This window comes from Chiloscyllium punctatum, chromosome 10, assembly GCF_047496795.1.
Source record: "Chiloscyllium punctatum isolate Juve2018m chromosome 10, sChiPun1.3, whole genome shotgun sequence".
Classification (NCBI taxonomy): domain Eukaryota; kingdom Metazoa; phylum Chordata; class Chondrichthyes; order Orectolobiformes; family Hemiscylliidae; genus Chiloscyllium; species Chiloscyllium punctatum.
The window spans coordinates 32,545,578-32,689,756 of record NC_092748.1 but is presented as its reverse complement, the minus strand read 5'-3'; the positions used below and the strand labels follow the sequence as shown (position 1 = coordinate 32,689,756).

At 41.1% G+C, this 144,179-nt stretch overlaps 4 protein-coding genes and 1 pseudogene across 7 annotated transcripts in view; 1 reads left to right on the top strand and 4 right to left on the bottom strand.

Moving 5' to 3' along the window:
* Positions 1 to 26,868: 26,868 nt before the first annotated feature.
* Positions 26,869 to 28,953, bottom strand: LOC140481754 (gamma-crystallin M2-like; annotated as a pseudogene).
* Positions 28,954 to 46,393: 17,440 nt separating this feature from the next.
* LOC140481992 (gamma-crystallin M2) lies at positions 46,394 to 48,782 on the bottom strand. The gene is made up of 3 exons (XM_072578815.1): positions 48,651 to 48,782; positions 48,324 to 48,566; positions 46,394 to 46,725 (listed from the first exon to the last, which is right to left on the bottom strand). The coding sequence occupies exons 1-3, from the start codon at positions 48,657 to 48,659 to the stop codon at positions 46,450 to 46,452; spliced, it is 528 nt and encodes a 175-aa protein (XP_072434916.1). The 5' UTR covers positions 48,660 to 48,782; the 3' UTR covers positions 46,394 to 46,449.
* Positions 48,783 to 56,945: 8,163 nt separating this feature from the next.
* On the bottom strand, positions 56,946 to 80,790 carry LOC140481991 (uncharacterized protein C2orf80). Its single transcript, XM_072578814.1, has 8 exons — positions 80,631 to 80,790; positions 80,357 to 80,472; positions 79,657 to 79,747; positions 74,119 to 74,201; positions 67,645 to 67,717; positions 61,683 to 61,767; positions 57,813 to 58,032; positions 56,946 to 57,254 (listed from the first exon to the last, which is right to left on the bottom strand). Exons 2-7 carry the CDS (start codon positions 80,395 to 80,397, stop codon positions 57,815 to 57,817), a joined length of 591 nt encoding a protein of 196 aa, XP_072434915.1. The 5' UTR covers positions 80,398 to 80,472; positions 80,631 to 80,790; the 3' UTR covers positions 56,946 to 57,254; positions 57,813 to 57,814.
* A 12,753-nt stretch (positions 80,791 to 93,543) lies between these two features.
* On the top strand, positions 93,544 to 135,041 carry LOC140481989 (uncharacterized). 3 transcript variants are annotated; one of them, XM_072578809.1, is made up of 9 exons: positions 93,544 to 94,160; positions 103,083 to 103,250; positions 109,882 to 110,057; positions 110,436 to 110,540; positions 112,182 to 112,255; positions 113,109 to 113,347; positions 118,138 to 120,615; positions 129,275 to 129,434; positions 133,073 to 135,041. In XM_072578809.1, exons 2-9 carry the CDS (start codon positions 103,109 to 103,111, stop codon positions 133,176 to 133,178), a joined length of 3,480 nt encoding a protein of 1,159 aa, XP_072434910.1. In that variant the 5' UTR covers positions 93,544 to 94,160; positions 103,083 to 103,108; the 3' UTR covers positions 133,179 to 135,041. The 3 variants fall into 3 exon arrangements, with proteins under 3 accessions (XP_072434910.1, XP_072434909.1, XP_072434911.1); XM_072578808.1 differs by having other exon boundaries at positions 110,430 to 110,540; XM_072578810.1 differs by lacking the exons at positions 93,544 to 94,160; positions 103,083 to 103,250; positions 109,882 to 110,057; positions 110,436 to 110,540 and adding an exon at positions 110,568 to 111,942.
* Positions 135,042 to 135,139: 98 nt separating this feature from the next.
* The window catches only part of idh1 (isocitrate dehydrogenase (NADP(+)) 1), a 34,549-nt gene continuing 25,509 nt past the window's right edge, over positions 135,140 to 144,179 (bottom strand). For both annotated transcript variants that reach the window (XM_072578813.1, XM_072578812.1), the window contains exons 7-9: positions 143,760 to 143,900; positions 138,937 to 139,099; positions 135,140 to 136,955 (exon numbers count right to left, since the gene is read on the bottom strand). In XM_072578813.1, coding sequence (XP_072434914.1) covers positions 136,865 to 136,955; positions 138,937 to 139,099; positions 143,760 to 143,900 — 395 coding nt within the window. In that variant the 3' untranslated portion in view covers positions 135,140 to 136,864. The remainder of the gene's footprint in view (positions 136,956 to 138,936; positions 139,100 to 143,759; positions 143,901 to 144,179) is intronic.

Genomic DNA, 144,179 nt, shown 5'->3' with positions numbered 1-144,179 from the left:
TTAGACACGGGACATCACACCCACTTGCAAGTGTAAAATAAATGACACTATTGATTCAGATCTTGTCTCGGACTGAAATTATTGAAGTGTGTGAGCTTTGTTTCTCACAATTGGGGGCTGTCCGGGATTTTCTTCCATCACCGGGGGGAGTGGCTGGCCTTGGACACTGGGAAGACGCGTCCCGTTCCCCATTGAGGAGCGGTCTCGTGTCCTGGTTTGGTCTGCTCCCTTGGGTGACTGGTACGAATCCCACAAGAGAGACATCTGAATCAGACAGGGATAGGAGGTCGATAGAAACTACGGCGATAAGGGGCCAGGCAACTCTGTGCACAGACCAAGGTAAGAAACCTGACTTTTAAGTATTGCCTTGGTGGCCGGGACAAGGGGTATTTACTCGCTGAGGGACTAGCGAAGGCCCCGGGAAATGGGGGGTAGGCAGAGTAGCTGTCACGAAGTACAGGAAGAAGAAAAAGTCCCTGGTAACATTCCTCCTGAAAGTCCGTTGGGGAGGATGTTGCGGGAATGGACAAGCAATACTTGTACAAGGGAAAAGGATAAAAAGAAAATGATTAAATATTGTTGTTTAGTATGGACGAAAGAACCAATCCTTCGTCCGGCTGTCTTCTGGCCAAAGTATGGTTCGGACGAGGATTGGGTCTGTCAGTATTTAGGTTTGTATGTGAATAAGAAACAACCTTTTAGTCAAGAGGAGGCGGACTATGCAACCTGTTGGAAGGGCAGTTTGGGAATGATGGTAGTAAAGACAAAGGATTCCCCCTCTGCCCCACCTAGTCCCTGGGATCCTCTTGGCTGTTTGCCTCCCCCATACCATAAAATCAGGTTAGGTGAAAATGGGGGAGGAGGAGAGACAGACAGACAGGGACAGGAAACAGATGATTCACGAGAGGAGGATGAAGGGGCAGTGGACGTTGATGTTGTTGTTCCTGACCCTCAATCCTCAGTAAAAGAAAGCACAGCTGCAGTAGATGTAGAGGAGGGCTCCGGAGGATCTAAATCAAAGCCAAAGGGGGGGAAAACAAAAAAAAAGGGAAGAACGTAACGACTTATCCCCTTCGGGAGGTACCAATAGGGGATAAAGAGATTGGGTTTGTAAGTGCCCCCCTCAGCAGTGGGGAGGTCAGAACATTTAAAAAAGAAATGAAGGTCCTGGTTGAGGATCCGGTGGGGCTGTCTGAACAAATTGATCAATTTTTGGGGCCCAGTCTGTATACCTGGGCTGAGTTAATGTCTATTTTGAATATATTATTTACTGGGGAAGAAAGGGGACTTATACGGGGAGCAGCCATTAAAATATGGGACAGGGAACATCCGATTGGAGATGGGGATGCTGGACAGGGAGAGGTGAAGTTTCCCCTCAGAGACCCCCAGTGGGAAAATCAAAATCCGGAGCATAGAGAAGAAATGAGGGAATTGAAAGACCTGATTCTAAAAGGAATAAAAGAGGCAGTTCCGAAGTCACAGAATTTGACGAAAGCCTTTTAAGTTAGACAGGAGAAAGATGAGACTCCCTCAGCTTTCTTGCAAAGATTAAGAGACTCAATGCGGAAATATTCTGGAATGAACCCTGAGGACCCAGTGGCACAGGGTCTTTTGAAAGTACATTTTGTGACAAAAGCATGGCCAGATATACAGAGAAAGATACAGAAGATAGAAGGGTGGAGTGAAAAGCCATTAGATGAATTGTTAAGAGAGGCACAGAAAGTGTTTGTAAAGAGAGAGGATGAGAGACAGAAACAGAAGGTGAAAATGATGGTAGCTACGGTTGATGAGGTAGTTAAGAAAAGAGTGGAACCAATAGTGAGCAACCGGAGCGGTGGGTGGCAGCATGTAGGACAGAGAGGAAGGCGGAAAGGGAGAGAGAGAGGGAGAGGACAAGGGGGAGTATTTGATAGAGGGTTCGAGCGACAGGGGCAGAGCTGGAAGACTCCACAGGCGGGATGTTATTATTGCGGAAAGATAGGGCATTTTAAGCGGGAATGTCCGGCTCTGAAAAGGGAAGAGAGGGCAATTCCGCTTATGAATTTTGATGAAGAATAGGGGTGTCAGGGGTTCCTGCCCTCGGGGGCCCACCAGGAACCCTTGATAAACCTGAAGGTGGGACCCTATAAGGAAGAGGTAGTCTTCCTAGTAGATACGGGGGCAGCACGGTCATCACTGAATTTTAAACCAAAGAAAGTAGAAATGTCGACACGGTCAATTACTGTTTCAGGGGTTAAAGGGGAGGGATTTACTGTTCCAGTATTTGAACCTATGATGATAGAAGGTCCTAAGGATAGGGTCAAAGGGGAATTGTTGTATATCCCTGATATAGGAAGTAACTTACTAGGGAGAGATTTAATTATCCTCTTAGGACTGGAGATTGGAATTCAGGAAAAAGAATTAGTTGTCCAAATGGCAATGTTGACAGAGGATCTGGAGAGAGAGATAGACCCTATTGTATGGGCTAGAGAAGGGAATCGTGGAAAATTACAGATCCCCCCCTTGAAATAAATTTAAAAAGGAAAGGGGACGTTGTCTGTGAGCGACAATATCCCATTTCCATAGAAGGTAAACGAGGACTGCAGCCAGTAATTGAAGGATTGATTAGAGATGGATTGTTGGAGCCATGTATGTCTCCTTATAATACCTCAATACTACCAGTGCGGAAATCCGATGGAACTTACCGATTGGTGCAGGATTTGAGAACATTAAATCAAATAGTACTGATCAGGCACCCAGTGGTGCCAAACCCCTATACCTTATTAAGTAAGATCCCTCATGACCACAAATGGTTTAGTGTGATAGATTTAAAGGATGCCTTTTGGGCCTGTCCCTTGGCAGAGGAAAGTAGGAATTTGTTTGCCTTTGAGTGGGAAGACCCTAAGACAGGACGAAAACAGCAATACCGATGGACTGTGCTTCCCCAGGGGTTTACGGAATCCCCGAATTTATTTGGACAGATGTTAGAACAAGTATTGGAGAAATTTAGCAGCCCCAAGGGGACTACCCTGTTGCAGTATGTAGACGACCTCTTAGTAACAGGAAAAAGAAGAGAAAGAGTAGTAGAAGCCACGAACAAATTATTGAATTTCCTGGGTCAGCAGGGACTGCGGGTATCTAAAAACAAACTACAATATGTGGAGCAAGAAGTGAAATACTTGGGACATTTAGTTAGTGAGGGAAAGCGAAAGATAAGCCCGGAACGGATAGAGGGAATAGTGGGAATGCCACTGCCCAGCACTAAAAGGGAGTTACGCAAATTTTTAGGTCTAACGGGTTATTGCAGATTGTGGATTGATTCCTATGCACTGAAGACTAAGAAATTATATCTCAAACTATTAGAGGGGGAACCCAAATGTCTAAGTTGGGATGATGAGGAAAAAGAACTAGTTGAGAAACTCAAAAGAGATTTGATCCATGCCCCCGTGTTAGCCTTACCTTCTCTAGATAAACCTTTCCACCTCTTTGTTACCGTGGATAAGGGAGCGGCTTTGGGAGTATTGACCCAGAGGTGGGGAGGAATGAGACAACCAGTAGCATATCTTTCGAAGCTACTGGATCCAGTATCCCGGGGGTGGCCTGAGTGTGTGCAGGCTGTGGCTGCCACTGCACTGTTAGTGGAGGAAAGCAGAAAGCTTACATTTGGGGGAGCCCTAATAGTAAGCACTCCACACCAAGTGAGAACAATCCTAAACCAAAAAGCTGGGCGATGGTTGACAGACTCGCGGATTCTGAAATATGAGGCAATATTAATAGAAAAGGATGATCTAGTGTTGGTCACTGACAATTGTTTAAATCCAGCTGCCTTTCTTTGGAAAGGGGAAGGAGACTCTCCTCAGAATCCAGGGCACGATTGCCTTGACATTATAGAATACCAAACTAAGGTCCGCATGGACCTCAGAGATGTTCCATTTCATGCAGGGGTTAGACTTTTTATAGACGGATCATCCCGGGTGATTGAAGGGAAAAGATATAATGGGTATGCAGTCGTAGACGGGACAAACAGTAGTGTGGTGGAGGCAGGACGGTTGCCAAATGGGTGGTCAGCTCAGACTTGTGAACTCTATGCATTGGAAAGAGCCCTTAGAGCATTAGAGAATAAAGAGGGAACAGTATACACTGACTCTAAATATGCATTTGGTGTTGTGCACACTTTCGGCAAGATATGGCAGGAACGAGGGCTGATCAACAGCCGAGGGAAAGAATTAGTACATGAAGAATTGATTAAACGGGTCTTGGAGTCCCTATTACTTCCCCGAGAAATAGCAGTAGTGCATGTAAATGGTTATCAGAAAGGAAATGAACTAGAAGTTAGGGGGAATAGATTAGCCGATGAGGTGGCTAAGGAAGCAGCCCTGAACCCACAAGAAGTGGTGATTCATTCCCTAATACCTACTGTTCCAGGTCCTCGGGAAGCTCCTATATTTACTGAAAGCGAAGAAAATGAATTGAGAGATTTAGGAGCTGTAAAAACAGCAGACGGGCCTTGGAGGTTACCTGATGGAAGGGAAATGTTAAACAAAATGATGATGCGAGAGATTATGGCTGTCCTACACCAAGGCAGCCATTGGGGAGTACAAGCAATGTGTGATTTAGTTCTTAAGGAATATGGATGTAAAGGAATATATACAATTGCTAAACAAATATGTGAGGGATGTATCATATGCAAAAAGGTAAATAAGAAAGTCTTGAGAAAACAGACCCCGGGAGGAAGAGACCCAGGACTGAGACCTTTCCAGAGTATACAAGTAGATTATACTGAACTCCCCAGGGTAGGCAGACTAAAATATATGTTGGTCATAGTAGATCATTTATCTGGTTGGGTTGAGGCATACCCCCTAGCTACCGCCACTGCAAGTGGAGTGTCTAAAACAATATTGGAGCACATAATTCCCCGATATGGGCTCGTGAACCATATTGATTCCGATCAAGGAACACACTTTACTTCTAAAGTGTTACAGGGGGTAATGAAAGGGTTGGGAATTTCCTGGGAGTTCCATACTCCGTGGCACCCGCCATCATCGGGAAGGGTTGAGAGAATGAACCAAACACTCAAACGACAGCTCTCTAAATTGATAATAGAAACCAGACTCCCTTGGACCAAATGTTTACCTATAGCTCTCTTGCGAGTACGAACAGCCCCAAGGAAAGACTTGGGACTATCCCCCTATGAAATCTTATTTGGATTACCTTACTTGGGAACGAATGGAGAATTGCCAATTCCCGAAACTAAAGATTTGTTTTTAAAGAAGTACATACTGGGTTTGTCCTCCTCTTTGTCTTTCCTAAGGAAACAGGGTTTATTGGCACAGACTCCACCCCTTGAATTCACCGTTCATCCCATCCAGCCGGGCGATTGGATCTTAGTAAAATCATGGACAGAGACTAAATTACAGCCGGACTGGGAAGGGCCGTACCAGGCTCTTTTGACTACAGAAACGGCAATAAGGACAGCGGAGAAAGGCTGGACTCACTACACTCGGATCAAAGGGCCAGTGGACCCTCCCGTGGAGAAAGAAGTCTGGACAGCTGAATCAACGCAAGATCCGCTGAAACTCAGACTAAAGAGACTTTGAGTAACTAATTATACAGTGGCGACGCGAGCGTGGGATTATTTCTGTAAGATTGTATATTAAGTCTTTTTGTGCTTCAGCATGATGTTTAGAATACTGGGAATGCTTAGAGTTATGATGCTAGCTCTCTTAGTATTGGCATTTCATCAAATATCATTTTCATATGTATTATTAACGGTTCCTGAATCTGATAACCCACAAGTAATAGACGCTGATGTATGTAGCTTAGTAAATTGTGGGGACGTAGATAATCAGAGACAGTATCGCAGCTCTGAGATACATCTTAAGTCCTATGGGGATGGCCTTGGGGACGGTACTTGGTATAACAGTCTTGTCACAGTACACCGGGCCCCCTTCCGACCAGCTCGCGATTGCCCTGATAAAAAGTGTAACCCAATATACCTAACAATAAGGAAAACCACATGGCACGAAACAATCCTGGGTGGGGCCACCTATGAGATACAATTAAATGAAACATTTGGGATAGAAATGAAAGCAAATGGGAAGGATTTCTTGGGCTGTTGTTTCCGAATTAGTGTAGGACAGGGAAAACGGGTAGAACTACTGGGTAATAAGATACAATCTTTCACCCCTCCCGATGATCCTAAAGTAGTAAAATTTATAGAGGTAAAGGACTTGAAACAGACCATTGAAATAGAAACTAGGTACGGGGATGCAAATGCCTGGGTTGAATGGGTAAAGTATACTGTAAAAAGTCTGAACAAAAGCAATTGCTATGCATGTGCCTCCGGTCGACCAGTGGCCCAGGTGGTTCCCTTTCCGCTCGGGTGGAAGCGAGACAGGAAGGGCATGAAATGTATGATAGCCCTGTATCAGGATGAGACTGCATGGAATGATAGGAATTGTACCTCCCTATCTCTGATGTTCCCTCCCTTGGAGAAGAAAGATGTAAAAGTTCCCCCCCTGTTTTCTGCCGCAGTTGGAAATCACACCTCGTGTGTGCGTAGACGAGGTACAAGTCGGTCGAAAGATTTGGGGGAGCTGAAACTATGTACAGAGATTAAGAATGTCACCGAAACGGAGAAGGGAGGGAACTACTCAGCATTAAAGGTTCCCCGAGCGGATCTGTGGTGGTACTGTGGAGGCAAAATATTGAGACCCACCCTACCTCCGGATTGGAGAGGGATATGTGCAATTGTACAATTGGCAATTCCATTTACCCTGGCATTTGAGAAGGAAAACAAAGGAGGGAAAAAGGGAAGGGGTAAGAGATTACTGTTAGACACTTCTTTCGATGACAGGATTTATCTTGATTCGGTAGGAGTCCCTAGGGGAGTACCGGATGAATTTAAGGCTCGTAACCAGATTGCAGCAGGCTTTGAGTCAGCTCTCTTTTGGTGGGTAACAATTAATAAAAATGTAGATTGGATAAATTACATTTTCTATAATCAACAGCGATTTATAAATTATACAAGAGATGCGATTAAAGGAATATCAGAACAGCTTGATGCGACAAGTAGGATGGCATGGGAAAATAGAATAGCCCTTGATATGATTTTAGCAGAAAAAGGGGGTGTGTGTGTGATGTTAGGAGGAAGCTGTTGTACCTTTATTCCTAATAACACTGCACCTGATGGTTCAATTACTCGGGCCTTAAGGGGATTGACTACCTTAGCAGAGGAACTGGCTGAGAATTCAGGAGTAGATACATCTCTCACAGGATGGCTGGAATCATGGTTTGGGAAATGGAAGGGGGTGGTGGTTTCTATCCTTACTTCCCTGATAGTAGTAGTCGGGGTATTAGTAGCCATTGGCTGCTGTATCATACCCTGTATACGAGGACTCACCCAAAGGTTGATTGAAACAGCCTTAATGAAACAGATGCCCCTAAAAGGGAATCAGGCTGAAGGACTTTATCGACTAAATAATGAGCAGATGAGTGAGACCAAGATGGATGAAATCTCCGGGATGATGCTTGCAAATTTCGGGAGCGATGCTTAAAAATAAAATATTTGCAGAAGATAACAAATGGTAATTAAAAGAAAGAGGGGGAATTGTGGGATATCAGTAGGATTAGTGTTACTTCTGCAATTCCATTTTACAAAGGAGGTGAACTCACACCAGTGGGTAATTGTTTTAGTCAAGAGCTGAGTCAACAAGAATGGAAACGATGTAGAGGAAATGTAGAATTGTTTTTGTATTAGCTAAAATTGTATGTCAGAATGAAATGTGCCAATGAACAATAGTAGGTACGGTGGGCAAATAGATAAGATGTTGTGAGAGGATGAAGTTAAGCTAGATACGCCTGTACAAACAGTAGGTATAAACATCTGCTTCCCACTTTTATGAAAACACAGGAACAAACCCCAATTAAAAGGGTCATAGGGATCAGAACGGCCTCGGGAAAGGCACAGATGAAGGGGGTAGATAATGATGAAGAAGGGATATGCCTAACAATGACCTATAACAGGGTAAGGTCAAACAGCCTTGTGAGACCAGAAATAAGCATTTTATCACAGACAAGGCCGGATAAGGCAAGAGGCAAACAGGGGTAGTGGAGGCCGGTCTTAGGGAAGTGGATGATGTAAGTAGGGGAGGGAGCAATGTAAAACAATGGACATTAAATCATATAAATATTATGTATGAATTGAACCTAGTGTGTGTATGTCTTTTGCCTCTTAGACACGGGACATCACACCCACTTGCAAGTGTAAAATAAATGACACTATTGATTCAGATCTTGTCTCGGACTGAAATTATTGAAGTGTGTGAGCTTTGTTTCTCACACAAGGATGCTAATTGGAAAATAGTTTATGGGATGAAAGTCCTGTTCTTTCACACAATGCAACATCCTGACAGTATCATGGTTCCATTCATCTTCACAGGTAGATGTTAAAGTCTTTTCTGAAGTGGTGAGGTGCTTCCATTCTCCTGTGGTGCCTGTCTGTCTGTCCTGCTCTTTGTGTGGCTTTTGTGTTGCTGGGTTGTGAAACTGCCCTTAGGGCTTTGAGCATGTCCATGGGAGCTTGAAAGCGTATTCCATTGTCTGCGTGCCATCTGACCCAGTTCGTGAGCTGCTCGGGAATTCTGGGTGCCCTGGTACAATTTGGCCAATTTGCTTTTGTGGGCCTATTGTGGGTTAGTAAATCTTTTCCCCACATATACCCATCCAGATGCCTTTTAAATATCGCAATTGTGCTAGCCTCCACCACTTCCTCTAGCTGCCCATTCCACACATGCACCACCCTCTGCATGAAAAAGATGCCCCCTGGGTCTCTTTTATATCTTTCCCCTTTCATGCTAAACCTATGCCCTCTGGTTCTGAACTCTCCCACACCAGAGAAAAGGCCTTGTCTATTTACCCTATCCATGCCCCTCATGATTTTATAAACCTCTATAAGGTCACCCCCCGAGCCTCCAATGCTCCAGGGCAAACAGTTCCAGCCTATTCAATCTATACCTCAAATCCTCCAACCCTGGCAACATCCTTGTAAATCTTTTTCTGAACTCTATTATGTTTCACAATATCCTTCCGATAGGAAGGAAACCGGAATTGCACACAATATTCCAAACGTGACCTAACCAATGTCCTGTACAGCCACAATATGACCTCCCAACTCCAATACTCAATGCTCTGACTAAGAAAGGAAAGCATGCCAAAAGCCTTCTTCGCTATCCTACCTACCTGTGATTCTATTTTCATGGAGCTATGAACCTGCATTCTAAGGTCTCTTTGTTCAGCCACACTCCCTCGGACCTTACCATTAAGTGTATAAGTCCTGCTAAGGTTTGCTTTCCCAAAACGCAGCACCTCGCATTTATCTAAATTAAACTCCATCTGTCATTCCTCAGTCCATTGACTCAGCTGATCAAGACCAATGGTAATCTGAGGTAACCTTCTTCGCTGTCCACTACACCTCCGATTTTGGTGTCAATTGCAAACCTACTAGCTATACCTCTTAACCTCACATTCAAATCATCTATATAATGATGAAAAGTAGTGGACCCAGCACTGATCCTTGTGACACTCCACTGATCACAGGCCTCTAGTCTGAAAAATAGCCCTCCATCACCACCCTCTGTCTTCTATCTTTGAGCCAGTTCTATATCCAAATGGCTAGTTCTCCCTGTAGTCCACATGATCTATGGATTGTCTGAGCTGAGATGTCAACTTTCTTTTATACTGATAAAACCTTAGGTTGTCTTGGGACTGTGACTTGAAAGAAGTTCTGGGATTTGCATATTAATCAATCAAAACCCGCATCCCCATTCCAAGTGAATAAAGACTTAACAGCAATCAAGGTTGTTCAATACATCACGTCAGTTGTATGACACTTTGATCTTTTACTATAAATTCTGTGTCTTATGATCCTGCTCCACTAGCTGCCTAATGAAGAAGCAGCACTCCAAAAGCTTGTACTTTCAAATAAAGCTGTTGGACTATAACCTGGTGTTGTGTGATTTTTAACTTTGTCCACCCTAGCCCAACACCAGCACAACAACCTGGATGATCAACTAAAACCAAATCTGTGATTTGTAAGTTGGACATGGCTCACCTCGCTCTATCTTCATAAAGTTGGGGATGTACACATGGAAAAGGCATGAATATCTGATCATGATCAGACTAGAGTATTATTACATTAAAAGCAAAATACTGCAGATGCTGGAAATCTGAGATATTACAGAAAATGATGAAGAAACTCAGCAGGTCTGGCAGTATCTGCAAAGAGAGAAATAGGGTTAATGTTTTCTTGCATGACATTTCAGAACTGAACGTTATGAATTTGGAGTATTTGAGAATGGTTAACAATGTAAATTTGGAAGTTCTGTAATTTTGGAGGGATGAGGTTTGGCCAGGTGCTAGTGTAAACAGAAACATTTATCATCTATAGATAACAACACAGGGACATGATCGAGCCTTCATCCAGCAACTCCTCCTCCCATGTCATCTGACATCATTGATCATGCAGTCCAACTATTAACAGACAGTTTTAAACCCAATATCTCAAGGCACAACATCCTTCTCCATAGTCTAACTGTCTCGGACTATGGCATGTCCTATTTCTCATCTACATGATGCCCCTTGGTGAAATCATCTCTCAGCAGAACATTGGTTCATTACAGGTATGTTGACAATAGCCAGCTCCATGCATAACCACTTCCCTTGACTTCTCCATCATTTATAAATTATCAGACTGTTAGTCTGACATCCAGGAACAGATGAGCTGAAATGTCCTTCAATGAGTAATCAGTGAAATTGACACCATTGACTTTGGTCCCCACTGCACACTCCCTAGTTACCAACTTCATACCTCTCTCTAGCAACTGGCTCCAATTCAAACAACTTCTCATTGTTGTTTTCACGTTCACCTGTGGCCTTGCCCCTCCACAGTTCTCAGATCACCTCCAGCTCTAAAACCTTTCAGGATATTGGAGTTCAATTAATTCTGGTCACACCCGATTTCAACAGCTCCAACAATAATATCCCCAACTAATATCATATTGGTAATCTGGGACACAACACTTCAGAAATCACAGCTGAAAGGTCTTTGAATTGTGGTTGGCTGAAGTTTACTTGACACTTATCGAGTGTGGTATTACATAACTCCTCTTGTGAATCACCGCAATTCACATCAGGATATTCCACAGCCGCTGAATTTATCCTCCCCCATCCATCTTTGGGCTTGTATGACTGTTTAAAAAAAAACACCTGTTGTACTTGACATCAAGCATATCCATAAGTAATTAAGGATTATGACCTGATGTCATGATGCAGTATAGCAATAAATATATCCTATATTGAGTGATATATGGTTCTGAAGTACATTATTTTCCAATGTTTATATCGGTAGCATTTTGCTAATGATTTTATGTCTAGACCTGTTAGTTGAAAAGATAGTTGCTACTACAATCAACAATATAGCCTTCTATCTACATTGATGATTACCTATTCAATAACGGTTCTGAGGACAAATGTTAGAGTATCTGGATGTAACTGTTGGGAGGTGACATAATCTAAAAGATTGCAATTGATGTCAATTGATTTCTTGACATTATACAATATGTCAGTACATTAAAAGGAGAATTTTCTTGTGACATGCAACAACACATCACTGGGAGCAACACCCCAAACTCTATCACTAACAACACTGAAATGATTGAATTAACTTTTTTGTCACATGCATTCGAATTAGCGCAGTGACATGTTCGCAATGTCGCCTTTTATGGCGCCATCATAGGTACAAGATACCTAGATACAGATATTTAAACGAGGTAAAAACAATGATTGCAGATGCTGGAAACCAGATTCTGGATTAGTGGTGCTGGAAGAATAATTCCTGATGAAGGGCTTTTGCCTGAAACGTCGATTTCGAAGCTACTTGGATGCTGCCTGAACTGCTGTGCTCTTCCAGCACCACTAATCCAGAAACAGATATTTAAACGATTAGTATAAAACAGAAAAAGAATAAATAAAAAGTGCAGCATAAGAATAAGAAGGAAAATAAAAAAAGCATCAATTTACAGTCGTTGCACCCCAGCCCAAGCCAACACGAAGCATCCAGACCGCACCGGGCCATGTGTCCAGATGTGTGAGTCTGCCTGGACAAAATGGATTGTACTGCTTCAAGATGGCATCTCCCATCACTTTCTCAAGGGCAACTATGGTTGGGCAATAAATGCTGACTCAGTCAGGAAAGCACACATCTCCTGAATGGACAAAGACAATGTGAAAGCACTGATAATTCTACTACAGTTAATATCCATGTAATAATCCCAGTCAATTGGCAGCAAATGACTAGAAATACCTTAAAGGAACCTTTTCAGATAAATAAAATTCTGATTCAAGTAGAAATGATCCACATAATTTGATTAAACAATTTTAGATGCATTTTATGTTCAAGATAATAATGCATTGACTTTAATTTGCAATTGTCAGAGGACACTGTGGGTGTGATGTTTCTCTCATAGTCAAACTAAAAGCAAAACAAATCACCCACAGCTGTGAAATTAATTTTGGATATATTTGTGTGGCTTCATTTCTGTTATTATATATTTAATTGTATTTGATGTTTGTGTCTGGTATGGTGTACATTTCCTGAATGTCTCTGTGGAATTCGCAAGGTAATGGAGTCGAGGCATTTGAATCTGCCCTGGAAAGCACTGACCAATGTTCAAAGTTAAAAATCACACAACACCAGGTTATAGTCTAACAGGTTTATTTGGAAACACTAGCTTTAGGAGTGCTGCTCCTTCATCAGGTGGTGATATGATTTTTAACTTTGTACAGCCCAGTCCAACACCAATGTCTCCAAATCATGACTGGCCAATGTTGCTTGTAATAGAGTGTAATAGGAGAGGAAACAAATGGGCTAGGTACATTTTAAAGGATGGGGACAGTTAAACACAATATCACAAAGAGGAGGATCTGGAGAACAGTTGTGTCTAAATTCATTTAAAGACATTTCCAGCACCCCGGGAGCAAGGGATTAATAAATTGCAGACCAACATGAAGAGAAATGGATCATTAGATGCAGTAAAGATTCCACAGACAAATTACTGTGCAGCTCAGCACCAGCCTTGCCCATAATGACTGCTGACTTTGAGGTGACTTCATACATGATGTTTGCAACATAGGTTTTACTTCTTGTTACTTTGCAGCATTATTTAATGGATTAACACTGCAAGGTTCCAGTGAGAAATATAAACAGATTTCAAACTACAGCAGACCCTTGCTGTCCCTGTGTGTGTCCCTGCATTATGCTGCATTGTGAACACAAACTGCTCCAGCAGCAAGCAGTATGGGTCACCACCTATGCCTCTATTGATTGAGATGCTGAGAATTTAGGGGTGGTGGTGGTGGTGGTAGAGGTGAGGTTTCCTTGTTCTGTAAATGGGGTTTGTGGTACGATGGCAGGTGAGGGGTTATAAGGAATATTGACTGGTGATGTTCCTGACAAACCTTCATTTGTGTTGGACCAATCAACACATGATCTGCAGTTTCATTAGAGCTTCTAAATAACCTTTGAGTCAAACGTCTAGCGAGGTCTTAAAATTCCTTTGCAATATCACCCTGGATGGGCTGGTACTGTCCCCATCAGGAAGAGAACCTTCACCAGTATCTGCCGATGTGAAACATGCTACCTCTCCATGCAGTTGGTGGGATGATGGTGGGTGACAGCAGGTGGGACAGAGGTCCTTGCTATTTCTCAAACCCTTCCACTAAACATCAAAGCTTAAAGATTCTAGAGGCATCTCCTCTGATGTCAATGAAGGGACCTCAGTGGAGAAAAATAAATAAATATTTATAACAACCCACTGAGAAAATAGAAAATAAATGACAGGTGCTGTCTCAGGTAATGTTTCAGAAGGAGTTAATGTCCATGTTACATTGGGCTCCTCCCAATCTGACTAAGTCACACTGTTTTTAGGTGGAGACAATTACATTCTGCACAATGAGAAACAATACATCTTTACATTGACTCAGCTTCCTTCAGAATTATTTGCAGTAAGCTAATGTAAACTGTAGGTATTACTATCATGCAGTTAATTACCTCATTGTGTTAGACAAGTGCCTCTAGTTCAAATTTCCCAGAGGTGTATCCTCGACCACCACTCAACACAGAAGAGTGAGAATTGGGGGTAGCAAACTATTCACTCAGAGTACCACACATTGGCAATGGTGATGTCTGAGAATAGGACAAGGCCTTTAAAAAGGCCAAATCCAGACATCATTAAAATCTGAAGGCTTTTTTGAGGGCAATCTTTTTTCCAGTCAGCGTAAGACCTCCTACTTACTGCTTTCTACCCACAGCCTCAGGCATCATAGCCTTAGCCTGAATGAGAACCCTTGCACTAGGACCTCCCAGCCACCAGGTGTCTTAGTACATGATGGGGACTTAACATCCAGCCAGTATTTGACGTTCTGCCCTTCTGTGTGCCATTTTATATTTGGTAATGATTTACCTATTTCAACTGAACACTTTAGTCTCTCACCCAGTTCCCTAGTGCATTGTACAGTGAGTCCCAAAACTAGTGACTGTTGCAAGAAATTGTTCCTGTTACACTTCCCAAACATCTAATTTGGGAAGTCAAGATGAGCAATATTGATTTCTTCTGTCTGTGTTTAGCATGAAGATGTTTTGTTCCATTGTTGTGTCAGGAGAAGATCAAATAACTTTAAAAATTAACTCCGTAGAACCATGTATTTCAAATATCAAGTTAATTACAGGGATCAACAGTTATCTCTGAAAAACTAAACTACTAATGCCTCAGTTATTAGGCAGATCGACAGAAGATAGCAGAACAGAGCATAGCAGAGACTTATAATTTTTGCTTTATCTGTAAACTCTAAAATTGCATTGGTGTCTGGAGTCTGACTACAAGGTGCAGGATGAGGTAAGCAATCACACTGTCATGTCCATCTAATGTACATTAAAATAAATGAAGATGAATAAAAATGTTGATCTTGTTGGTTTTCCCAGTAAGGCTCATTTCCAATGAAGGAAGTTAACTTTGTCCTTGAAGGCATTCACTGTCGAATTTACACCCTCCATAGTCAGACACAAAATGTTCTTCACAGATCAATTTACCAAGCTGCACAGCAAGATATCAGCAAAAATAGAATGATTCAAATACTTCAGTTCCTTTTCACACAGAAAGCAGCAATTAGTGTACAATGTATGCACTAAATCTGCTTCACTTTAATTACTAAGATGTAGATAGGTGACAATATTCAAACAGTCATTTGCTGGAAGGAGCAACACCATAAAATAAAACCGTACATTTTAATTAAAAAGCCAAAAGAAATTAACTTTTTCACACCTTAAATGTCTACTTCTGGCCACTATGATGACGGACAACTTGGCTCCTTAGAGTATTTTTTCTTATTCATTCAAAGGCTGGCAGCATCACTAATTAGATCAGCATTTATTGCCCATCCCAGAGGGTAGTTAAGAGTCAACCATGTTGCTGTGGGTCTGGAGTCACATGTAGGCCAGACCAGGTAAGGAGGGAAGTTTCCTTTCTTTCATTAATGAATCAGATGGGCTTTTCCCCCAACAATGGATTCATGACTATCATTCAATACTTAATTACAGAGTTTTATTGAATTCAGATTCCACCATCCGTAATGGTGGGATTTGAGCCCAGGTCCCCAGAACTTTTCCCCAGGGTCTATCAGTTAACAGCCCAGTGACAATACCACTAGGCTATTGCCTCCCCTTGGGTTTAGATACTTTGTGAAAATAATTCTTACATCTACAATGTCTTGAGACTGCAAACTCAGCAAAGCAAAATGATATCCTCACACTTCGTGTCTTTCACAACCACCAGATATTTCAAAGTACTTCGCAGTCATTGACAGTTTGTTTTGTGGTGTGGTAATGTAGGAAATGTGGCAGCCAATTTACACTCAGTGAGTGCCCATAAATGGCAATATGATCATGACAAGGAGATTTCTTTTGTGATATTGGTTGCTGCATGGGTTTTGGTAAACATGCTGCAAACTGTGGGAAATATATCAATGATTTTTCATGAGGTGAGTTTTGGTTTCTGCTTTTTGATTTAGTAACTGATGGGTTTCAGCATGCCTGAAGATAACAATTAATTTGTAAGTATTCCTGTAACCTTAGTGATTCCTTTTTAAAACAACTTTTGAGGCCTGGCTTTAGAGTGAATAAGTTTTGTATATTTTTGTGAAGTGGTTAGGGTGAGGGGGTGGGGGCGGGGGAGGTGATGTTGGTTTCACCCCTGCTCCCAGCTGGATCTCAGTGTCCACCAACTCAGTCCTGTGGAGCAGCACATAGCTGAGGGGAAGGAGCAGCTGCTGTTGCTGCTGGGTTTGCTCCTGCTGCTGCTGCTGGTGCTATTGGTGTTAGAGTTCCAGCTCCTCCAGTTCCTCATCAGAGGATCAAGGTGGAGACACATAAATTGCTCACATGCTGCAGGGAAATGCAGAACAAGAGGCTGGAGATTAAAATTGGAAATCCCTGTCCCACCGTGAGCAAATCTTTCAGAACGATCATTATGAACAGCGATGTCTCACAGTTTCACAGCTGCAGCTCTGCTGCATTCAGACTGGCTGGAAGGAACAAGTCTATATCTTTGGGCGGCACAGTTAGCACTGCTGCCTCACAGCGCCGGAGACCCGGGTTCAATTCCCGCCTCAGGCGACTGACCGTGTGGAGTTTGCACTTTCTCCCCGTGTCTGCGTGGGTTTCCTCCAGGTGGTCTGGTTTCCTCCCACAGTCCAAAGATGTGCAGGTCAGGTGAATTGGCCATGCTAAATTGCCCGTAGTGTTAGGTAAGGGGTAAATGTAGGGGTATGGGTGGGTTGCGCTTCGGCGGGTCAGTATGGACTTGTTGGGCCGAAGGGCCTGTTTCCACACTGTAATGTAATGTAATCTAATCTAATCTTGTCCCTGAGATGTACTGGTCCAATTTGTCTCAGAAAGCCTGCTGAGACATAATCTGTTACAATTCTTTTCTCCCCCAAAGATGGTTTGCAGGGGCCAGGGTATGCAGGGTATGGAGGTGCATGTCGCCAAGATGAGGCAGATACTGGGCAGATGTAACCACTGGTCCCTCTGCATTGCAGGTAAAAACCTGGTCATCAGGTGTGAGGTGCTTGTGGTGTTGTTGTGCACAATGCAAGTCTAGCCCATTCCCTGAGCCCGCACCTCACCCATCTACCAACTCATCTGGAGGTCAAAGATGGATTGTGTCCGTAGGGACACTAGGTACAAAGCTCTGGATAAGTGATGGGGAAAGACAGACCCGGCCTCCTGATGGCCAACTTTGTCTGTGGCTGTATCAAGCTGAGCGTAGACCTTCAGTATGCAAACATCAAGTGTCACTACATACTGAGGTTCCACCTGTTCCCGGTGTTGTGAAGGATAGGTCTGGCCTTGATGTTGCAGAATGCTCCATGAAATTGGACCATTCCATAAATCTATCCCTCATGGAAAAATACACAAAAGAAAAGCTTTGTGCATAAGTGCATCAGGCAGCATTCAGGGCGCTGCATCCTCGAGACCCTATAGGAGAAGGATGGGGTGGATCCTGTTGGGTAGTTCAGACTGTCAATGCCTCATCACCAGACCTTTCCAATAAGCACCAAGATATAATTTTACTGACCTTCATGCACACCCAGTCTCTGTGTGCTACCATATTCTACCTTCAAAACGGCTTTTTGGGTTGTGGGGGGGAGGGGGTGGGGGTGTGTACTGCCCCTTGGATGCTGCCTGAACTGCTGTGCTTTCCCAGCACCACTAATCCAGAATCTGGTTTCCAGCACCTGCAGTCATTGTTTTTACCATAGGAAAATGGGGGACAGACTGTCACATCCATTTCTAGAATGTGCCTTTGCAAAGCAGGTCTGGAGAGAGAGGCAATAGTTTTTTGTTAAGGTTCATTCCGAGCAGCTCCGTGACGCAAGAAATTGTGCTCTTGCGGTCTGTTCCCTGAGATGCACACTGAGACAAGCATTGACTGCGCCTGGATCACCATTTATTCAGTGGAAGATGTTCTTTGGTCAGCCTGAAACTTGGTGATCTTCCAATGTCCAGAGTCTACCTCAACCGAGTGTGCCGACTGACACATTCTAAAGTCCAGGGAAGCACTAAAGTGAGGGGCAACTGCTGCCATTCGATGCCAGCTAGACAGAAACAAGAGCCCCAGAGTGCCTGAAACCACGACAGGTGTCCAGGACCCCAGTGCACGCTCTCACTTACCTTCCAGAACAGCAGACCTCCCTCCCTGACTCCCAGGCCCAACCAGAGGCTGACACTTCTCCAGGAAATGTGGGGGATGTGCTGGCCTCCAGGTGAGACTGAAACAATATGGTATCAAGGCACCTCTCCTCCCACACAGCATACGCTTGGTAAATGCCCAAGCCATTGAAAACAAGCTTGACAAACTTAAAGCTAGATTCACCCATCAAAGAAAGTCTGCTGTGTACTCTGTTTGACAGAGACATGGCTCACTCCTGCTACACCTGACTGTGCCTTACGACCTGAGTGTTTTTTAATCCGCCTGATGCACCGCACAGAGTCTTTAGGCAAGGAAAAGGGCAGGGGGGTCTGCCTCCTAATCAACACCTCCTGGTGTTTGGATGTGGTGACCCTGGTGAGTTACTGCTCCCAGGACCTAGAATATCTAATGGTGAAGTGCCGTCCCTATTACCTGCCATGGGAGTTTACCTCCACTAGCCTGACAGCAGTTTATATCCCGCCCCAAGCAGAAGTGAAGAGGGCAGTTGATGAAGTGTACACGGCTACTGATAACCTTGAGGCAGAATACTCCGAGGCCCAGTTCTGAAGAAAGGTCAGTGGACTGAAACATTAGCTCTGATTTTCCTCCACAGATGCTGCCAGACTTGCTGAGCTTTTCCAGCAATTTCTGCTTTTGTTACCTTGAGTCCTTGTTCAGCGTCGCCATTGATTTCAATCAGGCCAACCTCAAGATTGTGCTACCAAGATATCAACATGTCTCCTGTCCCACTGAAGGCTCAAACACCACTGATCATTGCTACACAGTCATCAAAGGTTTCTACCACTCCTTACCCTGCTGTGTTTTGGAAACTCAAACTGTACAGCTGTGCACCTTCTCCTGGCTCACAAGCAGAAACTGAAGTGTGAGGATCTGGTACAGAAAGTCATTCAGTGCCAGTCTAGTGTAACAGATAGCTCCTATGTGGCAGCTTCGAATCAATGAAATGGTCCATATTCAAGAATTCAGCAGCCAACCTAAGTGAGTATGCCACTACCGTCCCAAACTTTATCAGACGTGTAGATAATGCATCCCAAAGAAGTTAATCCAAGTGCTCCTCCAATGGAAACCATGCATGACCCAAGAGATCCACTCCCTACTAAAGTCCAGGTCTGAGGTGTTCAAGTCAGGTGACCCACACTTATACAAGAAATCTAGGTACAACCTTCACAAAGCCATCAGGGATGACAAGAGACAATAGCAGACAAAACTAGAGTCCCAGACTAACTACACGAACACACATCGACTGTGGCAAGGCTTACATGATATAATGGGCTGCAAAGTGAAATCGAGTAGAATCACTAACAATGCATCCCTCCCCAATGAGCTTGATGCATTTTACACTCGTTTTGAACAGAAGGCCAGTGAAATGATGTCACCTGCCTCAGGTGCACCTGTACCCATAGTCACCTCCATAGATGTCAGATTGGCCAACTTTCAATTTGCCTTCCCTATTACCTGTTGAGCTTGTTTGTTAGCCTTTTGTGATGCAAGCACAATGATTTCTGAATTCTTCTGCTTTTTGCTGTCATTTTCCATTTAAATAATTTCTAGCTCCTTTATGCTTCCTGCCAAAATGCACAACCTGATATTTTCCCAGAGTCTATTTGATCTGCCAAGTTTTTCCCCATTCACTTAACCCTTGTGTCATTCCCAACTGCTTTTGTGTCATCTTCAAACTTGGCAATAGTACTTCACTTATCAAAGTAATTAATATATATGGTATGTAATTGTGGTTCCCACACACGTGGACCCTCTGATTTTACCTACTGCTGCCCAAGCCTACAAGGTTCATGCACAGCAGTGAAGTTAATGCATCCCCATGCCGACCAGGGAGTGAGGACCCTCCAAGCAGTAACACTAGCTCACATATTAGAGTGGACATTGTTCAGCAATGATGCTGTGGCATTTCGCTCGTTACAGGTTGCCATCTTGAACAGGCTCCCTTTATCCCAACCATCTGTCTTTTATTAGTTAACCGAACTTCTACCCAAGTTAAGATATTAAAATCAATAACATGGGTTCTTACTTTATTAAATAGCTTTACTTGTGGCATCTTATCAAATGCCTTCTGAAAATCCAAATAGATTACATCTGCTAGTTCCCCTTTATCTGTCATGTTGTTCTGTGTCTTTTAAGTAGCAATTACAGATTTTTTTTAAAAAAGCTGTCTTATGAAGTCCAATATGTTACTGGCTTAGTTGATTAGATACAACCCAGATTATGTGCAGATAATCACTGTTAGTGTTTGAGACAATCACCACCTTTATTTCTGGAAAAGACCCATTCAGCCAAGAAATCTCTTCTGATGGTCTCAGGATATGGGTTTTACAATTTGTAGTCTGAAAGGTCTCCTTTCAACACAGTATATATTTTAATCCACATTTCAAGTCCGGTGACTCTCAGCGGCCCTCTTTTGCAGCACTTTAATGTTCATTTTTTTAAAAAATAAGCATCAGTTCCAGAATACGCCATGCTGATTGCTGTCCATGTTTTAAAATTTTGGGTAAGTTCACAATTATGGAAGATTCAATCTTTTTTTCATTCGCTGCATTTTTCAAATAAGGCTATGTAAATGAATATCATGCATTTCTCAAATAATTGTAGCTGTAATACAGCATTCTCTGCAGGTTAGTTCTATATGGGAAAACATTTAAAATTAAACCATGACATTGCATATAACATTTGATTCACTTTTACTTTACAACCTGAAATTCTCTCCCTCTCCCTCTCCATTCCCACTGTGCTAAAATAAAAACTTAACACACATATTGTATTGTAATTTATTCTGTTCCAGTATCTCAAAACTGGATTTTTCACCTCCTCAATGTACCCACCCTGTAACTACAGTAGTGCCTTGACTTAAAAACTTAATCCATTCTGGGACCTGGTTCGCGAACCGAAAAGTTCGCGAACTGAATCAATTTTTCCCATTGTTTGGATAGCGTAAGAATGCTTGGACGGCTGTTCACAGCGCATGCGCCAAAGACGAACTGAATGAAATCACGCGGGGCCCGAGAGCTTTTGCGTTCAACAAGCGCATAGCAAAGCAGAACAATGAAACCACGTGGTCGCACACGGGCTTTTTGCATTCGTACTTTGAATTTCATACGTACATTGAAGCAAAATTTTATGTACAATCCTGTTCATAAACCGATTTCCACGTGAACGGGGTTGTTCATATGTCGAGGCGCTATTGTATTATGAAAATGTGTATATGGATAGTAACTGGGTATGCACATTAAGCTTTCACATTTGTAGTTATTTTTAAATCAGCGCTTCCATTACCGATTGTGGCATAGTGCCCTATATATTGAGTTGGAAACGTTCTCAACTCTTTCTATTTATTAATATCACGTTAATCACTTTTGCTCTGCCAAACGTGTTGTTCCTGCCAATGCCAAAAATTGTGTCAATAGCATCAAACATTGCTCTGTTGATAAAATCATGACCTTGACCTTTTTTCTGTTTGGGCTGAGCCAATAATGAAAATCTTGGCCTCGAATAGCTCTCCCTATCACATTCTCTGGATCAGTTGCAGATTCACTGCCAAGCATATGGACTATGCTTTCAGTGACCGATTATGAATCAAATTGTTGTTGCCAATAGTGGCAACCTGCCAGCCCCACTACTGTTCAAACATCATTGCTGTGTCAATAGATGCCCTTATGTCAACTAGAATTTTTAAAACATACGTACAATAGCTCTAAGTTCCTATCTAATGTATCCTGCTACCCAATCATATGCTTGCAAACTACACAATCATTTTTACTATGACAAGCATAATAGTCTGCAAATAACTCACAGCTCTTTTAAAAGGCTTGATGATCAGCCAACAATGTATGTTGTTATGATTGTAATAAGGTCAGCTAGCTGGAAAATGAGTTGCCTGAGTGGGACTATTAATCTGGTCCAATCAGGAAGCCCTGACTGACATATATAAAAGGTAAGTATCAGAGATACTGACAATCTTTCTTTCATTCATTCATGGGATGTGAGCATTATTGGCCAGCATTTATTGCCTAGCCCAAATTGCCCAGAGTGCACTTAAGAATCAACCGCATGGCTATGAGTCTGGAGTCACATGTAGGCCAGCAGTTTCCTTCCCAAAATGACATTAGTGAACAAGAAAGGTTGTTTTCCCTGACAATTCATAGTTATCATTAGACTCTTAATTCCAGATTTTTATTGAATTCAAATTGAACCATGGCAGGATTTGAACAATGTCTTCAGAATATTAAAAATCACACAACACCAGGTTATAGTCCAACAGGTTTAATTGGAAGTACACTAGCTTTCGGAGCGACGCTCCTTCATCAGGTGATTGTGGAGGGCTCGATCGTAACACAGAATTTATAACAAAAATTTGCAGTGTGATGTAACTGATATGTGTAACTGAAAAATTCAATGTATAATTTCAGTTCCATCATACTGCAAATTTTTGCTATAAATTCTGTGTTACGATCGAGCCCTCCACAATCACCTGATGAAGGAGCATCGCTCCGAAAGCTAGTGTGCTTCCAATTAAACCTATTGGACTATAAACTGGTGTTGTGTGATTTTTAACTTTGTACACCCCAGTCCAACACCGGCATCTCCAATTCAGAAAGTTACCAGAGTCTCTGGTTTAACAGCCTAGTAATGATCCCACTAGGCCATCACCTCCACTGTACTAATGTCAAAGACTGTTCATGTTAAATAAATGGTGCTTTGGTAATAGTTACAGCCCTCTGTGGAGTTATTTCATGTGTAATTCAAGTAGATGTTCACATGCTAACTTGTTTCGCCCATAAAGCACTTCAATTGGTGCCATGAAGAATTTGGTACCTAAGAATTAATGGCTTCACATTTATCATCTAGTACAGAGGGTTGAAACTGCGTTGAACTAGTTGGCAATTGTTGACCTTTTAGATTAGATTCCCTACAGCCTTTGGCCCAACAAGTCCACACCGACCCTCCAAAGAGTAACCCACCCAGACCCATTTCCCTCTAACTAATGCACCTAACAAAATGGACAACTTAGCATGGTCAATTCACCTGACCTGCACATCTTTGGACTTTGATTCAAAGTTGTCTAATTGGGAACTAAGGGATTTTCTGACAACAATGCTAGATTATTTACTTGTTATAGCTAATGTAACTTGTGTGTCTCTCTTATCCTTTTCCTTCTCACACATTCCAATTACAAATATGATGTAATCCTCAATTTGCCAACTTTTTGTTTACCAACTTTAGAACTAAAAATCCTAAGTCAATTTCAGTGGGTATCTTACCTACTTACCTGCACAGAAGTTAATTTTTCATTGTTTTTATTGAAGCAATTTTACTAGCTATAGCAAAAATTAAGGAAGATTTATTGTTATTAAACATACGGCAGTTTTATCTGCTTTATAATGTTAGTGGCTCCAGTTGAAAGTAACCATCTAACAAAGAATAGAAATTGTTCATGCAATTAGAGTAAATTAGAATTGAGATGCAAATGCAATGAAACATTTTCCTATAGCATAAACTTAAGAACATCCTACCTTGTCTTCATTAAAATAACATTCTCTTCATCAGTAGGCTATTTTAGTTCAAATGCTGGCCAGCTGAATAAAAAAAAGATAAACGGAGGTGATAAAACAGAAACATCAGTCTCATTGTTGAAAATAAAAGCTATTTTCGTAGACATGGGTAATAATGTCTTATTTTCGCATCACCCATTTAATATGCCATAGCTGGAGCTACACAAAGAGAAGATTCAGTCACCAATTATCAGTAGAAGATGAAATATGGAAGACTTAGATTTTAGTGAGGTTTGAGAAAGTGGGTAGAGATGCGAACAACATAGAATGAGTACTCTAAAGAATAATTTCAAGACTTTGTCAACCTAGAGGAGTGTAGAATCAACCCACAGGAAGCCACAGGTGTAACCGGAACACAAATTATAGTTGGTAGAGTTTTCAGGTAATTTTAAAGGAATGTGTTGGATTATGAGGACACAATAATGTGTAAAGAATAGGGTATGGCAAGACCAAGTACAGCCAAACATGGGACAGAAGGTTATTAAGAGAGTTTTACTGAAGTTGTTGTTGATAGAAGGAGGAGCGAAGGAGGCCTATAAGGAAGGTCTAAAGATAATGAAAGTGTGAATTATGTTTCAAGTTTGATGAGATTGAGATAAGGGTGTATTTATGTGATGAAAAGTTTATTTAAGCCATTTTATTGAGATAGAATGTGAATTTAAAAAGGGAAGATGCAGAACACAAAGTGGAAATTATAATCAGAAGTGTATAACCAGTGAATTCTCATTACTCATTTTACATTGTCACCCAAGTCAAAATTAACACCCATTCTTCCTTTGACTTTTTCACTCAGCTCCAGCCATCTGTATGTAGATCTGCTCATACTGAAACATCTAGGATCTTGTATATAATTAAGTCAAATCCAGAAAGATTGAATAATAGTATATCTCAAAACTAGACTTGATCATTGAATTCATATATAAAAGAAATCCCATCTGTCAACTAATTGATGAGTTTTAACCTTAGTTCAATTCACAGATTCACCAACATTTTAATTTGATTGAATTGGTTTTACAAACTGATATAGCTCCAGGCCACATAAATAAAATCATTTTGAATATAGCACAGTATAATGCCATGCCTCTACCCTTATCATCTAGGCATTCTAGAAAAGTGGCATTTTCAGCAATTCCTGATGAACTCAGAGAAAAGGTAGAGTTAACACAAATAACCAAACTGTTCTATAACAATACTGTGAACATAAAAGGATCTTTTACAGTTTGACAACTCATTCCACATCAGTGGCTAAAGCTAGGCACACCCAGGCTTGACATGTTGAATGGATTAAAAGTTTATGCAAGTCAATCCTAAATAGACTTGAGGCATTCTTTGTTTGTGCTGTATTCAGCTATTATTCAAAACCAGACAAAATAAAATGAGTTTTACACAATTAAACATCTAAATGATCAAGTCCCTGCCTGGCCTGTCTGGTCGCAATTATTCAAAGTCACACAAGGTGTAATATCTCTTATTTAATGAGCAGATTTGGCCTTTTTAAAATAATTAAAAATTGTTAATTTCTAAGGATCAATAGGCGAATCCTTGACAGGAGATTGATTTAGGAATCAAATGTATTATACATGATAGTTTAGCACAAAAAAATTCAAAAACATCGGAGAAACATCTGAGCAATGAATCATCTATAAAGGATTTACACGAGTTTAGGGTAAGTTCAAAACTCAATGAGGAAGTAATGGACAAACATTCCAATGCACTGCTTGTACATAAGGCTTATTGTTCTGGAACTAAGAGAATCTCTACAGTGTGAAAGCAGGCCATTTGGCCCTTCAAGTCCACACCAACCCTCTAAAAAAGCATCCCAACCAGAACCCAGCCCATTATCTTTATCCCTGCAATTCTGCATTTCCTATGGCTAATCCACCTAGCCTGCATACTATGGACAATTTAGCATGGCCAATCCACCTAACCTGCGCATCTTTAATCTTTAGGGGGAAACTGGAGTACCCTGAGGAAACACACGCAGACACGGCGAGAATGTACAAACTTCACACACACAGTTGCCCATGGGCAGAATTGAACAGGGGTCCTTGGTGCTGTGAGGCAGCAGTGCTAACCACTGATCCACTGTGCTATCAAATAATAAAAGACTTTGGAAGAAAACTGATAAAACCTGGAAGCAATTTCCATGTTGACTGATCAGAGATGGATCTGAATATCCATAACGGAAATTTGATCAACAATATCGTTGCATTATCTCAGAAGAAGTTTGTATATGATATAGAAATTATTGCTACAAGTGAGATCTTTTCAGCAATGACCTTAGGCAAACAGAATATAAATTATCTAACGTACATGCACGGCAAAGTTATTTATTTATCTGTGAGATGTGATGCCAAAAGTAAACTAGCCTTCCTGTAATTATGTCAACATTGTATAATAGTGTACACTCAATTGTAAAACCATAGAATCCCATTGATGATGAGCTTGACATAGACAAGTTGTGAGCGTGGTGCTGGAAAAGCGCAGCAGGTCAGGCAGCATCTGAGGAGCAGGAGAATCAACATTTCAGGCATAAGCCCTTTATCAGGAAAGGTCTCACTTTCTCCCATAGACAGGATGTCTTTGTATGCTCTTATTTAAGTTTCATCAGTTCATCGTAATAATTTAGATACCTTAAGTGTTCCTAGCAATTGATTTTAAAGTTTGCTTATACAATTATCAGAAATATTAACAAAGAAATGTTAGTTCATGATTTCATGGTGTGACTTTTTATTTAACGATTTTGGATTTTTTGTCATTAAGTTGTCTGCCTATTGGCTTAGCAAGTTTGCTCACAAGCAATTTATCATGTAAGTATGAGTGCAATTTGTACTACCTCATGCAAGATAATTGACATGGGACCATTGGCCAACTAGTTGCTATCGAAATGTGAATGGTGCATAATGGTTTTTGAATTGGTTCCCTTGCAAAATTTATTGGTACTACAATCATAGTGTTTTCAAAATACAACTCTGCAGCACTTCACAAAAATACTCCTTAAATGTTATTGAATATTATCATTTTTATTAGCTAATTCCTGAGTAATTTTCAACAATACAAATCTTTAATTAACAACTCAGAAATGGCAGAAAGATCCAATTGTAGAACAGGTTGCTCCCCAGTCACTGTATCTCCTGTATTCACCAAGTCTCATGAAGTACTGTCGCCCTCTGTAGTTGGGATGTTCATAGAAGATCCAGTAACCGTCCATCACCTGGCAGGAGTGGATGTCACGGTAACGGAAACGATCGTAGACAGATGGACAGTCATCCATGAATTCCATCATCTGCCCTCCAAAGTCAGGCCTCTCGTAAATCCTCATTCTGTAAAGCCCATCTCTAGACTAAAAGACATTTTTCAAAATTGTAAATTTCTTGTAAAAAATGCCATTTCATATTTTAACAGAAATTTAGAGATTTTCCTTCAAAATCTGCTGAATGTCAAAGTCTTTCCCAAGGATAACGGACAATAAATATCAGCAATGACAAAGCATAATATTGATCCTTGAAATTGCTATAAATAGGTAAAAATCTACGTAGGAGAGAAATAAATTGATTATTCCTGTAATTATTTATAGGTTATATTTATGGGCAATGCCACATTTAGGTGGAGCATATTATCATGAGGTTTTCTGACAATTAAACAACTGTCAACTTATTAAAGTGAGCAACTCTCCTTAGGAATTCATAATTGAACAAACAATTATCTTACTTTCTATACTACTTTTTGAAAATACACTAGGTGTGTGACTTTGACGTACCCTCATCTGTTGCTAATAATAGTCACGACATGCTTTCGTTTAAGAATTTGGATTATCACAAGTACGGAAAAGCCAAAATATGTCACATTAGCTCTTCCTTCTGAATAAGGTAAATTTGTAATGTCTCATTGAACAAAAAAAAGGCTAAAAAGAACTGCAGATGCTGGAAATCAGGAACAAAAACAACAGAAATGAGGAAGGGTCAATGGACCCGAAACATTAACTCTGATTTCTCTCCATGGATGCTGCAAGATCAGCTGAGTTTTTCCAGCAATTTCTGTTTTTGTTTTTGTAAAAGCTCTGTCCAGTTAAACTGCCTTAGACAAAGTGAAGTATAAAATTATATCTCAGACCATAAAAACATCAATTGCTTATAATGCACTGGACTAATAGCATGGGCGGAACTGCATATGCACGGCTGGATCATGGTGGCCATATTTGCAATGGAAAAATATTCAGCATTATCAATAAACTTTTGTTATATTTACAGATAATTCTGTAATGCAACTTTGCATATTTCTAAGCGAAGAAAATCATGAGTTAACATCTCCTCCAATTTGTTTATATTACATATCTTTTGAATTCTGCTGTTTCTGATTTCTGTTTCTCACAGAGATAGATAGACACAGGCCCAATCAGTGCTTCACTTTGACCTCTCTGTACTTACTTTGAGAACTATAATCAATGTTGCGAGCAGATCCGTACACTGTCATCTACAATGTTTGTTATTGTGATATTCTCATAGCATACTTCATATTTATTTATAAGTTTCTATGTAATGAAATTTTAGTTAGATGGTTTTGCTTCTATACCAGCTTAATTGATTAATTCAATATAATTTGTTTATGAGCAAAATAATTATTCATAGCAATATTGTATTAATTCTGAAAGCTATAAGTAATAAAGTATCAATTCCAATTTATTAGCTGATGTTGCATCTGAATGGAATGATAGATTTTCAATTAATTTGATACTGTAAAAATTAAATTCTGTGTGTTTCCAAGTATGATTCAGGACAATTATTATCAAAAGACATATTGTTTACAGAAAGTAGAGAATAAGGTGCAGCAAGCTTGAAACTTACATATGGATAGGTACGACACAACCAGATATTGTCGTTGAATCCCATCCAGCACTGGTAGTCAGGATACTCTCCCCTGGTCAGAACACGGTATCCCATGTAATTGGGTTTCTCATACAGCACCTACCAGTCACTCTCAACACGGATGGAGTTACAGCTGCTGAAGTAAGGGGACAAGTCGCCGCAGTCACTGCTGCACTCATAGTGCCGCCCCTGGAAGTTCCTGTCTTCAATCTGTATTGTCATAGAAGAATACAAAAGAGGCTTGATTTGGTTAGTTAACAAGAAGAGCAATTGTAATTCATTGTTCCCAAGCCTATCAAGTTGTTGAGTAAAGCTATTTGTTCAATACTCATATGGGCATCGAAATTAAAACAAAGGAGGGCAGTGACTGGCTTTCAGCAAATACAGAGGCAGGATGTACGGAAGGAAAGGAAAGGAAAGCCCAAATTCGAAGGTCTGTCAAAGGTCGAGGCAACAAATCAAAAGGTGAATCTAGACAGACTTCCACCTGGAAAGTGACAACATGCTCATGTTACTGTTGACCAGTCATTCAGTAGCATTTATCACAGTAATGTACTAAGCTGTTCATTCAAACGATCCCATTCTCCTAACTAGACAAGACTGCATTTTAATTACTATAGAATCATAGAATCCCTACAGTATGGAAACAGGCCATTCAGCCCAAGAAGTCCACACCAACCCTCCAAAGAGTAACCCACCCAGTTTCTCAACATTTACCCCTGACCTACACATCTGTGAACACTATGGGCAATTTAGTACAGTCAGTTCACCTAACCTGTGCATCTTTGGACTGTGGGAGGAAATTGGAGCACCCGGAGGAAATCCATGCAGACATGTGGAGAATGTGCAAACTCCACACAGGCAGTCACTCAAGGCTGGTATTGAACCCAGATCCCTGGTACTGTGAGGCAGCAGTGTTCACCAGTGAGCCACTGTGCCTCCCAAACAAAATAAACCAAACATGTTGAGTAAATAATAATAGTGAATATGCATAATTGTAAATCAACATTTTATGAAGTATTTTTGACCTTTCCTATGCTGAACTCCCTGTTGAAATTCTCAATCAATTGTAGAGCTAGAGAGTTGTCTGTTTTCATACTTGCCATGGTCCATTCAGTCTACAAAGAGCATTAATGTTTGAATTAACTTTAAGCCAAGTCAGCAAAAATGCTCCTGTGTGGCACGCTCTATTTACAAATAAAAAACCTGATTCAAGTGGACAGTTTGTTTTGTTCTCATTGCTGCCAGCTCTAATTTTTCTGAATAAGAGTCTTCACAAAGAGGGGCATTAATGAAAGTCTGGTAATCCCCATATAAAGGCAAGCAAAATAGGGCCACACATTAGCTAATGTTACAAAGATGGGGAATGTGTAGAAAGAGTTACTGTGCAGAAAACACATGCAGCAATTGGTTTGGGAGTTTATGTCAGATGTAAACTCATGAAAACATTAAAACTGATTGTCCAGATCCTTAAGATCTGGGAACTAGCAGCCTGGACACAACCTGGAACTAAACAGCAGCACCAATGCCAAAGAAAGTAAAACCAAATAAAAAAATTCAATCCAAAAAATGATTAATTTCAAATCATTTAAATTCTGTGTCTCTCTCCTTCCTGGCAATATGTCTTCCTTGAGACTGTTTTCAATAATGGTAGCAGATCCAGAAAGCATGGTAGTATGAGCATGTGCATTTGTGAAAGGCGAGAGAGAAAATGAAAGAGCTGGATTTTTTAGCACAGTAGTGAGAGTCAGAAGTTGAGTTTCTCTTTTGGTCTTGAAGCCACTTTAGCTGAGCCTCATTAAAATTAAGATTTTTCAGTATTCCCTTGATGTGGTAGCGACAGCTTTTGTCCAGTTAAGCATCTTCAGAGCCGGAGGTTTAATCAGTTACCTTTCAGCTTCAGAGAACCTCAAGCACTTTACGTAAATCTTCAATAAAGGTCAAAAATGCAGCCTGGCCACCACAACTGATAATAAGGGAAGAGACAGGAAGGTGACAGTCATTCTGCAGAACAGTCTTTGATTGCACCTGAACCCAGGCAGGAAGGAAGGGTCAATAAGCCTGTACAGAGGGCTGGCACACCTATCGGCAGAGGGAATGGATACTAGACAGATCATGGGTTGGAGCAGGAGCAAGAAGAGTCTCCTTGGTAAGCTCAGAAAGGAGAGTGGAGGAAAAGAGGTATTTGGTGTTGGCATCACCTTAGAGAATATAGATATTGCAAAGACTTATCCAGAATGCTCCTGGACTGTGAGGACACGAAGAATCCTGGTGTGGTTCTGGGAGAGAGAGGTATATGAGATTCAAAACATGGGACACTGTCAAGGCCCTGCAATCACAAAAGAAACCAGAAGGTATAGCAGATGCATTGGTATGGTGAGAATAGATCTGACAAAGAAAGCAAGGAAATGAAATGGAGTCCTTAGAGGAAGCTGGGTGGGTGAATGTTTAATTAAGGCAATTGCCAATGAGCTTTGAGTCTGGTTGAATCTACTGCCCCCTTGACCATGGCCCCACCTCCCACCACCAAACCATCATCTCCCAGACCATCCATAACCTCGTCACCTCAGGAGATCTCCCATCCACCGCCTCCAACCTCATAGTCCCACAACCCCGCACCACCCGTTTCTACCTCCTGCCCAAAATCCACAAACCTGACTGACCCGGCCGACCCATTGTCTCAGCCTGCTCTTGCCCCACCAAACTCATCTCTGCATACTTCGACACTGTCCTGACCCCCTTAGTCTAAGCACTCCCCACCTACGTTTGGGACACCACCCACGCCCTCCACCTCCTCCATGATTTTCGCTTCCCCGGCCCCCAACGCTTTATCTTCACGATGGACATCCAGTCCCTATACACTTCCATCCCCCATCACGAAGGCCTCCAAGCCCTCCACTTCTTCCTCTCCCGCCAAACCAACCAGTACCCTTCCACTGACACCCTCCTTCAACTGACTGAACTGGTCCTCCCTCTGAACAACTTCTCCTTCCAATCCTCCCACTTCCTCCAAACCAAAGGAGTAGCCATCAGCACCCGCATGGGCCCCAGCTATGCCTGCCTCTTTGTAGGATATGTGGAACAGTCCATCTTCCGCAGCTACACTGACACCACCCCCCACCTTTTTCTCCGCTACATCGATGATTGTATTGGCACTACCTTGTGCTCCCATGAGGAGGTCGAACAGTTCATCCACTTTACTAACACCTTCCACCCAAACCTCAAATTTACCTGGACCATCTCAGACTCCTCCCTCCCCTTCCTAGACCTCTCCATTTTTATCTTGGGTGACCAACTCAACACAGACATTTAATACAAACCGACCGACTCCCACAGCTACTTAGATTGCACCTCCTCCCACCCTGCCCCCTGTAAAAACGCCATTCCATTTTCCCAATTCCTTTGCCTCCGCCGCATCTGCTCCCAGGAGGACCAATTCCACTACTGAACAACCCAGATGGCCTCCTTCTTCAAAGACCGCAATTTCCCCTCCGACGTGGTCGACAATGCTCTCCACCACATCTCCCCTACTTCCCGCACCTCTGCCCTTGAACTCCACCCCTCCAATCGCCACCAGGATGGAACCCCACTGGTCCTCACCTTCCACCCCACCAACCTCCTGATACATCGTATCATCCACCGTCATTTCCGCCACGTCCAAAGAGACCCCACCACCAGGGATATATTTCCCTCCCCACCCCTATCAGCGTTCCAGAGAGACCACTCCCTCCGCGACTCCCTCGTCAGGTCCACTCCCCCCACCAACCCCACCTCCCAGCACCATCCCCTGCAACCACAAGAAGTGCAAAACTTGCGCCCACACCTCCCCCCTCACCTCCCTCCAAGGCCCCAATGGATCCTTCCACATCCATCGCAAATTCACCTGCACCTCCACACACATCATTTACTGCATCCGTTGCACCCGATGTGGTCTCCAATACATCGGGGAGACAGGCCGCCTACTTGCAGAATGTTTCAGAGAACACCTCTGGGAAACCCGCACCAACCAACCCAACCACCCCGTGGCTGAAAACTTTAACTCCCCCTCCCACTCCGCCAAGGACATGCAGGTCCTTGGCTTCCTCCATCGCCAGACCCTGACCACACGACGCCTGGAGGAAGAGCACCTCATCTTCCGCCTAGGAACCCTCTAACCACACGGGATGAATGTAGATTTCTCCAGCTTCCTCATTTCCCCTCCCCCCCCACTTTATCTCAGTCCCAACCCCTGGATTCAGCACCGCCCTCTTGACCTGCAATCTTCTTCCTGACCTCTCCGTCCCACCCCCTCTCTGGCCTATCACCCTCACCATCACCTCCTTCCACCTATCATATTCCCTCCCCCAAATTCCCTCCCTACTACTGTTTATCTCAGCCCGCTTGGCACACCAGCTTCATTCCTGAAGAAGGGCTTATGCCCAAAACGTCGATTCTCCTGCTCCTCGGATGATGCCTGGCCTGTGTGTGTTTTTCCAGCACCACATTTTCAAATTTTGCAAGACTCCCCTACTTTTAGAATCCATTCCCCTGGCAAGAAAGGCTAACAGTTTATTTGCCTTCCCAATTATTTACCATACGAGTTAAATCCTTTGAAATTTACCACTTTTAGAGTCATAGAGTCATAGAGATGTACAACATGGAAACAGACCCTTCGGTCCAACCCGTCCATGCCTACCAGATATCCCAACCTAATCTAGTCCCACCTGCCAGCACCCGGCCCATATCCCTCCAAACCCTTCCTATTCATATACCCATCCAAATGCCTCTTAAATGTGGCAATTGTACCAGCCTCCACCACATTCTCTGGCAGCTCATTCCATACACGTACCACCCTCTGCATGAAAAAGTTTCCCCTTAGGTCTCTTTTATATCTTTCCCCTCTCACCCTAAACCTATGCCCTTTAGTTCTGGACTCCCCAACCCAAGGGAAAGGACTTTGTCTATTTATCCTATCCATGCCCCTCATAATTTTGTAAATCTCTATAAGGTCACCCCTCAGCCTCTGACGCTCCAGAGAAAACAGTCCCAGCCTGTTCAGCCTCTCCCTGTAGCTCAGATCCTCCAACCCTGGCAACATCCTTGTTAACCTTTTCTAAAATCCTTTCAAGTTTCACAACATCTTTCCGATAGGAAGGAGACCAGAATTGCACACAGTATTTCAACAGTGGCCTAACCAATGTCCTGTACAGCCGCAACATACCTCCCAACTCCTGTACTCAATACTCTGATCAATAAAGGAAAGCATACCAAACACCTTCTTCACTATCCTCTACACCTGTGACTCCACTTTCAAGGAGCTATGAACCAGCACTCCAAGGTCTCTTTGTTCAGCAACACTCCCTAGGACCTTACCATTAAGTGTAGAAGTCCTGCTAAGATTTGCTTTCCCAAAATGCAGCTCCTCACATTTATCTGAATTAAACTCCATCTGCCACTTCTCAGCCCATTGGCCCATCTGGTCCAGATCCTGTTGTAATCTGAGGTAACCTTCTTCGCTGTCCACTACACCTCCAATTTTGGTGTCATCAGCAAACTTACTAACTGTACCTCTTATACTCACATCCAAATCATTTACATAAATGACAAAAAGTAGAGGGCCCAGCACTGATCCTTGTGGCACTCCACTGGTCACAGGCCACCAGTCTGAAAAACAATCCTCCACCACCACCCTCTGTCTTCTACCTTTGAGCCAGTTCTGCATCCAAATGGCTAGTTCTCCCTGTATTCCATGAGATCTAACCTTGCTAATCAGTGTCCCATGGGGAACCTTGTCGAATGCCTTACTGAAGTCCAAATAGATCACATCTACTGCTCTGCCCTCATCAATCTTCTTTGTTACTTCTTCAAAAATCTCAATGAAGTTTGTGAGACATGATTTCCCACGCGCAAAGCCATGTTGACTATCCCGAATCAGTCCTTGCCTTTTCAAATACATGTACATCCTGTCCCTCAGGATTCCCTCCAACAACTTGCCCACCACCGACGTCAGGCTCACTGGTCTATAGTTCCCTGGCTTGTCTTTACCATCCTTCTTAAACAGTGGTACCACGTTTGCCAACCTCCAGTCTTCCGGCACCTCACCTGTGACTATTGATGATACAGATATCTCAGCAAGAGGCCCAGCAATCACTTCTCTAGCTTCCCACAGAATTCTCGGGTACACCTGATCAGGTCCTGGGGATTTATCCACTTTTATGCATTTCAAGACATCCAGCACTTCCTCCTCTGTAATCTGGACATTTTGCAAGATGTCACCATCTATTTCGCTACTTTCTATATCTTCATATCCTTTTCCACAGTAAATACCGATGCAAAATATTCATTTAGTATCTCCCCCATTTTCTGTAGCTCCACACAAAGGCCACCTTGCTGATCTTTGAGGGGCCCTATTCTCTCCCTAGTTACCCTTTTGTCCTTAATATATTTGTAAAAACCCTTTGGATTCTCCTTAATTCTATTTGCCAACGCTATCTCATGTCCCCGTTTTGCCCTCCTACTTTCTTTATACTCTTCTAAGAATTCACTCAATCTATCCTGTCTATACCTGACATATGCTTCCTTCTTTTTCTTAACCAAGCCCTCAATTTCTTTAGTCATCCAGCATTCCCTATACCTACCAGCCTTCCCTTTCACCCTGACAGGAATATACTTTCTCTGGATTCTTGTTATCTCATTTCTGAAGGCTTCCTATTTTCCAGCTGTCCCTTTGCGAACATCTGCCTCCAATCAGCTTTTGAAAGTTTTTGCCTAATACCGTCAAAGTTGGCCTTTCTCCAATTCAGAACTTCAACTTTTAGATCTGGTCTATCCTTTTCCATCACTATTTTAAAACGAATAGAATTATGGTCGCTGGCCCCAAAGTGCTCCCCCACTGACACCTCAGTCACCTGCCCTGCCTTATTTCCCAAGAGTAGGTCTAGTTTTGCACCTTCTCTAGTAGGTTCATCCACATACTGAATCAGAAAATTGCCTTGTACACATGTAAGAAATTCCTCTCCATCTAAACCTTTAACACTATGTCAGTCCCAATCTATGTTTGGAAAGTTAAAATCCCCTACCATGACTACCTTATTATTCTTACAGATTGCTGAGATCTCCTTACAAGTTTGTTTCTCAATTTCCCTCTAACTATTGGGGGATCCATAATACAATCCCAATAAGGTGATCATCCCTTTCATATTTCTCAGTTCCACCCAAATAACTTCCCTGGATGTATTTCCGGGAATATCTTCCCTCAGCACAGCTGTAATGCTATCCCTTATCAAAAATGCCACCGCTCCCCCCTCCTTTCTTGCCTCCCTTTCTATCCTTCCTGGAGCATTTGTCTCCTGGAACATTAAGCTGCCAGTCCTGCCCATCCCTGAGCCATGTTTCCGTAATTGCTATGATATCCCAGTCCCATGTTCCTAACCATGCCCTGAGTTCATCGGCCTTCCCTTTTCGACCCTTTGCATTGAATGAATGATTTCCCTATGAGTCCTAATGAGTTTTCTCATGGTATCTACATAAGTGCATCTCATTACTTATTTACCACACCCCTACGGTGCTCCCTTGTAATATTTTCCCTCTCATTGTCAGTGGACGCAATGGCCACTGCCATTATCTCCCATATCAATTCGGCAAGTTGGCATAATAATGTGGATTTCAATGCAGATATGAATTTCACCTCACTGATTATCACCTGGTTGGGAAATGGGATGCTTACTGTCAACATTGGGGAGCTCTATGCTGATAACCTCATTCAATTCTCTCAACTTTCCTGCCATTGTCCATGTCATTCAGGGACTGGGATGATTCCATCCCTTGTGATTCATGTATAAGGACACCCAGATCACTCTGATCCGCAGCAATCTGCAGTGTTTCCTCATTTAAACAAATATTCTACTTCCCTATTCTTCTCATCAATGTAGACAACTGTGCACTTCTCCACCTTATACACCATGTGCCAATTGTTTTATCCAGTCACTTAAACTGTCTGTATGCCTCTGCAGATTCCATGGGTCAGGTTTTCAAATCTTGATGGGGATCTGGACTGACACAGCAGTCCTGATCCTGACACTGACATGACAACATTTTTAAAGCCATAAATGACTGGCCCAAGGATGAGTTTAGTGACCAAATGGCACCACTGGATTGCGGGATAAAGGACTAAAGAAGCATTTGCAAAGGTGAGTGCCAGGCATGTCTAGTCCTGCCCACTTCCCGGGGAAATATCTGCATAGCAAGCCATTCAGGATTGGGCCAGAGCTGGAGGGGTTAGAGAGGCACATGCAGGTTCAGGAGCAATAAATCCCTCCATGGACGTCCTCACCAAGTCTGTCACTGAAAAGAGACGGGTTTCTTCCCGACTTCAAAAAAAAACAGGACCCTTAAGAGCCGAGGGTGTACGTTCTGAGGAAGCCAACAATCATAATGTGACCAAGAGATATGGCTCCTCTAAGTCTGCACTCAGCAGGGTGTGCACAAACCCTGCTCCATACAGTGCTCTAACATTTCCAGAATAGCTGGTAGACTCATTATGAGATGTTAATCAATGCTTGTTTTGGGGATGACAATGAGAAGGGATACAAATGGATGAGGACAGCAGCTCATAGTGAGAGCTGAGGGAGGGTAATCTACTTGTGCATCAAAGAACCTTAGGATATTATTTTTCTTACCTCTATTTCCTTCAGTGACTTATTCATGATAAACGTTGTCCCTTCCTGTTCCATCCTGCTTTTTACTATATTGTTCTGTTGCCATGGCACACAATAATCGAGAGATGGTGTGGGCAGCAGTCATGTACTATGTACTGGTAGTCATTCCACAAACCATCGGTGATGTTGGGGCTGGAAGCTAATAAGAATGGTATGGTGTGCATAACATTTGGAAATCTGTTGAATGTACTACCATCCTCAACAGCTGTATTTGCAAAAGGTATCTGTAGCTGGTGCAACATTGGCACAATCTCAGAATAAGGAGTCACACACCTCAGGCAGAGATGAGGAGAAATTTCTTCTCTTAGAGAGTTGTGAATGTGTGGAATTCTTTACCACAGAATGAGGCTAACAGTTAAGCAAGCATGGGGCAATAGTAAGTACTAATGGAGAGGACTCTATCCCTGGCTTTATCTAATAGATGCTTGGTACCTATGTGGATGAGTCTAGGACCAGAGGAACAATGAGCAGTGCAGGATGTCACTCAAGTGTATGAGAGTGAAAACGAATGTGGTGCAGACAAGAGACAGTATATTTAGGGGACAGCTAATGTTTTCTACAGCCGCACTTGGGAGCTCCATAGGTTACGTTGCCTGCCTAGGATTGGATTAAGGGCAGTTCCCTAGGGCTGGAGAGGGACATGGTGTTGAAAGGATGGCTTCAATTGTCATGGCCAGTATCAAAACCAAAGACATAGTTGGAACCAGGAATGAAGTTCTATTGAGAGAGTTTGTGGAGCTAGTAACCAAATTAAAACGCAGAATATTAAAGACAATCATGCCTGGACTTTGGAAAAAGCACGGGCCAATTGGTACAGGGTCAAGCAGATTACTGAATTAAATACATAGTTCAAAGAGTGGTATGAGAGGAAGGAGTTTCAATTGAAGGGAGACTTATAAATCAATAAAGAAATCCCATGGCAACAGAACAGTGTAGTTAAAAATCAGGATGGAACACAATGAGGCAACATGGGTGACACAGTGGCTCAGTGGTTAGTACTGTTACCTCACAGCACCAGGGACCTGGGTTCAATTCCAGCCTTGGGCAACTGTCTGTGTGGAGTTTACTCATTCTCCCAGGGGCTGTGTGGATTTCCTGCAGGTGCTCTGGTTTCCTCCCATAGTCCAAAGATGTGCAGGTTAGGTAAATTCACCATGCTAAATTGTCCCTTAATGTGCAGGTTAGGGAAATGTGTCTGAGTAGATTCTGTAAGCATAATGTGGAACTCAGCAGTATCATGATCACTACTTTTAAGTGGATATTTTACTATGACATTACTTTGCCTCATTACACAATACCAAATTTAAGATAATTTTATCCCTAGTTGGCTTCACAATGTATCACTCCAGCAAACTTTCACAAAAGCATTCTGCAAACCCATCGTCGAAAGCACTGTTGTCAATTTGATTGTCTCAGTCAATATGATTGGTTTCATAATCTTTTGAAGATTTAAGTCCCCAAGAAATATTATCGTTTTAGAGGCTCTGATACTTTCTTATTTATTGCTCTGCCCACCAGCACAACTACTGTGCCTATCAGCTACTCCTATAAGTGCTTTCTGACTCCTGCTATTCTTGATTTTCAACCAATTTTCTTTAGATTCAATTATAATTTGCGTCATGATCTTCTAAGGCCAGTTTCTTTCTCATAAATCCAGTAATGTCATCCTTTATGATCACACCCACTTCTTTGTCATCCTGTCTGTCTTTTGGAAAGATTGTGTCCCCTGAAATAGTTATTTCCTAGCTTTGATCACTTTGCAACCATGTCTATATAATGACGCTTAAACAAAACCATTTAACTCTATTAATGCCATTCCCTCATCTATCTTCTTGGAGATGTTTCTTGCAATCAGATAAAGAACCTTAGGATACTTTTTTTCTTATGTCTATTTCCTTCGATGACCTTATTCACTGATGCACGCTTAATGTTAAATGCTCATAGAAATCCCTACAGTGCGGAAACAGGCCATTTAGCCTAACAAGTCCACACTAACCCTCTGAATGTGGCCAAGCTCTGCAAGGCACAGGTACTGACTCTCACTGGTTTTACAGGCAAGATGTGTCTTTGTGGAGTAGCATTATCAGATGGGATGCTGATTCTTGCAGATCCTTAATGCACTGTGGAGCTATGGGTAGGCAATGGTAGAGCTTAGCACCATGTATGCCTTGTCATGGCTTGGAGGTCTGAGTGCATGAGCCCTTCCATTGAGAGTGGCCATCCTCCTGCAGTACCTTGTGTTGTTACACCTCTCTGAATGGATGCAGAAGCCTAATGCTGACATATACAGAGAGAAAGTGAGGCTTCCACATGGAATGCTCAGCATTACTGATGGCACATTGATGCAATGAGTAGATGTCACTTGTGCTTTGATGGTTACATTGGTATAATCAATGACTCAATGACACTGGGAGAATTCATCAGTGGTGAATTGTGCACCTTGTCCAACCTAACCTGCATCAGCGATGCCACAGCATAATGTCTATCTCAAAAACTCCTCATTAATGAGAAGGGTGACATTTTCCATAACAGCAAAGCCACTCTATGCCACTGGTTCAGCAGCTGAAAATTGGTTGGCCATTTTTGAAATGAATTATTGAGTACCTCCATTAGGCCTGATACTCTCCGCTCTCTGTGTATCAAGTTCACTCTGATTTGCTTCAGACACTATTCCCTCTCCCTGCCAACTGAAAATCCAAAACAGCCTCAATGACACTTTTTTGATTACCTCTCCAACTAGCTTACCATGCAATTAATTAAAGGCAAGTTTTGTTCTGGACAATCCACTGTTGTTTACTTGTTGAAAACTGCATCACATTCTGGATACATTGGGATCTTGTGCCATCCTGTGCGAAAGCAATTTTCAAATCATGCCCACAGCTACTTTTGGGATTGCCAGCAATTATAAATCCTAAGTATTTGTGTTCTCCTCTGGAAACAAGTTTAAATGTGAAAATTGGACAACATGGACAAGTTGGGCCGAAGGGCCTCTATCCATGCTGTTAACCTCTATGACTCTGCGATTGCATTCCCAGCTATTATCAACAAATTGGACAACAATATATTCCATCCATTTATCAAAGTTATGAATGTAGATTGCAATATTTGGGGCCCTAGTGTTGAATCCTGTGGAATTCCACAAATTATAGCTTGTTGATCTAAAATTGATGCAATTATTAAGACTTTGTTTTCCTGTTAATCAGCCAACCTTGAATTAATGCTAATATATTACAATGAGCTGTTAGCTTGTGTAGTAACCTTTTATGTAATATCTTAGTGAATGTCTTTTGGAAATCTAAATATACTGTGTTAACTGGTTCCCTGTATCAATCTTGTTTTTATACAAACATGCACAGAAATATATGAATTGGAATTAGGAGAATGCTGTTAATACCGCAGAAGCCTGCTCCACCAGCATTTGATAAAATCATGGCTGAAGTGATTGCGGTCTCAATTCCACTCTTCTGTCTACCCCAGTACCCCTTGACTCTCCAGCTAACTCAACCTTAAAACTAATTAATGACTCTGCCTCCACTGCTGTGTATGTAGCAAATTCCACATGATTCAAGAGAAAAAAAAACTCCTTACCTTCATCTTAAATGGGAAACCTCCTAACTGTGGTAAAAACCTCCCCCCAACCTCCTAACTGTGTCTTCTAATTCTAGCCGATAGCCATAACAAGAAACATCTCCTAGAAGTGACTCTATCAGCACCCCTCAAGATCTTGCATGTTTCAAGGTGATCACCTCTCATTCAGCTAAGCTCCATCCACTTGGACACCCCGTGCTGGCCTCTTACCTGCCCTCGATCTCTTCATAGCCAACTGCCGCTGCGACATTAACCGCCTCAACCTCTCCACCCCTCTCACCCACTTCAACCTCTCACCCTCGCAACGTGCAGCCCTCCACTCCCTCCATTTCAACCCCAACTTCACTATCAAACTGGCAGACAAGGGAGGCGCGGTAGTAGTTTGGCGCACCAACCTTTACACCGCTGAGACTAAATGCTAGCTCGCGGACACCACCTCCTACTGCCCCCTTGACCATGACCCCACCTCCCACCACCAAACCATCATCTCCCAGACCATCCATACCCTCATCACCACAGGGGATCTCCCATCCACCGCCTCCAACCTCATAGTCCCACAATCACACACTTCCCGTTTCTACCTCCTGCCCAAAATCCACAAACCTGACTGCCCCGGCCAACCCATTGTCTCAGCCTGCTCCTGCCCCAATGAACTCATCTCTGCATATCTCGACACGGTCCTGTCCCCCATAGTCCAAGAACTCCCCACCTACGTTCGGGACACCACCCACGCCCTCTACCTCCTCCATGATTTTCGCTTCCCCGGTCCCCAACGCCTTATCTTCACCATGGACATCCAGTCCCTGTACACCTCCATCCCCCATCATGAAGGACTCAAAGCCCTCCGCTTCTTCCTTTGCCACCGTACCAACCAGTACCCTTCCACTGACACCCTCCTTCGATTGACTGAACTGGTCCTCACTCTGAACAACTTCTCTTTCCAATCCTCCCACTTCCTCCAAACCAAAGGAGTAGCCATGGACACCCGCATGGGCCCCAGCTATGCCTGCCTCTTTGTAGGATATGTGGAACAGTCCATCTTCCGCAGCTACACTGGCACCACCCTCCACCTTTTCCTCCGCTACATCGATGACTGTATTGGCGCAGCCTCGTGCTCCCACGAGGAGGTTGAACTGTTCATCCACTTTACCAACACCTTCCACCCTAACTTCAAATTTACCTGGATCGTCTCAGACTCCTCTCTCCCCTTCCTAGACCTCTCCATTTTTATCTCAGATGACCGAATCAACACGGATATTTACTATAAACCGACCGACTCCCACAGCTACCTAGACTACACCTCCTCCCACCCTGCCCCCTGTAAAAACGCCATTCCATATTCCCAATTCCTTCGTCTCTGCCGCATCTGCTCCCAGGAGGACCAGTTCCAATACCGAACAACCCAGATGGCCTCCTTCTTCAAAGACCGCAAATTCCCCCCAGACGTGATCGACGATGCCCTCCACCACATCTCCTCCACTTGCCACTCCTCCGGCCTTGAGCCCCGCCCCTCCAACCGCCACCATGACAGAACCCCACTGGTCCTCACCTACCACTCCACTAACCTCCATATACATCGTATCATCCGTCGTCATTTCCACCACCTCCAAATGGGCCCCACCACCTGGGATATATTTACCTCCCCTCCCCATCAGCGTTCCGAAAAGACCACTCCCTCCGTGACTCCCTCGTCAGGTCCACACCTCCCACCAACCCAACCTCCACTCCGGGCACCTTCCCCTGCAACCGTAAGAAATGCAAAACTTGCACCCACACCTCCCCCATTACTTCCCTCCAAGGGATCCTTCCATATCTGCCACAAATTCACCTGCACCTCCACACACATCATTTACTGCATCTGCTGCACCCGATGTGGCCTCCTCTATATTGGGTAGACAGGCCGCCTACTTGTGGAACGTTTCAAATAACACCTCTGGGACACCCGGACCAACCAACCCAACCACCCCGTGGCTCAACACTTCAACTCCCCCTCCCACTCCACCAAGGACATGCAGGTCCTTGGACTCCTCATAGCAACATAAGAGCTGGAGGAAGAGCGCCTCATCTTCCGTCTAGGAACCCTCCAACCACAAGGGACGAACTCAGATTTCTCCAGTTTCCTCATTTCCCTGCCCCCCACCTTGTCTCAGTCCCAACCCTCGAACTCAGCACCACCTTCCTAACTGCAATCTTCTTCCCGACCTCTCCGCCCCCACCCCCACTCCGGCCTATCACCCTCACCTTAACCTCCTTCCACCTATCGCATTTCCAACGCCCCTCCCCCAAGTCCCTCCTCCCTACCTTTTATCTTAGCCTGCTTGGCACACCCTCCTCATTCCTGAAGAAGGGCTCATGCCCGAAATATCGATTCTCCTGCTCCTTGGATGCTGCCTGACCTGCGGCGCTTTTCCAGCAACACATTTTCAGCTCTGATCTCCAGCATCTGCAGTCCTCACTTTCTCATAAACTCCAATGGATACATGGACAACTTGTCCAAACGTTCCACATCTTCAAACAACTCTAATGAAATTGTCAAACATGATATGCGTTTCATCAACCGATTTGATTGTGCCCAATTATATCATGATTTTCTAAATGATCTGCTCCCACCTTCTGAATAATGGATTCCACCATTTTCCCAATGACAGATATGAATCCAACTGGCTGATAGACAAATGGAAGGGGATGGAGTTGGTGGGGTAGGTAGCTGAGAATGTGATAGGTAGATGAAGTAGGGGTGAAGGTGATAGGTCAGAGAGAAGGGTGGAGCAGATAACTGGGAAGGAAGATGAATAGGAAAAGCAGGTCAAGAGGGCAGTGCTGAGTTGGAAGGTTGGATCTGGGATAAAGTGGGGGGGGGGGGGGGTGTGGAAATCTTTCTCAGATCCAGCCTTCTAGCTTGGCATCATCCCTTTGACCTGTCCTACCTGTTCATCTTCCTTCCCACCTATCCGCTCCATCCTCCTCTCCGACCTAGTACCTTCATCCCTATTTCATCTACCGAGTGCATTCTCAGCTACCTTCCCCCTGCCATTTATCTTTCAGTCTCCTTGGGCCACATCCTCATTCCTGATGAAGAGCTTATGCTCAAAATGTCGATTCTCCTGCTCCTCGGATGCTGCCTAACCGGTTGTGTTTTTCCAGCACACATTCTTTGAAACCGATCTCCAACACCTGCAGTGCTCACTTTCTCCCAACTGACTGATAGTTTTAATGTGAAAATGTGTTCATGCAAGCAGAGGAAGGTGATGAGGAATGGACACTGGCTGAGCTTCTGTTCAAGAGAGAAGCTGTCAGACAGTGGGCGGCACGGTGGCACAGTGGTTAGCACTGCTGCCTCACAGCGCCAGAGATCCGGGTTCAATTCCCACCTCAGGTGACTAACTGTGTGGCGTTTGCACGTTCTCCCCATGTCTGCGTGGGTTTCCTCCGGGTGCTCCGGTTTCCTCCCACAGTCCAAAGATGTGCAGGTCAGGTGAATTGGCCATGCTAAATTGCCCGTAGTGTTAGGTAAGGGGTAAATGTAGGGGTATGGGTGGGTTGCGCTTCGGCGGGGCGGTGTGGACTTGTTGGGCCGAAGGGCCTGTTTCCACACTGTAAGTAATCTAATCTAACCTGTTTGGATGGGTTAGGGTTAGCTTTGGTTAGGGCTCTGAATTGCACATTCATCATAAAAAAACGAGATCGTTAGGGTCAGTGAATGGGATACTGTTAAAATGGTGGAAGGTCGTGGATCTAGACCGGGAGAGACATAATATGAGGCCAAAAAGGAGTTGGCAAAAGAAAGAAATCCGTAATCTGGCAGGAATAGCTGGAAACAGTACGCTTACCAGGACAAACAGGTGCTGCTTATAGGTCTTGCGTCTGAGGTAGAAAAACGCTGTGCAGAATTGATCAACATGATAGATTTGGACCTGAGATAACTGAGCGCTGCAGATTCAGAGAAAGATAATTTAGGGTGAATGAGGGAAGCAGAGAACTTGAGATCACCAGTGTCTCTCATTAGCTGGCTGTTCACGATGAAAATGTCAAAGAAGGGTGGCATGGTGGCTCAGTGGTTAGCACTGCTCACTCACAGCACCAGGAATCCAGATTTGATTCCAACCTCGGTCAACTGTGTTGTGGAGTTTGCACGTTCTCCCCGTGTCTGCGTGGGTTTCCTCTGGGTACTCCGGTTTCCTCCCACAATCCAAAGATGCGCAGGTTAGGTGAATTGGCCATGATAAATTGTCCATAGTGTTCATGGATGTGTAAGTTAGGGGTATTAGTCAGGGGTAAAGTAGAGTAATAAGGTAGGGGAATAGGTCTGGGTGAAATATGGAGGGTCAGTGTGGACTTGTTGACCTGAAGGGCCTGTTTCCACACACTGCAGGGATTCCATAAACATTCCATGAAGTTAAGAGACCAGAGAACGGCATCCAGATGGAAGGAGAATTTGGAAGAGGGAGGAGAAAGCGTAGCTCTGCAGGATTGTCTCCTGGTTAAACAGGCTTTCTCTTTATTCTCTCATTTACCCCACCCCCATCCCCATTATAGATTTCATGACATGCACGAGGCTATTAAACTTCTTTCCACATTGCATTCAGGTTCATGCTGTGACACTATTAATACTCACTGCAATGACTGCCTGCACCCGTAACCTTTCTCAGTAATTTTCAGGAACGTCTCCTGGACCTCAGTGGGAAAATGCCTTCTCTCCTTGTGTGCACTTCTTTCTGCATCAAAGCCTCTGGGCCTGCTTTAAGGAAGCCTGGGCCATGCTGAAACTTTTGTGGTTACTCTCTTCTCTTTCACCACTGCCACCTCCTGCTGGTTTGATGTAGTACAGGTTATCATCAAGTAGTGCTAGACTCACACAAACTTGGACCTCCTGCTGAGGGGTGCAGCAATTTAGCACTGACATCCTCGCTATAATCATTGTAACTAGTAAGCATCACTAGGAAGTTTGTCCACTGCCAGACATACTTTAAACATGCAGATAACATCATCCCGGAGCCTGGTTTCTGGACTTTCCATTGACTACACGTGTATCTTCCATCTGAAGACACAGCAGCGTGCTATTTTCAGCAGTGAGGCTGCACTTCTACAAACTGGACTAGGCAAATAGCAAGGATAGGCCAGTTAAGGTTCTTTAAAGGTCTATTCAGACCAATTTTCAGGGGCTAACTGGAATTTCCAAAAGGCATCAAGAGCTGCCGAGCTGTCTGGAGGCCATCAAATGCCGTACTGGTTTAACAAACTAAACGTAATCTACAGGACTGCCATCCGGTCATGATTCAATGTAGTAGAAATGGGATACTGTCTAAATACAGAGTTTAAAGTTTAAAATATTGTGAAATATTTGCATTACTTGATAAAGACGAATGGAAGACTCATAATTGTAGCAGTCAAAACTGTGTTTATTTCTGAACCAGCATTGAGCTTTTCAAAATATTTAGAAATCCATTACACGGCGGAAAGATCCAATTGTTGGGCAAGTTGCTCCCCAGTCACTAAACTTCTTGTATTCACCAGGTCTCATGAAGTACTGTCGCCCTCTGTAATCGGGATGTTCATAGAAGATCCAGTAACCATCCATCACGTGGCAGGAGTGGATGTCACGGTAACGGAAACGATCGTAGACAGATGGACAGTCATCCATGAATTCCATCATCTGTCCTCCAAAGTCAGGCCTCTCGTAAATTTTCATTCTGTAGGAGCCATCACTGGACTATAGAATTTAGAAAACCATTAAACCAAAAACACTAATGTAAATAAAACAACATGCAAATAAAAGAGAGACAAAACTTGCCAAAAACAATGTGTTGAATTTTACTTTGAAAATAAGACTTTGTTAATAGCACACGCCATTATTAATGCACAAAGCAACTAGCAACTTCAAGAGATTAAGAGTTAGATCATTAGCTGTGAACCTTTAGAAGGCACTGGTGCACTTATTTTACTCAATTACTTAATTTTTCATTAAACTCCCTGCATAACGTGAGAACTGGAACTCAACCACAATGAATTTAACAATCTCTGATCATTGTTAATGCAATGCCTAAGGGCACACACTGAACTAGAAAGGGATCGGTTTAATCGGTCCAACTTAATTCCTGAAGATAATAAATTGTAGGAGATTTTCAAAATGTCAAGTTCAAAATAAATATTTTCTTCATACTTATCCTGTTTCTCTTTATCTAGTCTTTCCCTCCATGAAAGTGGCAGACTTGGAGGTGGGAAGTGAACTTTAATTAATGGGATGTAAGCAGACTCGTGTACCCTTTGCCTAAATTAAGTTCCGGGTGGGAAGGGTCTAGCGTCAGTTTTCCAGCTCAGCTCCAACTGAGGCTCTTAAGTGATCAACTAATGACTACTTAAAGTGCTGAAACCCACATATGCTTTAAATATTTCAGCTCCAAGTAGGACAAGAAAAAGTCAACATTAAATTAAAAATGGATATTACTAAATTAAACACTGGCAAATTGATTTCAATGTCAAGAAAATTTTGGACTAAACAAGGATAAATTTGAGTACTTTCTGAGTGTCAAAATGCTAAAGAGCGTAGAAACCAAAAGAGACTTAAAAGTCCAAGAACAAAGATCCATATAATCAACAGGCACAAATTACATTGAGGATACATGCAGGTTGAAGTTATGCTTCAGCTATGCTGGTTGGGCCACACCTGAGGTATTAGGAGCAGTTCTGGCTGCTACCCACTTTACAAGGATATTGGTGGGAGTATTTACCAAAATTTACCAAACTGACACCTGGACTCTAAGATTATACAAATAAAGTTTTTTTTATTCCCTGCAAGTTTAAAGGGTTAAGGAGTGATTTAATCAAAGTTTTCCAGCTATTAAGCATAGATGCAAAGAAATTATTTCCGCTAATTAAGGAGGCCAGTACTGGGGGACACAAGCCAAAAATTTGAATCAAATGTTTCATGGATGAAATTCCAAAAGATTTCTGTTAACAAAGTGCTACAGAAGTTTACAACTCTCTTCAACAAACATCAATTGATGGATCAATTTTTAGTTTTAATTCTGAGCTTCATAGACTTTTGTTATCCAACAATATTTAAGGATACTAGTCCAAGGGATATGAAGTTGGATTGCAGGTCAGGCATTATCTTATTGAATGACAGAACATTCTCAAGAGCTAAATGGTTCTGGCAGCTATGCTCTGAATGCAATTCCTTCAGTGTTTTGTAACCATCCAACACATTACAGGGCCCGCTACATCTGATATAATAACAGATCAAGAGAAAAAAATGGAAATTCAAAAATGCAGAAAGTTCTAAAATTCATTCAAGAAATTTAAACTTACATATGAATAAGTGCGACATGACCTAATGTTGTCATTGAATCCCATCCAGCGCTGGTAGTCAGGGTATTCTCCCTTGGTCAGAACATACTGGTATCCCATGTAATTGGGTTTCTCATACACCACCCAGCAGCCACCCTCAACACGGATGGAGTTACAACGGCTGAAGTAAGGGGACAGGTCGGCACAGTCACTGCTGCACTCATAGTGCCGCCCCTGGAAGTTCCTGTCCTCGTAGAAGATAACCTGAAAAAATAGCCATGTCTTAGCTAAGGCTGCACATGTTCAAAGATATTAATTTAAAATAAATCAAACATAAATTAATTTCACCTTTCCCATTCTGTCCAATTCGTGTGGTGATCTCAAAATTTCTGTTCCAGAGACTTCATTTGCAGTAATGTACTGGGCCCTTTTATACAACTCAATCAAAATGAGATGTAATGATGGCCCATTGTTAGCATAAAACCTTTCTTTTGTATGATCAACGCAATCTGTTCTCAGAACAAGAAAATAATTCCTGATTCAACATTACAGAAAATCCATTATCACAATTTTGTGCTGCATTGTTTTATCAATTCTGTCAAAATAAGCTTTTTTGTTTTGGCTTGCATACAGCTGTACATTAATCTCTTAGACAAAAGGACTTCTGAATCAACAATGTGTGACAACTGAGAGCTGATCCTGTCTAGTCTGAATGAAGGCATTCAATCATACTCTAATTTGTTTCGAAGGGGTAGTGCCCTAATGCAATAAATGCTTGGCAAGCCTTTTTCACACTTTTAACAAAAATATTGCAACGTACAAGGCTAACGCTTCTCAGTTCTCATCGCACGTCCAGTGCCCACAAACATTGTGCAATTCAAGCTGTAATTAAAGCAACACATCAAGCTCATGGCGTTTGATTGCAGTTCAAGACCTTGGATTGTGGAATGGCACCATGGTTAGCACTGCTGCCTCACAATGCCAGGGATCTGGGTTTGATTCCAGCCTTGGGTGACCATAGAGTTTGCATATTCTCCCTGTCTCTGTGGGAGTTCCCTCCGGGTGCTCTGGTGTCCTCCCACAGTTCAAAGATTTAGGTTAGGTGGATTAGTCATGTTAAATTGCCTGTAGCTTTCAAGGATATGCAGGCTTTGTGGATTGGCTCTGGTAAATGGGGAGTTACAGGATGGAATGGGAATGCTGGGTCTGGTTAGGATGCTCTTCAGTGGTCGGAGCAGACTCAATGGGCTGAAGGCCTCTTGCCCCACTGTAGGGATTCTATGATTATGAAGTCACGTCCTGCTGGACCTGGGCACTTACCATTGGTCACTGCAAGGCTCTGTAATCTTGCTTTTACTATGCATTCAGAGTTACGTGGAGAAAAGGTGGCAACTTAAAAATGTTACTGAGGAAAGAACCATTTCATGAACTGTTAAGAATACTTGAGTAGTTGGCAGTTATTTTTAAAATAGATTTTCTCATTTTACATTCAACCTTCCTTTGTGACATTGAATAACCTGAGCTTTTGAGCTTTGATAGTAATTCTCTGGATTGGAAAAGGGGTAATTTTGGAGGAAAATCAAAACACTGCCACTATTCTATGCCATTGAATGTCCGATTTGGGTCTTATATTGGCCTCCTCATCATATGGACATTCGTTTCTTGAATCTTCATCTTTATTCATTTACATTATGGCTGATCTTAAAACCAACTTTACATGAGAATAGACTCAACATTTGACACAACAAAAATAAAACATCAGAACTACAGCGATAGAAACTATGGGACAATGAAACTGATTTAATTGGTTCAGAGATACTTTTATTCTACACAGGAGTTCATTAGTGTCTAAAATTGTATGCCATCAAATTATTAACATTCTAAACAAGCTTCAGCTCCTGGTAGTTTTTGATCTTCAGCAGATATTTCTTTTCATGTGAGAAATGTTACTCAGGAAGATAACTGCTGACTGGAACATCCTCGCAAAATGTCATGAGTGGAAAGTAAGAATAATCAATGTGAAGCCAGACTAAAGCAAGAAAAAGGAAAATAAAATACTACAGAAGGTAGAAATCTGAAATACAAATAGAAAATGCTGTAAATGCTCAGCTGGTCTGGCAGCACCCGTGGAGAGGGGGTAAAACTTAACATTTTACGGACATAGTGTCAAATTAAAAGGGAGAATTTTAGTGGATCTTGGCTGGGAGTTGAAGGAAAGGAGCTGGTAAAATTAAGGGGAGCCACATCTGGATGTTTTCCCCACGCAATCCTGTTGCCAGGACAAGACCAGATGTGGGGGAAATCAGATGCAGTGCACTGTCTCTTCCAAGGTGATGAACAGCCACTTAATATAATTCAGAGCTAATTAGGGAGATGGATCCCAAATCCGTATGATGGGATTTGGTCAATAGTGGAACAGCCATCCACTATGTACGCTGTGGATGCTAAGGGAACCAGAAGTTTTGGGGGAATAAGACTGTCTTGCTATTCTTACAGTGGGATGAATTTTGGGGCTACGTTGCAGGCCCCACCATTGATATCAGAAACAGGAGTGTCTTTGGATCAACAAGCTGTAAGCAATAACTCAAAAGGCTTGGGAGTCATTTACAGAGGGAGCAGATGAAAACAACCAAACTTTGACGGGCATGGGAATCAAGTCAAAACATGACAGAAACTAGCATTATACTTAGAGAATTGCCAGTGATCAATATATTGGAGACTGACTGTACATCTTTTGAATAGAAGGAAAGCGGCGGAGAGAATGGTGGAATAAAGACCTTGAGGGATGCTCAGTGATGCTTCTCCTCAGGCTCTCCCCCAGACTTTAAAACCAAGGGATGAGGTTCTTGTTTTCAGGGATGAAAAGATGGAAGGACACAGCAAGTAACCAAGCAATCCTGGAGAAAGATTGCAGGGAAGGTTAGCTGCAACATTCCTTCTCTTTTCCACCATCAATGTGCTGACTAATTTTGTTATGTGCATTAACACTAGTCAAGAAGGTGACTCATCATGACCTTCTCAAGAACAATTAAGGATGGGCCACAAATCCTGGCCTTGTCAGTGACATGATGACCTTCGGGGCACTTGGCCTAGAACTGGCCAACCAAACTGAATAACAGGATTTAAGAAGGCTAAGAATCTTTCAAGTACATTCTCTGCAGATCCCAGAAAGGAGGCAGAGTTGATTAGGCCACAACTTAATGCTAACACAAGAGCATGCTAACTCAAGCGAGTGCTTGTGGACACAATTGATCCATGGTATCAATGGAGACAAAGGGCGCATTTGAATCCTTCTGCAGGATAGAACAGCACCAAGACCATGAACAAAGGAAGGAGTGCAAATGATTAACGGCACCATTATTACCCCCAGAATGGAATATCAAAACTATTGCTGATAATTATCCACTGTTCTTTGTTTTATTTTAGTGCTCAACTCACTGCCACGGGTCTTCCAGGTATGCCCACTTCTGCTCCTCTCTCCAACAAGATTTGCACTCTAACTTTTCTTCTTGTTCTCCATCGTTAATTGTGAGCTTCCCCAGCTCAGTCAAGCTTAAGTATACATGGGAAGTATATCTGGGGAGTCTTGGACAATGTTATAATTAAATGTAATGTGGCTTGCTTATTTTAACTATTCATTCAATAAAAGTTGCAACTGTTTTATCTGTTATCCAATTTGTGCGTATTTGTTGGCCTAGATACTATAAGATACCTAGATAAACTTGTTTAAGTGGTGTATCACAGTTGAAGTGTTTGGACAAGTTGATTTATAGGACAGGGTCCTAGAAGGGATGAAGAGTGAAGTTGATATGGGATGAAGGTCAACCCCACATTATACTTGTTAACTTGACAGAAGGAATATTATTTTCAGCAAAAGAAATTATATGAAATAGATGACATTGTCATGCTGTGGAATAACAGACTGCCAGAGCTCTCCTGCGATACAGTTAATTCCAGCACTGTCAATTTTCATGCAGGGGCAGTTGCTGCATAGAACAGATCATCTCTTTGAGTCAATGGAAGAAAGAAAAGTATTTTTTGCAACTTTGTATTAAGATAAGGAAGTAGTAGCTTTGGGGTATTCAAAGTCTACAGTTAAACCCACCCAAATCTTGGATATTGTAAGAATTTATATAAATGATTTGAATGAGAATATAGAAGGCATGGTTAGTAAGTTTGTGGATGACACCAAAATTGATAGCTTAGTAGACAATGAAGAAGATTTTCGAAGATTATAAATGGATTTTGATCAAATTGGTCAATGGGCTGAAAAATAGCAAATGGATTCAATCTGGATAAATGTAAGGGATTACATTTTGGTACAAAAAGCAAGGGTAGGGCTAAGACAATTAATGATAGGGTCTTGGATAGTGTTGTAGAAAAGAGGCACCTAGGGTTTCAGTTGCATAATTCTTTGGTGTTTGTGTCACATATGGTTAAAAAGATGTTTGGCACATTTGCCTTCATTGCTCAGTCCTTTGTGTATAAGAGTTGGGAAGTTATGTTGTGGTTGGACAGGGCCATTGGTCAGGCCTCTTCTGGAATACTGCATCTAGTTCTGGTTGCCCAATTATGGGAAGGATATTATTGAGCTGGAGAGGGTTCAGAAGAGTTTTACCAGGTTGTTGCCAGAAATGGAGGGTTTGAGTTATCACTATATACAGATGAAGAAGGACACCACTTTGACTGGAACAACATCCATCCTAGGACAGGCGAAACAGAGACACGCACAGAAATTCTTAGAGGCCTGGCATTCAAACCAGAACTCCATCAATAAACACATCGATTTCAACCCCATTTACCAACCTCTGAGAAAAAGAACCGGAAATGACATGAGTTATGAAGAAAGGCTGAATAGGCTGGCACTTTTTTCACTGAAGTGTAGGAGGTTGAGAGACAACATGATAGAAGTTTATAAAATAATGAGAGGTATAGATAGAGTTAATGGTAGTTGTCTTTTCCCTCGGATGGGGAATTTCAAGACTAGAGGGCACGTTTTTCAGGTGAGAGGAGAGAGATTTTAAAAAGACATGAGGAGCAAATGGTTCATGTGTCTTGGTCTGTTATGGTGGGTGATATCATTTTTGGTTCTTTTTCTCAGAGGTTGGTAAATGGGGTCAAAATCGATGTGTATATTGATGGAGTTCCGTTTGAATGCCAGGCCTCTAGGAATTCCCATGCATGTCTCAGTTTAGCCTGTCCTAGGATGGATGTGTTGTCGCAGTCGAAGTGGTGTCCTTCTTTGTCTGTATGATAGACCCACTATCACTACATGCAGAACACCAGCGCTTCACCGGAGTCTCACTGATGATGTTACCTAGCATGGTGATGAAACGTCTGAGAACAAACCTGCCAGCTCAGTGAGCAAACTTACAACCTGAACCTTAACCTGAGCTACAAATCTTCTCAAAAATTACAAATAGTATTTTCTGGCTTCATTTGATCCTGTAATGCAATGTCTGAGAGAGCTTGAACAATTTACAAGAAATACATAAATGCTAAAGGACTTCTATTGATCTTCTGGGTTCTCTATCCCTTTTGTACTGTTATATTGGACAGCTAACAATAATGGATAGAGATCGGATAATTGAGCCCAGACTTTTGAAAGTGTCTGCTTTTATTGGACAACCTCTCATCAGTTGAATGTTTGTTAGAGAGTTGTACCATATTTGAAGTTATTACTCTTTTTGAATAAAAACATTTGTTTTTACAACAACAATGTACACTGAACTCTCTAACAAAGGGTTTCCTGATGAGAGGTTGCCCGATAAAAGCAAACATTCTCAAAAGTCTGGGCTCAGTTATCTGATCTCCATCCACTATATTGTTAGTTGGCCAATACAACTGTACAAAAAGTACAATGGGGGGAAGTCAACTAAACTCTCTGTTCATGATTGGTGTAGAAACAGGTTAGGCTGATCTGAGCACTCCTGAATTGTGGGTCCTCATTACTCACATTCATTTCATGTCTTCTACAACTATTGAGGTATCTTCCTGTGTCTCTTACTAATGGCATAACCCTTGACCTGTCTGCTTTACTTTGTGCTTTGAGTTAATGCTGCTCCATGTACATTGAGATCCATGTCCAGAGTAGTCGGGCTGTGGGTGTCTGTTCATTCACTTTTCTTGAAGTTGCTTTCTCCTTATATCCAAATAGAGCTTTTCAACTCTGTATGTACTGCAACACTTATTTCTTTGCATTTTTAAACAATAGGTTATGTTTATTGAAGTATCTAAGACCTCTCTGTTCACATCCCCATTCTAGATCCATGTCAGAGCCATGCGATCAGTTATATTAGATTTTCTATGAATAACATGACACCATACTATAAGCCTGGAATTTTCTTATCTTCTGAAACTCAGGCTATCCTGTCTGGCTCCTCACTTCCTCAGATACATCTACTGCTCCCTCCAATTCGACCTTGCTGCTTGGCCATTGTTACATGTTTCACACTTTGGCTTCTTCTCCAGTTAGATTCCCTCTCCCACACTTGAAGCTCCATCAATCACAGCTGTAATTTTCCTCTCCCTCTTTCTTCTCGCTCTCACTCACTTTAGCTGCTTGGTTGCTAATGTTGGGGTTTAATATTTAGCTCTGCCCCTCTCTCACTGAGTTCACTGTTGTTTGCAGGCTATTTATTACAAAGCCAGAGACTTGTAATACACACACATACATATCATACACGAATGGACTTTAATGCTGCACTTTGGACTGCTGCACAGACACTTAGCGCGCTGGGACAGGCACACAGGAGGACCAGGCTGCATCTCAGGCCTGTTCACTTATAGTCTTAAACCTCACTCACTTTGGGACTACCTAATGCTCACAGCATCCTTGCCTTTTTGGACTTTATCCCCTGAGTACTTCTGTCTTGTCCTGCCTTTTAGTGCAGACACATCAGGGAGGTGATGGCCTGGTGGTATTATCAATGGATTATTAATACAGAGATCAAGGTAATGACCAGGGTTTGAATTCAGCCACATTTTGAATTTATTTTTTTTTAAATCTAGAATTAAGACTCTAAAGGTCATTATTAGACTCTTAATTCTAGATTCTTTTTATTGAATTCACATTCAACCAGCATCAACCATGGTGGGATTTGATCCCTGGTCCCCAGAACATTACCTGGATAACATTGCTGGCTGACCAAAAGCCCTATCTGGCTCACTAATGTCTTTTAGAGAAGGAAACTGCCATCCTCAATGGTCTGCCGTACGTGTGACTCCAGATCCACAGCAATGTAGTTGACTCTTAACTGCCCTGTCATTGTTGTCAGCAGTGAACAGATGGTAGAGTGGACATGTTGCTGCACAGCTCTGTGCTACAGCAATTTTACATCTGCACTGTGTGCCAGTTGTGTAAGCAGTCCACAGACATGTCCTTCAACCAAACAGCCATTCTCTAAACCTAGGGGGAGTCACCTTCTTGAAAGCAAGGAGCCACCCTTCAGTCAGAGGGTCCCGGCACAGTCAGTCAAGGGCAGCAACCGAGATTAGTCTATGGTCTTGAGCATGGTCAGTCAGTCAGCTATTCTGGGTGGTCAGGTCAGAATATTCTCAATGATGGGGGTGAGGAGCCGACTATCTTGGCTCTTCCTGCCCTATTCTGGGCCGTTTTCTCCAGGACTGAAAGGAGAGGGAGGGATTGAGGAGGCTAGCACGGCTGCTTGTGTTGGCGCAGATGGAGGTAAGGTGACCTGAGCATGTGAATAGGTAGCAAAAAGAGGCATGCAGGGCTAGCAGTGTCGGAGAATTGGATGAGTGAGTGGAAGTGGGGGCGGGGGGTGGGAGGTTTTGCGAATGTTGCATGTGTCAGTGCGAGTGGTTGAACATGTGCCTTGCTGGGATGTTGGGTACAGTTGCAGAGTTAGAGAAAGTGGTGAGATGATGATGGCAGTGCTAAACTGTCAGAATGGATCCCATGCCGCTGGGCATTCCTCCATTTGGCTGAGACCACAATGACCCTGGTGGTAAACATGGATCTGCTACGATACCCTCCTCTGCCAGTGCTGGGGGAGGAGGACAGAGCTCTTCATATTATCCTGCTCATCCTGTTGCGATGCCTGCCCACAAAGTGGGGTGCCAACTTCCCTTCTCCACAATTTTCACAAACAGTATAGGAGATGGTGTTTGACCAGGGATCCCGGGATATCACAACAATGGTTAGTAATTCCACTTGGGCCAGTGATAGAATTGGGCTCGCATCAAATAAGAGAGGCACCATAGGAGGCATAGTAGGTAGTTATTGAGGTGAATTTGGAATGATTAGTATGAGCAAATTTGTTAGGCCCCATAGAGAGAATGCCAATATCTAAAAAAAGTATGCCAAGAGCAGTTCCATGCCCACTAACTTACATATCCTTCCTATGTACCTCAATTTTAGATATTCACTAAAAATGCCATCTTACTTATATCATACCTCAGGCACATATTAACTATCTATTGCACAGTCCCCGTTTTGCATATTGATGCAACACACCTTTTTATAAATCCTATTACATAATCCCCATCTTGTGAATCCCATTACATTCCTTCATTTTGCATATCCGTCATATAACCCCACTACCATTTTGCATGTCTATTGCATATCTCTCCACATTAAACATTAACACATTAAACATTAATGCATTGATCCTTCTTTTATTTAAAAATAGAATTCCAAATTACAAGTGCTCAGTTTTCCATAACATATGATGTTGCAAATTCAGACATATTTTATCAGCCAAACAGCTTTATAAATAAAATGTATTTCACCATATCAGTCGTAGAAGACAAAAGGTTTGCATTTTATTAAAATTGTTCATATGCAAATTTTAATTGTAATGATAAATTCTTGAGTACAGGGACGTTTTCTCTCTTTTGTCACGAATGAGAGCAAATTGATCATCTATTTCTTCCAAACTCGAGTTAGATATTGAGCTGTTCATCTTCAGGTCAGCCACTTGAATCCTGCTGGGAGAATACAGGATTCCATGATCACTGTTATAATAATATTTGAATAATATTTTGCCGATATGCACAACTTCGCTATTTGGTAACAAACATAAGGGAATCAGTTTTGCTCAGTTGGCTGGACCGTTGGTTTCCAAAACAGTGTGATGCAAACAGTGTGGGTTCAATTCCCAATGCCGCTTTGAGGTAACCATGAGGGACTCTCCTTCTCAACCCCTTCCCTCGCCTAAGTTCTGGTGACCCTCAGGATAAATCACCACCAGTTGCTTCTCTCTCTAATGAGAGAGCAGCCCCTGTGGTCTGGTAAGACTATGGTGGCACAACAACAAATACAGATAATGCTGGAAAATCTCAGCAGGTCTGAAGTGTTTGTAGAGAGGAAACAGGGGTGATGTTTCAAGTCCAGTATAACTCTTCTTCAGAAGTAAGGAAGATTCTGAAGAGGAGTTAAAACACTAACTCTGTTTCTCTCTCCACAACTGTTGCCAGACCTGCTTAATTTGTCCATAAACGTGAACTAAGGGCAAAAGGGATGTCAGTAGAGCTGATGAGACTGACCTTCAATCGGCCATCCAAAACATAGAGTCTCTGGCTGTGGTATTTATTGCTACTCCTTCAAAATCACATCTCTTCTTTAAATTCTTTGTATTGAATGTACAGTGTGCATTCTGCTGCATAACATCACAACTACCATGAGGCTGGTGAGCTGATCGAATCGCTGTAGAAGGACCCTTAAAGTTCTGCTTTGAAGCAGTTTTTCCCACTTTAGGTTTAATGCCTGTTTAGGAAAAGAAAAGTAAGCATCTAAAAATAACGCAAACTAATTGCACCGAAATGCACTGTTTGGATATTTGCACTGGTGCTCCTTCCAGTTACTGGTTTTAAACATTTTTATAAGACACATGTAATTTATCACCTTTCTCTAGTTGCCCTGAACAACATGAGTGGCTGGTTTGAAAATGTTTCTAGCTTGGAGAAGTTAAATAAAACTTTCCTCATTGAATGGAAGTCAAAAATGACAGATTGCGCCCATCTGTAATATTTCCAAAACAAAATTTATTTGAAGCTGTTCCAACTCTTGACTTAATTCTCTTGTTGGATTGAATGGCTTCTTGGGATTTTATCATAAACAGCACTTTGCACCTTAATAGTAAATGCAAAACTACAGCATTGAATCAATGTGACTGGTAGCAACATTATAGAGATATAGTAGCATTCTGCTTTTGTTACTGGGTTAATTGCCCAGATAGGAGGAGAAAGTGAGGACTGCAGATGCTGGAGATCAGAGCTGAAAATGTGTTGCTGGAAAAGCGTAGCAGGTCAGGCAGCATCCAAGGAACAGGAGAATCGACGTTTCGGGCATCGGCCCTTCTTCAGGAATGAGGAAAGTGTGTCCAGCAGGCTAAGATAAAAGGTAGGGAGGAGGGACTTGGAGGAGGGGCATTGGGAATGCGATAGGTGGAGCGAGGTCAAGGTGAGGGTGATAGGCCAGAGTGGGGTGGGGCAGAGAGGTCAGGAAGAAGATTGCAGGTTAGGAAGGCAGTGCTGAGTTCGAGGGATTTGACTGAGACAAGGTGGGGGGAGGGAAAATGAGGAAACTGGAGAAATCTGACCTGGGGTGTGCAGTGAGAGAGGGACTCACTGAAATCCTTGTAGAGTGAGAAAGAGAGCTTCTTCAAGGAAGGCATCCTTGTAAGAGTATTCGCAGTAGGCTAAAATCTTCGAGGAGAAAGTGAGGACTGCAGATGCTGGAGATCAGAGCTGAAAATGTGTTGCTGGAAAAGCGCAGCAGGTCAGGCAGCATCCAAGGAACAGGAGAATCGACGTTTCGGGCATCGGCCCTTCTTCAGGAATGAGGAAAGTGTGTCCAGCAGGCTAAGATAAAAGGTAGGGAGGAGGGACTTGGAGGAGGGGCATTGGGAATGCGATAGGTGGAGCGAGGTCAAGGTGAGGGTGATAGGCCAGAGTGGGGTGGGGCAGAGAGGTCAGGAAGAAGATTGCAGGTTAGGAAGGCAGTGCTGAGTTCGAGGGATTTGACTGAGACAAGGTGGGGGGAGGGAAAATGAGGAAACTGGAGAAATCTGACCTGGGGTGTGCAGTGAGAGAGGGACTCACTGAAATCCTTGTAGAGTGAGAAAGAGAGCTTCTTCAAGGAAGGCATCCTTGTAAGAGTATTCGCAGTAGGCTAAAATCTTCGAGGAGAAAGTGAGGACTGCAGATGCTGGAGATCAGAGCTGAAAATGTGTTGCTGGAAAAGCGCAGCAGGTCAGGCAGCATCCAAGGAACAGGAGAATCGACGTTTCAGGCATCAGCCCTTCTTCAGGAATGAGGAAAGTGTGTCCAGCAGGCTAAGATAAAAGGTAGGGAGGAGGGACTTGGGGGAGGGGCGTTGGAAATGCGATACATGGAAGGAGGTCAAGGTGAAGGTGATAGGCCAGAGTGGAGTGGGGGCGGGGAGGTCAGGAAGAAGATTGCAGGTTAGGAAGGCAGTGCTGAGTTCGAGGGATTTGACTGAGACAAGGTGGGGGGAGGGAAAATGAGGAAACTGGAGAAATCTGATCTGGAGTGTGCAGTGAGAGGGACTCACTGAAATCCTTGTAGAGGGAGGAAGAGAGCTTCTTCAAGGAAAGCATCCTTGTAAGAGGATTCGCAGTAGGTTAAAATCCCAGATACTGGATTAGTGGTGCTGGAAGAGCACAGCAGTTCAGGCAGCATCCAACGAGCAGCGAAATCAACGTTTCGGGCAAAAGCCCTTCATCAGGAATAAAGGCAGTGAGCCTGAAGCATGGAGAGATAAGCTAGAGGAGGGTGGGGGTGGGGAGAGAGTAGCATAGAGTACAATGGGTGAGTGGGGGAGGAGATGAAGGTGGTAGGTCAAGGAGGAGAGGGTGGAGTGGATAGGTGGAAAAGAAGATAGGCAGGTCGGACAAGTCAAGGAGACAGTAACTGAGCTGGAAGTTTGAAACTAGGATAAGGTGGGGGAAGGGGAAATGAGGAAGCTGTTGAAGTCCACATTGATGCCCTGGGGTTGAAGTGTTCCAAGGCGGAAGATGAGGCCCTAAAGGAGCCTTCCACATCCATCAAAGTTTCACCTGCACATCCACCAATATCATTTATTGTATCCGTTGCTCCCGATGTGGTCTCCTCTACATTGGGGAGACTGGGTGCCTCCTAGCAGAGCGCTTTAGGGAACATCTCCGAGACACCCGCACCAATTAACCAAACCGCCCCATGGCCCAACATTTCAACTCCCCCTCCCACTCTGCCGAGGACATGGAGGTCCTGGGCCTCCTTCACCGCCGCTCCCTCACCACCAGACGCCTGGAGGAATAACGCCTCATCTTCCGCCTCGGAACACTTCAACCCCAGGGCATCAATGTGGACTTCAACAGCTTCCTCATTTCCCCTTCCCCCACCTCATCCTAGTTTCAAACTTCCAGCTCAGTTACTGTCTCCTTGACTTGTCCGACCTGCCTATCTTCTTTTCCACCTATCCACTCCACCCTCTCCTCCTTGACCTATCACCTTCATCTCCTCCCCCACTCACCCATTGTACTCTATGCTACTCTCTCCCCACCCCCACCCTCCTCTAGCTTATCTCTCCATGCTTCAGGCTCACTGCCTTTATTCCTGATGAAGGGCTTTTGCCCGAAACGTTGATTTCGCTGCTCGTTGGATGCTGCCTGAACTGCTGTGCTCTTCCAGCACCACTAATCCAGTATTTGATTTTCAGCATCTGCAGTCATTGTTTTTACCTTGTAAAATCCCAGATAGTCCAAGTTCAAACACTACCTCTGATAGTTTCAGAATTTGACAGTTTAAGAAATAGGGTAATAAAATGGTGGTATCAGTAAAATAACAGATTCACAAAAGTTTTGTAGCAGCAAAGGAGACCATTCAGCCCATTGCACCTGTAACAGTTTGTTAAATGAGCATCACTATTCCATTAAATGGAAATCTCCTGCATTTTTCCCCCATAAATTTGTGTGTTATTTTTATCCAAATAATTATTTAATACCCTCTTGAATGCCTCTTGAAATAACTAGGAATTTACCAAATTTTGTAAAATCTTTTCTTGTTCATTAATGTCTTTATCCAGTCTGCTCTATATATGACTGTAATTACGCCTCATCAGCATATTGAACTTTTAACTGTCCTCTGAAGTAACCGAGCAAGCTACATAATTGATTCAAGTTGCTTGCTGGTCATTAAGGTGACCTTCTACCACTTTCTATTGGAACTAGAGATGGGCAATAAATTCTGGTCTCACCACTAGTGCCCAGATCCTGAAATAAATAATAGCAAATCAAAATTTTCCGAAGTTGGCATAGTTTAGATGACAAAAGAGAAAGTAGAGATGCTACTTATGGAATAAATCAGACTCCAATTTAACTGTGAAGAGCTTGGCAAGTGACTGCTCCAACTTACCCTGTTTTGTAGTATGCTTAGCTGCACAAGCAGCAGTCAGCATTGCAAAAGGGTGCAAGGAAATGCTGGATGACTGAACATTTGTCTGGAAAACAAAAAGGGGACATGTACCATCTAAGTATCTATTCTCTCAAAGGAACATTATAGATTCTTCACATGAGGCCCAAAGAAATAACAAATTAATTCTGACAGATTCAATTTGTCAACACCACACATTTAGGTGAATTACCATCAAATATTAATCAATACTTGAAATTGTTTAATGCCAATTGGTATTAATGATGAAGGCCCCAAAACAATACTAACCTGATACTCGAAATAAAGATAAAAATTTAGGTAAATATTATTCATTGGCAAGAATTGAAACAATACACCCTGCTCATTTGAGCATGTATACAAGGTCTACTCAGGCAAACCTAGCAACACAGTTTTTGTTTGTATGCATGTCAAATCTCCACTGAGTTTCTTCACAGAAAACAGGAAGAAAAGGAAATAAATCAGACTAATCTGCTCTGGTGTTGGAAAAATTTAATTAGGTGCCAAATATACCAAATATGGTAACCAGGTTCACAGTGCAACTGTTGATGAAGGTTACTTGGAATATTTGTTCATTAGCTGCTTTACATTTAGTCAAAATAATTCAGCATTTACACAAGGCAAGTTGAGAAACATTCCAATTTTTCAATATTGTGTATTCCTGGCACTAGTGCCAATTCCAAACACTTTCCTGTGGTTCCCCAACTAAAGAAAGTGGAGCTAGTTACACCAGTTGTGACGCTGAAGGTACAATTGAAACATGAGAAATTGGAGCAGCTGTAATAGGCCCCTCATTGAATGCTCCACCATTCAACAAAATCAAGGCTGATCATGGGATTCAACTCCAAATTCTTGCCTGCTCCCCATACACTTGATTGGCTAAGAGACCAAGATCTATCTATCTCAGCCTTAAATACTTTCAACAATAGTAGAGTTTATTGTCAGGGATATCTTAATGATGGGGTAAAGAATGTTATTTTGTCATAATTTATTATTAGGGATGCCATGAATGAGTCCAAAGGATTTAGTCATTTCTAACTAAAATAAGTAACAACTTGGTTGCTTTTAGTCAAACTGGGCAAGAGTATTGACTGAACCATTTGACCGGCCTCAAAAAGCCAACTTGGATTTCAGATAGGTCAACAGTGAATTTGTCAATACAAATGTATCTTATTTGGGCTACACTGTGGGACAAGGCTAGGTGGTACCTACTGAAGTGAACATATGGGTTATTTAAGATTTTCAAATGTGTGATTTTGTGTTAGACAGCATGAGTGGATTCTATTTCAAGTTTATTCTGAACTTCAGGAGAAAGTGAGGACTGCAGGTGCTGGAGATCAGAGAGGGCTTATGCCTGATGAGGGGCTTATGTCCAAAACATCGATTCTCCTGCTCCTCAGATGTTGCCTGACCTGCTGTGCTTTTCCAGCACCACACTCTTGACCCTTATTCTGAACTTCAGCACTCTTATTGAACCTTGAACAGACTTGTGGATAAAACAAGTATTAAAATGCCTTTGAAAACATGAAAGCTGTGCTGGCAACTGAAATGGTACCACCAGCACCTAATTATGCAAAACCATTAGGCTATTTTAATGCAAGGTGACAAGATTAGGATTGGCTGCTCTGTTAATTATTTGTCAAAGAAACTGACCACAGATCAGCAAAAAGTATTCTACAATGGAAGAGGAGACACTGAGTCTTGGGATGACTCTGCAACATGTGACTGGAGGCCGATGCCCAGTAGCATACCACAAGGATCAGTGCTGAGTCCTTTATTTTTCATGATATAAATAAACAATATAGAACAGGATGTGTCTGCAGGGGCTGGTGAATGATAAGTAAATTTGTAGATGGCACAAAGATTGACAGTGAGGAAGGAGGTCTTAGGTTACAGGAGTATACACAGGGATTGGTCAGATGGGCAGATAAGTGGAAGATGGAATTTAACGCTGATAAGTGTGAGGTTGTGCACTTTAGAGAAAGTAATATGATAAGGGAGTACTCAATGAATGACAGGATAGTAGGAAGCTCAGAGGATCAGAGGGATCTTGGGATAGAGGGTCAGGGTAATAGGGTAATTACAAAAACATATGGGACAGTTGCATTTATCACTTTGGGAATTTTATTGTAAGAGCAGTTGGAGCTGTGCAAAACTTTGACTAGGCCACAGCTAGAGTACTGTGTACAAATCTGGTCACCTCACCATAGAAAGGATGTGATTGCACTGGAGGGGGTGCACAAAAGATTAACCAGGATGTTATCTGGGATGGAGCATTTCAGCTATGAAAAGAACCTGGAAGAGCTCAGGTTGTTTTCTTCGGAGCGGTGAAGGTTGAGGGGAGACCTGATTGAGGGATTTGAGGGGCCTGGGCAGGATGGTTAGAAAGCAGCTGTTCCTCTTGGTTGAAGGGTCAATAATGAGGGGACATAATGTTAAGATAAAGGGCAGAGAGGGGATTTATTTTCTCACCCAGGAATGTACTGCCTGGAAGATTAGTTACGTTGTGAAACCTTACACCTTTAGAAAGTGCTTGGATGATCATGCAAAGGGTCGTAACATAATAGGCTATGGAAGTGGGAGTAGTGTAGATCTACAGTATTTTGTCATTGTGCAGTTTTGATAGGCTGAAGGCCTTCTTCTGTATCTTATGATTCTATGATTTTGAGATTTACATCACCAACAACTTTAAAGACATTGCTATATGGATCCCATTCCTTCAAAGTTTCTAGAAAAAAATTGGACAAGACGTAAGATTCTTTGAATGGAGCTCAATTATCCAGCTGCATAATTTGAAAATAATTCATGTGCCTGGAAAAGAAAATATCATGTGGATGTTTTATTGAGAGCACATGGAAAGGATCCTGAGTGATAGGGTGCCCATGAACTAATGTAATATAGGATTGCTGAGTAACTCACTGCATGTTTAATGTCAACATATTACTACTATTAGTGTAATACAGAAGTTGTGTCAAGATCATTTTTGATGATTAATGGAAGTGCTTGTATAAGTGCTTCATTCTTCCACAGAGTGAGGTGTGATGTACAGATGTATGCAATTTTTATTTATTTTAAAACCATTCATTTGAGGTTCTTGAATTTTCAACTAGTGGCATATGAATTTTCCATGTGTCCTAAGGGACTTCATGATTAACTTGTAGGTATTTCTGTAGCCATAGTGATTTTTTTTATTTGAACAGTCTGAGATAAATAGTTTAGGCAGGCTAATTGGAAATTCTTTATAGTGGGAAAGTTTACATGCAAACAAAATAAGTAGTGTCGTGCATGAGGCTTGTAGATACAAGATTCTAGAAATCATTTTGGCCTAGGGAAAGCACTAATAATTTGTAAAATAAATACTTTTTTTTTAGTTTTAGGTTGCGGTAGCTTGCAGAAGTCTTGGCTGTTTGTAAGAGGAGGTAATTTAGGATTATTAAGAAAGAGGTTACCTCAATCTAAAGAGTTTAATTTAAAAGTTCTGGGCCAGGAGTGTTTAACTAAAAACATAAGAAGGTTACTTGAAGCTGAGAAAGTTTAAATTCAGTTGCATGAAGACTCTAACAAGATTCTCAAGTTGGGGTATTAATGGCATAGGTAAATTCAGCCTTACATATGTGAAATGGAAGGTAATACTCTCCAGTGCAATGAAGGGCTTTTGAGATGAATGGGATTGCATTTTACCTTATCTTTTGAGAGCTGTATATTCATGTTCTGTGTGAATAGTTTGATTTATTCTATTTTATCTCCATTTCTTTTACAATTTCAATTTATGTTTTATTATTAAACCTGAAATTGCAGCAAGGTGTATTCATGTTTCAGTGAACGATCACCATGTTAAAATCAAAACAAAAGCAAAATATGATCTATCAAGCCATTTCAGTCTAGGGTCTGACTTGTCCAGTAGTAACATCGGGTAGGGGCAAAACAATATGCAGGCAGTTAGATGGGATACAGTGATGGAAGTTTGCAAAAACTATTTTTTAAATCTGAATGAAATGCATTAAAAGTGATCTCATACAAACTTTCCAAGCAGCCAGCATAGTAGGGTCCTTTAAATACTGATCCTTGGGTATGAATTCCAGGTTCCTGCACAACCAGGCCCATCCCTCTATTACGGGTTCAGTTTTCAGTTATTTCTGAAGAGTAAAGTTGTGAAGGGTAAGCAAACACTGTCAGCACTATGCAGCAACTTCTCAGATTTACTAAGGGAGTTAAACCCATACTTCAGATTATCTTTAGCAATTCCAGTGATTACTCTAGTTGGTGCTGAGACTTGTTATTCCAACATTTAGCCATTTGCCCTGAACAGAGTTTGAGTGTTTCAATGCATGAAAAGGGCATTATGACAAGTCCATAAAAAATTGATATTGAATTAGAATCCTCACAGTGTGGAAACAGGCTTTCAGCCCAACAAGTCTACACCAACCCTCCGATGAGTAACACACCCAGACCCATTCCCCTACCTTTTACTCCTGACTAATGCACCTAATCTCTGAATACTATGGGCAATTCAGCATGGCCAATTCATCTAATCTGCACATTGTTGGATTGTGGGAGGAAACCGGAGCACCCAGAGATAACCCATGCAGTCACAGGGAGAATATGCAAACTCCACATAGTCACCAAAGGCTGGAGTTGTACCCGGGTCCCTAGTGCTATGAGGCAGAAGTGCTAACCACTGAACCACCATGCCCACTCAGGCTTTGTTATAGTTAGTCACAGAAACATGTGTTGAATACACATTCTAATAAGGGCATGAAATAGGTTTAAAGCAGTTAAATGTGAGAGTGACCTGTTGCTCTTAACTTTGTGTAAATCAACAAGATGGCAGAACTGAATCATCCTGTAAATGCTGCAACCTCAAGAGTCATTATAAGATCAATCAATTCCTTAGCTTTCCACATGGTGGCATCAGTAATCTGCCATACTGTATTTCCAGATGTCAGAAAAAATGTCTTACATTAGCCTTTCTTAGTCATACTGGACAATTTTCAAAAAATGCAAGAAAATAAAAGTTGAGCCCCAAACTAACTGGCAAAAGCTGTTTACGTAAAGCTCTGGTCTCACAGATCATTGGTCAGCAGGACTTCTTTAGCAAATCAAAGTCAGCAAAGATAGTTCAAATTACTTTCCAACCAACTTTCAAATTATTTCTCCAACTCCAAGCCATCGCAACTAGTTGAACTCCTCCCATGCAAATCCAGAATGTTTCTCATTTTGCCATTAAGTTTGTAATTTTAATATAAAAATAAGTTGCAGTTGTGCGCAATCAGAAAACACCTTAAGATGCATCCTTGCCATTAATCCTAAAAAAGTTTTTGATCTTTTTCACACAATTATCGAATGAATTAATGATACAAATCAATATGAAATTTTTAGGTTTGTGTGTGTGTGTGTATATCCATATTGAGCAAAGTGACAGAAATGGAAAACAAAATCAAAACAATTTATATATTTTTTTAAACTGCTAACAGTGAGTTACATTCAGTGAATGGTATTAAAGGAATAAGCTTTAACCAACATAGTTATATAATAATTCAATCTGTGCTTTTGCATTGAGTTAACTGCAGCAAAGGATGATCTATTCTGTGGTCAAAGGGTGCAACCTAGTGGCAACATTAAAAAGTAATGTGCACGTTAGCTTTCAAGTTACAAACATGAACATGAACATGAACAGAGGGAGAAGAACTTCACAAAACATTTTTTCTGTACCCCTTAGAACAATGACCTCTCAGTTTCTAAAAGTTCAATGTATTACTGATCACTGCAGTGAGTGCCATTTTGATATGACGACTTCATGACTTAAAAGACTAGTAAATTCCAACAACAAACAAAACAAACAGATGTGAAGATCTAAGGGATGACCAAGAATAAATTTCTCTTGAATTAGTTACCTTTGTCTTTATCTCTCTACAAGATATCTTACCGTAATTGTCTTACAGAACTGAGTAGTTGAGGGCCTATATCTGTAAATCTTTAGAATGTCTTCTAGTGGGATGCTGTTCTGAAAACAAATTTTAAAAAAACGTAGCAGAATTGTTTAAAAAGAAGCATTTCATAACTATAATAAAAGTATAACTATTAAAATCACAACATGCTTGGACTGAACTAAAGGTTAATTATTTCTATGCATTCCACTTATTTCACATTTTGACAATAATTGACAGTTAAGATTTACAGGTGGTAAAAGTATTGACTCCTGAAAATGTTTTGATTGCAATGATGGTAAATAAATGAATGGCACACCAACTTCCAGTAATTGATAGTAAAACTGAATTTCCAGAGAAAATTATTAACACTGTGGGCGGCACAGTGGCACAGTGGTTAGCACTGCTGCCTCACAGCACCAGAGACCTGGGTTCAATTCCCGTCTCAGGCGACTGTCTGTGTGGAGTTTGCACATTGCCCCCGTGTCTGTGTGGGTTTCCTCCCACACTCCAAAAATGTGCAGGTTAGGTGAATTGGCCATGCTAAATTGCCTGTAGTGTTAGGTGAAGGGATAAATGTAGGGGAATGGGTCTGGGTCAGTGTGGACTTGTTGGGCCGAAGGGCCTGTTTCCACACTGTAAGTAATCTAACCTAAATCTAAGTAACTAAATTCATTATCAGTTCCTCATATCAAACTTCTGGCATTTTATCCCATCTTGATGTTTCACAAATGCTTTGTCAAGTGTTTGGGATGACTCAAATTAATAGACTTTTCAAGTGATCTGCACCTTCAATCTAGGATAAAACATCCCAATCTTTATTTCCTATTATTTCCATGATTAAGAACTCCATTAATAGATAAGTCAAGAACTAGCAAGTCTCACCTGTGAAATCATTGAGTTCCAACATAGGTACAATCCACAATTCCAAGGTAAGTTCTCTAGTTGGAAAGCCCATTCTCTGGCTATAGTAATTAGTCCTCCTCTAGTCTTGCTTACAAAAGTAAATATTTCAATCCAATACACAAAGTGTTCTTGAGCATTATTGTTAAAAGAAACATCTAGTCAATGTTTTTTCATCTTGCACTCATCAGGACAATTTGTAAGTAATGAGTGGAAGGAAAAAGTGTTGACAAAATGCTTTTTTCCAGTAATACTCAAGGTTTGAACCACCAAATGTATAAAGTTATCTCATTATAAGTTTCTTTTGACACCACAATCGGTAGATTGGATTTAGCTAAAAGCAAAATACTGTAGATGCTGAAGATTTCAAATAAAAACAGACAGTTCTGAAGAGACGCAGCAGGAGTGGCAGCAGCTGAGGAGAGAGAAACAGAGTTAATAGTTTGAGTCCAATATGACTCTTTTTCAGTGCTTCGCAATGGTCACAGGTACCCTCTTTGTCAAGGTTGTGGTCAGAATTAAGTTCCCCAGGCACATGACATATATAATAGGTCCTGGAGCAGAGCATGGGATTTGAGCCCCAGAATAGAGCATGGGCAGTGAGTCCCGGAGCAGCGTGCAGGAACGGGTTCTGGAGCAGAGCAGGGGCAGTGATTCCCAGAATACAGCATGGGCAATGAGCCCCAGAACAGAGCATGAGAAATGAGTCCCGGAGCAGTATGCAGGAACAGGTCCTGGAGTAGAGCATGGGCAGTGAATCCCAGAACAGAACACGGGCAGTGAGTCCCAGAACAGAGCGTGGGCACGGGGGAGGCAGTCTTGGAATTTATCTTGGAGCAGTACGGAGCGGACTGGAGGCTTGAAGCAGAGCGGGGATGGCTGTTGCACTGGGTCTGGTGTGAGAGCCCTGCGCTCAGCTGCTGCAATGTAATGTTTGCTAGAAATTCTTTTTTACCTGACTGTAACATCAATCCTTTAAAGGTAATATTTCTAACTTATTTTTAAAACTCTGTGAAGTAATGCAACTAATTTTTATTCCTGTTTTGTATTCATGATTTATCCTTGGTGCTTGTACCTAAGATGGTACCATAAGAGGCAGACATTATAAAAGCTTTTTCACTGTCCGTTTACAATGGAGTACGTGTGACAATAAAGGATATTCTATTCTAATTCCAGCATCCACAGCATTTTGCCTATGAATATTGTCATGTTTATTGATGTAGTCAGAGTTATATCAGAGTCAAAATATTAACTTTGTTCCTCTCTCCCCAGGTGTTATCAGGCCTGCTGACTTTTTCCAGTATTTCTTGTCATCTTTGCTATTTTCAGGCACAATTGCAATTCTGTACTTAAATTCTCTACTACTATTGTGAAACTTTCTTCTGTTTCAGGATGGGGCTTCAATTTGTCAATTCCCAAACTTTGACTCTGCTGTTAAATTAATTTTGGTTTATCATATGTAAACATTATATACATTTTTTGGTTAATTTTTGGGTGTCATTGCGCTCTTTGGTTTGGGTCCTTCCTTTGTTACTGAACAATGGTTCTGTTGCTTCCAGGCTGATTCTGGTGAGGCTATGGGATAAAACCCTCTGTTTCCTGCATTGATCAGTCAGTATATAAAGGTAGAACCTGACAGGCATTATTGACAATCTAGGAGGACCTTTCAGTGGCATCGTGGGATCATAAGAACTGTTTTTATGTTTCTTTTTCCCGGGGCTAGATTTTCTCCCTGGCAATGGAAATTGGGAGGTGGGACTGACCCCACCTCGCGATCCTACACTCCCCACTTCTCCAGCCTGCCACAAAGTGCATTTGTGTGTAGTACCTAGAGCCTCAACTAACCTGAAGATGGGACAGTCATGCACTCCAGCAGCCACAACTCAGAAACAGAGGTGGACTAATATCTGGAGGGGACTCAATAAAAGGCTTGGCATCCAAGTCTTTCCATGCAATGTATCTCTAAGGCTCTGTGACTCTAAGTCCTTATAAAACTCGTGAAGTTGGTTTGCTGAGAAATATTGACTACAGCTTGGAGTGCCAGTACCTATCTTCTGAGGTTCTCTACCACTAGGTGCCCTGTATCATCTGGATGCGGTCAATGATGCCATGCGCTGGTAGGAACCTGGTGGTTGCAATATATGAAAGTGCCATCCTGCTCTGGAAGATTCCATTGGTGGAGAACTTTGTGTCAACCCTGGCCTTGACAAAAAGGCCATGATGTGGAGGTGCTGGTGTTGGACTGGGGTGGACAAAGTTAAAAATCACACATTACCAGGTTGTAGTCCAACAGGTTTATTTGGAAGCACTAGCTTTCAGATCACTGATCCTTCATCAAGTCGATTTGGAAGAGGATCATAAGACACAGAGTTTATAGCAAAAGATTACAGTGTCGTGCAACTGAAATGATATATTGAACAAAACTGATAAAAAGGGTGCCCGTGACTATTATGATTCACCTAACTGCACTAACTCTGAAATATCAAACAGGTTCCCAGCCAAGCTCTGGAATGATCCACAGGCAAAGAAATAAAAGGTGCAGTTTCCTTGACTGCTATTGGCAGGGCCTAGTCATGAATGGAGTGAGGTCTGAGTTCCTTATTGATGTGGTTGAAGATGTCTGTGACCATCTTCTTGGAGAGTCACAGTCCACCCTGGCATGTTGGCTTTCTGACATGTTCAGATAGCATCATCTGTTTCAATTGATCCTGTTCTCTGAATTATCTCTGATTCCCTTTATGGCTCTGATAACCAGTTGTGAGCTCCTGATGCTCCATGGCCTTTCCTACTGCTCAAACTGCTGCTATAATGCTTCAAAGGCTTCCAGTTGTACTGGTGTAAGTCTATTTTCTGGACATCTCCTTCTTGTTAGCCAGGTATTATCCTAGTAGCGAAGGTACTCGTCATCTCACAATGTTTCTGGTTGTGTTTCTAGCCCAAGGTGACATAGGCTCGATCCCTGGTGCTTTGATGAGTTCCTGCAACTTTTCACTACAAATAGTGAGCCCTTTCAGCTAGTTCAAACAAGTCAAATAAAGTTTCAAAGACCTTCCTTACCAGTTAACATGCCTCGGTAGCCATTCATGTCTTCATTTTTCTCTTATCTACTCATGGGATGTGGACAGTAATTATTGCCCATCCCTTGTTGACCTGGAGAAAGTGGTGATGAGCTGCCTTCTTGAAGCACTGAAGACCGATATAGATTGACCACAATGCCATTGTGGGTAAATGGCTTTGGAAGGGAGGGAATTCCAGGATTTTAACTCAGCAACAGTGAAGGATTGGCAATATAGTTCCACGTCAGGATGGTGAATGGCTTAGAGGGGAACTTGCAGGTAATGTGTTCCCAAGTGTCTGCTGCCCTCGCCTATCTTTATAGAGGTGGTCATGTATTTGGAAAGTCTAAGGATCCTGGGTGAATTTCTGGATATAATATTCTGGATTCATGATTAGTGATCATCTCCTGGAAAATTGCAAGGCCTCTAAACTGGAGGGCCTTTATTGCAATCTCAATGAGCTTAATTGAAGCTTTAACAGCCACAATTTGCTAGCCACCCCCTTTTCAAAGCTATGCAAAATAGCAGGTGCTGGAAACAGAGGTGAAACTTTTGGCCATCTTGTTTAGCTGTCACTTTATTTTCCATCCTGTTTCCATTCCATCATAACTCAAGATGGGAAGGCACAACCCTTAGTGTGTCGTGCACTTCTAAGATTAATCTGCCACAGTCAAGTGGGATGTGGGAATAATGTTCTTCCAAGATAGCAGGCATATTAACATCCTATTTGGAATGGGCTCCTAGATTGGTGAATTGATGGAAGGTGCATTGAAAAACTAAAACTTACGCTTTTTATATCGTACATTTAAAACATGGATCCCTTGAGGAATAAGAGACAAAAGCTGAGCACAAAGTATCTGATCCAAGCAAACAAGATCTGCTTTAAATGACTTTAGGTCAAAATATGATGGAGTTGGGTGACTGGGACCACAGGAATGGAAGAATTCCTTAAATGGCTTTACTTTTGTACATGTAAATGTCATTTTCACTCATTACAATAAAAATATTATACATCCATTCACTACACTAGAAGGTGACTTGCCATTAGAATTCCAGCAAAGGAAGAGAGTATCATTGCTTCTCGCTCCATTTCATTTGGGTAGTTCGACCTAGCACGACGTGAAGTTACCCTAGAAACGTGGTTGGGTATAGAATTAGGTGTAGCTTTGAAACATATCTGGTATTTGACAATTACATTGTAATATTCTGTACTGAAAACTGTGGCAAAACAAATGCTATCTACATATGAAGTTTGTGCACTGATAGAGAGAAATGCTGTGAGGTTTGGAAGGAGTGAAATTTGGAAAACACACCTCCTGCATTAAATATATTTCAATTAATCCAGTTTTCATATTCATCTAAATTTGTACTAATTTACCAATTACTGCACTCAAGATTTCTTAAGAACATCCTTCAAAATGTTTTTGCAAAATGATATGTAATTTACAGCATCAAATGTGTAAAAAGTGCTACATTTTGCTGCTAATACACTGCAGGATTAACATATTCCAACAGCTGATTAAACTGTAGCTGGTTGCATTACAAAATATCTTAGATCCCAGAATGACTTTTATTAAAATGAAAGTCATGTCAGTGTGTAGAATATGATTTGCATTTTCAGGTAAACAAGTTATTCACACAATAGAAATTTACATTGGCTCCATGACTAACAATTTAAAATAATTTCAACCAGTACATCCTTGCTAGTTCTAACAGGCACTGTTTCATTGGGGTTACATCCTTCTCTGAACATCAACTTTAATAAAAGCAGCACATTGATTGGAAGCAGGAGGGTTAAAATCTCACATAAGATGCCCCGCAATACTGTTGAAAAATGAGATCAAGGGTTATGGGGAGAAAGTGAGAGAATGGGGTTGAGAAACTTATCAGCCATGGTTGAATGGTGGAGCAGACTCGATGGGCTGAATGGCCTAATCTCTGCTCCTATGTCTTATGGGCTTATGGCTTTTACCGAACTGAGGATTGTTCTGAAGTTAAGGCAGTAGAGTTTAGCTTGCAGTTTCTTTTAGGTGTGTCAGGGAGAGCTACTAGCTGAAGAAAATCATTTATTGAATGACCCAGTATTCACCGGAAGGAAACTGGTTGCAGCTGTGTCACACTGAACAAGAAACCTTCATATGGAGACAGTGGGGAATCTTTACTAGGATTTGGTGTTGGTAAGGATATTGCTACAATAAAAGGAACAGTTTGAGTTGGAATCCTTTCCCTAGTGTTTGTGTTGAAATACTTCCAAACATTTTGTCTAGTCCAATGTAGTTTTCCTCCTTGTTTGATACATTTCATTCTGTGAGTTAAAAGTACACTTGGAGATTCTTGCAAATATGTTCGGTAGTTGACTTCAATGGTTAAAAAGAATTGTTATAATTTATCAAGCCAGATTTCACCCTTGGATATAACTCATCTGGTATTAACATCAGCAAGGATCGAACTTCTTGTCTTTTTGCAAAGTGCAATTTATTGACCAGTCCATTATTAGTGACAGGTAGTACTCACAATTTTTCATTTTCAAGAACTTTCTGATCTTCTTCTTCATTCAGCCAAAGCAAAGCAACATTGATCGCCAAATCGTAATGTGCCTATGTAATAAAGTTTACAACGTCATTTTGACTTGTTTAATCTATTCAATAGAATTATCACAGTATTGTGTTTATAACTATCCACATTAGAGTAATTATTCCTGAACAGTCACTTCACAACTTTTTCTTTGTTCAGTAAACATTGAGTCCAACCACACTCAAAACAGACGGTAAAGCAGCAATCCTTTTCACATATTTTATGCAAATGTCTCCACACTATTGATTTATAATATCAGTTCTGGAAAAATGTTGTCACTTGACTGATGGCACATTGAAGATTTAATAAGAAATATTTAAAAACAAAGTCATGACATCAAACTTATTTTACACAATCACAAGCTCTGCCATCATGAAAAGTGAGCTCAAATATAAAAAAAAGCCAATATACTTCTTGCTAACTTTGAATGTTCATGTTGTGATTGACAATTTGACTATTCCTTTTGAGCCAATTGGCAACATATGTTCACTCCAATAATTCCAAATCAATTCAACAGGCATCATCTATTTGGACTGACAGTAACAATTTGAGAAGCTTGTTATTGGCATGCACATGTTGTTTTTGGCTAGAGATTGGCATGGTATCTTTGGATAGTGATGGAATGGTTTTAGATGTGGGAAGCTAAAGCTAAAATAGTGGGGCTATGTTGGGAAATCAGAATGGAAAAGGATTAACAGATGCAGATTTGGTAGATAGAATTACACAATTTTGTGGCTTTTTAAAAAATTATTCACCAAGTCAAGAAAAGTGACTAACTGAATGAATGCTGAAGTGTTCTGTATGCTAGATGCCACTTACTGGCCCAGTAGCGTGAATGATACTATGATAATTTGAATTAATGACCAGCTCACATTTTGCTTTAAGTTTTTTCCATCAACAAGAAGTTAACTTACTGTAAATGCAGCATGTGTGGGGTGGAGATATCAGTGCCCACCCCAACTTGTAGAAAGAAGAGCAGTGGAAATTAATTGGGTGGGAGACAAGGTGCCAGTTTCTCAGAAGTGTGTTAAACTTTTGGTATTAATTTCTTGGAAACTCTCAAGTGGATCACCTCACCTTTTGCTTGCATTCATTAGCATGTCATGAAAACGCTAACACATTAGAATTACGTGCAAAGTCACAGTCCTTTCAGGCAAAAATGTGTGTTTATCATTCCAACTAGAATGTTGAAATGAACGTTAGCTATGTACCTGAAAGGTTTGACTTGTTTCCTTCAAACTGCAGAGAGTATAATACTTACCTCCTTCAGAAAAAGATTTTGGCACAGCCTCTTAATGTTTTGAGTGAAGGCTGCTATATGAATAGGAAGGGTTTGGAGCTATATGGGCCGAATGCTGGCAGGTGGGACTAGATTGGGTTAGGATATCTGGTCGGCATGGACGGGTTGGACCAAAGGGTTTGTTTCCATGCTGTACATCTCTATGACTCTATGACTGTATATTGTGCTGCTCATGACAGTCACAGGAGCTCATGTTTCCACTAGTCGTGTCTTGGTTGAAGCCTGCCTGTGCCCACTAGCCAAGCTGATTTTGGTAGCGACAATGTTTCACTTGAATAAAACCAAATGGAGTGGGCAAGCATGTCTGAAATCGAAAGAGAAATCAGCTCAAAAGTGACAATGAATTTAATTGAAGTGCAATTAAAAGGAGGATCAAAATAAAAGATTGAGACAAAGGTATGTTGGCTGCAAAGGAAAGGAAGGGAATTCAACTTAAGTCGCCAATTCAGGGAATGGAAGGAGCAAACTGGCATGAAGAGGGGAGAATAAGAAGGTTGTAAGTACAATGAGAATTTGGGAGCTGGATATGAAGGGTGGGGAACACATTGGCATAACTTGGTGAGGTGGCAGTAGAGAAACAGCAATGGAATTGAATGAGAGGTGTGATAAGGATGAGGCTGAATGCCAATAGGAGTTGGAGTGTGGAAGAGAAGGAAATTGTAATTGGGCAAAGATTAGTTGGGTCATTGAAGTAGAACAGAAGGAAAGGGAGATGAATTAAGAAGGCTATCGGAAATAACGAGAGGAAAGTACACTCAAAAGGCAGAGGATACTGGAGAAAAGAATCAGATGAAAGTTGGCAACAACGACTTTCCTGTAGAGATTCTGTGAATGTGCAATGCGAAAGTGAGCACTTTCCTCAGCCCAAGCATGTCTTCAGTGCTTAGGTAGGGTGGCAACACACCCACAAGAGGAAATGGGAAACAAAACTGAAATAAGTTTTTGCATGAGCAGTATGTTAGAACCATTGCATTGAAGGAAAATACTCACTGCAAATTGAAGGCCACTAATGGTAAATGCTAAAACCAGCTATGTGCCAGCAATTACCTGTCATTCAGTAACCTTTCACAAGAAAGCCATGGAAGATTGCCCAGCTACGCTGATGTGGGTTGGGTTGGGTTGGGGATGGTATTGTATCATACAGCCAGATGCTGAACAGGAAAACATTTTGCTCCCTCAATGTCCAGTTTGCTTGTGACTACAGGCGACAGTTCCTACAGGTGAGCACCCACTATCCAGGGAGCAGCTACGATGTGTACATTCTGCAGAGTACCCAACTTCTGTGAATTATCCCCACCCCCAAATATCCTCCCCGCCCCAATCATTAACATACATGCCACCCTTCCCCACCACCTTCAGTACTGACTCGAAACATCAACACTGTCTTTTCTCTACAGGAGCTGCCAGATCTATTGTGTTTCTCAGGACTCTCCATTTTTGCTCTGAAAGAGCCTGGATAGTATTGGTCTGAGAATTGGTTTGAATGCATTTGTGTCTACAGAGGCCAGAGCTGTTAAGCTGTTCTGCCCAGTGACAGGTACACCCTGCTCACTTCAACTCCCAGCGGGTTGAGAGTGGCAGGCATGGTGAAGGTGGAAGAGCCAGTCACCTCTGGAGTGTTCTGAAAGGAGATTGCTGAAGAGTCTGTGTGTGGTTCTCTTCCTCCTGGCACCGCTCTGATTTCTCATGAGGAAGGGACAGCTGAAGTGAGTTTAAGGTCCCTTGCCCCCCCAGTGGCTTTGCTGTTGGTGCTGAGCGCCAATGGCTGGAGCGATGAAGTGCAGGTCTGTGCATAAATCCAGTGGAGACTGAGATTGCTGGGCCTGGCTGTCCATGTCAGCCAACATGTTGTCCATGAAAGCAGCCAGGTATTTGCATGCCTGAGACAGCAAGGGCCCAACTGCATTGGGAAGATTTGCATGAGTTCAAAGTGAGTGATTCAAGCATTAGTCTTGTAGGTTGTGGAAAAGCGGAGAGGCATCCTGAGCCACTGTGTAGGCAGCACAGAGAGTTTGCAGTGTCAGTGGGATCAGTGAATTGGGTAGGTGAGAGTGAGTGAGGGGAGATGTCGCATGCAATAGTGAAAGTGGTAGAGCATGAGCTGAGGTGGAAGGTGAGTGTGAGTTAGCTGGAAGGGGCTTGTTAGCTGAGAGAAGATGGTGGTACTTATTCAGGTGGTGCAGAGAAGATAACTCACCTTCTTATAGCACTGGTAGGTGTTCCTTTGGATTGTTGAGACCAGACTGACCTAGTTGGGGGAACAGAATGACTGGCTCTGGTGTCTTGACTTTCTCTCTCAGTCCTGAGTGAAGAGGACATCTTTCCTCTACACTGCCCTGTTCACCAGTTCCTCCAGGTCCCTGTCCACAATGCCAATTTTCCCATGTCTGCCATGTCCTAGACAAGCATGTCCAATGATGCAGAGCAGCTCTGGACTGCCCACATTTAACCGGGTGCACTGTGGCCTTTTCAAATATGGTGCCAGAGATCTTGAGATATCCCAGTAGTGTGAAGTACTTGAGCATATGGTGAATGGGAGAATGGGCTGATATCAGATGAGTGGATACCATGAAGTATGGTTCCTATTAATGAAGTGAATTTTAGATGATCTAGCAAAAAAATAGTGTGGGCCTCACAACAAGAAACTCTCCACAAAACATGATGAAAATGACACAGCCAATTTCTGGTAAGATTTAGCCTCAGTAGCATTCAGTAAGATTGTCTGTATAATCGAGAAAAGAGGCTTAAATTGAAGAGATTATGATAGACAATTACCTTGAAATATGAAAGAAATTGTGTATGCTTTTCCAGAATTTGGAATTCTGTGCTGATGACAAATGCTAGCAATGCCCTTAAAGCTCAAACTGGTTAACAATTACTTGGCTGTGGTAGAAGGCAAATTATCAAGACTATAGGTCCAGAACTAGCTTGGTAAAGATGATATTAAGGTATTCAGGTCAGCCTGCAGCTTGTTACTAAGACCTAAGAAGCTAAAAGGTATGTCACAATAAAATACAAGTTTTCCTGGATTCAGGAGCAAGATTTAACACAGCCAGTTCAAGTATGGAGACCTGCACAAAAGGTAAATTTAACCAGGAGACATTCCAGAATGTATGGATAGCTTTAAAGACCAGATCTGCATTTCCAAGCTGCCACTACCCTCTCAATGGAAAACAAGGAAACTATTTCATCAATGTCAACTGAAAAGAATGAGATAGTTCACATTTTTGGACATGTGGCTGACTACACACATTAAGACATAAATCTATTTGAAAGGATGACTGTGAAGTATATGGGATTAGTCTGTCAATGTACAAAATGCTTAATCCCAAATTAACATCAATAATAATGTGAATTCTAACAAGCAGTTAATGCTGAATTTCTCAGCTATAATTAAACTGCTTTCTTAATGTTATTTCGTATATCAGTTAACCCTCTCCAATAACATAAAAAGTTGCTAACTGTAGTCATAAACAAATTGTTAGCTATTGACTTTGTTGTCTCCTTTAATAATGGTAAGATAATTCATTCACTCAGTACTCTGCCAACTTAAAGGGAAGTTGCTAGTGTAAATATTAAGTGGGATAGACACAGCAAGTACTTTACGTGAAAGGTTTTAAGGGGGATATACACAGCAAGTACTTTACACAGAGAGTGGTAGATGCCTAGAACGCGTTGCCAGCAGAGGTAGTAGAGGCAGGCACAGTAGATTCATTTAAGGTGCATCTGGACAAATGCATGAGTAGGTGGGGAGCAGAGAGATACAAATGCTTAGGAATTGCATGATAGGTTTAGACAGTGGATTTGGATTAGCTCAGGCTTGGAAGGCTGAAGAGCCTGTTCCTGGGCTGAAAAATTTCTTTGTTCTTTGTTCTTAAATGCTACCAGATATTAGTCCAAAGTAAATTAGCAAATTCCTATTAACTTTGAGTATATGCTATGTAGTAAGCCAAGATAGGTCCATATGAGAAGTTAAAATGAAGCAGTTAATAATTTCTCCAGTGTATTTCATTAATATTATTGTCTGAGTATTGATGCCTGCATTTTTATAAATGATAAGAAGTGTTTCAAACAGATGTCACGTTGTAACTTCCTACTAAAGAAATGTTCATTATAAATTAACATTTATTTCAGACTAACTAGTTAGTAGTAATTATCTAATTTGTTATTAACTTTACCAAATCATTGAAGTAGGTTGACTCCACTGACTCCACTTTTCCCTTGGGATCAAAGCTGTTTTCACGAAGTCTCGTGCCAATATAATGTTTCCTTTGTACAGAAATAGATGCTGATTACATAAGTATAATGGATTATTGTTATAGGTTTAATGTGCAGTTTCCTACCTAAAAAAGATTATTGAGTATTAGTGACTAAATAAAAGCACTGCCCTATGAAACTGTAATCCAGAAAGGGAGAAGATTCTTCATTTGATTGTTGGTCTATCATGCATTAGCTGATAAAAGTGGTCCAATAATTGACCTCAAGGTCCCTGAATTAAAGAGAAGGGCAATTACAAGTGAATAAAGCATACAAATGTCCCATCCTGATTGTTATTAATGGCCTCTGGAAAAGCATGCAAATAAAGATGTTTGCTCACAGCAACAAAAAACAGCTATAACACCCAAAATTGTCAAATGGTTTGTTAAAAATCATGTCAGATCTCAATCAGGAGATATTTTCACTTTTGCTAAGCATCAGTAAGCTGTCAGCATTTGTGGGATCTTGCCAGCACATTTTAAGGCTCACAAAATAGAAGTCATTGGCCTTTTGTTTGGCCTTCAAATTATTTTTTCCCTCTTTTATATCCACAAGTTGTTGTTTAAATATATGTATATTAGAGACAACATTAGGAGAAGGAAACAACAATTTGATACATACAGCAATTTTTCAATTTCTTTCTTTATGCGCCGTTTTTCCATGTTCAGTGACACTCTTCTTCTTTAAAAAATCACTTCAGCTTTGAAGATCAGAGACTATATTTCTTAGTTCATCCTCTGCAATGAAGGTTAGGTTTTTTTTTTACTGACAGAATAATACTATAAACTTACAACAGGGTTTATGAACAAATGGTTGGAGGCCATTTTCAATTTTGCATTGAATCATAAATATTGCTCTCCTAACAATAAAAATCTTGAAAATAAATGAACATTACCTGAATAATATTTCTCAAATAAATACTTGTTGCAGATATATAACAGTTCTTCTGTCCTTAAGAAACATGCAATAAATTTTAGACTTCCAAAAACGCAATTTAGTCACTGACATCAAAAAGTGCTTGTAGATTAAATACTAAGAGTGAATTCAGCAGTATGTTTACAATTTGTTTGGTGCAGAAACTCAATACTCTGGTTTCCGATCTCAATCAAAAGACCAAAGTACTTTTCTTGTTGCTAGGAAACATTGGCGTAAACAGACGCCCTGGGACTGGCTCTCCTGGTCTTAAATTGCATGTGTGTCTCTCACTGCATTATACTTCCAAGCAATTAGTTTGCCAGGTTACTTTCAAGTATATGACAAGTAAATAATGTCTATATTATAAATATAGGGTAGCTTGCTGACATGTTGTCTAAATGTTTATTGGCTTTGATAGCAAATGATAACACTGTGGCTCAGTTTTGTGTAAATATAGTTACTGTATTTCAAAGACCATTTGTATCAATATGGCTGTTTTCCTCTGGAGCGGTGGAGGCTGAGTGGTGACCTTATAGAATTTTATAAAATCATGAGGGACATGGATAGGATAAATAGACAAAGTCTTTTCCCTGGAATGGGGGAGTCCAGAACTAGAGGGCATAGGTTTAGGGTGAGAGGGGAAAGATATAAAAGGGACCTAAGAGGCAACTTTTTCACTCAGAGGGTAGTATGTGTATGGAACGAGATGCCAGAGGAAGTGGTGGTGTCTAGTAGAATTTTAACATTTAAAAGGCATCTGGATGGGTATATGAATAGGAAGGGTTTGAAGGGTTATGGTCCGGGTGCTGACAGGTGGGACTAGATTGGCTTGGGATATCTGGTTGGCATGGAGGAGTTGGACGGAAGGGTCTGTTTCCGTGCTGTATATCTCTGTGACTCAATGACTCTATGATACCAATTAAATCTGCATAAACATAACTTACTTACACAATTTAAGTTCAGTGTGCAAAAAAAAAGGCAAACTGGATACAATTCAAAATTATTTAATAAAGTGACATTTCCATATGGAATGGTTAGAGCGACAGTTAGAGGCAATGAGGAATTTATAAGACCAAGGGGATGTGATGGATTGCAGTTATTAGAAGGGAGAAAAGTTACAGGCACAGTCACATAGATGGGTTAACTCCAGGAAAGGTAAGAGAGGTAGGCAGTTAGTGCAGGAGTCTTCTGTGGCTATCCCCATTTCAAATAAGTGTGCTGTTTTGGAAAATGTAGGGGGTGATCAATTCACAGGGGAACGCAACACGAACAGCCAAGTCTCTGGTGTTGAGACTGGCTCTAATGCAATGAGGAGTACGTCAGGTTCCAAGAGAATGGTTGTGTTAGGGGAATGGTTGTGTCCAAGGTACAGACAGATGTTTCTGTGGCCAGCAGCGAAAAAACAGAATGGTGTGTTGCTTCCCTGATGCCAGGATCAAGGATGTCTCAGAGAGGTTGCAGACTGTTCTCAAAGGGGGAGGGCCCAGCAGGAGCTCATCATACACATTGGAACCAACGACATAGGAAGGGAAAAGGATAAGATTCTGAAGGGTGACTACAGAGAGTTAGGCAGGAATTTAAAAAGGAGGTCCTTGAGAGTAGTAATATCTGGATTATTCCCGGTGCTACGAGCTAGTAAGGGTAGTAATAGGTGGATAGAGCAGGTGAATGCATGGCTGAGGAACTGGTGTATGGGAGAAGGATTCATATTTTTGGATCATTGGAATCTCTTTGGGGGTAGAAGTGACCTGAACAAGAAGGACTGATTGCACCTAAATTGGAAGGGAATTAATATATTGGCAGGGAGATTTGCTAGAGCTGCTTGGAAGGATTTAAACTAGCAAGGTGGGGACGTGGGACTCAGAGAGATATTGAGGAAAGAGATCAATCTGAGACTGGTACAGTCGAGAAAAGAAGTGAGTCAAACAGTCAAGGCAGGCAGGTACAATGCAGAGAACAAGGTAGGAATGATAAATTAAACTGCATTTATTTCAATGCAAGGAGCCTAACAGGGAAGGCAGATTAACTCAAGGCTGGGTTAAGAACATGGGACTGGGATAACATAGCAATTACAGAAACATGGCTCAGGGATGGACAGGACTAGCAGCCTAATATTCCAGGATACGAATGCTACAGGAAGGACAGAAAGGAATGCAAGAGAGGAGGTGGAGTGGTGTTTTTGATAAGAGATAGCATTACAGCTGTACTGAGGGAGGATATTCCCTGGAAATACATCCAGGGAAGTTATTTGTGTGGAACTGAGAAATAAGAAAGGGATGATCAAATTAACGGGCTTGTATTATAGACCCCCTAATACTCAGTGAGAAATTGAAAAACAAATTTGTAAGGATATCTCAGTTATCAGTAAGAATAATAAGGTGGTTATGGTAGGGGATTTTAGCTTTCCAAGTATAAACTGGGACTGCCATAGTGTTAAAGGTTTAGATGGAGAGGAATTTGTGTGTACAAGATAATTTTCTGATTCAGTATGTGGATGTACCTACTAGAGAAGGTGCAAAATTTAAACTCCTCTTGGGAAATAAGGCAAGGCAGGTGACTGAAGTATCAGTGGGGGAGCACTTTGAGGCCAGCGACCATAATTCTATTAGTTTTAAAATAGTGATGGAAAAAGATAGACCAGATCTAAAAGTTGAAGTTCTAAATTGGAGAAAGGCCAATTTTGACGGTATTAGGCAAGAACTTTCAAAATCTGATTGGGGGCAGAAGTTCGCACGTAAAGGGACGGCTGGAAAATGGGAAGCCTTCAGAAATGAGATAATGAGAGTTCAGAGACAATATATTCCTGTTAGGATGAAAGGAAAGGCTGGTAGGTATACAGAACACTGGATGATTAAAGAAATTGAAGGTTTGGCTAAGCAAAGGAAGGAAACATATGTCAGGTATAGACAGGGCAAATAGAATGAATCCTTAGAATAGTATAAAGGCAGTTGGAGCATACTTAAGAAGGAAATCAGGAGGGCAAAAAGGGAACATGAAATAACTTTGGCAAATAGAGTTAAGGAGTATCCAAAGGGATTTTACAAATACATTAAGGACAAAAGTGTAACTAGGGAGAGAATAGGACCCCTCAAATATCAATGAGGTAAAAACAATGACTGCAGATGCTGGAAACCAGATTCTGGATTAGTGGTGCTGGAAGAGCAGAGCAGTTCAGGCAGCATCCAAGTAGCTTCGAAATTGACGTTTCGGGCAAAAGCCCTTCATCAGGAATAAAGGAGCTGCAGAAGACTGGAGAGATACTAAATGAATATTTTGCATCAATATTTACTGTGGAAAAGGACATGGAAGATATACAATGTAGGGAAATAGACATCTTGAAAAATGTCCATGTTACAGAGGAGGAAGTGCTGGATGTCTTGAAACGCATAAAGGTGGATAAATCCCCAGGACCTGATCAGGTGTACCCAGAACTCTGTGGGAAGCTAGGGAAGTGATTGTTGAGTCTCTTGCTGAGATACTTGTATCATCGATAGTCACAAATGAGGTGCTGGAAGACTGGATGTTGGCTAATGTGGTGCCACTATTTAAGACGGGTGGTAAGGACAAGCCAGGGAACTATAGACCAGTGACCCTGACGTCAGTGGTAGGAGGGAATCCTGAGGGACAGAATGTACATGTATTTGGAAAGGCAAAGACTGATTAGGGATAGTCAACATGGCTTTGTGCGTGGGAAATCATGCCTCACAAACCTGATCGAGTTTTTTTGAAGAAGTAACAAAGAGGATTGATGAGGGCAGAGCGGTAGATGTGATCTATATGGACTTCAGTAAGGCGTTCGACAAGGTTCCCCATGGGAGACTGATTAGCAAGGTTAGATCTCACAGAATACAGGGAGAACTAGCCATTTGGATACAGACCTGGCTCAAAGGTAGAAGACAGAGGGCGGTGGTGGAGGGTTGTTTTTCAGACTGGAGGCCTGTGACCAATGGAGTGCTACAAGGATCGGTGCTGGGTCCTCTACTTTCTGCCATTTACATAAATGATTTGGATGTTACCACAAGAGGTACCGTTAGTAAGTTTGCAGATGACACCAAAATTGGAGATGTAGTCGATAGTGAAGAGGGATACCTCAGATTACAACCGGATCTTGACCAGATGGGCCACTAGGCTGAGAAGGGTGCTTTCCTGAAGGGAAAGCAAATCTTAGCAGGACTTATACACTTAATGGTAAGGTCCAAGGGAGTGTTGCTGAACAAAGGGACCTTGGAGTGCAGGTTCATAGCTCCTTGAAAGTAGAGTTGCAGGTAGATAGGATAGTGAAGGAGGTGTTTGATATGCTTTCTCTTATTGGTCAGAGTACAGAGTACAGGAGTTGGGCGGTCATATTGTAGCTGGACAGAACATTGGTTCGGCCACTGTTGGAATATTGTGTGCAATTCTGGTCTCCTTCCTATCAGAAGGATGTTGTAAAATTTGACAGGATTCAGAAAAGATTTACAAGGATGTTGCCAGGGTTGGAGGATCAGGCGACTAACTGTGTGGAGTTTGCACGTTCTCCCCGTGTCTGCGTGGGTTTCCTCCGGGTGCTCCGGTTTCCTCCCACAGTCCAAAAATGTGCAGGTCAGGTGAATTGGCCATGCTAAATTGTCCGTAGTGTTAGGTAAGGGGTAAATGTAGGGGTATGGGTGGGTTGCGCTTCGGCGGGGCGGTGTGGACTTGTTGGGCCGAAGGGCCTGTTTCCACACTGTAAGTAATCTAATCTAATCTAATCTGAGCTATAGGGAAAGGTTGAATAGGCTAGGGCCCTTTTCCTGGCAGCATCAGAGACTGAGGGGTGACCTTATAGAGTTTTACAAAGTCACGAGGGGCACGGATTGGGTTAATAGACAAAGTCTTTTCCTTGTCGTGGGGGAGTCCAGAACTAGAGGGTTTAAGATTAGGGTGAGAGGGGAAAGATATAAAAGAGACCTAAGGGGCAACCTTTTCACGTAGAGGGTGGTGCATGTGTGGAATGGGCTGCCAGAGGAAGTGGTGGATACAATTGCAACATTTAAAAGACATCTGGATAGGTTTATGAATAGGAAGGGTTTGGAGGAATATGGGCTGTGTGCTGAGAGGTGGGACTAGATTAAGTTAGGTGATCTGTATGGAATGGACGAGTTGGACTGAAGGGTCTGTTTCCATGCTGTACACTTCTATGACTCTATGACTCCATTCATCAAATATCAGTAGTTGGTACTCCTGCCTAGTTTCTTGCCCAAGTTTCTGTCTCAGCATTTTCATACCAACGTCATTTGATTCACCATGAAATGTCAATATCTCGAAGATTAAACTTGTTCACGTTCATGAAGGACTTTTGCCCGTAATGTCAATTTTCCTGCTCCTTAGATGCTGCCTGACCTGCTGTGCTTTTCCAGCACCACTCTAATCTTGACTCTAATCTCCAGCATCTGCCGGATGCACTTCTGTCTATTTGAAGAACTGTCCAAGGGTTTTTCTCCATCCTTTACAAAAGCAAAGTACCGCAGAATCGGAAAGCTGTCTTTCATTATTCATTATATCACAAAGAAGAGGATTAGACAATGTGGATTTTATCACTTTACTCTTTATTTTTGAGATTTGACAATTTTAGTTTTCATAAATGGGAATAAAACAACCTTTTTTTCTGGTAGATACTGAAAATGAACTGATCTTGTTCGAGTTTTATAACCATTGCATTCTGATTGAAGGGGTAGGAGGATGCTCAGATGAACGATGCGAATTCTCTGATCAAGAGGAAACTTATGTACGGCATAAAAACCAATTGAGACCTCTCAGCCTGAACAGAAAATAATGCATGGGGCAGAAATTGGTCACTTGGCCCTACTCCACTATTCAATAACATTGTGGAAAATCTGATTACTCCACATTCTTCCCCACCTCTAGCTAGCCTGTGATTCCTGTGTTTACTAAAACTTTATCTAGTTGCATCTTAAAAATAAGCAAGAAAATTACAGGATAACATCAAATTGCGAGAAAAAGATTCATGCATTTGCAAAGCTTAGAAGTAAGCCAGACTTTTGGGAAAGTTTTAAAAAACTAACAAAAAACAACCAACAAATACAATAAAGAGGGATAAGATAATCTTTGATGACCAACTTGAAGATAACATCAAGACAGAAATAATAACATTTTTTAACTACATAAAAAGGAAGACAGACGCTGAAGTTAACATACGCCCTTCACAGAACAAGGCTGGAGAAACAACAAGTGGCACCCACAAGTCGGCAGAGAAATTGAATAAATATTTTTCATCAGTCTTAACATTAGAAGACATTAATAGTGTTCCAAACTTTTTAAATAATCTTGCTCAAAGGAAGAGAGGAAATAAATACAATAACCAGCATTAGAAAAAAAGTACAAAGGAACATAATGGGGTTAAAGTCCAATAGGTCTCCCAAACTTGATGAAATGCATCCTAGGCATTTAAAAGAAGTAACTCCAGAGAAAATGGATTCACTGTTTTCCCATTTTGGAAGAGCTTCAGGCCAGATGGCATAATCTTAGAATAAGGGATCACCCATTTAAGACTGAAATTTCTTCTCTCAGAAGGTAGGAAATCTGTAGGCCTCTTTACTGTAAAGCGTTACAGAGGCTGGGCCATTAGGCGTATCCAAGACTGTGATAGACAGATTTTTAAATGAAAAGGGAAACAGAGTTATGGGGCAAAGACAGGAAAGTAGAGTTGAAGATTATCAGACGAGTCACAGTCTCATTAAACACCAGAGTATACAAAGGATGCTGAATAGCCTACTTTGACTCCCATATCTTGTGGTCTTAAATATTCAATGACTCTGCTTCCACCAATTTTGGGGAGAGTTTGAATGTTCAAAGACCTTCCACGAGAAAAAGAATTCTTAACAATCTTAAATGGATAAACATTTACTTTTAAAGTGAACCCTAGTTCTAACTTCTCCCTCAAAGTTAGTTCCTATGCTTTATAACAAAGAAATCTAAAATCCCCACGAATGGTGTACTTACGAGGTCAGTAATAGTACAAGAAAATAGTATCAAAGGTCGATGCAGAAAACACTATTTTATGCTAATGGCAAACACCTAAAAACTTGTCAGATAGTCCAGTTATGATCTGTCCATTAAAATAAAAGGGTTATATTTATGGGTTGGCACGGTGGTTAGCACTGCTGTCTCTCTGTACAAGGAGCCTGGTTTTGATTCCAGCCTTGGGTGATTATCTGTGTGGAGTTTGTACATTCTCCCCTTTCTGCGTGGGTTTCTGCCGGGTGCTCCAGTTTCCTCCCACAGTACAAGTATGCACAGGTTAGGCAAATGAGTCATGCTAAATGGAGGGTCACCGAGCTGGGTGATGGGGGGGCTGGGGTGTCTGGGTGGAATGCTCTTCAGAAGGTTGATGAGACTTGATGGGCTGAATGGTCTCTTTCTGCACTGTAGGGATTCTATGATACCTAACCATCAGACACCTCTCATCAACAATGCTACTAACCAGCTTTTACAAAGCAGTAATATTCACTGATGTTCAATTTCAGTTCTGCTCAAATCAACACCTACCCCGAATATAGCCTTAGTCAACACCTGATGCTTGAGGCGATAGGAGTGATTGTGCTTGACATACATAGCAAAGTGCACCAACAAAATGGAAGGCCAAGGGAATTGAGGAGAAAACTCTCCACTGTTTCAAATCACAACCAGCAGAAAGGAAGATGGCTCTGGTTATTGAAGGTTAATCATTTCTGCCTCATGGCACCACTGCAGGAGTTCCACAGGTTAACTTCATGGATCCAAACACCTCATCTGCTTCAATGATCTTCCCTCCACCATAGGATCAGAAATGGGGATGAGTATTGATGTCTACAGTGCACAATACTACTTGATTTGGAGATGCCGTTGTTGGACTAGGGTGTATAAAGTTAAAAATCATACAACACCAGGTTATGGTCCAACAGATTTATTTGGAAGCACTAGCTTTCAGAGCGATGTTTCTTCATCAGGTAGCTGTGGAATATAAGATCACAAGACACAGAATTTATAGCAAAAGTTTACAGTGTGCTGTAACTGAAATTATATATTGAAAAAGATTTGGATTGTTTGTTAAGTTTCTCGTCTTTTAGAATGAACATGTTCATTTCAGTTCTTTCATATGTATATCACAGAACTTTTTTAAAGTTACATTCTCAAGTGAACTTTAATAATTGGTGTCATGTTGGCCCAGATAATGCATTGAAGGTGTGAGGTACCCTGTGTGAGACTGTTTGTGCCACAATGTTCAGACTGACTCTGATCTATATGTGTGAGCAAATGAGAAAGAGCTTGTGCATGAGAGAGGATCTGCCTGAGTGTATCGGTCTGCAGGATTGTGTGTGTCTGTAGGAGTATGTGTGTCTGTCTGTGTCTGTCTGTGTCTATGTGTAGTGCAGTGGGGTCACCTGTAGTGTGACATGAATCCAAAGTCCCACCTGAGGCCATCCCCATGGGTGCCGAACTTGGCTATCTGCCTCTGCTCGGGGAGAAAGTGAGGACTGCAGATGCTGGAGATCAGAGCTGAAAATGTGTTGCTGGAAAAGCGCAGCAGGTCAGGCAGCATCCAAGGAACAGGAGAATTGACGTTTCGGGCATCAGCCCTTCTTCAGGAATGCGGAAAGTGTGTCCAGCAGGCTAAGATAAAAGGTAGGGAGGAGGGACTTGGGGGAGGGGCGTTGGGAATGCGATAGGTGGAGGGAGGTCAAGATGAGGATGATAGGCCGGAGTGGGGTACGGGTGGAGAGGTCAGGAAGAAGATTGCAGGTTAGGAAGGCGGTGCTGAGTTCGAAGGATTTGACTGAGACAAGGTGGGGAAAGGGGAAATGAGGAAACTGGAGAAATCTGAGTTCATCCCTTGTGGTTGGAGGGTTCCCAGGCGGAAGATGAGGCGCTCTTCCTCCAACCGTCGTGTTGCCATGGTCTGGCGATGGAGGAGTCCAAGGACCTGCCTCTGCCTCTGCCTCTGCCTCTGCTCGGCCACTTTGTGTTGTTGCCTGTCCCGAAGTGCACCTTGGAGGACGGTCACCTGAAGATCTGAGGTCAAATGTCCCGGATGGCTGTAGTGCTCTCCGACTGGGAGGGAACACTCCTGTCTGTTGATTGTTGTGGTGTCCATTCATCTGTTGCTGTAGCCACTGCTCAGTCTTGCCAATGTACCATGCCTTAGGGCATCCTTGCCTGCAGTGTATGTAATAGACAACATTGGCGGAGTCGCGTGAATACCTGCCACCCCACTGCACCACACACATACACACAGACACACAGACAGATGCACACTCACAGACAGACAGACCTACAGACCCATACACTCACGCAGACTCTCTGACATACACAAGTTCTCTCTCATATGCTCACACATACACTCCCACGCACACATGCACCCTCTCACAGACTTATACTCATTTACACTCACACGTACACACTCTCTTACAGACACTTATAACTAAAGCCCCACACACACACCCCCACGTGCATGCGCGCACACACACACACATATATAAGTTTGAGGGGTGAATTTGTACTTGCAGAATTTATTTTGTTTTGCTCAAAAACTGCATGAATCCATGCAAGATTCCATAAATCCTTTCTTTAAGATTAGAATCAGTCTGAACATTGCGGCACAGACAGTCTCACACAGGGTACCTCACACCTTCAGTGCATTATCTGGGCCTACATGACACCAATTCTTAAAGTTTAAAGAAGTTCTGTGATTTACATATGAATAAACTGAAACCAACATGTTCATTGTAACTCACATAGTAAACCTTTGCTATAAGTTCTGTGTCATATGATCTTATACTCCACAACCAGCTGATGAAGGAGCAGCACTCCAAAAGCTAATGCTTCCAAATAAGCCTGTTGGACTATAACCTGGTGTTGTGTGATTTTTAACTTTGTACGATACTATTTGCAACTCCTTACATATTCTTCATGTACAAACAAAGTTTGGACAACATTCAAGCTTGTGCTGATATGTAATGAAACCAAAGTGCTCGAAAAGCTCAGCAGGTTCATGCTTCTATTACAGAGATGAGTTTATCTGGCACGATCTGTTTTTATTTCAGATCTCCAGCATATGCAGAATTTTGCTCTTATTTGGGTTGTGCCAAGAGTCACTCCTGCTGTACATCTGCAACAAAACTATTTTCAATCATCTTCCCGTGATATTCAAGGGATTCACCATTGTTGAATCTCCCACTATCAACATCTTGGGAGTTACCTTTGATCAGAAACGGAACTGAACTAGACTAATGCCTCTGACCCTTAACCCATCCATCATCTACAAGGCACAACTCAAGAGTATGATGGAATACACTCCTCTGGCCTGGATGATTGTAGCCCCTGACGATTCTGACTTAGATATATATTGCCATTCCATTACTGTCGCTGGGTGAGAATTCTGGAACTTCCTTCCTGACAGCATTATAGATGATAAGAAATAGGAACAAGAGTAGGTTGCTTGGTTCCTCAAGCCTGCTCCACTATTCAATAGATCATGGCTGATCCGACAATCCTCAAAGTGGAGCCCCTACAACCAAAGCACAGCAAGAAGACAGCTCACCACCACCTCCTGAAACATTATGTCAATGGTAGGGGCCAGGTATTGGAAAATGGACTGCTGCAGACAGAATGGACTAAAGAGTCTGGTTCTATGCCATAACAAAACATTTTATGAATTTTCCAGGGCAACCAGGGATAAGCAATCCTCTTCCAAACATTAATTTACACCCATTTTACATTTCAACTTCTCTTTTGTTCAACTTTGCAATCCCATTTTGTCTTTTGCACTGGGCCTCCACATCATCTGTTTCCTCTGCTCCCTCTCTCCCTCTGTCAAAAGTATAAAAAGGAACACAATCTTTCAGTTCTGGAGATGGGTCATATTGAACACTCACTGTTAATTTTGGTTTTTCTTTCTTTCTACAGAGAAAACATTTCTCCAGCATTTTTGTGTACTTGTTTCAGATTTCCAGCATCTACTATGCTTTTCTAAATTAGTGATGAACAATAAAAATTGATCTAGCCAGTCACAACCATATTCTGTATCCCATTTACTATATTCCTCTGACTAATTCATTAATCTTTTAACGGTTCATGTTTGCAGGCTCTTAACCAAGTTAATCCATATTACTATAATAAAGATCTACAGATGCTGGACACCTGAAACGAAAAAATTGAAACTGCTGGAGAACCTCAGCAGGTCTGGCACCATCTTTGGGAAGAAAGTAGAGTTATGTTTCAAGTCCGTTGACTATCAATCAGAACTGTTAGTTGCTCGGAGAATGTGGTATTTATGCTGAAGCCAAAGTTGGGATGAGCAGAGAGACGACTGGATTGTTGGAGATGAAGCACACTGAGAGGAATGAAAGGGGTAGGTAGACAAGGCGATTATGGACAGCAGGCCAGGACAGAATAAAAGCTGAATGAATGAAAATAAGAACTAAGAGTAAGAAAATGGTTTGGCTGTGCTGAATGTAACTCATGTAATGTGATAATGGGCCTAGGAGTAAATTAATTACTGTGTTAAAAGTAACCCAAATCATAACAGCGAGAAAGTAAAGACTGCAGATGCTGGATTGGCTGAACTGGTCCTCAGATTCCTGATGGAGAAAGTGAGGACTGCAGATGCTGGAGATCAGAGCTGAAAATGTGTTGCTGGAAAAGCACAGCAGGTCAGGCAGCATCCAAGGAGCAGGAGAATCGACGTTTCGGGCATGAGCCCTTCTTCAGGAATCCTGAAGGTTTCCTGAAGAAGGGCTCATGCCCGAAACGTTGATTCTCCTGCTCCTTGGATGCTGCCTGACCTGCTGCGCTTTTCCAGCAAATCACAACTGGACTGGGTAACAAATATGGAAAGATGGAATCAGGCTCCAAACGCGATGTTGAGTCCTGGAGGCTACAGGGTGTCCAAACTAGAAATGAGATATTGTCCGTTGAGCTTGCACTGACTATCGCTGAAACACTGCAGCAGGCCTGCGATAAATGTATGGCATGAGACAGGTAGTGTTTTGAAGTGGCAGATAACTGAAAGTGCAGGGTGACTTCTGTAGACAGAGCATATGTGTGCTGCAAAGTGGTCACCCAACCCGCGCTTCGCTTCTCCATGCAGAGGAGACCACACTGTGAACTACCAAGTCAGTGGACTCGAGTGAATGAAGTGCATGAGGTAAATCGCAGTTGCACCGAGGTGCATCTGGGGTCTTGGATGGTGAGGAGAGGTTCTTTGTTTAACTCACATTGCCCCAGTTTATTCCGAGACCATCTCCACTTTTTGCTCGACCTCACCTTTGGTGAAGCCGATTACCAATCTCCTTCCTTAAAGTTAAAAATCACACAACACCAGGTTATAGTCCAACAAGACTCCACAACCATCTGATGAAGGAAAAGCTAGTGCTAGCTACGAAAGCTAGTGCTTTCAAATAAACCTGTTGGGCTATAACCTGGTTTTGTGTGATTTTTAACTTTGTACACGCCAGTCCAACACCGGGCTTTCCAATCTCCATTCGGGCCGACTTTGCTAACTCCCCATTGACAGCTAACCGACCTCCTAAACCTACTGTACCCCCCAGGCCTGATGAGTGACAGGAAAGGCAGTCCCAATCCCCTGGAGGAGGAAGGAGGCGGGGCTGAAAGGGAGAGAGCCTGCTCAACACATCACGTGAGCAATACCAGCCCCGCCCCCCGCCGCCGACCACCACGTGACCCGTGGGGGGTGGGGTCGGGGGAAGGCCGAACAGGAGCATTCGCCCCCAGCCAATGGAAACGCAGCGCTGGCAGCCTCGCGACCTCGCCCCCCATCCAAACACATTGACCAATGAGAACGTACGCTCCTCCAGCCGCTCGCGCCTGCGCATTGTAACACCAATCAGCGACTTTTGTTTTTTTTTCAATCTGGTGTTGGAGGCGCGCGGTGCAGAATTCTAACCGGCGGTGAAGAAGGAGAAATATAAATATAAATAGAGATAGAGATAGAGAGCTAGAAACAGGAGGAGAGGAAGAAAGAAATAGAGATAAACAGAGGTCGTGAGAGAGAAACAGAAGCATGATGAGTTAAATAGAGATGAAGAGACAAATGTGAAAGAGGTGGAACACAGAAAGGAATAGAGAGGTGAATACAGAAGTAAAGGTATACCATAAGGGGACTAAAGATAGAAAGGGGTAGTAAGTTGATTGAAGGGAAGAGGGGAAGGGGTAGACAGCTGGTGGGAGGTATAAAGGACGAGGGAAAATACACTCCCTTTGTTGCAGGAGACAGGGATCAGGGAAGCATAGAGGAAGTAGGTGATATTAAACTGGCAGAATGTTAGAGAGAAAATTGGTAGAAAGAGAAGAATAGGTACAACAGTGAGTGGGTAGCAAGACAGGGAATGAAGACAGAGAAAGGCGGGTGGTGAAGGCATAGAGAGAGGGACTGAACTGAGAAACAGGGGAAGAGTGGAGGCAAAGCTGTCTCTGAGCAAGGAGAATATTGGTGTGTGTGTGTAAACATTCAATTATCTTCAAATTTGGAAAGGTAAGTGTTATTTTTCAGGTTACTATTGTTTAAACTGTAGTGGTAGTAATTTGGTGTGATGGACAGAATTTTCCAATGCAGCGAGATCGGTTAAAAATTGGACCACAGGATTGGATTGGACAGAAAAAGTCAGTTGTTTGGGTGGCTCAGTGGTTAGCACTGCTGCCTCTCAGCGCCAGGGACCTGGGTTCAATTCCCACCTCAGGTGACTGTCTGTGTGGAGTTTGTACATTCTCCCTGTCTCTGTGTGTATTTCCTCTGGGTGCTGCAGGTTCCTCCCACAATCCAAAGATGTGCAGTCAAATGAATTGGCCATGCTAAACTGTCCATGGTATTAGGTGCATTAGTCAGGGGTAAATGTGGGGGAATGGGTCTGGGCAGGTTACTCTTCAGAGGGTCAGTGTGGACTTGTTGGGCCAAATGGCCTATTTCCACATGTAGGGAATCTTCTCTAAATTTGTCCTCTCTAGTCTGCGCAACTATACAGCAAGATGGAGAAAGTGAGGACTGCAGATGCTGGAGATCAGAGCTGAAAATGTGTTGCTGGAAAAGCACAGCAGGTCTGGCAGCATCCAGGGAACAGGAGAATCGATGTTTCGGGCATAAGCCCTTCTTCAGCCTCAATACCACAAGATGGGTTGATCAACTTACCTTTCCACTATTCCCACATTAAATCTTTGTACTCATGCTAAGTACAGGCACTCTGCAGGTTGAGAGTGGGTTCTGTTTGTACTGTAAATTGATTCCACAGAATCTCTACAGTATGGAAGCAGGCCATTCAGCCCATCCCCATGCCCTATCCCAATATTTTCCCTGCATTTTCAGTGGCCAGACCACCTAATGTGCACATCCCTGGACATTATGGGCAATTTAGCATAGCCAATTCACCTAACCTGCACATCTTTGCACTGTGGGAGGAAACCAGAGGAAACCCATGCATATGGGGGGGGGGAGGGGTGGGTGGGAAATGTGCAAACTCCAAACAGTCTTCCAAGAGTGGAATTGAACTCTGGTCCCTGGCACTGAGAGGCAACAGTGCTAACCACTGAGCCACCATGCTGCCCTTTTAAAAATTATTTCTGAAATTATTAATCCTTCTCATCTACGTACATACCTTTCCTGGCAGTGGGGAGCATTTCGGGAGTAGTGTTATAGACCAAGCCGGACCCCCTCAAAACATTTCAAGAAGTTGGTCCAGACTGTAACTTTTCTAGTTGTTTTGAGCAGGTGTAGAGTGGAAATTGCAGGGGTGATGCAGCTGGTTAAAACCCCTCAGTTTTAAATAAAACAATTTATTTACAGAGTACCAAATGAAACACAAACAAAAGAGAACAGAATAACTTAACCTATCCGAAAACCCAACAGACTATCGTAAATTAATGATGTTGTTCCAAATTCTTGCAGCAATCCCCAGACAACTCCTTGTCAAAAAAGGTAAAATCATACACAGGGTCCTAGGAGAGAGATGGCAGAGAAAGTCAGCATGGAACACATTCCCTGTCGCTGTTTCTTTGACCAGCAGGCTCAAAAACTGACTGCTTGCTCAAACCAAACCTGAGAAAAGCTGTGCTGGGAGAACTGGTCACTCTCCTTTCATTGTATGTGTTTGTTTAAAAGCTTAGAAGCTTCTTCAAGTAGATAACCCAAGACATTTCTGAATCTATGCGCTTATGACCACTCTGGGGGAGAAAAACAAGGACAACCTAACCTTGTTAAAGAAGCAGCATCATCATAGTACTGATCATAATAACATGGGTTTTAAGATACTCATGGAAAGAGATAAAAGCAGTTCTCGGGTGAAAGTGGTAAACTGGGTGAAGGTGAACTACAACAATATTAGGCAGGAACTGGAGAATTTTGACAGTGGCCTCTATGGGTAAATCCACAGCGGGCATGTAGGATTATTTTGAACTGCAGTTGTTAAGAGTTTATGAGGCGTGTTCTTGTCAGAATGAAGGATAGGTTTGGAAAGTTCCTTGAACCATGGATGACTAGGTCAAATAAGTCATACAATGATCTTGGTCATAAAGAAAAGGAAGCATATATGAAGGTCTATGATGCTGGGAATTGACGTAGGCCTTAATATATAAAGAAAGTAGGAAAGAAAATAAACAAGGAATTAGAAGGGCTAAAAGGTATCCTGAAAAGTCATTAGCAAACAGGATGAAGGTGAATGTCAAGCTTTTTATACATATATAGAGTCATAGAGATGTACAGCATGGAAACAGACCCTTCGGTACAACCCGTCCATGCCGACCAGATATCTCAACCCAGTCTAGTCCCATCTGCCAGCACCCGGCCCATATCCCTCCAAACCCTTCCTATTCATATACCCATCCAAATGCCTCTTAAATGTTGCAATTGTATAAAAAGCAAGAGGGTACCTAGGAAAAGATTTAGCCACTCCAGGGCAAAGGAGGGTATCTGTGTGGAGCCAGAAGAGGTAGGTGAGGCCCTAAACTAATACTTTAATGTATTCACCAAAGAGAAGGAATTAGTGGAGAATGATTTCTAAGCCAAGTCCTATTGAAAAGTTGTTATGTCTTAAAGTATTAAGGTAGTTAAGTTCCTGACTCCTGATGGGATCTATCCCAGAATATTGAGGGAGGCAAGAGAACAAATTGCTGGAGCATTGACAGACATCTTTGTGTCCTCTTTGGCCAAAGGTGAGGCCCCAGAGAACTGGAGATTAGCCCATGTCGTCCTATTGTTTAAGAAGGGGTAGCAGGGTTAATTGCAGAAATTGGATTAGTGGTGCTGGAAGAGCACAGCAGTTCAGGCAGCATCCAAGTAGCTTCGAAATCGACGTTTTGGGCAAAAGCCCTTCCTGATGAAGGGCTTTTGCCCGAAACGTCAATTTCGAAGCTACTTGGATGCTGCCTGAACTGCTGTGCTCTTCCAGCACCACTAATCCAGAATCTGGTTTCCAGCATTTGCAGTCATTGTTTTTACCTAATTGCAGAAATTACCAACCTATGAGCGTCACATCAGTGGTATGGAAATTATTGGAAAAAGATTCTCGGGGTCAAGATCTATATGCATTTAGAAATAAATGAACTTATTAGCGACAGCATGGTTTTGTGCGGGGGAGGTTGTGCCTCTCCAACGTGATCGAGTTTTTTGAGGTGGTGATGAAGGGTTTGATGTCTGCGTGGACTTCAGTAAAGCCTTTGACAAAGTTCCTCATGGTCGACAGGTACAAAAGGTGAAGTCCCAGTGTCAGGGGTGAGCTGGCAAAATGGGTGCAGAACTGGCTTAGTCCTAGAAGACAGGATAGCAGTGGACGGACTTTTCTGGAATGGAGGGTTGTAACTAGTGGTGTTCCACAGGGACCAGTGCGAGAATCGTTGCTGTTTGTGTTCGACATAAATTATTTGGAGGAAAACGTGGCTGGTCTAATTAAGTTTGCGGACAATACAAAGATTCTGGATGTAGGTTTGTTTGCTGAGTTGGAAGGTTCATTTTCAGACGTTTCCTCACCATACTAAGTAACATCTTCAGTGAGCTTCTGGACAAAGCACTGCTTCCTGCTTTCTATTTCTATGTTTGGGTTTCTTTGGGTTGGTGATGTCATTTCCTGTTCCTTTTCCCAGGTCCCAAAATGACATCACCACAGAAAATGTCGTCATTAACCCAAAGAAACTCAAACATAGAAATAGAAAGCAGGAGTCATCAGCAGTGCTTTGTCCGGAGGCTCACTGAAGACGTTACCTTGTATCGTGATGAAATGTCTGAAAATGAACCTTTCAGCTCAACGAGCAAACCTACATCCAGAACCTCAACCCGATCTACAAATCTTCTCAAAACTCGCTAATACAAAGATTGGTTTGAGTTGCAGATAATTAGGAGGATTGTCAGGATACAGCAGGAGATAAATGATTTGGAGACATGGGCAGAAAAATGGCAGATGGAGTTTGATCCAGACAAATGTGAGGCGATGCTTTTTGGAGTATCACGTACAGGTGGAAATTCTACAGTGAATGGCATAACCCTTAGGAATATTGATATGCAGGGGGATCTGGGTGTGCAGGCCTATAGATCACTGAATGTGACACTGCAGGTAGGTAAGATAGTATAAAAGGCATATGGCATGCTTGCCTTCTTTGGAAGGTGCGTTGTGTAAGGATAGGCAAATTATGGGGCAGCACGGTGGCACAGTGGTTAGCACTGCTACCTCACAGCACTAGGGTCCCAGGTTCAATTCTACCCTCTGGCGACTGTCTTTGTAGAGTTTGCACATTCTCCCCGTGTTTGCGTGGGTTTCCTCCGGGTGCTCCGGTTTCCTCCCACAGTCCAAAGATGTGCAGGTTAGGTGAATTGGCCATGCTAAATTGCCCATAGTGTTAGGTGCATTCGGTCAGAGGGAAATGGGTCTGGGTGGGTTACTCTTCGGAGGGTCAGTGTGGACTTGTTGGGCCGAAGGGCCTGTTTCCACACTGTAGGGAATCTAATCTAAAAACTTTGCACAGTTACTGTCTTTGCTGTTTGAGTTCAAATATCTCTGGACATCGGAGTGCCTCTGGGGAAAACTAACAGTGAAATTCAGAGCTGATCTTGGAGGAACCTGTGTGGGAGAACTCACAATACGGGACCAGAGAAGTGCATAGTTTTTAAGCGTATCCCTGCTGTAAATCTACAATAGTGAGTAGAGTCGGTTCTTTCTTGATCTGTCTCTTGATTTAAAGTTTAAACGTATAATCTATAAATACTAAGTTAGCCTGGAGCAGTTTTTTTAGAACAATAAGATAGTTTTTTTAGAATAATTAGAACAATATCTTCTGAGTCTGTAGATTGTGAATGAACAAAGATGGCCTTTAATAGAGTGATGTGCTCTTTTTTGTTGGATGTGGGAGTTTAGGGAGAATTTCCATGTTACTGATGATTATGTCTGCAAGAACTGTCTTTTGTTGCGAATCCTATCAGATTGCATGGATCGGTTGGAACAACAGTTAGAGGCAATGAAGAATTTACACGAGCTAGGGGGGTCTAATGGATGGTATTTATAGGAAGGGAGACAAGCTGCAGATACAGTCAGGTTAGATGGGTTAACTTTAAGAAAGGTAGGAGAGGGAGGCAAGTAGTACAGGAATTGTCTGTGGCTATGCGGCTTTCCCCATCTCAACCAAGTATGCTGTTTTGGAAAATGTAGGGGGTGATGGACTCTCAGAAGAATATAGCATGAACAGTCAAGTTTCTGGTACTGAGAATGGCTCTAATATAGTCAGGTTCTAAATGATCGATTGTGGTAGGGGACTCTCTAGTCAGAGACACAGATGTCTCTGTGGCCAGTAGCTAGAAATCCAAAATGATGTGTTGCCTTCCTGGTGCCAGGATCAAGGATGTCTCCGAGAGGGTGCTGAATGTTCTCATCGGGGAGAGATATCAGCAGAAGGTCATTGTACACATTGGAACTAACAACATAGGAATGGAAAAGGGTGAGATTTTGAGGGGACAATATAGAAAGGCAGGAATTTAAAAAGGCTCTCAAGGGTAGTAATATATGGATTACTCCTGGTGCTACGAGCTAGTGAGAATAGGAATAGGAGGAGAGAGCAGATGAATGTATGGCTGAGGAGCTGGTGTATGGGAGAAGGATTCACATTTTTGGATCATTGGAATCTCTTCTGGGTTGGAACTGACAAGAAGGATGGATTGCACCTGAATTAGAAGGGGACTAATATATTGGCAGGGAGACTTGCAAGAGCTGCTTGGGAGGATTTAAACTATTAAGGTATGGGGGTGGGACCCAGAGAGATATGGAGGAAAGAGATCAATCTGAGACTGGTATAGTTGGGAAAAGGAGCAAGTCAAACAGTCAAGCCAGGCAAGAACGAAGCAGAGAACAAGCTCGGTAAATTAAACTGCATTTATTTCAATGCAAGAGGCCTAACCGGGAAGGCAGATGAATTTAGGGCAGGGTTAGGAACATGGGACTGGGATATCATAGCAAATTACAGAGATGTGGCTCACGGATGGACAGGACTGGCAGCTTAATGTTTCAGGATACAAATGCTGTGGAAGGATAGGAGGAGAGGAAGGGGAGTAGCCTTTTTGGTAAGGAATAGAATTATTGCTGTACTTAGGGAATATATCCAGGGAAGTTATTTGGGTGGAACTGAGAAATAAGAAAGGGATGATGATCACCTTGTTGGGATTGTATTACAGACCCCCCTGCATAGTCAACGGGGAATTGAGAAACAAATAATAATAGGCTGGTTATGGTAGGGGATTTTAATTTGCCAAACATGGACTGCGACAACCATAGTGTTAGGGGTTTAGATGAAGAGGTTTTTAAGTGTGTACACGAAAACCTTTTGGTTCAGTATGTGGAGGTACCTGCTAGAGAAGATACAAAACTTGACCTACTCTTGGGGAAATAAGGCAGGGCTGGTGACTGAGGTATCAGCGGGGGAGCACTTTGGGGCGAGCGACCATAATTCTATTAGTTTTAAAATAGTGAAGGAAAAGGATAAACTGATCTAAAAGATGATGTTCTAAATTGGAGAAAGGCCAATTTTGACGGTATTAGGCAAGAACTTTCAAAAGTTGATTGTGGGCAGATATTTGTAGGTAAAGTGACGGCTAGAAAATGGGAAGCCTTCAAAAATGAAATAACGGGAGTCAATAGAAGGTATATTCCTGTTAGGGTGAAAGGTAAATTTGGTAGGTGCAGGCAATGCTTGATGACTAGAGAAATCAAGCTGTTGGTTTAGAAAAAAAAGGAACCCTACCTCGGGTAGAGATTGAGATCGAGTGAATCATTAGAGTATAAAGGCAGTAGGGGTATGCTTAAGAAGGAAATCAGGAAGGCAAAAAGGGGACATGGGGTAGCTTTAGCAAATAGGATTAAGGAGAATCCAGAGGGATTCTATAAATATATTAAGGACAAAAGGGTAACTAAGGAGAGAATAGGGCCCCTCAAAGATCAGCAGGGCAGCCTATGTATGGAACTGCAGAGATGGAGGTACTAAACAAGTATTTTGCATCAATGTTTACTGTACACGAAGGACATGGAAGATATAGAATGTGGGGAAATAGATGGTGACATCTTGGAAGATGTCCATATACAGAGGAGGTGGTGCTGGATGTCTTAAAACCCATAAGGGTGGATAAAACTCCAGGACCTGATCAGGTGTACTTCAGAACTCTGGGAAGCTGGGGAAGTGATTGCTGGGCTCCTTGCTGAGATATTTGTTTCATTGATAGTCACAGATGAGGTGCCGGAAGACTGGATGTTGGCTAATGTGGTGTCACTACTTAAGAAAGGCGATAAGGAAAAGCCAAAGTTAAAAATTGCACAATATCGGGTTATAATCCAACAATTTTAATTGGCAGCACCAGCTTTGAGTGCTGCTCCTTCATCAGGTGGTAGTGGACAATTAAACCTGTTGGACTATAACCTGGTGTTGTATGATTTTTAACTTTGTACACTATAGTCCAACACCGGCATTTCCAAATTTTGGAAGAGCCAAGGAACTATAGACCACTGAGTCTGATATTGGTGGTGGGCAAGTTGTTGGAGGGAATCCTGAGGGACAGGATTTACATATATTTGGAAAGGCAAGGACTGACTAGGGATAGTCAACATGGGAAATCATGTCTCACGAGTTTTTTTTTTAAGAAGTAACAAAGAGGATTGAGGGCAGAGCAGTGGATGTGATCTGTATGGACTTCAGTGAGGCGTTTGACATCGTTCCTCATGGTAGACTGGTTAACAAGATTAGATCTCATGGGGTACAGTGAGAAGTAGCCATTTGGATGCAGAACTGGCTTGAAGGTAGAAGATAGAGGGTGGTGGTGGAGGGTTGCCTTTCAGACTGGAGGCCTGTGACTGGTGGTGTGCCACAAGCAACGGTGCTGGGTCCACTGCTTCGTCATTTGTATAAATGATTTGATGTGGACATAGGAGACATAGTTGGTTTGTTTATGGGTGACACCAAAATTGGAGGTGTAGTGGACAGCAAGGAAGGTTACCTCCGAGTACAACAGGATCTTAATCAGATGGGTCAATGGGCCCAGGAGTGGCAGATGGAATTTAATTTAGATAAATGAGGTGCTGCAATTTGGCAGTCAAATCCGGGCAGGACTTAATGGTAAGGTCCTGGGGAGTATTGCTAAATAACGTGATCTTGGAGTGCAAGTTCATAGTTCCTTGAAAGTGGAGTTTCAGGTAGATAGAGTGCGTTTAGTTTGCTTTCCTTTATTGTACAGAACATTGAGTATAGAATGTGGGAGATCATGTTGCAGCTATACAGGACATTGGTTAGGCCACTTTTGGAATATTGTTTGCAATTCTGGTCTCCTTCCTATCGGAAAGATTTACACAGATGTTGCTAGGGTTGGAGGATTTGAGCCACAGGAAGAGACTGAATAGGCTAGAGCTGTTTTCCCCGGAGCATCAGAGGCTGAGGGGTGACTTAATCGAGGTTAATAAGATCCTGAGTGACATGGATAGGATTAATGGACAAAGTCTGTTCCCTGAGGTGGGGGAGTTCAGAACTAGAGGGCATAGGTTTAGGGGGAGAGGGGAAAGATTTAAAAGGGACCTAAGGAGCAACTTTTTCATGCAGAGGATGGTGCGTGTATAGAATGAGCTGCGAGGTGGACGCTGGTATAATTACAACATTTAAGGCATCTGGATAGATTTCTGACTAGGAAGAGTTTAGAGAGATATGGGCCAATTCTGTCAAATGCGAGCAGGTTAAGTTAGGATATTTGGTTGGCATGAACAAGTTGGACTGAAGGGTCTGTTTCCATGCTGTACATCTCTTGTGTTGTATATTTAAGTGTATGAACAAGTAGAATTGTCATTTCTCTATTTGTATTAGGTGAACAAATATATTTCTTTGTATCATTTAATTGAATACTTAATATTGAGAGTGCAGGATCACATACCATTAATATAGTCTCTCCTTTTTTAAGGAATGCAACGTTGCAGCGTTTAAATTATGGAACGTGAAGTAATGAATGCAACTGTATCCACCAGCCATTTGGTGTTTTCTGGTAAAATGAAGGGACAACGGAATAGTATTTTGAAAAAGACAAAATACAATGCATCTTTGATTTCTAAGATTAAGACCAAAATTCTCAGTAAGTATTCTATACTCTTCTCCTTGACTTCTGATCCTACAGTGCTCAACCTGCTCGTGCACTAATCTGTTTATTGAAGTGGCTAATCTAATTGATTTTCTGTAATTAGCAATGCTAGCAGAATGTTAATGGTAAAGGATTAATTGGTGATGACCTTGAAGGCTGTGGAGAAGTCGGGAGACTGCTGTTGAAGATGGTCATCAGAAGTGTTATGATGGACAAGCAGCCATTTGGCCTATCATGGGTGCAGCATCTGAGTAACTCATTAAATATCATACTCCTATCTTGTCCCCATAGCCCTTCCTTTTTCAGTTAACTGTCTAGTTTTCTCTTGAATATGTCAATTCACCCTGCCTCCAGCACATTGAGGCCGTGCATTCCAAACGTGAAAGCATATCTTTTTCTCATTACTTTCTCATGTGAATTTCTTTAAAGCTGTTCACCCTCCTCAATCTTCTCATGATTTAGAACAGTTTCTCCCAATCTCCTCTGTTCAGACTCCTCTTGATTTTTGAATGCCTCCATCAGGTTTTCTTTTCAGCCTTATTTTCTTCAAGAAAAGCACTCCTAACTTTTCCAGTCTATCTTTATAACTGCTTATCTTCATCCCTGGTATCATGCTTGTGAATCTCTTCTGTACTTTGTTCAACATAGCTTCCTTTCGGTTGTACTCTGTTAATAAAACCTAGGGCATTGTATGCTTTATTAACTATGCTGTCAACACATCATGCTGCCTTCGTTGATCTTCATCTCCACCTCATTAAAATTGCCTTTTTTTATTTTGAAAGCATTGACTCTTCTCATTCCTTCCTACCAAAATAAATTACTTCACATTACCTGACATTAAACTTCAAAGATCACCTGTCAAATGATTCTAAATCCTTTTGAGGTTCTAGACTATCCTCCTCATAGTTCATAATGCTTCCAAATTTCATATTGTCTGCAAATTTTGCAATTGTTTTAGGACTCCATAGTCTAGATCATTTAATGTATATTTGGAAAGGTAAGGGTTCCAACAATGAGACCCAAGGACTGCACTATAAATGTTCCTCCAGCTTAAAAATATTCATTTTCATCTGCTTCCTGGCACTTAGCCAAATTTATATCAGTGTTGTTGCTGTCCCTTTTTATTCTATAAACTATGGCTTTGTTCACAAACCATTTGTGTGGCACTTTAGTAAACACCTTTTTAGAAGTTCATTACATAACATCAAATGCTCTCTCCAAAATGTGCCTGGTGTTAACTTTTACTTACAGTAAACATCCTGATTTCTGATCTTAATCATGGAGTGATGAAGTAATTGGAAATGGTTGATTTTAAGATGTACATCTTGAAAAATACAATGTTCTGAACTGAGATTAATTTCTTCCAATTGCAATCACCATTAGTACTACAGTACGAGGACAGACTCCAATCGCTGCAAGTTTTCCCAATTAGCACTATATTGTGAGCAATTCTAGAAACCACACTTAACTACATCAAAGCTTTTGAAAGAATGCAGAGCAGATTTAATAGAATATCAGTAATGATAAATGTCTGTCATCTGGACATACTAGAGAAGAGGAGGAAATCTGATAATATTCAAAATCATGAATTTTATCATGATATTGCTTCACTTCTACTTCCTGTGGTAGAAGGGTCAATCGCTAGGTTTTTTGAGGGTTTGGTGTACATTCAATTAACTGAGAAGGGATGCATGTGTATAGTTCCTTAAGTGGAATTGCAGGTACACAGTGAGGTAAAGGTGGCATGTGGCACACTTTCCTTCATTGGTCAGTGCATTGAGCATAGGATATGGGTGTCACGTTATGGCTATACAGGATATTGGTTAGGCCACTATTGGAATACTGCACTCAATTCTGGTCTCCTATAGCAAGGATGATATTAAACTTGAGAGCATGCAGAAAAGATTTACAATGTTGTCTGGACTGGAGACATTAACCTGTAGGGAAGAGTTGAATTCGTTGGGGCCTTTTTCTGTAGAGTGTCTTAGACTGAGGAATGACCTTTATAGAAGTTTATACAATAGTGAGGGGCATGGATAGGGTGAATACTCTAGGTCTTGTCCTGTATGAGGGAGTCTTAAGCTAGGGGACATAGATTTAACGTGAGAGAGGACGAATTTGAAAAGGACCCAAGGATCATGCAGATGGTAATACGTATATGGAACTAGTTGCCAGAGGAAATGGCAATTACAATATTTAGCAGGAATCTGGATGGGTATATGAATAAGAAGGGTTTAGAGGAACAAATGCTGGCAAATGGGTCTAGTTAGAGACAAAAAAAAACTGCAGATGCTGGAATTCAAATTGGACAGGCAGGAAACTGGAGGAGCACAGTAAGCCAGGCAACATCAGAAGGTGGAGAAGTCGATGTTTCGAGTATAACTCTTCTGGATTCCTGATGTTGCTGTGTTCCTTCAGCCTCCGCTTCTCTACTATGGTAAATGGTAGTAGGTCAGTTTGAGATGTCTGGTCTGTGTGGATGAGTTGGACCGAAGAGACCGTTTCTGTTCTGAATGTATCAGTTAGAATCAGAATCAATGATATCATGGGCAGTTGCTGCTTTCACATCTCAAGAATTTAACCTATTTGCCCAGTAGATTAAGCATTAGTGAATGGGTTACTGGTGACATGGAGTTGATAGTACAAATGGTATTCCTTCCCACAATTTCCAGCTGATTGACAAAGGACTGACAGGGTGAAATTCACTCTTAGATTTATCGTTTGGGAATAAGACATGCCTGGGTCCCCACATTCGTGTGTGTGGATATCAATGCAACTGTATTGCATCAGCTTGGCTAAGACCATAAGACATAGGAGTGGAAGTAAGGCCATTTGGCCCATCGACTCCACTCCGCCATTCAATCATGGCTGATGGACATTTCAACTCCACTTACCCGCATTCTCCCCGTAGCCCTTAATTCCTTGTGACATCAAGAATTTATCAATCTCTGTCTTGAAGACATTTAGCGTCCTGGCCTCACTGCACTCCACGGCAATGAATTCCACAGGCCCACCACTCTCTGGCTGAAGAAATGTCTCTGCATTTCTGTTCTGATTTGACCCCTCTAATTCTAAGGCTGTGCCCACAGGTCCTAGTCTCCTCGCCTAACGGAAACAATTTCTTTGCGTCCACCCTTTCCAAGCCATGTATTATCTTGTAAGTTTCTATTAGATCTCCCCTTAACCTTCTAAACTCCAATGAGTGCAATCCCAGGACCCTCAGCCGTTCCTCGTATGTTAGACCTACCATTCCAGGGATCATCCGTGTGAATCTCCGTTGGACACACTCTAGTGCCAGTATGTCCCTCCTGAGGTGTGGGGCCCAAAACTGGACACAGTACTCCAAATGGGGCCTAACCAGAGCTTTATAAAGTCTCAGTAGCACATCGCTGCTTTTATATTCCAACCCTCTTGAGATAAATGACAACATTGCATTCGCTTTCTTAATCATGGATTCAACCTACATGTTTACCTTTACGGAATCCTTGACTAGCACTCCCAGATCTCTTTGTACTTTATGAATTTTCTCACCGTTTAGAAAGTAGTCCATGCTTGTATTCTTTTTTCCAAAGTGCAAGACCTCACATTTGCTCACGTTGAACTTCATCAGCCATTTCCTGGACCACACTCCCAAACTGTCTAGATCCTTCTGCAGCTTCCCCAATTTTCATTACTACCTGCCTGTCCACCTATCTTCGTATCATCGGCAAACTTTGTTAGAATGCCCCCAGTCCCTTCATCCAGATCATTAATATATAACGCGAACAGCTGTGGCCCCAACACTGAACCCTGTGGGACACCGCTTGTCACCAGCTGCCATTCTGAAAAAGAACCTCTTATCCCAACTCTCTGCCTTCTGTCAGACAGCCAATCCTCAGTCCATGCCAGTAGCTCACTTCGAACACCATGGGCCCTCGCCTTACTCAGCAGCCTCCCGTGTGGCACCTTATCAGAGGCCTTTTGGAAGTCTAGATAGACCACATCCACTGGGTTTCCCTGGTCTAACCTACTTGTCACCTCTTCAAAGAATTCTAACAGGTTTGTCAGGCATGACCTCCCCTTACTAAATCCATGTTGACTTGTTCTAATCCGACCCTGCTCTTCCAAGAATTTAGAAACCTCATCCTTAACGATGGATTCTAGAATCTTACCAACAACTAAGGTTAGGCTAATTGGCCTATAATTTTCCATCTTTTGTCTTGATCCTTTCTTGAACAATGGGGTTACAACAGCGATCTTCCAATCATCCGGGACTTTCCCTGACTCCAGCGGCTTTTGAAAGATCTCAACCAACGCCTCTGCTATTTCCTCAGCCACCTCCCTCAGAACTCTAGGATGTAGCCCATCGGGACCAGGAGATTTGTCAATTTTAAGACCTTTTAGCTTTTCTAGCACTATCTCTTTTGTAATGGCAACCATACTCAACTCAGCCCCCTGACTCCCTTTAATTATTGGGATATTACTCATGTTTTCCACTGTGAAGACCGATGCAAAGTACTTATTAAGTTTTCCAGCTATTTCCTTATCTCCCATCACGAGCCTTCCAGCATCAGTTTGAAGTGGCCCAATGTCTTATGTATTGAAAGAAACTTTTGCTATCATTTCTATTTTTACTGGCTAGCCTACCTTCATATTTGATCCTCTCCTTCCTTATTTCTCTCTGTTATCCTCTGTTTGTTTTTGTAACATTCCCAATCTTCTGATTTCCCACTGCTCTTGGCCACTTTATAGGTTCTCTCTTTTTCTTTGATACATTTCCTGACTTCCTTTGTCAGCCATGGCTGTCTAATCCCTCCCCGGATAATCTTTCTTTTCTTGGAGATGAACCTCTGTACCGTGTCCTCAATTATACCCACAAACTCCTGCCATTTTTGCTCTACTGTCTTCCCTGCTCGGCTCTGCTTCCAGTTGATTTTCTTCAGTTCCTCTCTCATGCCCTCGTAATTACCTTTGTTTAACTGTAACACCATTACATCCAATTTTGCCTTCTCTCTTTCAAACTGCAGACTGAACTCTACCATATTATGATCGCTGCTTCCTAAGTGTTCCCTTACTTTAAGATTTTTTATAAAGTCTGGTTCATTACATAGCACTAGGTCCAAAGTAGCCTGCTCCCCTGTGGGCTCCATGACAAGCTGTTCCAAAAAGCCATCCTGTGAGCATTCCAAGAATTCCCTTTCTTTGGATCCACTGGCAACATTATTTACCCAGTCCATCTGCATATTGAAGTCTCCCATGATCACCGTGACCTTGCCTTTCTGACATGCCTTTTCTATTTCCCGGTACATGTTGCGCCTCTGGTCCTGACCACTGTTAGGAGGTCTGTACATAACTCCCATTATGGTTTTTTTTGCCTTTGTGGTTCCTCAATTCCACCCACACAGACTCCACATCATCCGACGCTATGTCATTCAGTGCCATAGATTTAATTTTGTTCTTAAGTTTTGCTTTTGGTTAGCTTTTTTTTTCACACAGTCCCTTGGCAGAATTTATACCTCAACTTGCCCTACTTTGCTAATTCATCACTGTAATAATTATTCATTCAGAAACAGAAATAAATCTGGCATGATTTTTGGGGAGAAAGTGGAGTTAATGTTTCAAATCTGGTAACTCTTCACCACAATTATTGATTGGTGCCTGCCGCTCATTGGTTTAATACAGCAGCAAATTAAAATAAATGTTTTAGTTGTGAAACATTATCTTACAAATTAATTTGTATCTTATTAGCTAGATTGCAACATTCAATAGTAACTTATTGTAGCTGTCTCTGTGGTACAGTTTCTGTTTGGTTTTGAGTTGAGATTTTGTGTTGCAATTTCACAATGTCAGCACAAACCACTGTATTGTAATTTATTTTCTTGAGTTTGTTCAACTTAATTTTTGATTTCCATGTTAGAGTCTGTTATTCAGTTTTAAAAGCTACTGTCATCAGATTCTTTGAATTATCAAATTACAGTAATAGATTTCAGGATAGGGTTTTGACATGTGTAACAGACAGTGATAATTTTATAAGAATATTCATGGTCTGTTATGTACTCCCCATCTCAGAGCAAAACATTATTGTGATTGCCCTGTTTAATCTTGTCAAATGTTACTAAATAGACTTTTTCCTACAGCTGATTGGGTTATTCTTTGTGGCTATTTCAATAGAGCATAAAAGTAACATTCTGAAATCAGGTCTGCATATGATACCATTGTGTTATTTAAACAAAAATCTATTTAACTAAACACTCATTTTGTCAGTTAGTATTTGTCAGTTAATCTTGGAAGCCTTGAGCCACCCACATTTGTAGTCATGGTTGGTGGTTCTTGTATAACTGTTTCTAGTTTCAACAAACAAGTTGAAACAAACTTACACTTTACTCTTCCAAAAGACCTATAAACTGTGAAAATGTTTACTTTTAAAATAGATTAGATCTTTTGTGTTTCCTCGATTGTCTTGTTTCTTGTAATTAACAGCCCGTTTCACGTCAGTTCTGCAATGTGCTTAACACTCAGTCTAAATTCATCATATTGCCTTACTGCAAGCAGTGGTTTAACAGCTATTTTTGAGGATGCCTGATGAAAGATGATAATTTCTACATTGCACTCTGAAGTTGATCCATTGCAATCATTTTTGTTTCAGACAACTCCTCAATGATGAAGATTTCACTTAAAAATAACAATAAAGCTTTGGCATTAGCACTTGCTGAAGAGAAGAAAAAGTATAGATTGTCTGAACAGGAAAAAGTAATTCTTCAAAAAGAAATATGTATTCAAAATTATGACATAGTTATGCTCCAGCAAAGGTTGACTACTCAGGTAAAAAGGGCAATATTTTGATTCTTTCTGATTGTAAGCCACGTTCTTTAATGTGGCATTGTAATTGAACATTTTTGGGATCCCTGCCTTCCATTTAGATGATATTGTAGTTCAATATGGCTTCTCATAAGTTGGAGTCAGAATGCTGCTTCTAGATTGGGAGTCAATTACCAGAGTTATTCTGCATCAATTCCTCAAAATATGGGTGGATCTACCAAATTCTGGGGGAAAGACTAACGTTGATAACTGAAAGTGGAGCCAAAGGGATAGAGTTTAAGGCAGTGAAGTTTTAGCCAACATCTAACCTTTGAATATGGGTTTAATAGAGTCTTGAATACTGTTGATATAATGTCCGAATTTGTATCTTTTGAGAAACAGAATGCAAAACTTTCAACCTTGGAAGAATTTTTGATGAAGCTAAAGAGCTGCTTCTCTGATGCTACTGATTACTTGTCAACTGCCATCAGTACCTGTGAATGTGATGTAAGGATTTGTTTTTATTCAGTTTCTTTCTGAACTTTTCATATTGGATTGCAATTGTAAGTTTTAATAGAATCTAGGCTCTGCATCAAACAACTTATACAACAGCTGAAGTATTTTTAACTAGAACCTAAAATATTACAATAATGAAATAATGGCCTATTATTTAACACAGTTAAATGAAGTTAAGATGATTGGTAAAGAGAAACAACAAAGGAGAAAAAGCATCCAATGAATAATGATTTGGAGTAGACTATCTCAAATTGCAGTGGAAACAAATGCAATAGAAACTTTGGGAATTGGATAGGTACTTGAAAGTAAGATTTTTTTATCCTTTCATGGGATTTTAACACTACTGGTAAGATTAGCATTTGCTGCTAAACTGTAATTGTCCTTGAGAACCTGATGTCCTGCTTTCTTGAACTACTACATGTAATCCAACTGGTGTAGATATGTTTGATGCAGTTTAAAAGGATTTGGGTAAAGAGAGCAGACAAAAAATTGGCAGATTGAGTATAATTTTGAAAATGTGAACTTCTCTGCTTTGGCAAGAAAAAAGAAAACCAATATATTTTATTGAAGAAAGACTGTAGAACTCTCCAGCACATGGGAACCTAGTTGTCCTGGCACATGAATACAAGGGGTGTTTAGGCATTTGCTTCAATTGCTTATTAAAGCAAATGGAAGAATTACTGCAGTAAGAAATAGGACATTGATTTAGCTGATCTATATTATTGTATGTGCTCTATTCAAAGGTTTTTCCATCTTCATATTGCCTATCAGCTTAAGGTTTTCTCCCTGACATGTTTATTGGGCTTCCCAATAAATACTTAGTCTTCCTTTCCTGAAATGGAAATTTCTTCACATCATCTTTTATAAAAATATAATCTTAAAGGCCTTCATCAGGTTAACTCGTAAAACTTTCATGGATAAAAATATTACATCCTGTTGAGTCTTTCCTGACCAGTACAACCTTTCATTTTGGCATTATCTTTGTAAATTTGTTTTTCTTGCAATGCCTCTAACTTTTCAATATCCTTATTATAATAGCGAGATCAGAATTGTACACAGTACTTAATCAGCATTCTGTGCAAATTTAACATCCTGCTTTTCAGTTCTTTTCCTCTATAAATACTGTCTTTTTAACCAGCTTCATTTTGAGTGGTTCTATTTATCTGTACCCCTGGATCTATTGCTACTCTGATGTACTTTCCAAGGAATATAGAGCCACATTACCATTCGACCAAATGCAGCATCCCCCCATGTTTTAAATTTGAAGTTTACTGGCCGGTTATGTACCATGTTGCAAGGTTGTTCATGTCTTTTTTTTTGTAATCATATGCAGGGTTAATTGTGCCCCAGTCTGATGTATTTCTGTGACCTTCACTTAACATGAAACACAAAGGTAGTGAGCTCACCCTTTGATGCTGTGCTTTGTGATCGGGTGTTGAATTCTTCATGCTGTCCTTTGTCCCTGTCTCCAAAGCTCCCATTAAAAATGATGTACTAATGGGTAACTGTTTATTATAGATTTTCCAAACCTCTCGCTGTATCACTTTGACTGAAGTAATGAAAATTAGGCTAACCATTTACTAATATCTACTTGTATTCTCCCCACTGAGGCATTTACTTCTTTCAATGTAGTTTCAGGAATATCAGTGGAATGGTATGTTATTCCAAAGAAGTAACCGTGTAAGTGAAGATTCCAACTGCAACTTGTAAGTAATCAACAAAGTTATAATGCTTTAGATTGATCTGCAAATTACATTTATTCCAAGCTTAAAGAAAAGAAGTGTATTCCAAAATTCAGGGCAGCAGTTAGCTTATGAGATTCAATTATAGTGTGTCAAATGAATACATAATAAATATACAAGTAGTTCAAATATGAAATTTCGACTCTACAAGAATTCTGAAGTGCAGTTTGCTTCCTGTGAAATAACTTGTATTTTTTTGTTTTGACTTGTGTTGTTTCTTTACCTCTCGTCTCACACTCTCTTTTGTCTCTCACATACTCTCAGCGTAGCAGACAAGCATGCAGACTGTTTCCAGGTTTTAGCTAGTGACTTGATTTAGTTCAATGAGGAAGCCCAGATTTTCTTAGTGAAGCCCCTAGCTGAGATGAGCATATCCCTGAAGTTACTGTGGTCAACTGTGGCTAGCTAATGATGTCAACAAACATTTTTTTGAACTTTTAAATTTTGATACATGAAATAATGCCTTTGTCATCATGAAAACAAGTTCTCCAATTAGACAAATTCTTCCTGACAAGCTGCTGAAAGTTTGGATAAGATTTGAATAGGTACATGAATAAGAAAACTTTAGAGGGATACAGCCCAAACACCGGCAAGTGGGATTTGTTTAGTTTGGAAAACTTGGTTGAAGTGGATAAATTGGACCAAAGGGTCTGTTTCCATACTATATGACTCTATAAAACCAAGTATAGTGTAAAGCTGTTAAGTTGATTGGTGAGAACCATGTTGATTTTTGAGATATACAGAGGAAAAATAAATGCAAAAATAAAACATACCAGATTAAACAAATTGACTTCCTGAATGCCTGTTTTGATTACAGAAATACTAAGTTACCATCAGACGCTTTGCCCAAATTTGGAATTGAAGGAAGATACAAAACTAACGCCATCCTGGATGACAAAATCGATCCCTTGAAACAAGCTGTAGTGGTTCCAGGAGAGGATTCTATGTCTTTGGCTACTGGACCAACACGTCAAACTTTTACTGTGAATTTCCATGAAAATGTTAATGAACCAAATAAATACAGTGAGCAAACTGAATTTGGGCAACATAATCAAGGCAAGTCCAGCTTTAAAAAAAGTCTATTAAGTAAATGCTCCTACAGCTGGCAATCACTTATTACTCATTGTCTATGTACTTTTAACCAACATTAACACCAAATGACAATTTGAGTAATTGTTCTGTAAGCCAGTATAGTTCTGGGCAATTAAGTGGACAAAATTTAGATGGTGCAAAAAAAGTGCGGGTGAAATATAATTTGCATTTAGTTTGCACTTTTTATAACATTTTATGATTGACTTTAAAATATCCTTTTGAAATATCTTAGCAAATCACTCTGTATCAAAACCACTACCCTTATGAAAAGGAATGAAAATCAGGTGAACCATTGGCATCAACTTAAGTACTGGAAATGGCAAAGTCAAACCCAGCCTGACTGTGAGGGTGGCTTGGCTTTGCAGGGTCAATCAGGGGTTTGTGCCAAAATTGGGGAGAACATCCCATAGACTAGTCAAGCAAAGCTTGACTTAGTTATACTCAAGGAATTATTCCATACTCAAGTCTAGAGGACTTTGTATGTGTGTGTGTGTGTGTTTGTGTGTGTGTATGCATTAAATGTGACAGCACTATGATATACCATTAGGAAGGAGTTGCTCTGGAAGGCCACAACATTAACTCTGGGTTTCGTGATGTCTCGTGGCATTAAGTCAAACATGGGCAAGCAACCCTTCTCTGATCACCATTTGTCACCAGCTCAACTGATCAATCCGTACTCCTCCACTAGTTAGTGGAAGTACTGAAGGTAGCAGAATGTATTCTTGGTGGAAGACTTCAATGTTTATCACCAATATAGTACTGATTGAGCTGGCTGAATCCTAAAGGACACTGCTGGTGATGATGAGACAACCAGCAAGAGGGAAAACTAAACTGATGTCACTCTCCTCAAACTGTCTATATCTGCCATGAGTATGTAGGTAGAAGTAATCACTGTACATGTCATTGTGCTGCCAAATCTTGTTCTCATATTGACAATATGTTGGGTTATGTGCATGACATTACTATTGTGTTAAATAGAATACATTTCAGATAGATCTAGCAACTCAACTGGGCTTCCATGAAACCATCAACTGCAGAATTATATCCGTACAGAATTAATCTGTAGCTCATTTGGAGCATATCTCTGCAATCTTCTATTACCATTAAGCTAGGAGATGAACCCTGCTTCAGTGAAGAGTGCAGAGGAGCATACCAGGAGCTGCACCAGTCATACCTAAAAATGGGGTGTCAACCTGGTATAATGCAGGGCTACTTGCAAACAAAACCATGGAAGCAGCATGCAATAAACATGACTAGATTAGAGTTGCGCTCAAAGCACAGTTGGTCAGACAGCATCCGAGGAGCAGGAAAATCGATGTTTCAGACAAAAGCCCTTCATTAGGAATGGAGGCAGGGAGCTTTCCACATCCATCAAAGCTTCACCTGCACATCCGCCAATGTCATTTATTGTATCCGTTGCTCCCCATGCTGTCTCCTCTACATGGGGGAGACTGGACGCCTCCTCACAGAGCGCTTTAGGCAACCTCTCTGGGACACTTGCACCAATCAACCCCACTGCCCCGTAGCCCAACATTTCAACTCCCCCTCCCACCCTGCCAAGGACATGCAGGTCCTGGGTCTCGTCCACCGCCACTCCCTCACCATCCGACGTTTGGAGGAAGAACACATCATCTTCCGCCTTGGAACACTTCAACCCCAGGGCATCAATGTGGACTTCACCAGTTTCCTGATTCCCCTTCTCTCTCCCCCCCACCTCCACCTTACCCCTGTTCCAGACTTCCAGCTCAGCACCATCCTCATGAACTGTCCTACCTACCAATCTCCCACCTCTCCACTCCACCCTCCCCTCTAATCTAAAAATCTTCATCCTCGCTTCCATCCACCCATTGTAGTCTTGTTACCTTCTCCCCAGCCCCTCTCTCTCTTCTTCTTCCCCCCTTCCCCTCACCCCCCCCCCCCCCACTTTCCGGCTCCATTCCGAAACGTCGATTTTCCTGCTCCTCGGATGCTGCCTGACCTGTGTGCTTTTCCAACACTCTAATCTAGATTCTGGTTTCCAGCATCTGCAGTCCTCACTTTTGCCTAATAAACATGACTCTGCAATCCCAGAACCAATGAATTAGTTCTAATGTTGCAGATCTGTCATATCTAGTCATGAACAGTAGTGGGCAATTAAACAACTGACAGAAGGATGAAGCTCTACAACTATGCCCGTCCTTAATGAATAACAGATCCCAGCGCATCAGTGTAAAAGTTGAGCCTGAAGGTTTTTAAACCATCTCTGCTCCCTCCTTAGATCCCCAGTATTTCAGATGCCAATCGTCAACTAATTTAATTCTCTCCACTCTTCAAGAGCTGAAGGTACTGGATATGGCAAGGGCTATGGACATTGTCAAAGTTCAAAGAAACTGGACTCGAGGACTAAGTGTTCTTGGCTAAACTGCTCCAGTACGTTGAAAATGCTGTTGTCTATCTGACCATGTGGCAAACCGGTCAGATATGCCCCGTCCATGAAATGAAGGACAATCCAATTCAGCCCTATCAGTTTACACTCTATCAAGACAAAAAGTAATGAAAAGGGGTCCCTAACAGTGCTATCAAGTAGTACTTGATCATCCGTAATGTGCTGACAAGCCAGGGCCATTCAACTGCTTACTTCATGACCACCTTGATTCAAGTATGGACAAAAGAATTGTACACCAGTGATAAGGTAAAAATGACTGAACTTAACATCAATTCAATTTGACAGTGTGGTATCAAGGACCCCAACATAAATGGAATTATTGGGAATCTAGGTAGCAGAGGTGGAACTGCTCACTAGTTGGAGTCTGATCCAGAAATGAGGTGAAGTTGACTGCCCTTCACATAAAGACAGCATTTGACCAAGTGTAGCATCTAGGACTCTAACAAAACTGGAGGCAGTAGGAATCTGGTTGGTTGGTGGGGGTGAACTTTCCCCTGGAGCCATACATAGTGCAGAAGATGATGGATGTGGTTGTTCAAGATAAGTAATCTATCCTGGGCTGTCAGCGCAGAAGTTCCTCAGAATACTGTCCCAGGTCTAACCATCTCCAGCTGCTTCAATTATGACTTTCCCTCTACCATAAGATCAGAAGTGGAGGTGTTCACTCATTCTATTTAGCAATGTTCACCGTGTCTTAGATACTGAAGCAGCTATGGCCACATCCAGCCATACCTGGTCAACATCCAGGCTTAGACTAAAAAGTGGCAAGTAACACAAGTGCCAGGCAATGGTAATCTCTAACGAGAGAGAATCTAGCCATCTCCAATTGATATTCAGTGGAATTACCATTTCTGAAGCCCCCACTACCAATATCTTGCAGCCTAACATTGACCAGAAATTGAATTGGATCGGTTATTTCTTATTGTTTGAGGTCGGAGGCTAGGAATTCTGCAGTGACTGACTTTCCTCCTGTTTCTCTGTGCCTGCTCACCATAACGTATGGAATAGATTACTGTTCACTTACCTGGATGGGTGCAACTCCAAGCACACTCCAGAAACTCAATCAGCATTTTCAACCTTCGCCACCAACCGATAGTGGGCAGCAGTAGGTACTATTTACAAGATGCACTGCAGCAAATTGCCCTAGCTGCTTTACAACTACAATCCTATGCACCTAGAAGGATAAAGTCGGCTAGATAGGAATATCATCACTTGCAAATTCCCCTCCAAGCTACATTATCCCGGCTTGGAACTGTATTGTTCGTTCTTTTATTGTTGCTTTGTCAAAATCTTGGAACCTCCTTTCTGCAATATTGGTGTCCTGACAAGCACTCCAGAAATTCCAAAAGACAGCTCCTTATGACTGTCTCAAAGGCATTTATGGATGAGCCATAAATGTTGGCCCAGCCTTCCCCTAAAGGAACGTATAATGAAAAAACAGTTACCTCTGAACATCTCAAAATACTTTATAGCTGATGAACTATTTTTGTTGTCATTATTGTAATATAAGAAATGCAGCAGCTAATTCACAAGCTCCTGCAAGCACCAGTCTGATGATCAGGTAAACTGTTTTAGTGATGTTGTTTGTGAGGAAAATATTGGCCTTGACACAAGGGGTAAAGCCAATGTCCCTTTTTGGAATAGTGCTATGATGTAGTCTTCATTTATGGAAGAGGTCAGGTAGGTCCTAGATTTACAATCTCAACCAGCAGTTAGCGTCTCTCTCAGCAACCTCAGTGGAAGTAGGCTTAGAATTTTGTTTGCACTCAAATCTTGAAAGTAGAACTTGAGTCCACAACATTTGTGAATCAAATCAACTAAGACTTGGCTAACACCACAGCTTACAGCTTCAAGGCTTTTATAAAATCAACAACATTGTTGCAACTTCAGTTTGATTAGAAAATAATGAGAAAGTTAACTGATTAATTTCTGTTTTTCCAGCCTTTGAGTAGATTAATTTGGAGTCTTAGTTAAGAATTTGAGAGGTAGAAGGACAGCTTTCCTTTTCTTCACTCTTTCCCCCCACCCTCCCAACCACAAAAAAAAAGCCAGACAGCTGGCATGAGGCCCTTTGGGAAAGGCCTGCCAAGTTAGGAGCCAGTATGGCAGTTTACAAGCCATTGGTACATTTCCACGGTATTGTAACATTAGGGGTAGGTTGCCAATCAGAGACCACCCACCACTATTCTACCTGACTTAAATGTCTTTCTTGCTTCCATACTGTTCACGAGTACGGCAGAAAATATCGTCCTTAATTTTTGCTGCACATCAGTATAGAATTTGATAGAAAATGTTCTTTTTTTTATAAAAAACTTTTTATGTATTTCAGATACCGTTTCGAATCATGCCTGGCATCCTCAGAATTGTGAAATATCTTCCATGAATAACTTTCTTGTTCCACACACATTTACTGAGCAAATGCCTGAAACTCAGCAGAATGAAACTATAGTTGCATGTCAAAATGTTACCTTAAGAAAGAAAGATTCATGTTCCCGAAGTTCTAAAATATCTCTGGAATTACTGGAGAAAAAGTGTACTTCCTTGGCAAGAGAATCTTGTTCAAGAAATTCTAAAATCAGTGATATTCCTGATTTTCACAGAATAAGTTTGGGTGGACCACAAGTTGAAATTTCTCCAATGCCACACAGCTCACATCCTTCTGATCCGCAGAAGTGTGCCACAAACCTGATTACTGAAGAACAGTCAGTTGAGCAACAGAAACCTGAAGTGACTGTTCTTGATGCAGAAATGGATCTAACTACAAGTGAAGCTATAGAAATTGTTACTGTTGGAACAAATTCTACAAAGGGCAGAACGAAAAAAACTGGAAGAGCTAATACGGAAATTGAAACAACCTCCAAGAGTGTGGCAACTCTGCGAAAAGTAAAACAAACTAAGGGAAAAAATTCCAACAGTGCTCAAAGAAATTGCAACATTGATTCTCAGCTGTTTGAAAAGACACAAAGAAAGTGTTCTGAGGAATTTTCTGTCTTTGACCAAAACTCTATAAATAATAATGAGGAGCCCAATGTTCGTATTCCAAGCAGTGGACTGAATAATTGGCTAGTGCATAAGCAGAATATCCACCAAAATGATCAGAAGGAATTTAGTCAGGTTGAAAGTGCTTCTAAAAATAATATAAACAGTATGAAAGAAACATTTGAGAAAAAGACATTTAAAATTCATAACAGCATTAAGGACAGCTCATGTAATTTATTTGCCTCGAGGGCTATTGAAATTTATAATAAACCAGAGAGGAATGAATGTCTAAATAATGAGGAAGAGAGCAGAGGAATTTCAAATACTTTACAAGGAAATTTCAGTAATGTAAAAGAAAAGGTTGGACAAGGAACATTTACTGTGTTGAAGTATCACAATGTTGAGGAAAGTACATCTAATCTAATTAAACAGCAAACAGTAGAGCACGAAGTGGAAATGGCTAAACATCCAGTATTAGAAGATTACAGGAATTTAAATAACAAGAGCACTAGCCGAAGGACATTTTTGGTGACAGGGAGCAACAACATTAAAGATAATTCGCCTCAAGCAGTTGGTAAGAAAAAGCTTGGAAAGCGGAGTGTGGTGGTAACAAATGAATATTCAGATAATTTAGAGGAGGGCTGCAGGAGCTCTCATGCGACAGAAGAAAATACTAGCATTAAAGGCAAGACTGATCGAAGGACATTTGTGGTCACAGAAAAACACAACAGCATTAAAGATATTTCACCTAAATCGTTTGGACAGGAGAAACTTAAAAAGCAGAGTTTGATGATAACAAATGAATATTCAGATAGTTTGGAGGAGGGTTGCAAGAACTGTAATGCTTCAGGAAAAAATATTGATAACAAAAGTAAGGTTAACCGAAGGACGTTTGTTGTATGTAAACGCCACCGGACCATTAAAGAAGATTCAACAAATTCATTGTTAAGGCATGATGGCAAAGAGCAAAATGAAGTGGAGATGGTTGAGTGTTTAGGTAACTTGAAAGTTAGCAATGCAAATAATATTGATAAACAAAAGATGATCGTAGTGCTTAAAAGGGGCAAAAAATCATCCAAACGAGAAAAATTTAGAAATCGGCCTGAAATTACAATGGCTGAATCTTTGGATAATCTAGAAGAAACCAGCAAGAGTTATAATGACTTAGAAATAAATATTGATAACAAAAAACGCAAAGCTGACATGGCTGCAGTGCACAAAAAACGAAAGAAATTTGAACAAAATTTCTCTGACCTAATTAAAGAAGAGAAAGATGATGAATCATATACAATAACTGCATGTTTGCCTTGCACAGAAGGGAACAGTGAAACTTCTGTCATTCAACAAGATTATATAAAAGGAATAGATGACCAAAGGACATTTGTGACAAATAAAATACTGGAAAATATTGAAAATCTACCTAATCTAATTGTGGAAAATCAAAGTGAAGAGCAAATGGATGTAAATCAGCACTTGAATAGAAACAGGAAAAACTGCGATCAAAATGCAGGTGTTTCTCCAGAAAATTATTGCAATGTGAAGGAAAGATTGGATAGAACAATTGCAGTTTGCAAAAATATTGAAGATCCAACTCACTCAATACTGGCAGCAAGAAAAACATTACAGTATGAAATCAAGAAGGAACGAGCAGAGTGTGAGCAGAACACCCACAAAATTTTAAATCATGATTGCAAAACTACTTCAAAAAAAGAAAGCCAACTTGTGGAGGAAATCTCTAGAAATAGCTCCAATGAATCTGTCACATGTCTATCCAGACGGGATGATTTGGCTGTGGGTGGAACAACTGCAAAGTGCCCAAGAGTTCAAGGTATGCCTTTATCTTTGGTCAAACAATTAACCAATGTATATATGCACAATTTATACTACATGGCAGTTAGAACATCTCCCTCATTCTATTTTAGACATATATGCAATTTCATACTCAGCTGTCTCAACATTTCACGATGACTTATTTCTTGTGACCCCTTTATCTGTGGAAAAGGAAATCTTCTGGTCTTTAAAATTATGAAAGAGTTTGATTAGATAATTGCAAAGATTATGTTTTCACTTAAATATAATATTATTCAATGATCAAATCAATTAAGCAATTTTTTTATTGTATTGATCATTTGAGTGGGCAGAATGGCATTGGTGTGTGTAAAAGGAGACATGGTGCCTATGTGAGAGAAAATAGATGAATATATGGACAAGGTGGGGGTAGATGGTGGAAGAAAGTAATTTAAGGTGTGAGGATATTTCTTTGGACTATGCCAACAAAAGAACTCTCAACCCATTAGTGTTGTAGAACCTTTTTTTCAGGTGATTATTTTGGGTTACGACCACTAGATTCCCATAATTTTCAAACTTTCATTACATTTGGGTAATCATGTCTTTAATTGTGCAATTCCTTTAATGTAACAACTGAAAAATTTACATTTACTACTTGAACAGGCAGACATAGCCATTATTTAATCTCTCCTCTGAACCAATAGTAGTAGTTCTTTCTATCAAACCTAAGGTAGAAGACAGAGGGTGGTGGTGGAGGGTTGTTTTTCAGACTGGAGGCCTGTGACCAGTGGAGTGCCACAAGGATTGGTGCTGGGTCCTCTACTTTTTGTCATTTACATAAATGATTTGGATGCGAGCATAAGAGGTACAGTTAGTAAGTTTGCAGATGACACCAAAATTGGAGGTGTATGGACAGCGAAGAGGGTTACCTCAGATTACAATAGGATCTGGACCAGATGGGCCAATGGGCTGAGAAGTGGCAGATGGAGTTTAATTCTGATAAATGCGAGGTGCTGCATTTTGGGAAAGCAAATCTTAGCAGGACTTATACACTTAATGGTAAGGTCCTAGGGAGTGTTGCTGAACAAAGAGTGCAGGTTCACAGTTCCTTGAAAGTGGAGTTGCAGGTAATGTTGCGGCTGTACAGGACATTGGTTAGGCCACTGTTGGAATATTGCGTGCAATTCTGGTCTCCTTCCTATCGGAAAGATGTTGTGAAAGTTGAAAAGGTTCAGAAAAGATTTACAAGGATGTTGCCAGGGTTGAAGGATTTCAGCTACAGGGAGAGGCTGAACAGGCTGGGGCTGTTTTCCATGGAGCGTCGGAGGCTGGGGGGTGACCTTATAGAGGTTTACAAAATTGACGGGCATGGATAGGGTAAATAGTCAAAGTCTTTTCCCTGGGGTCGGGGAGTCCAGAACTAGAGGGCATAGGTTTAGGGTGAGAGGGGAAAGATATAAAAGAGACCTAAGGGGCAACTTTTTCCACACAGAGGGTGGTACGTGTATGGAATGAGCTACCAGGAGCGTGGAGGCTGGTATAATTGCAACGTTTAAGAGGCATTTGGATGGGTATATGAATAGGAAGAGTTTGGAGGGGTATGGGCTGGGTGCTGGCAGGTGGGACTAGATTGGGTTGAGATATCTGGTCTGCATGGACAGGTTGGACCGAAGGATCTGTTTCCATGTTGTACATCTCTAAGATTCTATCTGTTCACCTTTAGTCTATTAATAAATTTACTCTTTAACCATCCAAATTGCTAGGAGTCCAAACTTAGTTTGCCTAATCTCTCTTTATAATTTAATCTTTGATAATCATCTTTCATTTTACAAAAGTACCAAGTTGTATTTGTATTGTAATTTTGATATCAATAAACGACCCGAGGTGCTTTACTAAAATATTATTATTATTAAAATTTACAATATCAGGCCACATTGCATTAGGGCAGATAGCCTAAGGTTTGGTTAGGATAGGTCTTAAGTGTCTTGAAGCAAGAAACCAAGGTAGAGAAGAGGAGGGATATAAGCAGGGAATTTCAAAGCTGAGAGCAACTGAAGGGAGGGCAGTCAATATTGGAACAGTTATGATTGGTAATGCATAAGATGCCAGAATTGGATGAATGCAGATACCTGGGAAGGATGTGGGATTGCTGTAAGTAAGTGAAAGTAATGCAGTGTCTTCAAATTATTGTCACCAAAGGGCAGTGTGGGGGAGGCCAGAGGTGACTGTGTGGGATGTAAACCAACTGCACATTTGATTTTGATTTGATTTATTTTTGTCACATGTACTGAGGTACAGTGAAAAGCATTGCATGCTAACCAGACTGGGTCAGAAAGACTTTACTCTGAACTACTTACTACTTTATAGGTCATAGGAATAAGTTAGAATAATAATGCTGGACTATTTAATCTTTAACTCTTCTAATTTTTTTGTGGCCTAACAATTTGATCCTGCAAATCTGTACCTGGGTACCTTTGTACCCAAGGTAGCGCGGTAATGTCGTGACTAACTTTTCACTGTACTTAATTTGAAAATATGTGACACAGCTAATTAAATTCAATTCTCTATATTCTACACTTACCCATGCTGTAGTTATGCATTTTAGTATACAAATTGGTGGTAATGTTAATTATTTTCTGATACGTTTTAATATATTCCTTATCTACCTTTTTTGTAGAGCAAGAGCCAGTTCCGATCCTCTCCAATGTGTCTAGCTCTGTCTGCCTATCATAGGGTACTTTTCTTGCCCATTTCTCCAGGTGCAGATTCAAAGGGATGAATGGCTGACACCTATCCCTGTTTTTGATGTTTTATAAATAATACTGACTGTCTACACCTTGGTCATTAATCGTTTAAACTTAAGGCTATGCTAATTGTTTTCTGCAGCATATTGCTGATAAAATAAACTACCAACTGAGATAATGACTTGGGAATTACTGGGCTGTTGTTCAATAAATTGATTTTGAGTATGCAAAATTTTATAAGACAGGTACTTTTTACAATATTCATTTAGAGAATTGTTGCCTTTAATATTTTTCCAGTTAATTCCTTTTTTCTGCCCTAGGCCAGTTACCTTATTTTGACTGCTCATACTGTGACCAGTCTAGACTTTGCCAACCATCAACTTTCACAAACAACTTCACTTCCTAGTCTAGTGGTGTACTATTCAGTCATTTTTCTGTCGTATTGAATGTTAGATGTTGAACTATCAGTAGTCAATTATGGTGAAATCAGTGGGCACCATATGGGTAATGTTATAACTGTAGTCTTAAAGACTAATTCATGTATCGCTGGACATCAGAGTGCTTCTGGGAAAATTAACAAACAGTGAAATTCACAACTGATCTCTGAGGAACTGTTGGACGAAGTCACAGCAGAGCATCGCATCAGATAAGTTAATTGTTTTAAGTCTGCAGTATTAAGTAGAGTGGGTTCTTTCCTGTTTCTATGTTTTTGGAGATATGTCTCTTGATTAAATTTAAAATATAAGCCATAGCTATTAATTTAACCTGGGGTAGTGTTTGTAGAGGAATAAGACGGTGATATTTTCTGGGCTTGTAGATTGTGAAGGAGCAAAAATGGCCTTTAGTAGAGTGATATGCGCTTCTAGTCAGATATGGGAGCTTAAAGAGAATTTAAGGGTTACTGTGGATTATATCTGCCATAAATGCTGTTGGTTGCGAATCTCACCAGATCAAGTGGATCGGTTGGAGAGACAGTTAGAAGCAATGAGGAATTTGCAACAGCAACAGTATGTGATGGATGGCAGTTATAGGAAGGGGGGAAAGTTTCAGATACAGTCACACAGATGGGTTAACTCAAGGAAAGGTAAGAGAGGTAGGCAGCTAGTGCAGGAGTTTTTTTTGTGTGTGTGTGGCTATATCCATTTCAAACAGGTATGCGCTTTGAAAAATGTAAGGGGTGATGGATTCTCAGGGGAGCGTAGCACGAACAGCCAAGTTTCTGGTATTGAGACTGGCTCTAATGCAAAGAGGGAAACGTCGGGTTCCAAGAGATCAATTGTGTTAGGTGATTCTCTAGTCCGAGGTACAGATAGACGTTTCTGTGGCCAGCAGTGAAAAATCAGAATAGTGTGCTGCTTCCCTGGTGCCAGGATCAAGGGTGTCATAGATGGTGTAGAATGTTCTCACTGGGGAGAGAGGCCAGCAAGAGTTCATTGTTCATATTGGAACCAATGACATAGGAAGGGAAAAGGTTGATATTCTGAAGTAGTCAAAGGGAAAATACAGAGAGTTGGGCAGGAATTTAAAAAGCTCCTCGAGAGTAGTAATATCTAGTTTACTCTCAGTGATATGAGCTAATGAGGGCAGGAATAGGAGGAGAGCAGATGAATGCATGGCTGAGGAACTGGTGTATGGGAGAAGGATTCACATTTTTGGAACAATGGAATCTCTTTTGGGGTAGAAGTGACCTGTACAAGAAGGATGGATTGCACCTAAATTGGAAGGGGAATAATATATTGGCAGGGAGATTTGCTAGAACTGCTTGGGAGGATTTAAACTAGTAAACTAGGGGGGTGGGACCCAAAGAGATGGTGAGGAAAGAGATTAATCTGAGACTGGTACAGTTGAGAACAGAAGCGAGTCAGTCAGGGCAGGCAGGGACACGGTAGGATTAATAAATTAAGCTGCATTTATTTCAATGCAAGGGGCCTAACTGGGAAGGCAGATGAACTCAGGGCATGGTTAGGAACATGGGACTGGGATATCATAGCAATTACAGAAACATGGCTCAGGGATGGGCAGGACTGGCAGCTTAATGTTCCAGGATACAAATGCTAGAGGAAGGATAAAGGGAGGCAAGAGAGGAGGGGGAGTGGCGTTTTTGATAAGGGATAGCATTGCAGCTGTGCTGAGGGAGGATACTCCCGGAAATACATCCAGGGAAGTTATTTGGGTGGAACTGAGAAATAAGAAAGGGTTGATCACTTTATTGGGATTGTATTCTCGACCTCCTAATAGAAGGAAATTGAGAAACAAACTTATAAGGAGATCTCAGCTATCTGTAAGAATAATAGGGTGATTATGGTAGGGGATTTTAACTCTTCAAACATAGACTGGGACTGCCATAGTATTAAGGGTTTGGATGGAGAGAAATTTAAGTGTGTACAAGAAATTTTTATGATTCAGTATGTGGATGTACCTACTAGGAAAGTTGCAAAACTTGAACTACTCTTGGGAAATAAGGCAGGGCAGGTGACTGAGTTGTCAGTGGGGGGCACTTTAGGGCCAGCGACCATAATTCTATTAGATTTAAAATAGTGAAGGAAACGGATAGACCAGATCTAAAAGTTGAAGTTCTAAATTGGAGAAAGGTCAATTTTGACGGTATTAGGCTGATTGGGGGCAGATGTTCACAGGTAAAGGGTCGGCTGGAAAATGGGAAGCCTTCAGAAATGAGATAACAAGAATCCAGAGAAAGTAAGGGTGAAAGGAAAGCCTGGTAGGTATAGGGAATGCTGGATGACTAAAGAAATTGAGGGTTTGGTTAAGAAAAAGAAGAAAACATATGTAAGGTATAGACAGGATAGATTGAGTGAATCCTTAGAGTATAAAGGCAGTCGGAGTATACTTAAGAGGGAAATCAGGAGGGGAAAAAAGGGGACATGAGATAGCTTTGACAAGTTGAATTAAGGAGAATCCAAAGAGTTTTTACAAATACATTAAGGACAAAATGGTAACTAGGGAGCGAATATGGCCCCTCAAATATCAGCAAGGCAGCCTTTGTGTGGAGCTGCAGGAGATAGGGGCGATACTAAACGAGTATTTTCCGTCAGTACTTACTGTGGAAAAGGACATGGAAGATATAGAAAGTAGCGAAATAGATGGTGACACCTTGCAAAATGTCCACATTACAGAGGAGGAAGTGCTGGATGTCTTGGAACGCATAAAGGTGGATGAATCCCCAGGACCTGATTAGTTGTACCCTAGAACTCTGTGGGAAGCTAGAGAAGTGATTGCTGGGCCTTTTGCTGAGATATTTGAATCATCAATAGTCACAGATGAGATGCCAGAAGACTGGAGGTTGGCTAACGTGGTGCCACTATTTAAGACGGGTGGTAAGGACAAGCCAGGGAACTATAGACCAGTGAGCCTGACGTCGGTGGTGGGCAAGTTGTTGGAGGGAATCCTGAGGGACAGGATGTACATGTATTTGGAAAGGAAAGGACTGATTAGGGATAGCCAACATGGCTTTGTGCATGGAAAATCATGTCTCTCAAACTTGATTGAGTTTTTTGAAGAAGTAACAAAGGATTGATGAGGGCAGAGCAGTATCTATATGGACCTCAGTAAGGCATTCAACAAGGTTCCCCATGGGAGACTGATTAGCAAGGTTAGATCTCACAGAATACAGGGAGAACTAGCCATTTGGGTACAGACCTGGTTCAAAGGGTGGTGGTGGAGGGTTATTTTTCAGACTGGAGGCCTGTGACCAATGGAGTGCCACAAGGATTGGTGCTGGGTCCTCTACTTTCTGCCATTTACATAAATGATTTGAAAGTCAGCACAAGAGGTACAGTTAGTAAGTTTGCAGATGACACCAAAGTTGGAGGTATAGTAGACAGTGAAAAGGGATACCTCAGATTTCAACCGGATCTTGATCAGATGGACTACTGGGCTGTGAAGGGTGCTTTCCTGAAGGGAAAGCAAATCTTAGCAGGACTTATACACTTAATGGTAAGGTCCTAGGGAGTGTTGCTGAACAAAGGGACCTTGGAGTATAGGTTCATAGTTCCTTGAAAGTGGAGTCACAGGTAGAGAGGATGGTGAAGGAGGTGTTTGGTATGCTTTCCTTTATTGGTCAGAGTATTGAGTACGGGAGTTGGGCGGTCATGTTGCAGCTGTACAGGACATTGGTTAGGCCACTGTTGGAATATTGCGTACAGTTCTGGTCTCCTTCCTATTGGAAAGATGTTGTGAAACTTGAAAGGGTTCAGAAAAGATTTACAAGGATGTTGCCAGGGTTGGAAGATTTGAGCTATAGGGAGAGGTTGAATAGGCTAGGGCTGTTTTCCCGGGAGCATCAGAGGCTGAGGGGTGACCTTATAGAGTTTTATAAAGTCATCAGGGGCACGGATAGGGTAAATAGACAAGAGTCTTTTCCCTGAAGTGGGGGAGTCCAGAACTAGAGGGCATAGGTTTAGGGTGAGAGGGGAAAGATATAAAAGAGACTGTAGATTAGATTACTTACAGTGTGGAAACAGGCCCTTCGGCCCAACGAGTCCACACCGCCCCGCCGAAGCGTCACCCACCCATACCCCTACAGCTACATCTACATCTACCCCTTACCTAACACTACGGGCAGTTTAGCATGGCCAATTCACCTGACCTGCACATCTTTGGACTGTGGGAGGAAACTGGAGCACCTGGAGGAAACCCACGCAGACACGGGGAGAATGTGCAAACTCCACACAGTCAGTCGCCTGAGGCGGGAATTGAACCCGGGTCTCTGGCGCTGTGAGGCAGCAGTGCTAGCCACTGTGCCACCGTGCCGCCCACCAACCTAAGGAGCAACCTTTTTACACAGAGGATGGTATGGCTATGGAATGAGCTGCCAGAGGAAGTGGTGGAGGCTGGTACAATTGCAACATTTAAGAGGCATTTGGATGGGTATATGAATAGGAAGGGTTTGGAGAGATATGGGCTGCGTGCTGGCAAGAGGGATAGATTGCGTTGGGATATCTGGTCGGCATGGACCAGTTGGACTGAAGGGTCTGTTTCCATGCTGTGTGACTCTATGACTAGAATGAGAGTCATACCGCTGGCTGGTTGGCAGGAACCAGAATCTGGCCAACATCGATGAACATGTGTTGGTCCGCATATTGGTGATCAGGAGTTGGGTAGCCTGGGGAAGAGAGATTTGAAATGCTTGCGAGGAGAAAATGAATCAGCAGCATTGGAGATTTGGAAGGATGAGAGTTGACAATCTCTGGTGAGGACAGAAAGTGATTTGGCTGTCTGGAGTAGAGGGCAAATGAATTAACGCTGCTCATCTTAGAGGTGGGTGTGTGATAAGAGAGAACAAGATTTGGCATCTACCATCAAGCATGCAAGGAGAAGTGGCTTCTGACCTACTTGCATGTGAGTTCCATGAAGGCCAGTGTTTGTTAGTCCCAACACTTAGCTTGGTCTTGGTCCCAATCTCCTTCCCTCGGGATCAGGATTTTGGCCTCGGTTTTTTCTCTCTCTACTTTAGTGTCAAAAAAGGCCAAAGAAAGTTTTACTGCTTAGCTCTGCTTCTTGACACTTTGTAATGGTTATTTTTATTAATTAGTCATTTAAAGCATCAATTTATTGATTTATTGCTTCGGAATTTTTTTCAAACCTGTTGTGGTAAACTTTTGTTCCTGAAATCTCCTCACTGCATCCCTCCTTATGAGTGCAAGGGAAATTCAAAAATGACTCCCTCCATCTCTTCCCCCCCCCCCCCCCCCCCCCCCCCCCGCCACACCCCCCATTGAACAGTTTGAACAATGCTGCCATACGTTGTCCATTTGAGTAAAATAATAGGTAAGTAACTTCCCATTGTATTTAATTATATTTTAAATGCAACAAATGTGATGGTAACTCTTTGTGCTCTATACTATACTGCACCATTAATTCTAATTGTTTGTCATTCTTTGCATTTTAACTTGTACCTTTAATATTAAAATCAGATGTTCCTTCATATTGTTTCAGAGAAAAAAGAATGGGAAGTTCTAAAGGATGTGACAAATGTAACCCAGAACAAACTTGGTTGTCAGTCACAACTCACTAAAGAAAACCAAGGTCTTTTCAGTTCACGAAGCAAACGTCAAACTACTGCAGTGTTAACTTATAAAGAACCAGCAATAGGCAGGTATGTGAATTCATTTTGTTCCTCACTTTTGAAATATGAAAATAAAATGTCTCATTGGTTCAAATTCAAATGTTCATTTCACAAATTTGGAAAATGCTGAAGTTATTTTATGCTAAAATTTCGAATCTGGTTGAAAATGAAGTTCATTTTAAGGACATTTCTACAAAGGAAGGTTATCTTACTTTCTGTTCTGAATTTTTTTAAATCTTGTATACATTGCTCCTAATTCTGCACTGCTCAGTTAATGGAACAGTCTGTTACTTTTTACTAACTCACCTTTTTCATAATTTTAGCCACCTTTACCAAATCACAGTGTTTTCCTGTGATCTAATAAGTTCTCATTTTGCAAGATACTCATGATTATCTCCTTGCATGTCCTAGTGAATCTATGCTGTTGTTTCTATTGCTGCAACATCTTTCCAATAGCAAGAACAAAATTGCTTGATCTTACTACAGTTTTATATAAATTGGTGGTAATATCAGAAATTTATATTCCATAGCTCATTCTAAAAAAAGTCCAGCTTATTTTATTCTGGTCATGTTCACTTGAGATGCACTTTGTCTTGTGAACTTTTGATCTTTGCTATTCCATAGCATGAGCCTTCTCTCCAAACCACACATTGTATATTTTTAAAATCAAAGTGTACTGTTGTTTAACTTAGCCAACATTACTTTTCATTGAGTGTTTTTGAAATTTTCAGAAAATAAGCATCATTTGAGAACAATCTTTCATATTTTGATTATGAGCAAAAGCAAGTACATAAACTTTCCATTTTTGTTTGTTGATGAAAGCATTGAAATAAGAACAGAATGGAAGAAACCCTTTTGATTTAAATGTATTGTATTGGAGAATTGTAAGTAAAATCAAGCAACAAGTGCTATGAAAGGAGGTTGAAAATACATTCAAATGGCCCTTTGGTCCAACCCATCTACACTGACCATGTGCCCAAACCAAACTAGTCCCGCTTGCCTGCACTTAGCCCATATATTGTCCCTGATGAAGGGCTCTTGCCCAAAACATCGATTTTCCTGCTCCTCTGATGCTGCCTGACCTGCTGTGCTTTTCCAGCACCACTGTAATCTAGACTCTGATCTCCAGCATCTGCAATCCTCACTTTTGCCATATTCCTCCAAACCTTTTCTATTCATGTACTTATCCAAATGTCTTTTAAGTGTTGTAACTGAACCTACATCCACTACTACTAAAGTTAGTTCATTCCACATGTGAGCAGTGCGTTTTTATTTTGAAAAAAACATGTCTCTCATCTTAAAAATATGCGCTTTTGAATACTCCATTTCCTAAGGAAAAGCCTATTGCTATTCACCTTATATAGCGTCTCGTGATTTTCTCGATCTGTAAGGTCACCCCTCAACATCCTACGCTTCAGTGAATAAAGGTCCCTGCCTATCTTTTAGTCAAACCTTCCATTCCTGGCAATTCCCGGTAAATCTTTTCTGAATTCTCTCCAATTAAGTATTAATCTTCCTGTCGTAGGGTGACCAGAACTGTACATAGGCCTCAGTGTCCTAAACAATCTTAACATGATATCCCAACTCCAATATTCAAAGCTCTGAGCAATGAAGGTAAGCATGTTAAGTGCCTCCTTAACCACCCTGTCTATATTGCAGGTTTCAAATAATTATGTACTGGGTTTCTCGTATAATTGTTTATAATTCAATATCAACAGGTTAGACATTTAACAAAAAAATCAAATTTATTTTACTGGATTAGCAATAAAGTTTTGACTGCTGCAGTTACGCAAGACTACTAAAACATCCAATACAACTACATTTATGAATGTTTGAATACATGTTTGACATGCAGGAATTAAGGCAGTGAACAGCTGGATTCAGCTCTAGATTATTTTTGTAAATGGTTAGCTGAAGCTCATTGGGCCCAGCAAAAAATTAAGTCCATGAGTTAAGATAAGCACAGCCAGTTGTAAAACGTTTCTAGAGTAATCATGAAATATACTATCCAATAAGCTGCATTGAATCGGAATTAATTCATTCTCCTTTTTTTATTAAGAGTACAAATTAGCTGAGTATGATTCCAGAAAAAACAATGAAACTTAAACTGAATACCAAACGTCTTTGCATCAATTGTGCAACATATTAAGACTTGTGACCAGAGAGTTCAAAGCTTTAAAATAATCTAGCCAATTAAGAAAAACATCTGTCTCATCAAGCATACAAATGAGGGTTATTTGTGGAACTGAATTTTTCTCTCTTGAAAGCCCAAGTGGCTCATTTCTGCTCCTGAATCCTACATAAAATCTCTAACATCATGAAATTCAAATATTTGAACATTAAGATCAAATTGGAAGTTTGAAGATCTACAAGCAATATTTGCCTAGATTCCAATATGAATTTACAGCACTGTAAACAATTTCTGTTAACATATAGAAGTTTTAATGTGTAAAACCTTTCAATTTTTATCTTTGTTCCCTCTACTTTTGCTGCGCTATCTCAATGTTGTGATTGCTACAATGGGCAGAGTATGGATTGTAGTTGGAAAAGATAATAGAAATTTGACCGAGAAGCCAAATTTGTGGCTTCAGGCCTCACCAGAGATGAAAGCACATATCTCAAACTGATGCTCTAACTCAGTATCATGAACTGCACTATATCACATGTATCATTCTCTTTTGAATTAACCTGAGGCTCCTCTGCCATCTGAAGTGTTTGAGATTCTGTTAAATTATTCAAAGAAAAACAAGTAGTTCTTCCAGTGATTTGACTAATATTTATCCTTTAGCTGATATGACTTTTTAAAAAAGTTACCTAGTCATCAGCATTGCTGTTAGTGAGACCTTTACCTGACACTAGTGACTATATGTCAAACTTAATTTTGGGATGTACATGAAATCAATGCGCCAATTACTGCACACGTTATAATCTTTAAATTGATTTGAAAAACGAATTTTTGAAGGTTACATGAAGTGGAGCCATTGGGCAAGTCCTTTTTGAAACAAGGACAATGATGTGAGTAATTTTGTCAGACAATCAGACAAATGTATAGTTTGGAGAACCAAAGGGTACAGGAAAACCTATAAACTTGGAGATTACAAAGATAGCATGTTACAAATTGGAGAATTTGAAGAGTTATTTAAATTAACTGACATGAATAAGTCATATCTCATACCTTGAAATTCAGTACTTTAAAGCGCAGTGACAATTATATAGACAGATGTAGCAGTTATTTTGTTTTGGCGCTAGTTAAGAGGAAGGTTGGACGAGACAAACATGGTAGTTCTGCAGCACTTAAGGCATCAGAACTGTGCTATATAGTTCAGTTCTGACCATAAAAGTAGAAATGTATTACATCATTGTCAAAGCATGTTTAAAAGATTCAGTTTCTGTTGCATCACAACTTGTGTCTTCTTCCAGTCAGTGGTATTTCAGTATTTTTAATATTACAATATCCTTACATGGTATATCATTTTACATTTTGACTGTGGTATATTGCATTGTCTTTAGTTTGCTCAATGGATTAAGGATCATTTATCATACCTTTAAGGCTGGTGTTTTGCAGGACAAATTTTTGAAAGTGTTAAAGGAAATTTGATGTGCAGTCTTATTAATGCTAAAATAACTATTGGTAATTTACTATTATGCATAACTTGCTCTATTTGCAGAAAACTACGTCGAGGGGATCAATTTACAGACTCGAGCTTTCTCTGCTCACCTGTATATAAAAATAAGAAAAGACAAAGACGCAGTGTTCAAAAAGTACACAAATGAAGACATAGGGAAAATACAACATCACAGAATTTCAACTTTTGACAAATTTCAGATCTAGAAATAACACTTGCACTTCCTGCATTTTAAAAATTTCTGAAATTGTCATGGCTATCTAAATGCAGCCTATACAGAAATGTATTTCTTATGTTTATATTACATTACTGTTCATGTTTATATCTAACTTAGTACAGGAGAGCTTTCTAGTTGTTCCAAGAAAATTTGCAAAACCGTTTAGGATTCTCTATCCACTTTTGAATCTTAAAGGTGCATGGTAACTTTGCTCTTTTTAAGCTGTCTATCAAATCAAGTTGCCATTTTCATTGTAAACCTACTTTAAAAACCAGTGTAAAAATATTAATGAAAACCACCAATTAATGTACAGTTGCACTGTAAAGTTCATGCACAAATTCCAAGTTGGTTTATACTAATTATATAAATCTGTCCAGAAAGTGTCAATTCAGTCAAGCAAACTTTTTGATCCATGTAGTAACTTGGGAGTAAATTGTACTCAATGGCTGTCCAATCGTCACCAAGCAAGTCTGGTATGTTGCATGCCAGTGGTGCTGCAGGCAGTAAATATGCACCAAGAGGCAGGAAACCTTTCAATTCTGCCATGGCCCAGACTGCTTCCAAATCTTCAGTAAAACTTAACATTTAAGTTGCTATTCAGTCGGATTGCCACGGAGCACTGCGCACAAGCTCCAGCTAATTTTATCTCTTAATTGCAAAACAGATGCTGACAATGCAGTTGGATTCATTTACGTATTAACAAGGCTGCCTTCCAGTTCTGGCTGTGATAATGGCAACAGGAATGGGAGATGAATCAGTCCCACTCTTTTCATTGCAATATTTTCCCATTTCCTTTGGGCAGGAAATCTTCATCTCTTGTATTGTTAAACGTTTTGAAACAATATACATAACCAAAAACTGTTGCCATACCTTTGCAAAGTTGTGGCTTAACATGCAAGTTTTAGGTTTTGTACACTTTGGAGGAAAAAAAATCACCATTTATCTTAGATGCATTTGCAAAATGGGCAGTTAATTTAAAATTCTGATGTGATCTTCACTCAGTTTGATTAAAAAATTCATTGTTGTGGATTATTTTAGATATTTTTATTGCACTTTTCTGCTTTGTGAATTAGTAGGCAAAACTGAAACTCTTAAGGTTGCACAACTCTTCAAGAAAATGCAATCACCTCTACAGTATTATGTCCATAAGATCAGCTAACACCAGCAATGTGCAAGAAACTTGTGGAAACAATAACCTAAAATCACTTTTTGTATTTGCAAGTTTTATTGTTGAAATTGAAAATCTTACTAATTCTATGTACACTAACTGAAGGTGAAATAACTTGTAGACAAATGTGATTAGACTAGAAATCAAGTTACTATTTAATCTTTTGTGCAGCCAAAATAACTAAAGATAAGTTCAGTCTTTGGTTCACATATCCTTGGAAGGATAGCTTGTAAGCCATATTTTTTTTAAAAAATTGCTTCCTAGGAGGTAGAGCCAGCAGGTATGCACATGTACTATCCAAATCCAGAAAAATTTTACCAGTGATTTACGTGGGAATACTCAACATACGTTGGCAGTTTATTGGGTTAATGTACAAGGTCTACTTTGATGCAAGAATGTTAAGTCTTTTAAATGTTTTCCAGCTTTATTTTAAAATTCAGTTAATTTGCAGATGGAAAAAATTAGTTACTGGCAGGTGATATTAAATCTTAATACAACCATATTTGCTTTAAAATTCAAACTTAAATTAGAATGACTAGAGTGTGATTGTATGACATAACATTCTGTAAATTCTCTCATGTTCAAAACCACTAAATGAAATACTTAATAAATTTGGTTCAAATAAAGCTTCTAGTTTGTGCTGGGGAACAAATTTCAGAAGTTTGAGAGGTAGAAAAAAAGGCTGATTAAATAGTACTAGTTCTTCCTGAAACACTGAATAATCTTTTAGATGCTTAGATGATACTCTCTTCTAAGTGTAACAGATCTGAGCAAAAATATGTCTAATTTGGAAGAGATTAAGCCTTGAATTCAAAGTGTATTCCTAAAATGGTATAAAAAGATAACAGCTGAAACAATGTATTTGTAAAAATATATTGGATACATATCTTAGCTGAAAATTATTTTCAAAAACATTGGTCAATAAATTACAATTTGGATTTAAAATCCTATTTCCAAGCTGCATCAGACCCAGAAATACACTAACTTTTTGTTACCTTGGCCATGGAATTTGCTGAAAATGAGCCTCCTGTTTCTAAACAGCACACATCAAATTGAGAACTCCACTTTTTCAACAATACATACTGTCAAAAATATGGAGACAGGATGCCAGATGGATGGAGGGTAGGGATAGTAAGGTGTCATAAGTGCATGTCTGCCAGTGGTGGGGAGTTAAGCAAATATTGCACCTGCATCTGAGAGGTCGAAGAGTGGCAAAACCACCCATTGGAGTGTGGTGGAAATTGACAGGAATTACATGGGGAGGACAATTCAGGGAAACACCTAAACATTCTTAAACTTGATTAAATTCTTCAATATTTTCCTGTATGACATCACAGCTGCTTTTATTTTAAATACACGTTTACACGAGGAGTGTTTAGTAAATTTTATTTCTGGAATATCAGGTGTAATGAAAATTATATTAACATTAGTAAATTATTTTAGCAGTTTCATTGGAAAATTATTCACAACTCTTGTAAATATAAAAGCAGACCCAAGTTGCTAAAGCTGTAGTAAACCCATACAGAAGAGAGTTCATACTTTGTTCAAAATACTCCTAACTTACACAAGAAACCTTAGCCTGGAGAATCTGAAGTGTTTCCATGTGGCTCCCATCAATATACTGACAAGAGTAAGAATTGCTGTAGAAATTTCAGGCAAAAAAAGTCTAATTTTCTTTAGACCATTTGACAGTAAATAGTCCAATTCAAAAATGGCAACTTTGCTTTTATAAAGTCACTCAAATATATTCCAATTGTCACTGATATCAGCTATCCATGCCAATAGCAAGGGAATTAGCATTTTCATTGGCTAGTATGTTTTTCTAGGGACTCATTATTCCAGAATACCTTAAGTCTCATCTGGTTCTTTAACCCTACCCCATCTAGTGTTGCTACCAACGGTTAGGGCAAAAAAAAATTAATAAGTAATTATCCAAAAAAGCTAGTATTCTAAAATGGAACTGCTTTGAACAAAATATTTCTCTCATTCTTTTCCCCCTTCAAGTCTTAAAAGAAACTGAAGTACAGAGGGAACATGGAATGAAAAATTGATATTGCAGTATGAAGAAATATGGATTTCTAAAGGTTTACGTAGACATAAAAGGTTCGTCTTAAATGGTACCTCTTGCAGGCACTGTGTATATACCCCAACTCATAAAGTCATGGAAAGTGTTGTAATGTAAACATACCTGATTAAATACTTGCACAATCTGTATAAAATCATGATCAAAATTAGCAATAATTCAAATTGCTTGGTGGTATTATTCAACGTTTTGTTAAGCTCTAAATACAATCATGCTTCTTAATACAATTTTAACATTTATTATGGTTCTTATCAAGTGTACTGGCTATATTTGATTCTCTAGGCTTTTTATTTCAAGTGACAATCTACCATTTAATAGCCAATTTTAATATTGTAGTGTACCTTCTACATACATACATAAACAATTTTAAAGCTTGTGTGATACCAGTTTCAAGCTCAGATTTTCTGAAAGCTTGTCCATGAATTCAAAGGTATTCAAATAATCAGAGCGTTGCACACTGCAAAACAAGATTAGTGAATTTCAGACAAGAATTCAACCACTAATATACTGAAAAATTCAAAGCAAATTAGGTGTTTTTATTTTAAAGAAAGGACCACAATAGTATTGATAATATTCCAAGTGTATCAAATTTTCACATGGAACAAAACAAGAATGTTTTTTAAGATACAACTTGTATCTTAAAGCAACTTGTTTATGAATTAAATAGGCATCAGGACAATATTCCATAGTCATAAATGCCCAGATTGTTGACATAATTATTTTTTTTTCCTTTCTGTTCAGTGCCATTGGTCACTTAGTTTCCTATCGATCAGAATTCTGACTTTTTTGTTTCAAAGAAAATATCATCAACCTTGGGTTCCAGAATATATACAACATACAATTCCTGAGATTTTAATAAAAAGGATAATACTGGAGAGAGATTTGGGCAATAAGTTACTAAATAAGTTAATTGAATTTCTTTTTAAAAAGGATTTTAAATCAATACAACCAATCGTAATGTCAAAACAACAAATGAACTTTAATGAGCCGCTCTTTAATGAATACCATTCTAATTCATTAAAGTTTTTTGAAGAAGTCTCAAGAGTGGGTACAAGGGAACCAGATAATGTTTGGCAAGGTTCTTCAGAAAAGTTGAAGTCATAAGGGAAGAGCCCAATGTTGGAGGTATATTGGCATGGACACAATTGGCTAATAGGCAGGGAACAGTGAGTGGGGTTGTTATTTTTCAGATGTGCAACCTGTGACCAATAGTGCTCCAGAAGTTAGTGCTGAAACTGCAACTATTTACAAAATTTGCAAACAATACAAAAATAGGTGGAAAGGCAGTTTATGAGAACTGTCTTTTTCAGATAAGTATTGACAGATTAAATAAATGTCAACAAGTTGGCAAATAAGGTATAATGTGAAAAAATGTCAAGTCCATTTTGAAAGGGAAACAAAAGAACAGTACTATTTAAATGAAGAAAATTTGCAACACAGAAGGACTTGGTATTCACCATCATGCACAATTACTAAAGTGCTCAGACTGGGCTCAAACTCTGGTATTCTCAAAATGACCAGTTAACAGTGTAGGAAACAAAAAAAAAGTCCCATAATATAGAAGTATCGACAAACACTCAGCACAAAGTCATATAGTGTTCACAAATCTGACAAAAGGCTCAAACAGTTTTAGTTAGCAACAAATCCTCACCCGCGCCGGGGACCTGGGTTCGATTCCGGCTCAGGTCGCTATCTGTGTGGAGTTTGCATATTCTCCCCATGTCTGCGTGGGTTTCCTCCCACGGTCCGGGGATGTGCGGGTCAGGGTGGATTGGATGTACTGGGCTTCCCATTGTGTTCGGGGATGTGTAGGGTTGGGTGCATTGGTCAGGGGTAAACGTAGAATAATAGGGTAGGGGAATGGGTCTGGGTGAATTGGCTGTGCTAAACTGTCCATAGTGTTGGGTGCATTAGTCAGAGGGGAATGGGTCTGGCTGGGTTACTGTTCAGAGGGTCAGTGTGGATTTGTTGGGCTGAAGGGCCTGTTTCCACACTGTAGGGATTCTAATTTCTAATCAATCTAAAATCAATATTTATCCATGAGGTAATCAGGATGTAAATGAAATAAAATATCCAAAATTAGTGGAGTAGTTTGTTTTTTGGGAAATCCATTGATTATCTTATACAACTATACTAACCAGTGATGAGGAAACTAACATTCAATCAAGAACACTTAGGACAGAAAATGTCTGTTCAGTTCAAATTCATTGCCATAAACATATTTTATCCCAATAGGAACAAATCAGCACCAATATGTATCTCTGATCATAATGAACGTTTCTGCTAATTTGTGATTCAGCAGTGTTGATTGAGTGTACCCTTACTGAAAATTAACAATCTAGAATAAACCTTATCACATCTGGAATAGATTTAAAAGATTGAAAAACAGCTTTCTTAAACTGAATGAGACTGTTGGCTTCAAGCAGGATTGTACTTACTTTGGTAGTCCTTTGATGCATGCAGCCAAATCCTTGGTCATGAAACCAGATTCAATTGTTTCGACACAAACTCCTTCTAATAAAGTACAGAATGTTTGTAGCTCCAAGTTATTGTCCAGCTTTGCCCTATGGGATAGTCCTCGAGTCCAAGCAAAGATGGAAGCTTGAAACAAAAAATAGTGGGAAGAGAGTTGACGGGGGAAAATCTTGCATTTAAAAAAAAGCTACAAGGTAAGAAAGTACTTGTTACCATATCTATGATTTAACAGACTATTAAACATTGAATTATTATTGCAACACCTTAAGAACAGAAAAAACATCCTTGGGAGTTTCATTACTTACAAATTACAAAATAAGAGATGCAATGCAACGCGACAATGGGAGAGGTGTCCACATAACTTGTAAGCAAGAGAGACTTGTTGATCTTATGCAGAGAGTTCTGGTCCTTAGTTAAAGAAACTGATTTACAGCCATCAAAGATGGCAAAGCCGAGAGCAGAGTGGGAAGTGAAACGAGGTTGGAGAAAGTTGTAAAGTTTGAAATAAATTTGACTTGGAGTGGATTGAAAATGAAGGCAATTTTAATTTCAACCCATTCAGAATAGACAGCTATGATTGACAAGTAGGCTTAGAATAGAGGAGACTGGGAGAAGGAAGACGTTGGAGATATCAACTCTAGAGATATCATGAGAATTGATAAAGAGTGACAGATGACATTTTTGATAGTAAGCAATTTTGGTGGCAGACGAGATTTAGACTTTAAAATTTAGCTTAAGCAGCAAGGAATGAAAGACTTGTGAAGGAACTAGTGAAACTATTTCACTTGGGAGAAGAGATTTAGCAGAATTAAAAGGATGGGAGTTACAACAAAGATGAGCAAAAGGCAATAGAATATTATGTGTAAAATATGAAGTGCTTTGACACAATGATCAAAGAAAAGCTATTCATTTGAAAGTCACCAATTTAAAATGTTCACAAAAGAATGAAGACTATTCAGAAAATTTTCTCTAGCAGACTGTTGAGAGTAAGGAATACTTTGCTATATATAAACAATTCTGAAGACAGACCATTGAACCTTCTAAGGAAGGGTTGATACATTTGAATCAGGGGAAGGACAGTGAAAGTAGTTTTGTAATATTCTAATTAAAATGACAAACACAATTAACTTCCTTGATTAGATTAGATTCCCTACAGTGTGGAAACAGGCCCTTCGGCCCAACAAGTCCACACTGACCCTCTGAAGAGTAACCCACCCAGACCCATTTCCCTCGGACTAATGCACCTAATGGGCAATTTAGCATGGCCAATTCACCTGACCTACACATCTTTGGACTGTGGGAAGAAACCAGAGTACTCGGAGGAAACCTACGCAGACACGGGGCGCATATGCAAACTCCACGCAAACAGTCACCCGAGACTGGAATCGACCCTGGGACCCTGGTGCTGTGAGGCAGCAGTGCCGCCTGTTCCTTCTACTGAGTTCTACAGTTCTAAATCCAAACATTTCTATTACTTTTTTTTTTAAACAAAGAATTTGAAATTCACTTATTGTTAACTTATGAATCTGGATCTCATGAATTTTACGTTTTCTAAACATTGCGCTTTCCGTAAAACTTGGTGTCACCTACAAAATTAAAGTCTAATTTTGACAGCAAAGTCCCAAAACTCAGTCTAAAATATTCTGTTGATTACACTCAATATATTAGTTACACTAAAAATCGGCAACCCAGCTGTGCTGACTTAAATAGCAAAAGTTGTGAAACTGAATTCAATAAATTTGCTACTGTATAGTTCAATGCCAAGGAAACAATACCCATAAAGATGTTAGATTTTCTAAGAATCTATCTAGTTCACCAATACCCTATATGGTGGAGAATCTAACATCTCTATTTGTTTCGTTCATACAAAAAACTCTTATTTTGTGATGAAGATCATATAATATTTTTCGTTTTGGGAACTGGGGTTCTAAATTGGAAGTAAATAGGATTTTGGTTTTCAGTTTTTGAAAGTTTTGAAAAATCACTTTTTAAGTAGTGGGTCAAAACAGCATTTCCTTAAAAAAGCATATGATTTGAGCACAATTGATTTCCTTCTAGAAATTACATAAATTATTTGACAAGCTGTCTGGTGAGCTATTTACTGAAGTATTCACTTTAAGATCTACAACCCAGAGACAGAGTTGGAGAGGGACCTTCAGCTACAGTTCAGAGAAAAAAAAATCATATCACTGAAAGGACTGTTTCATTCTGGCAGTCTCCAGCCCATCAGAGTGGAAAGCAGTTTTCAGCTGTTTTAAAGTCTTAGTAAAAAGGGCTGGAAAAGCCCTTGAGCTTTCTAAACAGTTCAGTGAAAAAAGATCAGTCAGTTAGCATGTGTTTGTGTCTCAGAGAGATAGTAACACACAATGAAATCTGGTAAATCACTAAGTCACTTTAAAAGATGTCAGTTGAGTAGGAAATTAAAGAATGAAGATAGGAGTGACACTTCACTGGAGTTGAATATCCAAAAAGGAAATTGCTGGATAAAATGGTTGAATCTCTCTTTTTTGCTTTTTATTTATTTCCAAACTCTCTTATTACTGTTTCATTATTTTCCATTTTGAGCAATAAATCCGTGTCATTTTGTTAAAAGTACATTATCAATCTCCTGTGAATATTATCAGTGACTGATAACAAGATTACTGAATTGCAAATATAAAACTTAACATCTGTCAAGCCAGCCTTCACTCTGGAATCTGATCTGACCTGTCCAGTATAACCAACGGCTGTATGATGATAACTCCCACAAGACGTGGTTAGCTGTTCGTACCCACAAAGTAATTGTGTTAGGCAGTAAATGTTCCTGTTTCAGAATTTCCCACATCCTGAACTGAAATAAAAAATATACCTACTAATCGTTACCTCTGGTTCCCAGAATATAACCAACTTATTACTGAGCCGTTACCATGGTTTCACAAATCTTTAGTTATAACTCTCACAAGAACCAAACAATGTTTTCCCACAAACTTAAAGGGTGGTGGGCATGTTGTTGGAAGGAATCCTGAGGGACAGGATGTACATGTATTTGGAAAGGCAAGGACTGATTAGGGATAGTCAACATGGCTTTGTGCGTGAGAAATAATGTCTCACAAACTTGATTGAGATTTTTGAGGAAGTAACAAAGAAGATTGATGAAGGCACAGCGGTAGATGTGATCCAAATGGATTTCAGTAAGGCGTTCGACAAGGTTCCCCATGGGAGACTGATTAGCAAGGCTAGATCTCACAGAATACAGAGAGAACTTGGATGAAGAACTGGCTCAAAAGGTAGAAGACAGAGGGGTGGTGGTGGAAGGTTGTTTTTCAGACTGGTGGCCTGTGACCAGTGGAGTGCCATAAGGATTGGTGCTGGGTCCTCTACTTTTTGTCATTAACATAAATGATTTGGATGCGAGCATAAGAGGTACAATTAGTAAGTTTGCAGATGACACCAACATTGGAGGTGTAGTGGACAGTGAAGTGGGTTACATCGGGTTACATCAGATTACAACAGGACCTGGACCAGATGGGCCAATGGGCTGAGAAGTGGCAGATGGAGTTTAATTCACATAAATGCAAGGTGCTGCATTTTGGGACAGCAAACCTTAGCAGGACTTATACACTTAATGATAAGGTCCTAGGGAGTGTTGCTGAACAAAGAGACCTTGGAGTGCAGGTTCATAGCTCCTTGAAAGTGGAGTCACAGGTAGATAGGATAGTGAAGGAGGCGTTTGGTATGCTTTCCTTTATTGGTCAGAGTATTGAGTACGGGAGTTGGGAGATCATGTTGCAGCTGTACAGGACATTGGTTAGGCCACTGTTGGAATATTGCTTGCAGTTCTGGTCTCCTTCCTATTGGAAAGATGTTGTGAAACTTGAAAGGGTTCAGAAAAGATGTACAAGGATGTTGCCAGGGTTGGAAGATTTGAGCTATAGGGAGAGGTTGAATAGGCTAGGGTTGTTTTCCCGGGAGCATCAGAGGCTGAGGGGTGACCTTATAGAGTTTTATAAAGTCATCAGGGGCACAGATAGGGTAAATAGACAAAGTCTTTTCCCTGAAGTGGGGGAGTCCAGAACTAGAGGGCATAGGTTTAGGGTGAGAGGGGAAAGATATAAAAGAGACCTAAGGGGCAACTTTTTCACTCAGAGGGTGGTACATGTATGGAATGAGCTGCCAGAGGATGTGGTGGAGGCTGGTACAATTGCAACATTTAAGAGGCATTGGATGGGTATATGAATAGGAAGAGTTTGGAGGGATATGGGCTGGGTGCTGGCAGGTGGGACTCGATTGGGTTGGGATTTCTGGTCAGCATGGACGGGTTGGACCGAAGGGTCTGTTTCCATGTTGTACATCTCTATGACTCTAATACAATTTCCACAGTACTTCTCCTATTTGTCTTAGTGGATGAGCCATAAAAACCTCCATATAATAATACTTACACCTATGTTCCTCAGCAATTTAAACAATGGATGGAGTGGAAGAACTTCCATGGAAAATCACCTCCTAAATATCAACATTACCAAATCTGTAAAACTATTGTTTCATGACGATAAATGATCATGAAGTATTGCTGTAATTCCTATGATCTCTTCCATTTAGGTGAGCTAAGTAAAATTCACATCATTGAACAAACTCGTAAAATGGAGACTTGGGGCTTTTCAGATTTAACATCAAGTAAAATAAGTTTCAAATTAGTATATTTTGAGATTATCATGTAATACACTGCAAACTGTGCATTATCATTGATTAACAAAACAGAATGGTTATACTTTGTAATTACTTTTCTATAAGACAAAAGTATTTTTACCAATTGGATTGGTTGAGGTTTCTTTGCCCTGCTGGTGCATACGGTAATGGCGTGTAACAGTACCATGGGCTGCCTCAGCTTCTACTGTCTTACCGTCAGGACAAAGCAATACACTAGTCATCATTCCCAGTGAGCCATACCCTGAAGACAATTAGAAACAAATCTTTAAAAACAATCAAAATAAAGAAACCATAATACAATCTACAAGGGACTAGCTTAGAAAAAAGGTCAGCTTTTCATTTCCTGTAAAATAGAGGCACTACGAACATACAAGAACTGGAATCAATTTTCCTCGACAACTCCTGAAATTATCTCCTGTGTTAATTTGAAAATGGGAAGTTTGATATTCCAAGACATTGACATGTATTTTGCAAGTTATTTGGATAGATTTCAAATTAAACTCTAGAATATAATGTAGAC

Excerpts from the sequence above, each read along its gene's own strand:
- LOC140481989 (XM_072578808.1), top strand. The coding sequence starts at position 103,109 with ATGGAACGTGAAGTAATGAATGCAACTGTATCCACCAGCCATTTGGTG. Across the intron at positions 103,251-109,881 it reads GATTAAGACCAAAATTCTCA|ACAACTCCTCAATGATGAAG; the intron begins GTAAGTATTCTA and ends TTTTTGTTTCAG. Across the intron at positions 129,435-133,072 it reads AAAGAACCAGCAATAGGCAG|AAAACTACGTCGAGGGGATC; the intron begins GTATGTGAATTC and ends CTCTATTTGCAG.
- LOC140481991 (XM_072578814.1), bottom strand. The coding sequence starts at position 80,397 with ATGGAAAAACGGCGCATAAAGAAAGAAATTGAAAAATTGCT. Across the intron at positions 74,202-79,656 it reads CAACCTACTTCAATGATTTG|GCACATTACGATTTGGCGAT; the intron begins GTAAAGTTAATA and ends TTTATTACATAG. Across the intron at positions 61,768-67,644 it reads AGTTCTGTAAGACAATTACG|ACAAATGTTCAGTCATCCAG; the intron begins GTAAGATATCTT and ends TTTGTTTTCCAG.
- LOC140481992 (XM_072578815.1), bottom strand. Across the intron at positions 46,726-48,323 it reads CATGTCGCACTTATTCATAT|TCCAGTGATGGCTCCTACAG; the intron begins GTAAGTTTAAAT and ends TAAATTCTATAG.